General features: G+C 40.3%; 1 protein-coding gene and 1 long non-coding RNA gene across 4 annotated transcripts; both read left to right on the top strand.

Annotated features, from left to right (window-relative positions):
- Positions 1-6,258: 6,258 nt before the first annotated feature.
- LOC119156012 lies at positions 6,259-11,451 on the top strand. The gene is made up of 2 exons (XR_005106944.1): positions 6,259-9,460; positions 10,437-11,451. It is a non-coding gene; the product is annotated as an uncharacterized LOC119156012 (long non-coding RNA).
- Positions 11,452-18,598: 7,147 nt separating this feature from the next.
- LPGAT1 (lysophosphatidylglycerol acyltransferase 1) lies at positions 18,599-85,746 on the top strand. Of its 3 annotated transcripts, none has more exons than XM_037405251.1 (9): positions 18,599-18,693; positions 19,026-19,175; positions 19,574-19,841; positions 47,148-47,266; positions 53,059-53,154; positions 56,341-56,614; positions 65,374-65,500; positions 75,502-75,608; positions 79,893-85,746. In XM_037405251.1, the coding sequence occupies exons 3-9, from the start codon at positions 19,604-19,606 to the stop codon at positions 80,042-80,044; spliced, it is 1,113 nt and encodes a 370-aa protein (XP_037261148.1). In that variant the 5' UTR covers positions 18,599-18,693; positions 19,026-19,175; positions 19,574-19,603; the 3' UTR covers positions 80,045-85,746. The 3 variants fall into 3 exon arrangements, with proteins under 3 accessions (XP_037261148.1, XP_037261147.1, XP_037261149.1); XM_037405250.1 differs by lacking the exon at positions 18,599-18,693 and adding an exon at positions 18,746-18,854; XM_037405252.1 differs by lacking the exons at positions 18,599-18,693; positions 19,026-19,175; positions 19,574-19,841 and adding an exon at positions 20,766-20,986.
- The last annotated feature ends 25,743 nt before the right edge of the window (positions 85,747-111,489 follow it).

The following is a 111,489-nucleotide window of genomic DNA, read 5'->3' as shown; positions in this document are numbered from 1 at the left end:
TAAGCATATGCATAAACTTTTAAAATTTTCTTCAGTGATGTCACAACTTTAGTTAAAAACTTATTGAAGGAACTGACAGGATTTGAATGAACTATATTGCATTCCTAAATTCCTTTTCGAATTATGTTCAGTATGTGTATGTATATATAGAGGGATCTCATACAAAGCAGTATTGAAGCATCTTGCCTTCAAAGTAGCTTTATTTCTTTTCTGGCTTTTGTCTTTCTGCTGGCCTGCAGTGCTTTGCTGTCTCCTTGGTCAGCATATTTGCATGTGTCCTTTTAATATTTAGGATCTCCTCAAAACAATCTGTTCCTTTTGTGGCAGCACAGGTGTAGTCAGGTATCTGCATTGTCCAAACCGAGAGGAGGAGAAAACATAAAGGAGGGTAGAGGAGGGGACTTGGGAGCCGTGCCAGCTTGCAAAGCACTTCTGAGTTGAGTAGGGCCCAAGAACCGGTAGTTCTCTTCACCTGGCTGCTGTAACCCAGCATCCAGCACTATTGGAGTGGCTCTTGCTTCACCTGTGTAGATGCCTCCAAGGACACAACCTTGCTAAGCAAAAGGAGGCTTATCCAGCCAGAACCTTGGCCTGTTAACCTCCAAAGCAGAGAGAGTGATAGAGACAAAAGCACTTCTTGAAAGCAAGGGAAACGTAAGTGTTAAGTTGCTTTTCTTGCAAGGTGTATTATGCGGTTCTGCGGTTACCTTCTCCTCAGTGGGAATTTTTAAGCCAGGTGCTCTTTTGTGTACCAGGAAACAAGCTTATCTTAATGGTGACCCTAGATAGCTCCTGAGTTCTTTGTACGCTGAGGGACATCTCTCTGACAAACAGCAGCTGCTCAAACTTGCTATTGAAATCGCAGATTACATGTATTTTAGTGAGCAGTCATCCCAGTGGTTGTTCTCAGCACTTCAGAATTGCTCTACTCTGCTGAGTGTCAGCGTAGTGCTGAGAAATAGGAAGTATCTTGATGCTCTCATTTGCTTTTAGGATGAAGTCTTTATCTACCTCTTGCTTGCCCACCTCAAAGCAATGCTCTTGAAATTAAGGACAGCTTCGCTGTATGCTAATGAAGTTTACAATTAGCCTCAGCCTCCTGATCCAAGGATCTTGGGTAAGGTAAGAAGAGCATTTAGTGAATTTTGAGAGAAAAATCTTAGGCTAGAAAGAGCCTGTGCCAGCGTCTTAAACTCTTTAGTCTACTGGACACCTAGCTGTAGTAAAAAGCTGATTTTTTTCTCGTTGTCAGTGGTCCAGTAGAGCAGTTGAGATACGGCTCTTCTAATGTGTAGAAATAAAGCTTACGCCATAGCCACTTCATAGTCCTAAAAATCATACACCTCCCACCCCTTCCCCCCCCGTCCCCAGACAGGGAGTCTTACATTCATATTCCCTCAGATTTGAGTTTGGGGTTTTCGAGAAGTCTTTTAAAATTGATTAATAAAAGCAATTGTTTGGAGTTTTTTACAGGTATCAGTGGGGACTACAAAGCTCAAAAGAAGATAAGACTGTTGTGGGTTAGCTGATTTAAAATAACTTTGCTCAACAGTTTAAGCATGTGACTTGCTGGCAGTGCATCTTATACATCTCTTCCCTGCTTCCTAGAAGTACTAAATTTAAGAATGCAGTTAATTTGAAATTAATAGCTGTCAATGTTTAACACATAGCTCCTAACTACAGGGCAAAAACATTGAGTAGCAGTTGAACTAGAAGAGACTGTCTGTGGTAAATACAATCTGAATGGTATGTGGATGGATAAACTCTGCCAGAGATGATGGGTGGATCTTCAGGGTACAGTTTTGTGCTTCACTTAACACACTCTAGGTGTGGTGTGGCTGAAAGGGACACTCTGCTGTTTATTCCTGGCTCCACCTTTGCTCTTTGCATCTGATCACGAGTTTATCCAGTTAAAACAGTTTCATTTTGCTAGGGTGTTTTTTCAGCTGAATCAGCAGGTTTGTCTTGGCAGACAGTGCAGCAACTTTATCAACAGAACCAGTGCAAGGGAGATGCTGGGAAAGACGCATGGTGTATCCTAAAAGTAGTAACTGTTGCACTGACCATGCATCTGTGGTCACAAGTCTGGAGGGAACAATCTGTTCACATACATTTGAACTGTGATGTTTCTGCATGGCCAGTTTGAGAGGGCAGAGATCGCTGCAGTAGTTGCCTTCCCATCTGCTGTGAGTCACCATGCACGAGTGAGGCAGCAGAAGGGAAGAAATACCTTTGCAGAGCAGTAGTTGAGGCCAAGTCTGCAGTGAGTTGTCAGTCTTTGCTCTGGAGTGGGTGAGGTGTGCTTGGTGATGTCCTGATTCGCCAGCAATATATGTGGGCAGTAGCTAACAGCTGTGAGTGATGACAGCTGTCTGACTCGCCTTGTTTCACAGAATCCTAAATTCTGCGGGTACCAAGGTTCTGATTTCACATTTTTTAGTTAGATTTAGTTATTCCTACATGAACAGCTTGAATTTTGGCTGAAGCCAGGCTTTTATCACTTAATCTTAAATCCACTGGCACCAGTTTCATGGGTATGTATTTGTAGAAATTGGTCTATGCAAGTGGCAATGTTCAAATTAGATCATTGTTCACTGAGTGAAGTGGAAACTCTTGGAGTTAGTCACTCGCTTCAGACAGATGGGAAATTCCAGGAGTTGTAATGATTCACAAAAAACGTTGTCTGACCTCTCCAGAAGGTCTCTCGGAGGAACAAAAGCTATTGTAATCAACTCTGTTACTTGTTATAACTCGCATAGTGAAGCTGTCCCTCTGCCACATTTTTTCTTAAGCAGTGTGGACTGATCCTGTCTGCAATATACAAACTCTGGCTTTTCCTTTGTGTCTCTATATGCCACCAGTAAAGAATTGATGTGCATTTTCATCCTTGCAGAGGAAAAGATTTACCTGACAGTCTTCTGTGTCCTGTGAGGGAGAGATGCAGAACCTTTCCTTGTTTTGCCTCTTGTAAGGGTTTGTGTGCTAGTGTGGACAATCTTTGTGAGTTGGGTAGGAATTTCTGAGGATCAATTCTGAGTGCATCTGGGTAGCACAACCCACATGATAGATGCCCTAGAGAGATTTGTATTTCTGTTGGCATGTGTACACTAGGTTAAGAACAAAGTATACTCTGATTTTTATTTTTGGGGGGAGTGGTGCAATACAGGTGAAAGGTAATGGTAGTGCAGCTTGAAGGCTGTAAGTTTAGTTGTCTTCCTGGTATTTTAGCCTGACCCTAATACAAGCACCTAGTTATTGTGTGTTGGTTTTCCCATTTAAACAAACAAACAAACAAAAACCCAAACCAAACGCCTAATTCTTTATGCTTTGCTGTTCAGAGTTTTAGAAATTAATTGGAAATTCTATGGAACTACAAAATTCTCTCTCTCTCCCCCTCTCCCCCCGTTTGTCAAAAAAAAAAGTGTTGCAAATCAGGTACTCATGTTCAGGTCTGCCCTTTAATGATACAAGTGTACTAAATGGCAGATGGGAATGTTGGTGATTCACTGAATATATTTATTTATGTATGTAAACACTACTTCACCAGAAAGCAGCTTACAAAGAGGAATATGGTAACTTTAAAATTTGTTTTCAGTGAAGCCCATTTTGTAGTGTAAACATAGTGAGCTCTTGCTGTGACAAGACAGATGGGAGAGCCTTCTGCAACGCCTGCCTAATCACCTGAAATGTGCCTTTGCTTCTCTTGGGCTTTGTGCTTTCTGGGCACTGCCCTTATCGTCACAGCTAATAACAGCACTTACAGGCTAATATCTACTGCCAAGTCAGCCACTGCTTACCTGTTATTTAATGTAGTTTTTCTGATTGATGAGTTCTCACCTGTGTCTGGCCACTTATCTTCTGCTGGCAGGGATGAGAATATTCTTTGATATGAAAGCTGCTGGGAGCCTGATGCCCTCTTCCTGCTGTAAATCTTCATGCTTCCAGCTGCTCCAAGGCAGCCCAGGGAGAAGCTGGCATTGGCTACCCCAAATACTCTGGGATGCAACCTGAATAAATTTTTAAAATGCCACTTTTAATCTCTTGAGTTTTTACTTTCAGCTGCTTCTCCACAATCTTGATAGCCATAAATCATGTTTTGCATAATCTCATTCCTCGTTTTTATGTTTAGTACTTGACTCCAGGAAGTGTGGCTTAAAAAAAAAAATTAAAAAATACAAAGAACCAAATGTTCAGTACAATCTGCCTTTCCAATAATATTGTTAGATAATTCAATTAGCTTGGATTTGGCCTTTGAACACCCAGCCTTGCTGGGCTGTGCCTGACATTTTGGCCATTCAAGGAGTAAAGGAACAGCAGAATAGGAACTTAATACAAGTTTTACAAGCCAAGTGTCTTCCGCTCAAACCTGTAGAAGAGGAAGTGTGGATGGGAGGTGGGGAGCACTTGTGTGAGACTTGCAATCACTTTTGTCAGCTTGGAAGTCAGCAATTTAAAAATGTATCACTGTAATTATCACCTGTTGTATTTCCTCATGTCCACCTTTTGGAAGGGAAAAAACTCAACACCATCTGATTGTGGTCGTATAAATTATTACAGCTAATAAAGTCACATATTCGGTGAACTAGGGTTTTGAAGTATTGAGAACACTGAAAATAAAAGCATAACTCATTTTGTCCTTTACCTTCAAAGAAAGGCTCTGACCAGTTTTCTAGAGAAACTGTGGAGCCTGGTTAGTCATAGCAGTTTAGCTGTTTGAGCACTGATTCATTTGTACCTGTTCTTAGTACTAGTTTGGTAATGAAAAATTGATGGCTGAAATTACAGGACAGAGATGGAGAGGGCCCTGTCCGGCAAGAGAGCAGCAATCTACAGCTGGGCTGCCCGAGATGTAACTTGTTCACCAGTGATTTGGTTACTCGACAGTCTAGATGGATTCACAGGCATCAAATTTCTGAACAGAATGTAGACAAAAGTTTCCTTCAACATCGGACAAATCCTCTTAATGCTGTACTAGGGTTGACAGAGGACACAGCATCTCTGCTGTAGTTCTGTATTGGACTTTGTTAAAATGAAGTACATAATTCATGCTCAGCGGAGGCAGCCGAGACCATGACTCATTTGTGCCACTCTAAAATATTAAAACTTCCAGGCCAGTTCAATTACAAGCCTGGCAGGACATACAACCTGATACAGTGAAATATTCACTGGTGTTATCCAGGCAATGGCAAAGAATCCAGTCATTTCAAAGAATGCTACCTGTGATTAATGATGTCATTATTTAAATTTGGTTTTTAATTATTTTGACTACCTATGAGTAGAAGGGGCTACAGCTGACTGGGTATTCCACTTTACTAAAGTGTGTTGGAGATACATGAAAGCTTTGTAGCTTTTCTTCAAGAATTTAATATTTAAAGTATTTGTGCATGTGTAAGCAACTGCTACTCTGAAGGGTGTTGGAAGATAAGAGAAACTGGAGAAATTTATATTTCTGTAATAGCAAAGATTAAAGAATTCTGAAAGAGAATCTGAAAAGGATCTTGAGGTGTTTGAGTTTCGAGGGAGAGAGATGTTAGTGCATTTGATAAATACACTCAAATAACATATATTAAGTAATGAAACTACTGATTAAAAACTAGTTTGTGTACTTAATGAAGTCTAATGCAACAGAATTAGTACTTCTGAGTTGCTAAGACTAAAATCATGTTCATAAGCATCTGTTTTTATCTAGCTGATAGCAATGGCTGGAGTTTATGTGCTGCTCTGCTTGTTTGGTTTGGGTTTTTTTGTGGACAATCCAATAGCATTGTATCACAAATTCAAAATTTAGTGTTGTGGGGTTTGGGTTTTTTTGCATTTATGCAGGCAGCTCTGAACTCTGTTTTGCAGACAAGAGGTATACTTAGGAGTGGACTTGGCCTGGACGTGAGTGTATGGAAATAGCTCTGTATGTGAAACTGTAGGCTCGACTGAAAAATCTGAGTATTCCAGTTCATGATTCCCTGCATAATGAAGTCACCGACTAGTACAATCAGATTATATAAAAGTCTTCTCTAGTGTATATATAATACCTAGGCTCACATGAACTGGTTTTAGTCAATAATTCATATTGCTTATCTTTCACGATGAAGGGATGTAAGTAAATGTACATTTGTGTACATTGTGGTAACCTCTGTAGAAACACTGCAGGAATTTTTAACAGTTTAACTAAAATCCAATGTGAATCAGATCAGCTGTTACAGGCTTGGTAGGATCCAAGCAACATACCTCGCAGGATGAACTCTGAACAAGGGCACAGAGACCTAGAAAGAAATAGTTAATTAAGTAGAGATTCTACTGAAAAACAGTGATAATACTTGAAAAATACAGGCTTTCAACTAAAATAGCAAATATATAGGTATTACTGTGACACTAAACACTTCCCTGTTGAACAGAATATTAATCCATTGTGTTTTGCAGGGATATTTCATTTATTTTCTGTTTTTAAAGAAGTGACCGGAGACAGTGTGAGTTCTTGGCAGCTGCTGATGTCTGGCCTACAGGGTTGCAAGTCAATGTTTTTATCTTTTTGTTTTGATCATGAGGTAAGGTAGCGGTGGTTTCTGAGGCCTCTGGTGAAGAATGACAGTGCGTTGGTTAAAGCAGTGACTTGCAAATCTTCCTGACTTCCTGCAATGGTTTAGGCTTCTCCAGAGTGTATTATGTAGTATATTTGAGCAATCTTACGTAAACATTGGAGCAACCTTTTTTCCCCACCCTACAATTTATTGCCTTCATTCTTCAAATCACAACTGAATTTAAACTCATTTGTGTCTCCATCCAGCTGCTAACTTGCACCCTTTCATCCATCTCCTCCAGACTTAATCCATAGCTTCTAACAGGTCATCCTGTGCAACAGTGTTTGCACCCAGTCCTTCCTAATGTACCTAGTGTTACTTTTTGTTACTCCCTTAAGTTATCTTTCAAAAGCTGCGATACTTAGGAATTTATATCAAAGAAGGAGGAGCAGAGGGAGCTAGGAAATAGCGTGTTTGTGGAGTAACAGTAGGAATAGTCATCGCTGCTTTTCAATGAGTGAGAGCTGCTGCCTGACCAGGCAGTGTTAGGGCTGCTCTCTTCCTTGGTCGTGTTTCACTGGGAAGATGTTGTAGCCAGGAGCGAGCATTACGGTGGTTGGCAGCATAATGAATAGCAGAGATCCAGGTACATTTCCTCACCTGGAACGTCTTTCTGCTGTAGACTGGGGCACACACAACTTAGGCTTGTTTGCAGTCCTAGATACTGCCTCCTGCCATCTAGAAGAGTGGAACCCAGGGAATGTTTTAGTGGCCTCATCTAATGACTGCTGTTGTTTTGGGTTGGTAGGGTTGGGGGTTTTTTTGTTTGTTTGTTTTTTAATGTGTACCCCATCCTTAGGGGAGAGATGATCAATATTTATGGTATGTAACAACCCTTATGCTACCTCCCCTTGGAGACAGAAGTTACCACAATAAAAGTGTGTGTTGTAGGGAGTGGAATGTGTAATATAATTTGCATATTTCAAATTACTAGCCTCCACGCCAGCCTGAGCAGCAATAGCTGATGTGGGACTAGAAGGTGTCAAGCCTCTGCTTCCACTCCTCCTTGCCTTCAGGAAAAGAAACAGTTTACAGCTGGGCATGGTAGATCTTCCTGCAGATTCCTGTGTCCAGGACATTGCCCTAGCTAGGGTTGTTCCCTACTAGGCTATCAGCTGGTAATCTCAGGCACCAAGATAGTCTGGAATTAAGGTACCACCCCATAGTAGGTCCTGTTTCTTCACTGCTCAAGCCTGAGAATACTTAGTAACAAGCTGTAACAAATCCAATACAATTTGTTCTTCAACTGCTGGATTTTATTTTTGTGTTTATCTTTAGTAGCTTTTCTTTGATAAGGGTCTAGCTCCAGTCCTCCCTGAGTATTAACAATGGAAAAGAGGGTGCTAGGCTGGTTTGGGGAGGCAAGAATCGCTAGAATACACAAATACTGGAATACACAAGAAAAGAACATTGAAAAGTACGTTAAATACTGAACCCTACAGTCTGCTATATGTAGCTATTTCTCCAGCATACTACTGGTTTGATCCTTACTTAGATTTGCCAATCAAGACGTGTTTTATGACAAGATAATAGTTTACTTAATTTTTTTGTATTCTTGCTCTGACTGGAACTTTCTGCTTTTCTAAATTTTTAGCCTAAAAGATTTGAATTAATGTCTTGCCTTTAGACAGATGCTGCCATTTCTAAACGTTATCTAAAAGACATGCAATTAAATTTTGACCTCAGTTAAGTCAGTGCAAAGTCTTCATAGCTTACTGTGATAAGCAGTTATGGTTTTGTGATACTGAATTTGCTGTGATGTTTCATTTTACCACTTGGCATTAACACAAGGCACATCTTTTGATAATTGCTCAGAACCTCAACACATCAGCCTGTTTCCACTTCTCCTCCTCTACATTCCTCTCCCCCCACCCCACCCCCCAATCTAATTGTAGTGGCTTTCACTGCTTTCTGGTGATCTTGACAATAATTAGTGGGAGCAAGCAGAAAGACCTGAGTTATACCAATAACTAGACTTTATTTATCAATCTCACAACTTCATTTAACTACCATTTTTTTAACCCTCAAAGCTGGGGATGCATCACCATCTGAAACAATGTGGTGAGTGTCTGGGGGTAAGTATGCTGCAGGTACTATGTCCTACTCAAAACTGCCATCAGACCAGGTCATGCTCTTCTGCCTCCTCCTGCTCAGAGCTCTTTTGGCACCAGCTTCCATTCGAACCCTTGGGAATACAGAGCATGAAGAGGTGAAAACTGGGACTGTAGTGAAACTGCATTTGAGACAGTGTGAGGCACTAGGCATAAAACGCTGGTAGGTTGGATCAGTCACAGCCTGGGTCAGGTGGGATCAACAAGGGTGTATGTGTGTCCAAAGGAGGTCAGTGAAACCGGGACAACTGGGGGCAGAGTATTCATATATGGAGAAAAAGGGGTAATAGTTTAGTAGATGTTTGAAAGGGTTTTTTCTTTTGCTTTTTCTTTTCCCCTTGCATCACTTCTGTGTAGTAAAGGGAGTTTGTGGTTTTATGTTTTAATCATTTTTTTTCTTTTGCAGTTTTTTTCCTTGTGAAACCTTAGTTCTGTTTCCCTCTGCCTTTTTGTTGTAAGACTTAGGCTGAGCAGATCAAGCTACATAATCCCTCGTGGTCTGGCTGGATTCATCCACGCCATTAGGATTGCTTTTCTTAGCCAGAGTTAACAATGGTGTAATGGCTTTTATAACATTTTATTAAGTTGAAATGCATCAATAGCACTAATGATAAACAATTGTGGTATTTTAGGAAGAACAATTTCCAGCACTTACTGCACATGCCAGCCTGCGGAACTTCTGGGCAGCACTTGACCCTGTGGCATGAAAATAGGGACTATTTGTCCCTTACAAACGTGTGTGCTGTGGCACAGGCTTGGTCTTGGATGTCTCTGGTAAGAAGTATTAGAAGTATTACTTCCATCTCTCTAGATTAAAATTCCTCTTCAACTGTTGCTTAAATCTGCTGCTGGCTAGTATAAATCAAGATAAAATGGCCTAGCTTGGATTTGCTGTGGGGAGGATGGGAAAGGGGCCTTCTTGTTGATGGCGGTCATACGACATACAGTGGTGATGGAACATCCTCCCTTCCTCTCCCTCCAATGCACATTGGGACTGTCCCTGGCTTAGGATGATAAATTTAATGTGAAACTACAACTAAGATAAGGTTTTTCTTATACATTCTTTATATATAAGTATATACATAATGTATATTATGTATAAGAATATACATAATGTATATACATTTCTTATTATTCTTTATAAGGAATTCAACCTCCCCCAACATCTTTAATTCTGAAGAAAAGGAGGAAAAAAAAAAGAGCAAAAATGAGGCTACCTTTTTAAGGCCCAATAGCATTATCTAACTTAATGATTACTGATTAACCAATGCCAACAATAGCTTTAACTGAACTTTTCCCAAGGAAATAATTAGTTGCCATTGACAGTATTTACTACATTCAGCAGAGAGACAATAGTGTGTTTCACCCATGAAAAAAGCAGGTAGTGAGACTGCAAAGGATGTGGGTGAAAGTGTAGCTTAAATGCAAATTACGATGCGACTTCTCCTTTTGGATTTCCCAGTGTTGCACTGTTTCTTCAGTCAGATTCTGCTTGTGCGAAAACTGCAGAACTAGCTTGCATATTCATCATTACCTTCTTTCCATAACCAAGTAAAACATAGTCTTGAGAAAGCTAAGCAAAAGAGTTGCAAAGAGGCATATGGCACCATAAGACCAGGAGGTCACATGCTGTGCTGAGTTGGGAGAGGGATGATTAAGTGTGTTTTGTTGTTTTTTTTTTTTTCTTAATAGACCTCTGTCCTGATCAAATATCAGTGATGGTATTTATGTTACAATACCTACTTCCTAGAAATGCTCAGTAGACCTTGGATCAGACCTGATTGCTTTGTCCCCAGTTCTTCTGTCAGCTGAAATGGGATGGATCTTTGCACTTTGCACAGGGCTGTTTGAAATCACTGGAATTCAGCACATGAACAAATAGACTCCCCCACAAAGGCAGCTGTTGTTGTTACATTGGACTGTCTACTTGCTTTTTCAAGTAGAAAACCCACCACTCTTCTGAAACATCAATATTAATTTTAGTTTGTAATGATACAGAATCCAACAAACATAGAAAGGATAAAGTAGTCTGAATACCTCTTCAGCTTTATAACCAGCTATTCACTGGGGCTTTAAGTGTGAGAATCATCTTAGCAATGATAAGTATTTGTTTAGTTCACTTGTATTTGCAGTTTGATGTACAAACATTGACTGGATGTTGATAAGTTTACCAAAACCTAAGTCAGTCAGTCTGGCAAATGTTGACTTGAAATGAACTTTAGTGAGTTTGGAGAGAATAGGAGCTTCGTCTGATGACTGACCTCACAGCATGTGATCTGTATGATCAGAACCATGCATTGTAGTGCTTAATTTGCCAGTGCAGATGGAGATAAATAGTAGAGGTAACTCAGTGCAGTCAAGTCACCATTTTTACTACATTCTTTTATTTAAAGTGGCTAATGGCAAAACAGTGTGATAGCTAGAAAATGTTAGAAGTCCCATCTGCTTAAAGACAGGTTGGCTTCGTTTTTGTGTTTGTACCATGCTTCCATATGCAGACTTTATGGGCTTATAAAAATCTTGCAAAATGCAGTCTTATATATGATCATTGTTTGAAGTAATATGATACTGTAGAGGCGATTGAACTAAATCTATTTGTCATGGATGAAAGATTTCATAACCAAGCTAGCACAGAGGTTAAAGATTCAGTAAGTCGTTGGAGTAATTCTAGAGCTTCCTTAAAAAACCCAAAAAAACTAACAAAAAAACCCCAACAAATGCAAAAAAACCCCACACACCAAAAAAAAAAAAAAAAAAAAACCCAACCAAAAAACCAACCTAAAAAACCACCCCAAGGAAACAAAAAGAACCAGCCCCAGAAAAACCCCACACACCAAAAAAAAAAAAAAAAAAAAACCCAACCAAAAAACCAACCTAAAAAACCACCCCAAGGAAACAAAAAGAACCAGCCCCAGACAAACCAAAAGTAAACCCTCGGCTCAAACTCACCTTGGTGACAGCAGTGTCAATGGCTGAAAAACACCCATGTAACTGAGACGAGAACTCAGCTTTGTTGTGCTCTGCTGAGGCTGCCCATTGATTGACACACACAGTGTGACAGAAACACATTACGTGCAGTAACAAATGAAAGTGTTGCTTGCTGACCATCTGGTTGCATTGCAGTGTATCTGTTACACATCTTTAATAAGTGGTCTCCGTCAAAGTCTTCAGTTTAGTTTTAATGAGAAATTAAACACCTAAACCCATCTGAGTTATTCAGCTTGAATTGACAGGCATTGGTATGGGAAAGCTTAGTATGGTATGAAAAGGTAGTGTAATACCTGGAACAACAGGGGTTTTTTTCCTGTTGGAAGATGTATATATTAGGTTACTGCATCAAATGTGTATTTTGTTGAAAAAAAACCCCCAACCAAACAAAAAATTACAAACCTGAGACTCAAGGCATTGTCCTTCTATGGTTGATACTGAGGTTTTGCTTATTTCATACCCTTATGAAAATAGTAGCCAGAAAAGGGAACTTCAGATTAATGCCTGCATCTTTAAGGAGATTTAAATATCTTTTGAGGGGTTTAGCTGTTGAAAACATAACTTTTTTTGAGAGCTAACCTCTCCTTTTTTGAAAAAAAAAATTAAATACATTACAAGTAATCTGCATGTGAGGTAAAGAACATGTACCTGCACCAAGAGGGCTTATATTCTTGATATGCTAGATGAAAAGCAACTAAAACAGATGGTACATACATTTTATGTAAAGCAGATTGAGATGGAAAAATCCAAGAGTGGCATTGTTGTAAAGGCTAACAGTCTCTATGTGGAAAATTAAGAAATTTGCATATAGCTGGTAGGAGAGAGATGGTTACAACTGCCTCACCTTCTGCTAGTCTTGACTAACTGGCAAATTGTTCATATGTGATGCATTCTGTTTTTTCACCTTTCTTACAAATGGTGAAGGTCATGAACAAAGATGAGTGTGCGTGCCTACCCAGCTCCAAACTTCCTTGATTTGGGTTGCTGTGATGTAGAAAGAGTAAGTACATTCAGATGTGAATCTAGCCAGATTCTTTTGGGAGATCAGGATAGCCTTGAGTGAAGCACCATATGGCTTGGACCCCTTCTGTATCTTATACTTCAAATCCCTTTAGGTTCTTTGTGGCGGAAGTAGTACGGATACTGGTTATCACGCTCCTTTTTTGCAACGAAGAAAATAAACGTGTCCAAAAATAGTTAAAAACAAACCCTTGACAAATCATAAATAACAGAGTGCTTCTAAATTGTAGAACATAATCTCCACCTGAAAAAGTTTGTAAACTATTGTTTTATGTGTCCACACCCAGCAAATCTATTTTGACACTGCCTTGGCCTCCGGAAACTATTGGGAAACATGTGATAAAGAAGAACTAGCTATCACATGGGTCAAAAATACATTGTTATAGAGAGCACCTGGCTATGTTGGCAAATTAAATTGAACAGCAGTAAACCAACAGGTGAGCTCAATCTGAGGTGCAGAGCAGGGAGAGTGCAGTACATGTTGAGATTTCTCACTGTATAAAGACTCATTTTGCTGCAGGACTTTCATTAGACAGTGATGGGACCGTAGCCAGACCCAGCATTAGATATGAGTGGGCTTCTCTCTTCCCCAGTAGCATGCTTGATAATGTGTACTTGCACTGATTTAGCATAGCTGTGTCTTCCATGTCATATGGCCTCCTTGGCTATGGCTCAGCTTTTCTTTCCCCAGAAGCTGTGTGTTGAATTTTAATTTTTACTTTGTTGGACAAAATTCCAAGCATTATGCTGGAGTTTCCTTACTGGAGCCAGAGTTTGTTCTTCTGTCAGTGTCTTAACTATATAAAATTCCCTAGAGCAAAATTACAAAGGCAGTAATACCTGGTTATAAAATGTTTACTTAGTCTCATTTAGAGATTCCAAAATTACAAAAATTTTTGAATGAAATATTAACTCAAAGAACTATGTAACAATACAACTTGCATAATATTTAATGATTCCTGATATGTAAAAAAACAGCCTACAACATATCTGGGGTCCAGCAACATAACAACGTGGCAGTGCTACTTCAATGCTATTTTGATTTACTCAGAAGAAATACCATCTGTTTAGTCTCTCTTATCTTAGCAATAACTTGGTTTCTTTGGTTTGTTTGGTTGTGTGTTTATATAGATTGTTTGTTTAAAACCAGGAAATCTTTGCTACTTTCTCCCCAGAAAAAAAAAAAGGCCCTAAAACAACTCAAGGCCTTAACTTGGTATCATGCAGTCTTGTTAGAACTAACACTCTGAGTATGATGTCAACTCAAGCTAGTAGAGGGGTGAGGAAAAAGCATGCATTCATCATGAACCTGAAATTTTTGGTCACAGCTGTGACACATTTTCTCTGAGGCCTATAAATTTTTAATGTGAAAAAAACTTAGCCTCTCATCCAAGAACTTAAAATATTAGAAAAAATGAGCAAAAATGACAACTTTATGCTAGAGCTGTAGGAACTGGCAAGGCTGACTTGTCTGTGAGGGATACTGCATGTGGGATCTGGAGAGGGGGGCAAGGGAAGGGGGCTTGTTAGAAGGCTGAGCCCTGTGTCAGGTCAAAGCCTTTTTACATAAATACAGGAAGGTCACAAGTGTTCAAGTCAATGCCACTATTTACTTGCATTTTAATGGTTCCTTCACATTACCCTGAAGTGTCCTTAAAAGAATGAAGATGCAAATAAAAGCATCTTTGACTGAAAGGTCAAATAGTCTGGTATCATTTACTTCCCAGAGAAAAATCAGAAAAGGAAAATGGCCTGGGTTTTGCATTTTGTGCGTGATAAATGGATGTGACCCTTCAAAAGGAACTGATGTATCTAAAAGACTACTGTTGGATGGGTAAGAGAAAGGACGTTAGAACAGCTTGCCACTGAAGATCAAGGAACTTGAAGCATGTTTCCTCTGTTCCTCTTGAGGTACAGCTGGTAGAGATGGAGTGACTGATACTGCCCTTTAAATTTAAGAATTTACTTGGAGAATGGAGGTGATTTTCCCTCTCATACATAGGATGTAATGGAAGTTGCGGTTACAGAATATTTTTGGAAGGTTTAACTGTCATTATGAAAATGAGTGAAATACTTAACTTTCTGAAGACAGCAATGCAAAAATACTCCATACAAGGGCATTTGACACTCTGTAAAGCAGCTCAGAACTGGAGGTTAAAAATGTAATTAAATCTTTTTTTTTTTTTTTTTTTTTCCCCAAAGGGCACACGATTTATTCCCTTTGGGTTTTGTGTGTGTGTGTGATTTTGGTTTTTGGGTTTTTTTTCCCCATACCAGTTCTTTTCCCTTCTTTCTTTATTGCAGCCTACAGAAAACATAGTTGTGAAGTTATTCTTGGTGCTTCTTTAAACTTTTCTTCCCCAAATCTAATGCTAACTACTTAATTCACTTGAGATTCTCTCTGGATTTATGCTCCCGTGAGTATAAGCCCTGTTTCATGTTACGCATCTTACAGCAGTCTGTTCTGCACATGCTCCCAACTTTGTAGTTCCTCATGGCAGTTTTGTCTACTTTCATCTTTTCTGTCATGCTATTGTTTTGGTGGGTTTTTTTTATAAAAGGGTATACAATTTCTCAAGTGGCAAGTTGCTGCTTCTGAGAGGTTGGAAACAGTAGTTGTTTTCTGCTGTGTGGAATTTCTGAGATTTCTCAGGCTATTTTCTTGTCTTTGCTTTCTGTATGACAAGCCTTTATGATTTTTAAAGGCAATTTTGGTTTTAGTGTCATCAGCACACAAGTGCATCCTCCTAACCCCTTTTTGCTCTGACCATATGGCATCTGTGACTTCAGTTTGCTAACAAGGAAAGCAAGCAGGGAGAACTGATTCAATCTGGTTAGGACAAATGAGCAGCTTTCCATTTCCCAACCTTTGACCCAGACAGAGGTTGAAAAGCGTTCCAAAGCTTACTGTTTCTGAACTCCAGAAACAAGTCTTTTGGTTGGCTTGGTGTTTACAGCTTTGAACCTGAATTTCATTATGGTTATCCATGCCTCTGTGACTTGTGGACTACTTGAATATCTGCAATGCATTCCTTCCTTACAGCTATGCTTGCAGGCAGCTCTAATGCTACAGCAAAGTTGGAATGCAAATATGTGCCATTGAATGGTATCATATGAGAATGACAGTGGCTAATCGCTTCTTGAAGTGTACCCAGAGACAAAAAACATTATCTTCTTCAAAAGCCTCTTATGACAAAAACCTGACTTGAATCTTACAGCCAGATACAGTGATCAAATCCAGCCTGTGTGAATGAAGAATCTTCCAGATTGCAGCTCCCTTGCAGTAACCTACATGCTGTTTAGGGTAACTTAAGTAACTGAATGTAACAGATGTGTGTGTTTATTACTGTGTAACGTCCCCACCTCAGTAATAAGGTGTTTTTCCTTCTTACAGGCAGGAATGAGTCTAACCTTTTTTCTGTTTGTTTGGTCTATAGGGGTTTTTTGGAAGTGAGTGGGAGACAACTCCAATATTTAAATATCTGCTCCAGTGATCCTTGACATCAGTTAATCACCTAGTATTACCAATATTAGAATCTGTATCTACTGCTTAATAAGCACATTAAATTGTATTTTTACAATGATCAGTAGTAACATCCCTGTCAGTATTTCTGCAAGGCTAAGAAGACACAGTTATGGGGGGTATCCAGTCAAAAATATGTAAACTTTAGAGAAATCATTAAAAAGGCAACAAGTTGAGAGTTGCTTATATTAATTGTTCGCTTTTTTTGCGTTTGTAATAGTAAAATGACAAAACAACATACAACGAAAGGTCACGAAACTCAGGGATTATGAGGAACTGCTTCCAGAAATCAGATTTTTTTTTAAAAAAAATCAAAATGAAAAAACAATTTTGAAACTTTGAGCTTCAGCATTAACAGTTATTGACCAAATGAAAAAAAAGAAATTCCTACTGCTTAGTTTTCTTCTTTTTGTTTGCAGTAATGGCACAATATATACATGTACATTTTACTTTATACTAGAAAGGATTCTTCAGAGGCTCAGACTGGATGACAGACAGCAGGCTTCTCAAGATCCATGACGGGTATTTCATTGTGCACGCTTCCTAGGACTTGGGTTGTCCATGTGAAGGCCAGGAAATGAGGAATAGGGGTGGGTCTTTGCTACTAGCTCATTCAGCAAAATGCTAAACCACAGCTTCCTAAGCTTTAAGGCAGTCACTCTGACAAAGAATGCTTTGTACGCCAGCTTCCCCATGTGCAATTCCTTTCTGCAATATAAATTGCCGAATTCATTGATTGTCTAACATAATTTGTGCAGTCCCTCATTTTGATGCATCAGATTAGAGAATGTTATTCCAAATTGTACAGTAATACCAAATTTGATTCAAAAGTCATTGTTTTTCATCTTGGAATAATACATAAACAAGGCTTTATTTTGCTATTGGGATGTAAAAATTAAGATGTAACATTAATTATGGCTTGGAAATTTTTCTTGCTCTATCTGAGGATTTTCAAGCATAATTTTGGTGAGAATAAGTTCAAGTGTATGCCCAGAGTTGTTTGTATGAGATATAAAAGGAAAAAACAAACCAACCCCCACAACCACCCCATCTTACAGAAGCTGGTAACACTTCAGAACAGCTCAAGATGACTGCATAATGATTACTGAGCACAACTGTCAGATCTAACCCAGTAATAAAAATAACGTAGACAGAACACCCAGACTTGGAAACACTTATGCAAGGCGTGTCCTTTTTGTCAAGAAGGTCAGGAGTTTTGTTTTGCTGAAATAGAACATGATGGCATTATTTAGTTGTTTGTGGTTTTAAATTCTCAAATTAAATTTATCTGCAATAGCAACTTTGTTTTCTTCCTGGAATGGAGGTTGGGATTCAATTTTGTCATCTCTGAAGCTTCATTGTCTAGGAAACAGTGGACTAGCTTTACATATGGTATGTTTTGTATGTGAAAGTGATATGTTTCTCAGTCTACAATTTGAAATAAAACCCAGTTCTAATTTGAAAATTCTGTAAAACCTTCTAGCATGTCTCCTTTTTAAGGTGTAGTTGTGTTTTTTCCATCTGTTTGGGTTCTTAAGGAATAGAAACAGAGTTAACGTGGCTGGCACAAGCCATTCTGCTCAACATAGGTCTTGCAGTACTTGAAGGAGGTTGAGGAAGGGGAGCCTGGTCGGTCCCGGGGGGCTGAAGGAGGTCTGGTGCTGCTTTCCAGCCCAGTTGGGGGGTGCAGCGAAGGCAGGGGAGCAGCAGTCCCGTATTGCCACAAGGGATGATGCAGTTACACAGAAGGCAAATATTCCTCACCCTGGAGAGGCTGTGTGGGGGGACAGGTTGGGGGGGGGGGCTGGGAAGCCTTCCCCCCCTCGGCTGCTTCAGGGTCAAGTGCTGCTGTAGATGGTGTAGAAGAAGTAGGTGACGCCTGTGGCTGCAAGGGGAGGATGCTTAAGAAAAACAGCAGGAGAAGCTGATCCATAAAAAGCATGCAGAAGGGAATTCTGACTACAGGGACAAGACAAAACATGTTGCTGCTGGCCGGGCCCGAAGGGTCCTTCTGGCGGTGCTGCGGCGACCTGTGGCAGCGTCCCCTCTTCCGCCTGCCCCGGTGACCCAGCCCTAACCCAAACCGCTGACGAGGGCCGCGGGTGGCCGCGGCGGCGTGCGGGGACGCTGCCGCCCGGCCGGGCTCTGGGGCGGCCACAGGAGCCGCTCCTGCCCCTCGGGGGAGCGGGGGCACGGCGGCCCGGCGCGGCGGTGCTCCCCTCCCGGGGGCCGGCAGCCGGGGCCCGCTCCGCGCCGCCGGGCGTGTGTGCGTGTGTGTGTGTGTGAGGGAGGGGCGGGGGGCGCAGCCGCCCGCGCTCTCCGGCGGGGGGCGGCGCTCGCTGCAGCGCCAGCCCCGCTTCTGGGCTGCGAGCGGGCGGGCGGTCACGGCGGACACGCAGCCGGCGGGGGCGGGGAGCGCGGCCCCAGCGGCCGGCATGAACCCGGGGCGGCCCGCGCTGCCGGCGGCGGTGCCGAGGTACGGACCCTGCGCGGGCCGGGCCGGGCCCCCGCCCCCAACAGGTGCAGGGTCCTCCCCCCGCCCGCGGCACCCGCCTGTCCTTGCGGGGCCGGGGCTCGGCTCGGTCCCGCCCGTGGAGCGCCGTGCCCAGCCGAGCCGAGCGGGCAGGGAGGGGAAGGGTAAGGGGCAGGGCGGGGAGGGGAAGGGAAGGGGTGCCAGGCCCGGCCCGGCCGCCGGCGCGGGAGAACCGAGGTGAACCCGCGGTCTGCGCCTGCCCGCCCGGCCCGGCGCTCCCGCCTCCCCGCCCGCCGGCCCCCGCGCTCACGCCGCCCGCCCCCCTCTCTCCGCAGGGAGCCGCAGGGCGAGTAGCGCTGCCGCGGCCGGGCCAGCCACCTCCGGGTCCATGAGCCGCCGCCAGCCGGGACTGCCGTCTCTACCGCCGGGCCCAGCTCCCCCAGCCCCGCCGCCGCTTCCGCTGCCGCTCCGCCGCCCAGCCGGAGGTGAGTCCCGCGGCCGGGCCCGCCGCCGCCCGCTCCCCTCAGCGCCGCCTCCGGGCCCCGGCTGCTGTCAGCCGCTGCGGGGCAGGGGGCGAGGCCGCCGGCAGCCGCGCTATCCCCCGCGACCTTTTTTTTTGGGGGGGGGGGGGGGGGCGTGGGAAGACGGAGGCCGGCTCGGGTCGCGCGCGTGTCCCCCTCAGGCGGGCCGGCGTCCCGCTGAGGGGAGCGGAGGGGAGGTGGCGCCGGCCGGAGGGTCGCGGCGCTGCCTCCGAGCCCCCTGCAGCGGGGGCCGCTTCCTTCCCCGGTGACTAACGGCGGCGGCGGGTGGTGGGTCCGCGGGGCGCCCCCGCCTCGCCCTCCCGGGGAGCGCTACCTGTGCCTTGTCTCTCCTCTCCCCGCAGGACGGTCCCGCGCCCTCCGCTGTGGAGAGAATGGCCGTGACTGTAGAGCAGGCCCGGCGGGTGGGCTATACCTGCCTGAAGGCACTCCTCAGGTTCGCTTTTATGGTCGCCAATAACCTGGTGGCTATTCCGTCCTACGTCTTGTATTTAATTATGCTGCAGCCTCTCCGAGTGTTGGACAGTGAAAGCTTCTGGTATATCGAAGGAGTATTATTTAAGTGGCTTTTAGCTATGGTGGCTTCCTGGGGCTGGTGGGCAGGATACACAGGTAAGGATGTCTTACTGATTTAAAAACTACAAACGTAAAGGTGTAACTAAGTGTTAAAACACAGATGTGTTCGTATGGGGATGTGCAGGGGAATATCTAAGTATAGTGGATGTGTGGGGTGGTTCTTTTTTTCAGGTTTCTTTCAGAGATGCATTGTTATTTCTGAATCGGGGTGCTGAGTGTACTGAAACAGGTTTTTAAATCGTAGGTAAAAACTTAATCATGTGTTAAGTAAGAGTTTCTCAATCAATATTTTGTCTTAGTAGAATCAGAAATAGCTTTTTCCTAAGTATCCTGATCGCTTTATTTTAGTTTAACATGAAAAACGTACATCTCTTCAAAAGAGAGTTGATTTGTACTGTGTGTACTGTAGCTGATAGAGCCAAACTTTTCTTTATTGAGTCTGTGCGTCTCTAAATCTTCTCTGCTTAAAACTATCAGGACACAAAGCTAAGGAGTTTGACACAAAGCTCATGTCAGAAGAGTAGGTCTTCTATTCCTTGCAACAGCGACTGTCTTCTGCTGCTTCAGAACAGAGGGAAGCAGAGGGAGCCTCTTTCGTACGAATAGCGATATGCAATGTTTCTCGACTGTATGGCTCTTCGTTTATTGTTAACAGAGCTAATGACAGAATCTGTAGGGGTTTTTCTCCTCTGCATGCTTGCTTTGCAGCTGTTATTGAACTTATTTTTGCTTGTTAGTATTCATAGGCTCTTGAAGGTGATGGACTGAACTGAAATATTAAGAAATGCTCTAGTCTTGTCCTCAAACGCACTGATTTTCATCCTGGCTGCTGCACTTTGTGCAAGAAAACAGCCATCTATTCTTTGTGTGTGCTTAGACCTTGGAAAGGGAAGAAAATGAATCTACTGAGTGCAAAATATGAACAGCCCTCCTAAAATTCTTTCCCTCTCTTCTGCCCAGGCTGCATCTGCAGGTCTTGTCCATGTAAACAAGGAAAAAAAGGAATGGCAGCTCACAGCTCTGGAGTCTGGTCAGACTCCTGATTAGTCAGAAAGTCAGTGTTGACCCTGATGGAGCCCTCTTTTTGTTAGGCTACAAGAGCTGAAGCCTCTGATAATGTGCCTTTTGGTACCCTGTCGTGTGCCTTTCCGAGATGCACAAAGTTTCTGTGGATACACTAGGTGAGCTTCCAGTTCTTCTTAAGGAGATGGTGGCAGCAGCAAGCTAGCTAGATTCTGGTCTGTCGGGCTAGAACTGTCGCAACATTGCACTGCTTCAAAACTGCCTTGCCTGGTACAGCTCAAGCTTTTCCAGATACGCTGTTTCAAAAATCTTTTTATATGTTTGTATTTGCTCATTAAAAGAAGTCCACATAGTATTTGCAGTGGCAGGTATATTTTTAAAAGTCTGCTTTGTGCTTTAAAGCACAAAGGCCTTCTAGAAGGAAGGATTGCCTTTCAAGGTGTCGTGTGTATTGTTAATTGGAAATGGGAAAGTTTATGGGCATAATGGTAATGTTAAAGTCATACAGCATATGACCCTGGGGATTCGATGTGTATATCGAACGTGCTAGTTAAAATTCAAGCCATTGTCCCGTGACAACATGGTTGTCAATTTTTGAAAGCAGCTCCCTTGGGATAGTTTTACTGCTGACTGCAGAACTGTGTGGTTTCTTTTGCCTATTGCTTGGAAAGTGGTCTTAGCATGATCTGCATATCCTAGAGTCTTCCTGAAGCATCTGTTGATTGGTGGTGTTGATGTATCTTGACAATTTGAAATAATTTGTTTTACAGTCTTGAAATGTCTTAGTATGTTTATTTGAAGTATCATTTACAAACAGCTACACAGAAGTTTGTTCTGGGATGGTGTTTGGGTAAGGAGGCCCTTTTCACTTTTTCACTGTAAAGCATGGCTTTTGGGGAGGATTTTAAGCAAATGCTTGTACAAAGTCTCAGTTTAAATATATTTAATTTGGTATGAAGGCATTAACTGTTTTATACTTTATACTGAAGGTACAAAATGGCAAGACTAGTTTATTTCTTTGTTCATTCTTTCTTTACCCTCATCAGTCCTCACCACTGTATGCAGAACAAACCTGGAAAGTGTATCTTTCTGGCTTCAACAGATAGTCATTTACGTGCCTGTTTTCAGATTGATACACTTATAAAAGACTGTTGCTAGGTCCACTGTTTTTATGGATTACGACATAACTAATTCAGAACTGAAATACTACTTTATTGGTGTGTAAGACTTTCAGTAGTGCATCTGAAGGAGACATTGCTCCAGAATTCTTCTGTTCTCAATTCCAAATACTAAGTCAAAGATAGGCTTCAATATGTTCCATTTTTGCAAAAGTAGCAGATATGTATAGGTTCATTGAGAGACTAAGGATTCTTCTTTCCCTTTGACTAGCAGAGCACTTGATGAGTTGTTTGGTTGGTGGTTTTTTTTTTGTTTTTCCTCTCGATTGAGAGGGTAAGCAGCTAAATAAGTTTACTTGTCTCTTAATTGGAGGTAGTGTGCTGCTTCAGTTGTGTTCAAGGTGTGTTTCAGTTTTTTAATTTATTTACTTTTCTTCTTTCGAGCTTGGGTCATCAGTTGGGTAAGAGGCGACATAAACTGTTTGTAATAAGGGACTTAAACTCAGCCTGCAAAGTACATTCAGGGCAAACTTTTTTTCTCTCCTGTAAGTTTGTATGTAATGTGTAGGATAGAGCTCAACACCAAATGAAGAAAATATGGTGAGTGCTAGTTTTTCCTTCTGGGCTTTGTTGCTGTTGTGTATTGAATAAAGCTGGAAGAGCTGAGGAAGACTCATGAGCTAGGTCTGCCCTTCTCCTCCCTGCCCCTGCATAAACCTGTGTTTTTGTGCTAGGATCCTAGAGGATTTGTTACAGAAATTACATGATCTGTGTCTGTATTGGCTGCTTTAATCTGTGCTTTTTGATAAACGTGGGTGTTTCTGCTTGCAGATGCACTTGATGTTATGTAAAGAGATAGTATATAACTGGACAAGCAAAATAAAGGAAGGAATGGGAAGAGAAATTGTAAAGGTCGCTCTCCTTTCCCTAATCTTCTCCTTCTTAAGATGCAAGTATGAGAGAACTTGGGGATAATTAGTTGCCTTTGATGTTTTTTTAAAGGGCAGAGTACGATAAATATCAATGTTGTTCTTTTGAAAAGGAAAACTGTCTTTTTATGAACAATGTTCAGATAGCCTAGCAATGTTATTTTTATATGCTTTCAGAAAGGCGTGATAACTTCTAAGCCTTTTTCTTTTTTTAAGGCTTTTTGTATAATCGTATTGCTCTTGTAGGAGCCGTTTGGTTATGACACTCAGAATCTGCATATTGGTGTGATGTGAAAGGCACCTTTGAATAATACTTTTAAATATTTTCCTGCATTTTTTGGAAGATACATTCTAAAAAAAGCAAACTTGAGAGTGCTTGATCCTTTGTTGGCAAGTACCTCCCCCCCCCCCCCCCCCCCCCCCCCCCATACCACAGTTTGTCATTTAATATACAAGTATACCAGAAGCCACTAAATAGTGCAGTAGGTGTAATGGGAGAGAGATGGAGCATATCTGTGGTTGTGTATTTCTGATGACCTCCTACTCGCCTAAAAAACTAGTTATTAAAATGACCGTCTTTTAGATCTGAACAACTTTGGGCAACTAACTATTGCAGACTAAAGTTTAATATCCCTGTATCTAATCAAATCACTAAAAATAGGACTGCTAGAGAAAAGCTTGCTTTGCTTAAATACGCTTACTGTTTTGTAGTCTCCTGCTGTCTAAATGCAGAAGTTAGCATTAGCCTGTGATAGTGTTATTGCGGTATTGCAATTAGAAGTCTCTAGGACAGCAGAGTAATCTGTTGGCAATGCAGTCCTTGACTGTAGCAACCGTCTGCGCTCCTCTGCCTGTCAGAGCATGAGGGGAGAGGGGTGCTGCATGTGGTTAGCAGGGTTGTAGGCATCTTGGGAAGGGTTTTCCTTGAGAGCTGTGCTTCTGAGTATTTCATAGTCCGGCACTGAAGACTACAACTTGACAAAACCTTGTTACAGCCTCTTGCCGACACACATAGTCTTGAAATACTGTTGGACAGGTTGGTGGGCTGCGGACTGATGAAAGGAAGAGTAATACACCTCTGTTATGACACACAAAAAAGTCTTAGTGGTGTGAGTATGCTTACTGGTATGATGCAGTACTTAATAAAAGGTGAACTCATCCTGTGCTATTGCCTGTTACTGTTCTCTGTTGGCTGGGAAGGTGGCATTTAAAGAATGTAAGGATTGTCAAGTTTTGTCAAGTAAGGAGAATTTCCCTTTTCTCCTTTGTTATTCAGTCAAGCAGAGTAAAATTCTGATTTGGATTTTTAGTTGTGTCCCTCTCCTCTCCCCTCAAGTGATTTAAAGTTTATTGGCTGGTTTCTACGTATGATTAAGTAGTGACCACTCTATAATACTTTTCAGCTGTCATACTTCGCGCCCCCCCCCCCGCCCCGCTGTAATTCGAAATCTTCCTAGTTTCCATTTCATCAGTTCAACAGCCTCAACTCCTCTGATCTTCTAAGAATGTGAGTATTTTTGTCTTTCAGAACTGTGAAAGATACAGGTGGAGTTGCTGTGACAACATTTCCTCAGTGCAGACAGCGTGTGCGGTCTGTGCTGCTTCTCATGACAAGTCAGCCCCTCTCTGGGCAGGAAGTGCAGCAGAAGCTGGAGAACAGCAGATGAGATTAAGTAAATTTTTTGCTCCAAATAAGGCAGGAGGTGTTATTTCAGGAGATCTATCTATGCCTGTAACCCTGCCATTGTTTTCTACCCTCCTCTGTTCTTATGGTGTGATTTTGAACTGGCAGTATTCTGTTTTGGGATCGGTCGCTACTCTGGGAACCGGGCAGGGAGGGGCATGAGGGAAACAACTCATGTTTGGGGAGTCAGGCAGTGTATGGAATGGAGAAACAAAGTTTTTCTTGTATTCTTTGAATGTGCAAAAATACCTGATGTGACTCAGTAGATTTGGATAGCAACATGCCTCACAGAAATTTTTCATTTATGCTAAGGTTAGGTGTTGACTTTCTAGGTAATCCATGAATTAAATGCAGCTTTCTCTGATATGTATGATTTATGTGTAGGTTATGCTGAGATCAAGAAGGGATCTTTGAATTTATTTTGCTGTTTGTGAGAGGACGTTTGTGTGTAATTTGTGAGCTCTCTTGGTAAGAAAAGGTGAGAGTTGAACGAGTTGGGGACATTGTAGCTGTTTTTACTGTGGCCTCAGAGCAAAGGCTCATTGTGCTTTTGTGTAAGAGGTACAGTGAACTTGCTGTCAACTTGGTTGTGCAAGTGATGTGTCTGTCCGTAAAGAATGCTATACAGTGACCCTTGTCCTGTTTTAATAATACATAAAATCACACCAGGAAATTCCCCATCTCTTCTTTTTGGCACAGGAGTTACAGGCTTTACCGTATTTCTTTATAGTTCATCTAGTGTCAGCAATTTGTCAAAAGCAATAAAGTTTATATTTCAGTTTCCTATTGTATCATTTAACTATAAAGGATCATTGCAAAAGACTGGGTATTGAAATGCTCTCTGAATTTTATTTTTATAAAGCTACTGCCTTCTGGCACAAAACTTAGAGTAAAAAGCACATGCTATTGTGTTTTTGCTATTGATACTTTTGTTGTTTGTTGCTACTTAAGGTGGGGATTTTTAGTGGATTAGTCTCTTCTCCTGCTTCACCAACTCTGGATAATACAAGAACTATTGCAAGTGTACCAAATCTGTCACATCTGCCTAAGGATAGTAAAGGTGAAATTATCGAGGAATACCTGTACAGAAAGGTATGGTTATTTACCTCTAAGTCCAGGAATGGCTATGGGATGCTTCTGAATTAGCTTATGTGCTAACAGCCAAAGGAAGACAAAGTTTCAGGAATTCGGGGTTCTATTCCTGCTTATGGCTGAGTCTACTATTTTTAGGATGTGTTTTCATCCTTCCTGGTTCTGGGCCTTTGTTTTTAGTGTATTTATTCATGCTAGTCATCTTATTTCTCCCTTCATTACTGGTTGAGTGTCTGAGAGGATGTAACTCGGAATACCTGAGAGATCTGTCTCTGTTCTCTGTACCTTTTCTGTTCTTTTTCTTGATGGTAGGCTTTTAGCAACCATGTGAAATAATTACAGGAAAGCTTTTCCCAGCTCTGATTGGAGAAGCAAAATCTTAGGGACTTAAATTATTTGTCCACAGATTCTTTGCAGAGTGTACAAAGGAGAAATTTTTTTTCCACTTCGACACCATGATTGCATCTGTATTGAAACATGTCAGAGATACAATTTCTCATTCTCCTTTAATGTAACTGTTCTAAAGCATAGAAATTCTAGGCCTTTGCAAGAAAACTGGAGGAAAAAAAATGGGTAAGTGTGGATATACCCTGTTTTCTCTGTCATTTTGTTCTGTACCTTTTCAAGAATGAAACTCAAACAGATGAACAGAATGTATCGCTTCCCCTTTCTCTGTCAGGTGTATGAGAGGGACAGAGAAGTCTTGCCAAAGGTTAGTTTGGCAAGGTTTTACGCTGCTGAAAACAGGATCTTAAAAATGGAAGAGTTGTGCAACCTTAATTAGACAGGGTAGTTACTAAATCCTTTATGGAATATAAGCTTAGTGGTGTAACTTTCCAGTGTGAACTGAGCCAGCATACAGCTCCAAGATATGTAATCTGCTCGCGTTTATTACAGTGGAATATAAACTCTAATGCTTAAGATGACATGTCAAATGCGTGGTTGCATAGGCATGTAATTGTGCTGCTGTTGCAGTTGACACAGTTGAGATGATAGTCCACCCGTTTGTATATGCAGTTACAGAAACAAATAAGGCTAATATGTTTGCATCCCTAGAAATGTTCTGTGATACCACTGAGGGACTCTGTGTATAAGGCTGTTGGTTTTTTGTGTTTGTTTGTGGGTGTTTTTGTTTCCTCCTCTCACAAGCATTTTAAGCAGGAAGTACCACTGAAGAAAGCCAGTCCCCGCCTTTCAGATTCGTCCTTCTACTGCTGCTTGAGTTCTATTGGCCACATATTTTAATGATTGTGTGGTGGTCTGGATCACAGCCCTGATCCACACTGAAACTACCCACCCCCTTTTTTTCGTGGGTGACTCACAAAACACTGTCCCTAACCCAGTTCGTTTTGCAGGTGTGATGGAAGAAGGTGGGTACAGATAGCAAAGGGAAAGAGGAAGGAACTGCATCTTTTGGTCACAGTACCAGCTTTAATGTATTTTTTGAACTACTATTTATGGCCCCAATTCAAGAGAGCAGGATAGGACCCCAACTCCTGTGCACTATAGGGCTTTAGTATATGAATAAAACGTCACTGGATAGACTTCTTCACCTTTTCTTATTATTTTGTTAATTGGTTAGTGTTGGTTAGACTGAAAAAATGCCTTCTGCGAAGTTCCTTTAGAGAAGAAAGATAAGCATAGAGTGAGAACAAAGGGTTATCATAAACTGAAAACCAGTTGGTAAAGGGTTAGGAAGCCAGTGTTCATTTTGGTGAAAGCTTAGCAGTGGGGTTCCTCTGAAGTTTTGTACGCGTACTATTTGAGTTTGTCAGCTACGGAGACAATTGTAAAGAACTTCAGAAGTCCGTAAGCTCTATGAATAGCCAACAAAATGGAGAAGTTGTTGAGTGGTGAACAGTCCAAAGAAATAAACATTTAAGTAAAGTAGCAGTTTAGGAAAGAGATTAGTATGGTGGTGGAGAGCTTAGGGAAAGTTGTGGTTCAGTCCACATCTGTACCTTCTGTTACAAAATATGTAAAGAACAGGAAGGACAATAATGCTAAAAAATACCCATGGTTCGATGCCAGTTTGCTGGTTTTGTCTCCATTGTTTTAAAGCTCTAGAAGAATTAAGAAGGGGCTCTAAGAGGGTCAGCAGCTTCATTAGTTCAAGTCAAAATCAAATTAGAACAATTTCATTCACAGTCGAACTTGAATCAGAACTGAATTAGACAACTCAGTGATTCTGTTTCCTGGGCAGAACAGAGTTGAAGAGATGCAATCTTCCTGCCTCTGTGTAAAGAAAGGGGAGTTTTATTGTCATTGGAAGGTAGAAAATTTAAGATTTAATAAGACAGCAGTGCCTGGAGTTTTTGTTTGTTCGTTTTTTCTTAAATACTTCCATTGTGTCTTTTCACAAATATTTACTTTACAGGATAGTGCTAATAGTGTTACTTCTTTTGAGTCATACAACATAATCTGAAAACTTCTTGTTTAAATGTTATAGTTCTAAAAGGCAAGGAGTTGTCCCTGTTTAAGGTGTCTTAATAGTTTAAACTAGCTTAGAGGTTCACCTCGGTTTTGTAATTTAAGTAAAGGGGAAAGGAAAGATTAATAGCTTTATTACTGCTTCTTGCTTATGTAGAACTAAAAATAGAAGTGGTGTTCTAGGACCAAGGGCCAGCACTGCTGCTGTTTGGGAGGACGTGGGTTCTGGGAAGTTGAATCGTTAGGACAATGACATGAGTGCTTGTGGATGTGTTTTTTTTGGTGGCAAAAAGGAGGATTTTGTCAGAGGCTTTTAAATTTAGTTTGATTTGTTTTCTATCATCCCAAAGTTACGAGCTTGTGCAGTTTCTGTGGAAGTCTGTAGTGTCTGTGGTTGCTTGCCAGAAAGGAGGGCAGGGGGCACGGAATTGACTGAAAAATACATATTCTTAAAAGTAAGAATCAGTTATGTTTTAGTGTGGTGTTTTTAGGGTGGGCCATTGAACACCATGTTAATGTAATTTGGTGACTTTGGTATTTTATTAACTATGTAGATAAATGTGACAGTGTTTTAAGCATGGTTTCCTGATGGGATTAAGCTACTTGTTTAACAGCTATTCTTTCTCTCACCCCTCCCACACTTCTGACTTGTTTCCCTGCAAATCTGTCTGCGATTGACCAGATGGTTCAGATTTGAGACATAATGGTCTCCTCATGAGTTTTGTGAAAATTGGCAGCTGAGTGGAGGAGAGAGAGACCCAAGTTAGTGCCTCAGCTGAGGGTAGCGCAGGCAGGTTTGGCCATTGTATGTCTTGTTGACATCTGCTGCAGGTCCAGCCAGTGCATCAATGGTTTTGGGTTTGCCACAGTGTCGACGTACCTTGTCCTGCCTGTCGAGGAGAAGGAGGTTAGACAACAAGTTTTTGGGAAACCATTTTTTTTTTGCTCTGCTGCTTCTAGAGCAACATGTTAATGTGGCAGTGGCAGGCAGTGTATGAAGCAGAATCTTGTCCTTTAGATGATGTTTAGTTCACCTTGCTTATCATAGCCTTTTAGATCCAAAAGGCATATATAGATAACTGTTTGGTCTTAATATTGGGAAAAAGGATAAGGTAGTAAAAGAGCTTAAAGTACTGTGTTTTTAAGACTTTCTACTCTATGTAAAAAAACAAGAGCTGGTGTAGCCTCCTAAAATGAGCACTGGAAGGACATTAACCTGACTGAAACTCTTGAGAAAGAGCAGTGATGCCCAGATTACTGTAAGCAGGGCAGAGAAAAAGTCAGCTATGAATCTGACCCAGGGAGATACAGAAACATGAGGCTCAAGGTGTGTTTCAGTGTATTTCAGGAGACCTAGAAGAGAGCAATGGTATGGATGGTAAGCAGCATGAGAATATGTCAGGAAGGGTTCTGTACCACCATGTAGCAGGTGTGAAGGCATTACATTAGAAATGTGGCCTCTAGATTTTTGTACCTGAACCTGCTCTGTTTTGATATGCATAAATAGATATAGATGGCCTGGCAAGCCTCCAACTCTGGTATCTGCCAGTTTCCTTTCCAAATGCATTCTTCTTTCATATCCGTTTTTATTGCCTGTGCTTGTTACTGGCATAAAATTCAGTTGCTGTTCCTCCTAGCAACAGCTTTACTTGGAAATAAATATAACCATAGCCTGTGTAGACACTAATGTAACATGAAAGACCTCTGAAGTTCAGTTTACATTTGTAAAAATGCTTTCAGATGCAGGTACAGTTAGTGTAAGTGTCTGTTAAGCCTCTTGCGTTTAGTGGTTTACATGAAAACAAACAGATGAGTATTTTTTTGTATTTGAGACTCTTCTGTTTGTATCATCACACCTAATACTTCGGTCTTATAACCTAGTAATGTAGGAAGGGAATGTGACATCAGCAAGGCCATTGCGCAGGTAATTCTCTTATCTTAGATGTGTTTAAAGATACTTTGATGCCTATGTTGGGCTTCTGGAGCTTGACAAGATTTTTACAGGCTGGAGAAGCACTTTTGTCCTTAATCTATTTCAGAGGGAGAAAATAATAAAGCATGCATTTATTATTCCCCCCTTTATTGCTTACATTCTTTGAGAATGTTTTAATAACCTACTAAACTTTTAAAGCTAAAATGCAGAACTGAATTCATGTAACCATGAGTGATGTTGCCATGTGTCACTGTAGAAGGGCCAAGGGTTATTTGGGTGGCCGCTGTGGTGAAGAACTGTAGCAGGTGGCCTGCTTCTTCCTTTTTCAGTCCCATTACCACCCTTTCCTGATACTTTGCAAAAACAATGTGGTAAATCTGAGTGTCTAGTCATTCACTAGATTTGCTTTGAGGCAGGGTTTCTTTGTGCAAAGTATGAAGGGTTTAGTTGGATAGGCAGTATTCAGTGATTGACGTGTATTGACCAAAGCTGTTACTTTGTGGGACTGCTGGACTTTTGTAGCCTGAATAAATTTATTTTTGCCTAGTTTTCTTTTTGTCTGAGGAAAGAGCAATCTGTAATACTTCCGGCAAGTGCTTCATGAGTAAGCCAAGGCACTTGTAGCCACAGATCATGACAAGTTGCATGTAAAGTGCTTACAGTGCCTATTGCTACCCACAGACTTAGGAGTATTCACATTACTCATTTAATTGTAAAGTGGAATGTTGAGATTTGTAATATCTTCTTGCATTTGTGGCACACTTGCAGTATTTGAAATAGATAAGTCTGTTTCCACAGTCTCTTCAACAAGTCTGTTGTTCTACCCCTTTATGGGTGCTCTCCAGAAACACTGCTCTGCGGTGAAGTACTCACTTTAATTAAGTACTCTGTCTGCTATTTTTCTTTTTTTTTTTTTGTTCCCCCAGCATTTCTCTACTGTAATTTTTATCATTTGTTCCCACCATATAGAAAACTCTTCGATCAACATGTGGATTTTTTTCTTTTAATTTGAGGAGGAAGAAGAGAGAGAGGAAGAGGATCCTCAATTACTGTCACTGCAGCAGCGTATTTCAGAACTGGCACCTGGTTATTTCATTGACAGTTGCATTGAATGTTAGTCTGTGTGCTGAGGATGAAAGGTAGATATTGGAGCCAGCCATTCAGAATGTTTGGATAAATTTGTTTGTATTGAGCCCAACCATTTTATGTCAGTAAAAAGTACTACTAAAACTCCCAGTAAGACTATCAGCCACAAATCCAAGGTATTTTTTGCAGTTGTCAGCAGGTATAAGAGGATTATTTGTTTTGTAATAGTAACAGATGCCAGGGTGCTACACTTTTTAAAATTAGGAACGGTAAACTTTCTGCTGCTACTTTGAGGTACATCAGAATGAGAGAGGCTGGTTTTTTCTGCTGATGACCTCATTTGTGACAGCCTGAGAGTGCCGTCAAGGTGTTGTTTCTGATTTTTGTGGTGATGGACTTCTTAATGGCAACCTGAAATGTGGCCACACAGTTCTTAACGAGTTGCTGAATCGGTGTAGGATAACCTGGGGCAGATTTAAATGTGGTAAGATACTTTGGCTTGAATCATTTGTTGTGTCATACCAGCAAAAGTACTATCTTAAGTTCCTGGCTAGAATTATTACCATACGCTTTCCAGCATGCTTTTCAAACTGTTGTGGTTTAACCCCAGCTTGCAACTGAGGACCATGCAGCTGCTTGCTTCCACCCCCCTGGGCCTGGTGGGATAGGGAGGAGAATCAGAAAAAAGGTAAAACTCATGGGTGGAGAAAAGAACAGTTTAATAATTGAAATAAAAGAAAATATTGTAATAATAATACTATAATAATTGTAATGAAAAGGGAGACAACAAAAACGGAGAGAAAAGTAAAACCAAAGCAAGGCAAGTGATGCGCAATACAACTGCTCACTGCTTGCTGACTGATGTCCCGTCAGTCCCCAAGCAGCGATCAGTGCCTTCTGGCCAACTCCCTCCAGTTTATATACTGAGCATGACATTCTGTGGTATGGAATATCCCTTTGGCTACTTCTGGGCAGCTTTCCTGGCTCTGCTCCTTCCCAGCTTCTTGTGCACTGCCTTGTTGGCAGAGCATGCGAAATTGAAAAGTCCTTGATTTTAGAGTAAGCACTACTTAGCAACAGCTCAAAACATCAGTGTGTTATCAACATTACCCTATACTAAATCCAAAACCACAGCACTGTACCAGCTATTAGGAAGAAAATTAACTCAATCCCGGCCAAAACCAAGATACAAAGTTACTGTGGCCTCTTATTTTAATAATGGGACTAGCATAAACAGAAACATAAAACTGAATAGAGAAATTTTCTGTTAATCTGCATAATTAGCTTCTTATTTTTTTATGTTTAAATTATTTTCATTAAATTTATGGTAACTGAACATCATTTTCCCCCAGGCCTTTATAAAATCCATCGTTTGAAAAAAAAAAAAAAAAAAAGAAAAAATAATGAACGTAGTATCTAGAAGTCCAAGGGAAATGTTTTACAGTTCTTGTTCATGGTGTAACTTCTTTATCCTGAAGACTGTTGTATGTAGCATGGGTGAGAAATTTAATAAAGTCCTTGAAACCTAACAGTGCAAACATTTAAGGCTTCTTTTGAAAGGTTTGTCCTTCTGCTTCCTTGCATCTGTATCCAGTTATTTTGTGATTCTTTGCGTGCCTGCATGCCTTTCATTTTTAAGTTTTCCCCTGGACACTGCAACTTGAAAATGGCCAATGATTTGGTTCTGTTTTGTGGTATATGGCAGTGCTAACCCATTGGAGCTGGAAGATGGTGCAGAGGTGTTGGGGGAAGAGAATAATGCTGCAGCTGTTTAATTAGTAGCCAGTTTTATTGCTTGAGGATATTGATTTTTAGGTTATGCTACTTCTGTAGTATCAAAATACACTGTTTGAATACATATTTCTGTTCATATGATCATTCAGGCACTCAGGAGCTCTGGTTTTTTGGTCCAGAGTTGCCTGAGTTGAAGAGGTTTAAATGATCGGTATCCTTAAGCACAGACAAGCTGCTCAGTTCAAAGGTCACTCTAGGGACATGGTAAATAATTGCACAGAATGGCCTTTTGCCTTTCCCATGTAGACCATTTAACAGAGATCATCTAAAAGTAAAGTTTTTCAAATACACGTGGCACTACTTTTACATGGTGATCATTTCTACCGTATCATGAGCTGGACTGAAAAATGTCAGTATAACAAGACAGCATCAACAGAATTTTGCAGTAACTTGGGCCAAACCTAAAAAAATGTGAAGAGGTAACTGACCTTGATTTAGGTAAGCAGAAGGTAGTGACCAGAGTTGGGATATAGGGGTGGTCTTACCATATTTAGAATCTTGATTTCCAGTAATAGTGGTGCTGGTTTTCTTGACTTGAACCTTTAGCCAGTGATTGAAGTCATGCAGTTTGCTTCTGTTAGGAGGAAACATTGGTGAAGATCTGGTATTTTTTTTGAATCAATACAACTTATTTAAAGGAAAAATGCAAAAATCATATATTTCTGAGCTTAGCTGGATTTGAACACTGGGAAAATGGTTGCCTTGCTCGGTAGTGTAATTACATTGGGGTTTTTTAACCTAGCACATCTTCTGAAAATTACAGTCTTAGTTCTTACCTGTAGTCACTCTGGCAGCTTTTCTTGATATGTACCCTCCTGGCTGTAACCCTTGCCTGTGCCCTATCCGGGTGCTATAGTTCTAGAGTGAAGTATTTGAATGCTCGGGGGCTTATCAAGCTTTTTCACCATGCTATTTAATTAGGTGTGGTATGTAGGGAGAGATGAATGCAAACTCTTATTTGGAGTTTTAGGCAAGTTTTGTTTAAAGAGAAAGTAACGCTTGCTCACTTCCAGCCCTATTACAGTTTTCTGGTTCCTATATGTGATAAACCTCAAGGCACTTCAGAGAATTCATGGGTACCAGAAAACCCTTGATTAGTTATTTCTCTGGCTATAATATAAATGCACTAGATTAATGTGCTTCATCAGCTTCCTATGGGAAGTTGCTCTCCCTCTTTATGCAATCCAGTGCCAAATTTTTGCACTCGGCATGTCTTTTACCTGAAAGAGCCTGTTATATAGTGCTCTGAAAAGTTTATGGTCCCAAAATGTATGGTAACTTAAAACTTGCAGTTAAAAATGGAAATGAGGCTTCCAACTCAGGTCTTTTCATTGCTAGCTAACCTCTCCAGTCCCTTACGCAGCAGGTAATAACTAAGTTCTGTTGAATTCTTCTACTGTCCGCAGAGAGGCTTGCTATTCTGTGGCCTTGGGATATTTGTTGTAAGTGCTGAATGTGTCATGTTATTTCTGCGGTTGTGTTTTTTGGGAAAAACATCTGAAAATTTGCTAGATGCTCCAGTTTCCTTGAAATGGTGTAGGAAGCTTGCAATACATAAATCTTAAAAGGGTGAGGAAATGGTCATCTCTTCCTGGGCAAGTTCATTGCTGTATGCCACCCGTTACTTGCTGTTTAAAGCCATACTTGTAACTGACTTGACTTGGAAATTCAGATTAAGTAGGAGCAGAATCTTCTGTATGGCTGGAATGTTTGGATTTTTTTTAATTTATTCAATTTAAGAGCCAGGCAAACAGCAATTTTTGCAGAATTTTGTGTAATAGAGCTTGCTCCCTCTTAAATAACAGCGAAAATTTTGTGCAGTCTTTATCAGGAGTTCATTTTGGGCAGTTCAGCTGTTATCACAGAACATACTTTTTGTAACAAGTTCCTTCAGGTCTTATATATGCTGTCCAGAAGCAGTAAGGACTCGAATCTGTCCACTTCAACAGCAAAAGCAAAATACCTAGTGTGGGTTACATCCACCTACTTACCTATTTGTTGTAACAGATTATTCTTATCTTTATTTCTCTATAGCCATCAAGACTGTGTTCGTGTATAATTTTCTTCTTGAAACAGAATTACAGATTTTCCTCAATTATTTATTTGAAGTCTTGCATCTGTCTTGGTGCGGGGTTTTTTTCAGTGGTGTCTTTGTCAAGTTTCCCCAGCACTGGTATTATTCTGGACTACACAGTGCAGACTGTTTCTGTTGTCTGGATAAGAAAGCTTGATTCCTAATAGAAAGTCCTGTGGTGCAGTGTGCAACTCTGCATAAGCAGCCAAACAGCCGAATGGAAACTAGGAGTGCTGTGGTCCTGTACAGTGGCTTGTTGATTAGTAGTTTGTTTTAGCCAGCTTGCAGTAGGCCAACTAGTTTGCATCAAGATTCTTAGAGTTAACAGCTGAGGCTACAAAGTAGGTTTTGGTCATTCCCCCCTGCTTTGAAAGAGGTAGTCCTCTCACTGGAGGAACAGGACTGCTATTGCAATAATTGCTTTGCATAGACCATTACCCTAATGGGATTTTTCACACGCCTGGTTTGGATATACTGGTTTTTGGTGTTGATTGCACAATCTGAAAAGTATCCTTTTGCTGAGGGCCATGAACCTGGGTGTATTCTCTGAGCACTGTCTTCCCTGGAACCTGTCTGGGAAGTTCTGCTTTTGTCCTCTCTGTTAGCTTTTTAAGGCTGTAAGTGTGGTGGTTGTACTTTTTGAGCCAGTCACCTTAACAGTTGAGGGAAGTGAAGTACCTTATGAATGACTCTGGCATGATGGGGAACTTCACATCTGGAAAGACAAGCAACAGGATCAAATTAGTAATGCATACCATTGCCAGTGACTCAAAAGGAAACTGTAGTAATAGTATTGTAGCTTGTAATACTGCCCCTGGGTAAATTCTGCTGCCTAGGCAGTTGACTCTGCAAAGACAGCTCAGGTTATTGTTACGGTGCAGTACTTGATCTGTGGCGGACAGAGGGTGTGCTTTCAGGATGCTCTCTTAGGGAGAAAATATTTTCTTTACTTTGTTTTCCCCAAACAAATCCAATGCCTACTAAAAATCAAACTGTCACCCTGTCCCTGACTAAATAGTGGTTCTGTAGTGTCTGTGGCACATGGCTACAAAATTTTTATAGCAAGGACATTTATCTTTCTCTTGTACTTGCAGGGAAAAGGTGAAGAGTAGGGGGTTGCATGTTTTTAACGTGTTCTAATGTTCTTTTAAAGGACAAAACTCTATGCTTGCTATGCTCAAAAGACCACTAACAAGTTTTGTTTTTAAAAAGGAATTCATAGCAATTTCAAAGGTAACTTAGGTGACTCGTGCTGGTTATGCTTTGCACATTGGGCCAACTGGACTTGCCCAGCAGGTCTTCCAGCATAGCAGACCACAGTTCCCTAAGGATTCATTCTAGTCCAACTGGTGCTTGCTGCCCCATCATCCCATCTTCTTCTGATAGGTCTGATTGTGCTGGCTTGCCCACCCACCCCATACCCCTCCTCCTGGTTTTTTTTTGGTTTTTTTTTTTTTTTCCCCACCAGCACAGATGTCCTCACAATGTTGCAGTGGCTTTCATTGGCTTCTCAAGTATTAGAGCAACTTGCTCAAAATAGGAAAACCAAGAAATACCTTAGATAAAGATAGTAGGAGAAATAATTGAGGCATTCCCACTTTATATGTTGGAAGGTTTTTTGTTTATTTCTTATTACTCTAAGCTTTAAATTTTCTATTTAAGTAGATGTCAGTAGCTGTATCTGACTGTTAAATAATAATATGAATGTCTTGGTGTTTGAGTAACTAAAAGTAGCTCAATTTCAATGTAGCTGCATGCACGCCTCATGTTTGACTTGCAGATAAAACAGTCTTAATAGACTAGTTTAATTTGCCATAGCATTTCATAATATAGCTAAAAATACAGATAAAGGTATAAATTAAGATCTGAAGATCTCTACCTTTTGGATGAAGATCTCGAGATTTTACAGCAGTGAACCCAGTGGCTTATTCTGGCTAAAATGCATCACTGTTGTGGTTGTTGCTTGCTTGTCCTACTTTTTTGCCTGAGTCTGATGATCCCAGGTGAATCATACTCTGCTTTTTCCTTATTAAGGTTTGAACTATCCTTCAAATTTATGTCTTTGCAGCAGTTCTGCAGCAGTAAGACAGAAAAAACTTGCCGGTTTGTATTTGCAACATGTGCCTTGTAAAGGCTGCTGCTTTTCATGCCGCAGGGTGAAATTGTAGGTTTTGTTGTAGTTGAGGGTATCCACTAAGAAAGAATTATGTTAGCATTGTGGTTTTCCTCCTGGTGTCAGGCTGTCGATCACAGAATCTCAGAATTGTTTAGGTTGGAAGGGACCTCTGAGGATCATATAGTCGAACCCCCTGCTCAAAGCAAGGTCAAATAGAACAGGTTGCCCGCAGGTGCACGTCCGGACAGGTTTTGAACAGCCCCAAGGATGGACACTTTCACAACCTCACTGTGCAAGCTGTGCCAGTCTTTAACCACTCTTAGGGTAAACATTTTTTCTTCTTTTTTCCCTTGTATTGAAGTGGGATATGCTGTTAATTCAATTTGTGCCTGTTGCCTCTTAGCCTGTCACTGGGTACTGCAGGAAAGAGTCTGGCTAAGTCTGTACTTCTTTCCCTGCATCTTTGTCAGGTACTTACACATGGGTAAGATTTCCCCCCCTGAAGTCTTTTCTTCTTCAGGCTGAACAGTCCCAGCTTTCTTAGCCTCTTCTCATTTGAAAGATTCCGCGGTCCCCTAATCATCTCAGTGACCCTTTGTTGGACTCACTCCAGTAAGTCTGCATGTTACATTGTACTGGGGAGCCCAGAACTGGACCTGGTGCTCCAGATGTAGCCACCTCAGTGCTGAGCAGAGGAGAGGGGCCACCTGCTTTTCCTAATGCAGGCCAGGATACTGTTTGCCCTACCATGAGGATGCATTTCTGGCTTGTGGTCAGCTTGTCCACCAGGACTCCCGGGCCTTTTCTGCAAAGCCTCTCCCTAGGTGTGGGGCTCAGCACTTCCCCTTGCTGAACTCCCTGAGTTTCCTCTTGGCTCATTCCTCGAGCCTGTCTGCATCCCTCTGAATGGCAGGATGACCATCTGGCATATCGACCACTCCTCCTGGTTCTGTGTTGCCTGCAAGCTTGCTGCAAACTTGTAGAGGGGGTACACTCTGTCCTATCATTCAGGCTGCTAATGAGGATGTTAAACAGTACTGGTCTCATCAGTATTGACCCCAGGGTACAACCCTAGTGACTGGACTCCAGCAGGGCTTTGTGCTGCTGGAAGTGGTGATTTTCTCTCCTGCAGCTTTCCTTCTTAAAGCTCAAGTCCCACTGTTGACAATACTGAATTGCAGACTAGCTTACTCACTCCTTTTTGTGTGCTCTAAAGGAATCTTCTGCTTTCTTCTTGTTTGATTTCTCATTCTTTTCAGATATAGGTATATAGAGGGAAAGCCTACCTGTGACTTGTTCTGACTTGAATCCAGGAGGGAACAAGTTCTCCATCTCATGCAGCAGATGGAATTTTTTTTTAAAGAGACCTGTAGTTTTTAAAGGGAAAATAAAAACAAAAACACCATGGCCCTTTTATTGAATTGTTCCTGTCTGTTGGTATTTTGATGTGTCAGACCCTGCTTGTCAACTTTGTTCCTGTATGGTTAGTTGCACAGCAGTAGTGATGGGGCAGATGAGTATGGGTAAAGTACTGTAGTAACCTGCTGGGTTCAAGTTATCAAAAATACAGAGCTGCAGCCAACTGTCCTTGGCTTGAAAGAGTGATAAGGGTAACAATAATAGCCAGCTCTGTATTGGTAGCATTTTTTAGTTACCCAGCTGCACTGGTATGTTTTTTAATCAGAGAAAAACACTCCTCCTCTCGCTGCTCTTCTCTGGAACTTAATCTTTTACAAAGAGAAATGTGCTTGAATTGTAATGGTTTTGTATTCTGAAATTTCCCTGTTTTCAAAGTAACCTTTCTAATTCTAGAAAAGCCAGTCTGTTTTCCATAAAGCAGTCTTACAGATACATCCTAAGCTCAAAGAAAAACTGTATTTGCATTGTAACCATACTGATAATACAGTAGTTTCAATATATGCAGTATAATGAATAGGACTTTTAAGACTGTGGTATCAACTTAGCAAATTTTAATTTGGACTACCTTGTTAAGAGTAAACATCACTGTTAGGGGTGAAACTGCAAGAGTTTGGCTCTTGCATTTAAAAAAAAAATTGAAGTGTTCTGTGGATTTAGTATATAAAGTCATGTGCTTGAGTGGTGAGAATCTTTTCTCACTTGTAAAAATTATCCTTGTAGGTAAAGAGACTGAAATGTAGGGCTCCCGGCCTTGTCTGACAAAAAGGGTCTCTTTGGGCAAGTGCTGGACCTCTTTGTGTTGGGGGATTGACTGTGGTGTTTCCATCATTGTCGCTGACCCTGAGTTTGAGTATCAGAAAGTGTAAACTAGTAAAAAAACCTTGTATGTCTTGGTGGTTCTCCTTAAAATTTTCAAATCCATAGTGTCTGTCTAGGGAGCAGATCTGTGGACCAAATTTTCATTGGACATTTTTTCATACAAGTGGTCTTGTGGCCCTGCAGGTTGTCATAGGGGGTTTCTTGCCATGGAAAATTGCACGATCTTAGTAAACTGTAAATCTTGTCTCTGCTCTGTGTAACAACTTGCCTGAGAGCCTTCTATTGAGAGTCTCTTCGATGCTTGTTTTACAGAAATATGTTTCTTTCCCTCTGTCACTTATGGTGTTTCATCTTTTTGGTCATTAGAAGCTTTTTAACCAGAAAAAGGCCATCTTTAGCTTATATACCTTTTTGGGGGTTATGATAATCTCAAAGATAGTCCTGTAAACTTTGTCTTTATTTGATATTGGAAATAAACATATTTATACATAGATTGAGAGTGTTTCCTTCCGCTGTGTAACTAAGAATGACCAAAATGGTACTGAGTATCAACTTTAAATATGAGCTGAAGTGATAGCAGTTAATCTGAAGTACACTTACCATTGGTTCAGATTCTTCTGTCTTTTGAGGACTTTGATGACAGTGTGCTTCTAACTAGGTAATTTTTTGTGCGTACTTGGAAACTTAGAGTTGTTTTTAACTTTCAGGCCTGACTATTTGATTTTTAGTATCCCTTAAGCTTTACATGTTGTTCTGGTGTTTCTAAGTGTGTTAAAAATATAAAAAAGTCTTCTTTCATTGTGGGAAAAAAACCGCAAGACTGCCCCATTGTTTTGCTTTTCCTTTTTCTAGGCTTCAAACAAACTTTTTTTTTTCTGGCGATTATAACATCTGTAGTATGTAAGGTATTAGAGCATTAGGATATTATTTCATGAATGCATTGATGTTCCTCTGGGTAGTTAATGTATTTTATCTGTCACCAAGGAGGAATGTGCTGTACAGCTTGCTCCTTCTGCAAGTGGTCTGACTCATGAGCTTGAGGTACTTCAAAAGGATTTCAGCACTTCATCCCATTCTTCAGTCTTGCAGTTGCTTTTCTAATAGAAGCAGCAAAACACAGTGGAGTTACTTCTCGGCTGCTACAGTTTATTACCAGCACAGTCATGAAAGCTGACATCAATCACAATCTTCATGTTTCACGGTCCACATATGCCTGTGTGGCTACGAACACGGGGTCTCTTGTACCACTCCTTGAAAGCAGTAACCACCATATGCAACTGGGGTTCCAGTTTGGATGATCAGAATTACAAGCTGTGGGACGTTGGTGCCTCTGCAATTTAAGCAGTGTTGTGGGAATGGCATAAAATAGCTGTTGGAGACCTCCAGCGAAATATGGAGCCTATGTCCAGTGAAAGATGTGTTGTTGTAAGACTTAAAATACATTAGAACTATTCCTTAAATATCTGTAGGAGCATAGCTTGTGTATCCTGACAGAATTTGTTAACTTTAAAATTTTTCTTACCATATAAACTGCTCGTCTAGTGTGATTGTAAAGAGGTGAGGCTCTTCAAGTGATGTTGCCTGCACCAAAGTCAGTGGAAGAAGTTCACTTCACTGAGGGTGAGCTAAGGTTTCACTTTTATTGATTCTCAGTCACATATGGGTAAAAGGAGCCCTTTTTTCAGCCACAAGCATCATCTCTTGTGCCAGGGAATTATAGAACTCAAGCAAACTGTACCCATGAGGTCTTGAACATGCACTCCAGGAAAATTAAGTCAATCTTCAAAAGCAGTCATTGCTAGGGCCTATTTCCAAAAGGAACCGCTGTCCTTTAAGAAAGATGTGGTTCTTGGGTTGGTTAGAAAGATGAAAGAGCCGGAGCATCTTTGTTGTAATTGTCTCCTGCTTTTAACACCTCTTATTTGTCATTTAATGGAAGTAAGAGTGTGGGTTGACTTTAGGGCATAAATATTGTGACTTCTGAAGTCCTCTTCTCCACAAAGCAGATCTGTACACTGTACACTGCAGAAAGAGAGGGTGGAAGCTAAGAGGAATGGAACTGAAAGCAAAAGAAAATGTGCATTGTTTCCTACAATGAAATGTAGAGGTGTGCAAAGTGATTTGTCACAGAAAAATGGAGGTGGTGATGGGGACATCTTGAACCCAGCCCTGGTTTAGTAACATGTACTGTAGGAACAATTTCCTTTATTTGCAGGCTTCTTTTCCCCAGCTGCTGCTGCTTCTCTGACTTCTCTATGACAAGCATTTCTCTTGATGCAGGTAAAAGGAAAAAATTTTCAGTGCAGGTCAGTTTATCATCATAAAAGTCTGAATCAAGCTGGCTGTAAAAGATACTTTTTTGGTATCAAATTCTTGTTTGAAACTGTATATCCACAACCTTAAGTTGTGCATATTGTAATAGCATGGAAATTAAAAATACTTTTGTTATTAAGGTACATTATTTAATAGGAAAAGAAAGATAACACATTAAGTGCATTAAGTGAAGCTGTGTTTAATGAGATATGTTGTCTGAATGTTCTTTCCCTCCTTTCCTGGATTGTACTTTTATTGATCACCTGTATGTCTTCTGTGTACCTAGAGACAATACATGCAGGTTTCCTCGGCAGTATGAATTTCGGAAGGAACGGGTGGGATAGGAAGAGCTGTTTTTCTCTCTCCAGTAGTATGTGTCTGATTTTATATAGGTGATTTTAAGCATCTTATAACCCTAAAGTACATGCTTAATAAATGTAAAAAAAACTAGCTGCTGATTTGCTTAGTCCGTTGTTTGTTTTCCTTTTTTTCACTGTAGCCAACCTTTAACCTTTTTGTTAAGGACTAAAAACACCTTTAGCCTGTCTGTCGTCTTTTTTTATTATTATTTTTTTATTTAATGTGGTCTAGATGTGTGAAGTAATACTTAACCTTTGGCATCACTTCTGGGATTTCTTATTGCCAGCTATCAAAGAATCCCATCTATAAAGGAGAGACAAATGAGTTTAACAACTGCACATAGCTACTCTAGCTAAAACATACTTTGATGAGCCACTTGTGAATAACAGTAAAGCAGGGTTGCAACTTGCCAAACACAAATGCTTGAGTATGAGGAGGAACGTTTAAAACGTAGAAACCTGGTTGTCATGAGTTACAGTCACTGTTTGAATACCTAATAATAACGTTCCTTCTTTTAGAAAGAAGGGTGGCTTTTGAGAAAGCAAAGAGATCTGTCCATTAATAATGCACTTTCTGTTACTGAAAGTTTCCAAGTCATTGACGGAAGGTGGTACCGTTCAGTTCCAAGTGTTACCAACCTGCAACTTCTTGGAAAAGATTTTCTTGAAGCCTTGCCTCATGGAGGCAAGTGATGAGAAGATGAGAAGAAAAATGAACTAAGTGGGTGAATGTTTTGGAGTAAAAGTTCTTCTCCAGTTTCTAGAGGAAGTGATGAATATTGTTTGTAGACTCAAATCTAAAGGGAAAATTGGATATTCAAATCAATTATATGTTTACGTATATCATAACTTTCAGGTGATTTATCTAGCTGTTTTATGAGCTTGGGGGGTTTAATAATTGTGGTTAGAACACTTAAAATTCCCTGACCTTGCCATAAAGCAACAGTCTTTTCATGTTTTTTGTTTATGGGATTAATACTGTAGCTTTTAGATTTAGATAATGCTACTATAGGAATTGCATCTGGTTCCTTCACTGCCCATTTCCTAATCGCTGTAGAAATTTCTGGCAGGAGGTGTGTCGTCATCAACCCCCAGCTGAGAAATACGAAGTTAAAACTCAATATGTTTTGAAACAATAACCCCAGGTATTCATTAGACCTTATGTTGTTAAGATACCAATAAAATTTATGCCAATTCTTACAGCACACACTGGAGTTAAACTGTTAACTATAGTGAATAAGAGACAGTCAAAAATGTCAAACATTTTTTAAGTTTTAAAATGCAGTGTGCAAAATGAAGTAGCTCGTATTAATTGCTAGGCAACTGTGCAGAATACTAGACCACCGTTCTTGCCAGGTATATTCAAAAGTGTAAAATCTACTAAATTGGGAGTTAACAGAGTAGTCATTTGCCCAGTCTAATGACACACTGCAATTAAAGCGCTTGAATATTTATTCATAGCATCACTTACATGCACACAGCTATGTTAAGGACATGATTACAAAGCAGCCAAGTGTTCTAAGAGCTCTCAATAGCTACATTTAGATGTGTAATAGTTGAGCAAAAATGTGGAAAAAAACCTCTTTTATTGCTGCTGCTTCTTCTTTAAGCCCTGCAAGGATTAGCTCATAAAAACTCAGTTTGCAGCTCATTATATGAAATACTTTCTTGATGTTTTAGAGATGTGTGTACATCTTGGATGACTTTTATAAGTGAAAGAAAAATCTTTTTGTCTTACGGCACATGCAATTGCAAGTAAACTTGACTTCATCCTCTCCTGGAGAAGCCCTTTGCTTACAACACTAAGTACAAATGAAGTATCTCTAACAGCTAAGCCACTTCTGTCTCTATCTTGTGGGTAAAAGATGTCGTTACTAACCCGGATTACCAGATTTTTCTTGGTACTGGGTTTACCATGATTTCAAATCGCCATGTTATACTGATTTCCTCTCTTTCCTTCCTTCACGTTATTTCACTATGTTAAACTGCATTTGCAGAAATCTTAACTATTGCGAGGCTGTAGACATAGAACCAATATCCTGATAAAACATGCCCTGGCCGTAGAAGGAGGCCATGGAGGAATGTTTGCTGGTTTTCAGGCCCCGAGTGACAAATATTTGTCTTTGAACTGTTTTTTGTCTTGTTACAGTGGAGCAAAGCAGTGTTCCTGGTTCTGTTGCCATGCAGCTGAGGTCTTGATTTGAATGTTTCCAACTGCAGTGGAGGAATGTAATAGCACAAGTATTTCTTAAAGCAAAAGGTGCTCCATTTGAAAATTTGTGTGGTGAGAAAATCGAAGACATTTATTCCCTCCACAGAGTTTAAAGGGACACTGTGAACTTAAAATTCTAGGTATTTAAGGGGTTTCTTTTCTTCTTTAAACAGTTGTGGTAATGGCAGTGGTTTTTCTGCACTTTTGTGGTTTGCTGTTGTGTTTCTGATCCAGAAATGCTCTGTGAAGGACTTGCACAAACTGATTCTTTTCTCCTTGATAATCAGGTCAATCAATTGACTATAAAGTGTTACTAAGCACAAGAGACAGCCCGATTGCCTGAGGAGAAATGACAGAGGGAAAAGAAACTAGAGGATGTCCAGCTGAATCACTGTGATTTAATAACTTACTGCCTGTCAGCTGAGCTGTGGAAGTTGAGCTGTTAGCCTGGCCAGTTGCTAGATAAAATGAATAGAATAAGTAAATTTAAAGAATTAAATCAAACCTTTTTTTTTCTTTTTTTTGTTACCTTGCATTTGGGGTGGGATAACAGAGCCTGCCTTTTTGCTACTACTCAGCTGAAACTTGTTAGTGCCTTGTAAGCAGGCTGTGTGCTTTTACCCTCTTGTTTTAACAAAAGTATGTGTGTAAAATACTCTAAAATACTCTAGGTAGCAGCAGAAGCTTTTTTTCCCCTGCTTTTCTTTGACTGGGGCCTATCTGAAAGTTTCAAAGTCAGGCATTAGTCTTCACCTAGTATGCTAAAAATGTACTTTTTTATAGCAAATTAAGCTTCATAAGTTCTTCTCTTTAGTTCTTTTCAATTGCGTGCTGCTTCTCATGGTCTACATTTTTTCAGTCGTGACCTTTATTTCAATCATTCAGAAAGCTGGATCTGTGAAACACTTTTGAAGATTAAAAATAGTTTCTTTTTAAACTGCTCTACAGTAGAAATAAATACTAGTAGAAATTGATACATCCCAGGGAAGTATCTATAGTAAAGTAATCCCTTTTTTTCCCTCTGAGTGATCTACAAATAATTGTATTTGGAAATAGTTAGATACTTGTGAGAGAACTTATTTTGCAGATGCTTAATGTATTCAGTACTTAGTTTTTATTACTTTTGGAAAGCCACAGTTCAGTAAAACTATTGTATATTGGCTGCTTAATAAAGACACTGAAGTAACAGTTTCAAAATCAGTAGGCGGTTGGTTCATTTCCCTTTAAAACAATTCTGGTTTCATCTTAGTTTCTTGCCTTGTGGGGTGCTGACATAGGTAGATATGTTAAAAACTTGTTAAGGAGGGTGCACGGTCAACTATGACTGCCATGACCAGGCATTTTCCAACTTCCAGGGAGTTAGGGAGGACATGGGAGGGAATTGGATTGTAATCGAGGAGGAGGGATAAGGGGGATCTTCCAAGTTCATGTTGAGAAAAATAAGAAAGGATCTGTGCTTAGCTTGCCTGGGGAAAGGAAAGGAGATTGGACATTATGGAATGAATAGTCCTCCTGCCTTCATATGTCTAGCCTGATTCTATGTACTTGTAACCAAATACAGCGTTTTATTTTTTTATGGGGTGTTCAAGTCTCAATTCAGTACTAAGTCAGGAGCAATTACAAAATAATGGAAGTGGCAGCTTTCAAAGGTGTGATGCTAATTGGATTTCTGCAAGAACAGGGGAGCTATGCATGGATTATTGCTTCTTTTCTTTGGTGTGTAGCCTACTGCTTTTGTATTGGTTAAACCACTGCTTAAAAGACAGATAGTAAATTAATTAATTATCCTGTGATGGGAGTCGTTCACTGCCTGGGGACCTGTTAATAACCGTACTAAAGATTCAGCAGTGGAGGTGAAGTATTTCCTTTCGTGTCAGAAATGAAAATATTAGCTGGTAAGAAATACTGAACAAACAGAAAAATAATGATGCCCTACGTGCATGGGCAATGCATTGTACTTTTCCTTTTGAACTTCACAGAGCTACTCTGCCTGCCCATCCTTTCCCTTTCCCCTGCACTGCAGTAGCCATCCTTCTTATTGAAGAGGGCCAGACTCTACTTGCTTGTCTCTTTGCCCCAATAACAGCATCAGGCATATTCTGGTTTTTAATTTATGACTGACTTTTTCTAGTTTTCCATCCTGTGTTCTTCTTTGGGAGGCAGCCTTCATTTTCTCTACTTAGTTATTTTGTGAAGGTGGAACTAGCAAATTTTTATTTTTTTTCCTTACCTCATCATGTTTTTGCTAGTCAGTGTGAATGTTAGATGATCAACAGCTGTAGCTTCCTACTGACATCATTCTTGCCTCTGGAGTCTCTGGTCTACAAAACAGTGACTAATAGTTTCTGTCATCTGAGCAGCAGTTTCTGAACCCACTATCTTGCCTATTGCTAACTTGTTTAGATTTGAATTACTGGGTTTCTTTAATGTAGCGTTTTAATCTAATGATCCAACTACAGATGTTTTGTTTCGGTTTTACTGGAGTAGCTTAATAATAGTAAGTGTAGAAAGGAAACAAACTTGCTAAGTGTAAAAATAAAATTGACATCACGTTTGTTTTTGTTTTTTTAAATATGATGAGTTGAGACAGTTGAATTTGAAAGCTGGGTCAAAAGCTTATGTAATTTTGAGACCCTAAATATAGAATGGTGTAATGACACAAGAAGATTGATCTCTGTGCATATGTTCTGGTAGAGTATTTTTGTTTTGTTCTTATTCTGTGCATGTGATTTAAAACTAAGCTGAATACCCTCTGCTTGGAAAAATGGTCTTGCTAATATTCCTATCTTATGCTGTGTGACAATTTAAATTGACATGTAGCATGTAGGTTTCTTTATTATAATTGTCTGGGTGTGGGGTCTTTGGGTTTTTTCTTTTGTTGATAGTAGAATTTCCATTTGGTCACTGTAAAATTTATTTATTTTTTTTTTTTTTTTAATAGTAGTGGAATGGGGTGATGATGTTAAAGCAGTATCAGAAGATGAAGCCATGGTACTGGTGAACCATCAAGCAACAGGTGACGTCTGCACTCTGATGATGTGCCTTCAGGATAAAGGCACGGTAGGCTACAACTGGGGAGTGGGATAGGTTTTGCGTATGTGATCTGTTACCGTGGGTGTGCTTGCAATCTGTGTGCGGTACTGGTGACTGACTTCTGTGTGTTAATCCACCAAATAGTCTCAGAGTCCTGAATGAGAAGCTTTTTCTTTAGATTTGGTTTAATGTGACAGCCCGTAACTTGGAGAATGTTTTAGACCATAAATGTTGCCTTTGAGGGTCTAATATGAGGTGAGTCAGTGTGCATTCAGTCTAGCTTAACACAGAGGGAAGCAGATCTCTTTGCAGTTTACTTGACTTTCTCCTTTCACCTCATGCCCATATGCAACTCAGGCCAGCTTTGTTCAGACCAGCACAGATCTAGCTTCTTGGTTACGACTTTATTCTAGCATGGAATTTTTCTCTTGAGTTAGAAGCAAGTTATGCATGGTATTTTGAAACTGGAAGTGATTTCCCTATGAGGGCATGTCCAAGCTAAGCTAAGACTAGTTAAGGTCAAAATTGCTTGAATTCTTATTTCAGAAACTCTTAAGCATTTCTCGGTGAGAGGTGCAACTAATGTCAGGGTTTTTTTGCACGTTACTGTTCAGAAAATTCACGTCTAGAGAGTGTAGTGCTGGAAACTAGAGTATGGGATCTAAACAGGAGATTAAATTTATGTGCCAGTCAGGAGGAAAGGGATATGTATGATTAGGTTACAAAGGGTGGGAAACATAGCTGGCAAGGTGAAAAAGTGCATCAGCTGTATTTGCCTTAGAGTTGTTGTCTTTTCTGCAACAACATGGTGAAGAAACAAGGAAAACCAACTGCTTTTTGTTGCATCTGCACAACTTGTAACTGGCACTGGTTTTCTTAATATATATTAACATAGGTTGTGGATACACTGTATCTCTACCAGTGTTTTAACATTTTTGAGGAATTTTCCCAGATCTTACTTATGACAGCAGAGCTGATTTAAAAAAATAAAAAACCTAAAAAAAAAAAAAAGAAAATGGCACTCAAGATTGAGCAAAGACTGATTTTTCTTTCTACTGTAGCCTAAAGAAGACTTCATTTTAAAAGTACTTCTAATTGCTTTTATTTCTTTTAGAATTGAGGAGGTCGGATATATATGGTATTCTGTACTGTACCCCAACGAGCAGAATGACAGAATAAACACTCTTTAATTCCCTTCATCAAAATTATGCATAGGACAATCTTGTGATAAAGATATGACTGTGAGGGCATGGTTCTGTGGATATGTATTGCATATAATCTTAAATATTGATGTCTCAGGTGTTTTAAATACCATAGAGCTTCCTTGACTCATCTATGTCATGGTGTATACTAAGCTGTATTTATGCTGTTTGACTCCATAGCTAGAAAGTTCCAGTCAAGACAGAGTAAGTTTCAGTGAATGTAGATGGTGATGTAGGTGAAAGGCTTGCTTCCAGTTCACACAGAAGGGCATACAAAGTAGTAAAACAGTTTACCAAAGGTGGCCTCTGGAAGAACTAGGCAGAACTAGGAAGACCACCTTCCTGTGCCAGTCCAAAATTTCTCCTGCTTGCTTTTGCAAGCCAGTACAGACTGAAAACAGGAGTAATCTGCAAGCGCTTACTGGTTAATGCTGCTTTTTAAAGAATGCTGATTTAAGACATTGGAAGTGTTTGATTTGAAGTTCTATATTTTTCTGTGTAGTGAGGTAGAATAATTGAAATGTATTTGCAACTTGACAATATTTCCTAAGGGCCATGTCAGGAGCTGTGATGGTATTTTTTTTTTTTCTAGTATTTTATAAATTCTTACATACAAACGATAGTATAGCCTATCTGTTTTAAGCAAACTTAATCTCACTAAGCTATAAACTCAAACACATGTGTTAAGACATTTGTTGTCTTTCAGGTTCACTTATGTGAATAGGAAAAACACAATCTCTTATTAGGGAAGTGGAACTTGGTAGAAGTTCTGATTTTTATGAAAGGACTGGACTGGTATTGTTTTGACTAGTACATGTTACCTAAGGCAAGCCACGCAGAGCAGGGTTTCAGGTGAATCAGAAGTGACCTAATTACACTTTTTATATAGTTCAGGAAATAGTTCCAATTTGTTTGTGTAAGTAAGTGTTAAAAGAAACTAAGTAACTTAGTTGAGATCTCATAAACATCAAAGGTTATGTGTTTAAAAAGAGAAATAGGTTAAAATGCTGCTATTGCTGCTTTCTGACTGGATTAGAACGGATAAATGTGGCAATGTTTTTGATTTAGAGCAGAAAGCAGTGCCAGGAAGGAGTGCAGTGGAGACAAAAAGGTAGAGCTTGCAGGTGTTTGAGTGCGAGTTTCAAGACATGCATTCCCAGGTTTCATTGTTAAGTTAGAGGTGCTTGAAAGATGAAAGTCAGTCTATTCAGGTTGCTTTGTTATGAAATCTGTGTAGAGTGAAATGAAAGTGGGCCTGTGAATAGGAGACACCTAGATTTATTTTTTTTTTATAAAAGTGTTAAAAAGCTTTTTCTACATTCTGGATTTAAGCAGGAAGGATGAACCAAAAAGAACCTTAAACAGCATCCAAATACTCTTTCAACCTGTAAACAACTATGAATACGTGCTCAAAATGCTGCTGAATGTCTTTGCTTAAAACCTACTTGAAATGCAAGTGATAAGAGACTCATCTGATAAACGTTGTTGCATTCCTGAGGAGACTAGATGGAAAAGCTGCCACCAGTACCTTGCAGTGTCCTCTGCTCCGCCCTTGGTGGAACAGAGTGAATCTCCATTAATCATTTGCCTTCTGATTGCAAACAAGATAATTGTGTCCTATTCTTTGAACTCCTTCTTTTTGATTGTGTGTTAGAGTGTGTGTATATATTCATTAATTCATACATAAAAATATTTTCTCTTTGTATTTCTTACCACTGCCTAGGCTTATAGGCAGATTTGTAATTACTGAGCTCTGGAGTTTGCTCACACTTGGAGCAAATTGCCTGTATGTTTTGTCTTAGTTATAACTTCTGTGCCGCACTGATCTTTGACACAATTGCATCGCTCCTCAAAAAGACTGAGCAAGTCCAGGGATCCTAGTTAGAAGCTCTGTGTCACCTAAAACATGGGGAGATGGACTTAAGACTCTGAAGAGCAGTGATCTTCCAGAATAAATGTACTGTCATCTAAATAAAGACAATAAAAAGCGGTATGGGAGGAGAGAAGCACTAGCATTCCTGGGCAAGTGTTCCTCCTCCAGGACTGACGTAGAACATCTAGGGACCAATGTTCATTCCTCGAAAGACACAAACCTTTTCTTCCCAGGGAAGCAGATTATTAAGCTTGCTTATCTCCTCTGGTAAAATAGATCGTGTTGGTTTAACTTCTGCTTGATATAATAGAAAAATAATTGTCAAAATGCCAAAGTAGTAGATGAACGCTGACAGTCATACAGGTACTGCTGCAGGCTACGCCATCATCAATGGAATGTTGGTGGTGTTTTTATGAAAGGATATGGTTCCCTACACCAGCCTGTCATCTTTGGGCTGATGCGTAGGCATGAACTTAAGATACTGTAGTGCCCTGGAGAGCAGTAACACCTCTCAGTGATGCTTTTTTTAACTCTTGTCCTTAGGGCACACCTTTTTCTTTTCCCTCTCCCTAAGACTTTCTACTTTACTGAAATGGAAAGAATGTGAATCTCTGCAGAGAAGAATTTTTGCTTTAAGAGCCTCTTTTATTTAACACAGGCCCAGGGATAGCTGTATGAGAAACCATTTGACCAGTATTAGTCTCAAGTGGGGAATTATATCTAGGAACTAATTTTTCTTTTCTCACTCACAAATGCCTAGCGTGCCTTTGTGCGTTTGTATGTGTAGCATCTGCCAAGAGATCCACTGGCAGACAGGAAAGGATACTAGCCTGTCACAGAGGAAACGGATGCTTGTTTCCAAAGCAAAACCTTTCATATCTTTGAGAGCTGTCCTTATCTCTCAGATGTGTTTTCCTTTTCCACTTTCAGAGATGCTAGAAGTGGGTGCTCTTGCATTATCCATGATCTTCAAATAGAAAGTTCGCTAGTATTAAAAAAACTGCAAAATTTGAGATGCTTTTAATGCGCTCTTAGGCAAGGATAGCTAGTTTCTAAATGTGACATCCAGACTTAGCGGGGAGACCAGTAATGTGTCTAAGGCAATAAAGGATCTTAAATGTTTTTAGCCAGTATGTTCTTGCAACATATTCCAGCTACAGTTGTTTAAGGATGAGTAACAGAAACAGGGTATGTGACAATTATCTTTCCCAAGTATATAACCAAGGATTCATTTATAGCTTCTGTGGTCAAAAGGGAGAATAGGTAGTTGGAGCATTCCAAGAGATAATTAGATTTTTTTGGAAGAAAGATTTACTAATACATGCAATTCTAAATACAAATTGCAAATTATCGAGCTGCTTTTACAAAATAAATTCTTGCATAAAATATGATCTGCTTCTTTCTGTGAATTCCACATAAACATATGAAGATGTGAGAACAGGTAAAAGCCATCATCTTTCACTGTATTTTGTTAGAAGTAGTATTGAAGGCATGGACAAGGATTCTGAGTATTTCAGTTACTGTGCAAGCCTCTGGTGTTTGGAGAGAAGCATAGAGTACACTTTAGCAGTAGATGTAATCAACTAAGACGTCAACAGTACGTTGTATTTTCTAGAGGAAATCTGTATTTCTTAGACTGCTTTCCTTCTGTCTTTGCCTCAAATTATGTTATTTTAAACAACTGAAAGGTGCCAAGCAGAAGGTTCGTGTTAAAGATTTAAAAAAAAATAAATCTGGCTACCAGAGAGATGTCATGGTTCTCTGTATGCTTTTTTGACAGTGGTAAATGGAAGAGTACTGTGAATCATTCTTGGTGTGGCCTTATAACATAGGGAAGAGTAAAGGCAAGTAGCCTGGTGTATGATTGAGAGCATGTAAGAGGCACTGGATTTTTCCAGTTCTGGAGAGGCAGTTCCTACCCCTCTCAGAATCTACATGTAGGACCTATAGAGGGGAAAGACCTTGTGGGAGAAGCTTTTCCCTTCTGTTATTTACCTCTTCTGGAGTAATTCTTCCATTTTAAATCTCAATGGACTAAACAGGTATAGTTATCAGCCTTCACTGTCCTGTAAGAAGTGATGGTCAAAGTGAATCTAATGGCTCAACCTCTATTTTTTGCCTTCTTACCTTGCGTCTGGGCTGGGCCAAGGAGCATGATTTAATGAAACACTCAGGGATGCACGTGGCTGCTCTGCTATGAAAGAAATTAGTAACGGCATGTGGGCTGTGCATAGGTCTCAGTGAACACTGCTGTTCATAGATAGAATGAGCATGTATGGAGCATGTGCACATTAGTAGCACGAGAACAACATGATCTCATCCCCAAAATCACCAAGTGCAAAAAAATGTAAGGAGACGTAAAACAGTTGGAGATTTCAAATACAGACCTCTGTTGTCTTGTGTACTTTAATGAATGTTGAAAATGGTTTTCATTTGCAACTGGCTTAAAATTGTGGTGATATGTCAATAAGAAGCATTATGCTACCTGTGTGAAAAGACACGGGAATCAGCATATGGCTAATAGTGCAGAACCATATATTATATTACAAAAAGACAGCTATTTATTCCTACGCTTGAAGGAGAAGTGTGGCACCTGTGCTGCTTTATACTTCGGGGCATAAAGGACTTTATTTCATCTATTTGCTAGTTTTATTGCTGTTGTGAGGGTGACAAGAATGGGACCAGTATATACATAATTCTCTGCACTTGGTATTTACTAAACTTTTTTTTTTTTAACTTTTCAGGTTGTCCGTCAGATGATGTGGCTGATGGATCATATTTTTAAGTATACAAACTTTGGTATTGTGTCTCTAATCCATGGAGACTTCTTTATAAGACAGGTAAATGGAAACATGTTGTAGTGCTTTGCTTTATCCTTATATTTGGAATATTGTGGTGTTATGGGACTCGCCACCGCCTGGATGGTTTGCAGGATGAAGTAACTATGCTGTAATGTGTATGTTTGGGTAGAGCTTTGTTGTGAAACTGCTTTTTTCCAAGCTTATTTTTAGAGCTTTGTTGTGAAACTGCTTTTTTCCAAGCTTATTTTATTATTTGCCTAGATACAAATGTTTATGGAACCCAATTATGTTGGGAGCCTTTTATGAGAGACTGATACAAGTGAAGTACATGGGCAGTCCTTTCTCTCACTTCACTTCTGACTGCCCATTCTTGGCATCTCTCTTCTTTCCTTAGTGACCTTGAAGCTGTGTGATGAGTTTGGGTGGTCATTATTCTGATTGTCAAAATTTCAGATAAGGAAAGGCAGGACCATCCCTTTTGATGGTGACATGGTAGTAGACCAGTTTAAAGTGTTGATGGACTTGCATAAGTAGTAATTAACTGATTCTTGAATCAGTTGTTATTTGAACCAGTTTTACAAATTCATGAAATGAACCAGTTTATTATTATTTGAGCATTGGGAAAGAATGCGTTGAGCTCAGCATCTCAAATGTTAAGGAAATAAATAACCTCAGGTTATTTCTTCCAATGTGGGGTGTTGGGTTTTTGTTGTTGTTTGGTAGTTGCTGATGAAACTGCACGCTAGAAGTACAGTGATGAGCATGAACCTGCTGCCAGATATTTGAACTGCAGCATCCAGCATACACATTTCTTTCCTATCCTTATTTTTATTTGTCTGGACTTCAAATGTATAGGCAGCCAGAGAGAATTAATGAATTTTCACTCTACAGCAGAGGAGAAGCTAATTTACTCAGAACGAAATAAAGAAATATTTAATCACAGCTAAAGTGAGATTTCTCACTAAGACTAGAGGCATGGTTAGAAAACCTCAGGTGAAATTAGATAATAAAATACAGATCTCTAGAGATAAACAACTATGTACTGTGAAAGTATGGAAAAGGACAGGTCTGGCACTTCGTGAAATACAGGTCTATTTCAGTAGTTAAAATTGACAAGATACGCATTCTGAGGTACATGTGGCTATGAACTTGTTAATTGTAATTTTCTGGATGTGATGTTGCAATTCCAGTTACAAAATCAAACCCTTACTGAGCTGCAAAAACTAAGGCTTTTCGTTTTGTAAAGTGGCTGAGATACACAATGTCACAAATAGAATGTCATCATGAGTCTAAATATAAACCAATTGAAAATAAAATATTTCTTGGCTATTAGTTAGCCTTTGGGTGTAGCAAAAACACTTAAGGTGAGTGAGTAATGATCCTTTGCCTAACTATAGAAAGGCCCTAGGTAATATTTGGATGAGCAAATACTTTTTTTTTTCCCGCTGTTAAATAATGTAATTTGATCATGGTACAGTACATCCAATTTGTTAAAAATGTACATTAGCCTAATTTTCCTGAGCAGCACCAACGATAGCTTTAGGAACGCCTCTGAAGTCTGCTAGATGTTGGCTAGTATTTTCTTTTCTCCCATTGAAAATGTTACTGGAAACAGAGACTGTTGGTAACTTGCCATATCGGTGACATGAAATGCATGGCATCCTGAATTTGTCAGCAGTCTGCTGCTATCTCTTTTCTTTCCTTTAAATGAAAGAGGGCCAAGCCCCTTCCCTGTGATGGTGAGCAGCTAGCCATGGTCTTCAAGAACTGGTTATATTAAGGAGCTGCTTCTGCTTTTGTATGACTTGCTTTCTCTTCTTCTTGATCAGTACGTTAACTGTGGTTTATCTTCCAGTACTCCTCAGTATTCCACTAGTCATGGTTGTTTTTAAACACTCCTCTCTTGCCCATTAGTCCAGTAGATTTTTCTGTATTGCAGCAGCATCTTAAACCTCACGGTATTTGCTAAACTGAAATTTATTCACCAGTCATATTCATCAGGTTTGTTTAGGTTTTGGAGAGTTCTAATATCTAATGTGTGAAAAGTTTATTATTCACTGCTCTTTTCTTAACTGCTGTGCTATCCTGGAGTCCTGTGGTGTGGTGAGAAGGGACTGGTTTAACTGAGGAACGTTTATGTTACTCTTTAATTGCATTAATATGAGCAAGCAGAGCTTTTTCCTTCCCTTTCATGAGGTAAGTTGGAAGTAGTTGCCATCGTGAGACTTAAATCTAGGAGAAACTTTCACCAGACTAATCTTCAATAAAATACTGGTTCTTGTTGTCTTCCACTCAACCCCACTCTTTCCCTCTTCTTCCTCTAATAAAAAAACCCAGCCAACCACCAAACAGTGGAAGGTTTGTGGCAGTTCAGAGAATTAAAATCACCTCTGCTGAGGAGATCTTAAATTTTGGACTTCTGTGTCTTTTGAGTGATTTGGCAAAGTCACTTTGGAGCACTCAAAAATGCTAATTGATGTAAACTCATTCCTGTGAAAATTGGTGTAGCTTGCTCTTGCAAGTGTGCAGAGACGGAAGAGAAAAGGTTGTGGTTGAAAATATCAAAGATACTTCTGCAGTAATTAAGGACATATCTTACTGTCTTAAGTGAAGAAGTTGCGCTAATACATCAAAGAGGAGAAATGAGTCATTCAAGCGTTGCAGGTTTGGGTGAAATCTGTGGTTCTGCTGTGGTAAGCCCCCTCAGGCCTGGTCTCGAGGTCTGTCTGTGGTACCTCCTGCAATGCTAGTATGGGGTGGAGGTGGGGGGAGAGCTGCGTAGAAAATAGTATAAGCAAGGATACTGTTTGGCTTGCAGAAATTACTAATGATAAGCAGACCTCCAAATCATAGCTTGACCCCTAGACTGTGTTTGCAGAATGCAGTTTAGCAAATTCAGCTTGGGACCCAGTAACAACTAGGGAATTCTGTAAATACATCCTCCTGTTACGTGACGTTCCCACTTACAGTCTGGACGTCACTCTTGTGGAGAAGTCATCAAATCAGGAGCTTCGTTCTCAATTTCAGGGACCTTTTTTCAGCCTTTCTGTAAAGTGGCGTTAATTTGGCCACCATAGGTACTCCGAGGAGAACATTGTTTTGTGTTGTTTTAGGGGCTTATTTCTATCTCTGGAAAGAGAGAAATCTTAGAAATGTAGTACTTACCTGTCTAATATTATCTCTTTTAAGCATTCATTTTATTTAGGTAATGTTTTATCCTTACAGGGAAGAGCACACCGTGACCAGCAGCTTGTGTTACTCAAGGAGCATCTAGAAAAATATTACAGGAGCCGCAATCGGAAATGGATTGTTTTATTTCCAGAAGGTGGCTTTCTTAGGAAAAGGAGAGAAACAAGCCAGGCATTTGCCAAGAAAAACAATTTGCCATTTCTTAAACATGTCACCCTGCCGAGACTTGGGGCAACACAACTAATTCTGAAAACGCTTGTAGCGCCGCAAGAAAACGGAACTCCAGCAGGTGGAGATGCTGTGATAAAAGGTAAAGACTGCTTCACTCTGGTGGATAAAAAGCAAATTGAATGTGTAAGATTTGAGTTAAGCAAAAATATTGTGTTGATTTGGTCTCTTTAAATGTCAAACACATCCATAATGGACATTCATATTTATATAAATGTTTTCATGTTTACTTTTAGTTCCACTAACTTTATTTCTGATGTTGAGACAAAAAAAAAAGAAAAAAAAAAAAGAAAACCGTAGTTTTAATTTGATTTAATCTATGGTGTGGCTGTGTGAAAGCTTGGCTTGGCACACATGATGGGTAAATATAAAGATACTGGAATGAGCACCCAGAGTGAGGAAGGTGGGCTGCTCCTTTCAGCAAGACTGATGATTTGTCTTCGTTTATGGTAGTATGGAAATATAGTAAAAGTATTTCTGGAATATGCAAACTATATATTCATAATTTCTATTCCTGGCTGTAGAAGCTTCTTTGCGTCCAGTATTGTATACTTCATTCCTCTTCCTGAACTATTTGCTATTGAGTTTGAGTTGTTCTGTTCTCTGCAGATTTTTATGAGAACTGTCCCCTTTGTTGCTGGAGTTAACTGTTGCTGGTGGCTAGATTTGAAGGATTGTTTTTGCTGCCTTATGTTAGAGTTATGAGGGAATAAGAATATTCCTGTAGCATTACTGTTCTGGAACACCTGGGCTGTAGAGGGAGGGTATAGCTGGGATATAAATAATGCCTGTAGTTATTGGACTTGATGCTTTTACTCTCTTGATTTTAAAATTAACTTCCTGGCACGTTCAAGAGCGGGTTTAGATCTTAACCTAGTTGTAGGTTTCTGTTACTTAATATAGAAACAATGACTGGGGGTTTGTGGTGGTGTCTTGTTGATGGGTGGTGCTGGTATTTCCATAGCCAAGTTATTGTAGTTGTTTAGCGGTTTGGAACAAAGGTCCATGCTGATGAAGCCACATATGCAGATGACTTCAGTTTTTTTCTGTCTGAAGGTCAAATTTCAAGGTTAGCAGGAACCTTTATACAGAAATCGCTTCCAGATGTTTCGTTTTGAAGTTAATCTCGTCAGCATAAGAAATTAATGGAGATGATGTTCTTGCAGGGGTGGAGGGAAGATTTTAAATGAACTGAAAATCAAGCCATGGAATGCATCAGAATATTCCAGGCTACATTCAGAAGTGAAAAGCTGAAGAAAGCCCTTTCTGTCTTAGAAAATTTTAGGTTTAGAAGAGAGAAACAGTATACCCCAGTCCTTGTTGTTTTTTAAGGGGAAAAATTTGGCCTGTTCCTTTTCTATTTCTTCCTATCTCAAAGGCAAAAATGTATGAAAAGCAAGAAGTTACCCAGATGAATTACAGTCCCCCTAGTTCTGTAAAGGGAGCAAAAGCACTTGTCAAATACCAATTTTATGTTTTCATACTCCTAGATTGCTATCACCTTAGCTGAACATCAAACCTGACTCTTTTTTTGAGCAGCATGATTCAGACTCTGGACAAGTGAGCATTTGATAGTGGTTGACCTAACTGGGTGCTAAAATAACGGAATTGTCTCACAAATACAGTGGAGCCCCATCTGTCCGCTCTACTCAAAAAAACAGAAGGAAAGATAAATGGGCAAAAATAGTAAAGAAATGTGTGGGTTCAGCTATCATTCTTTGAGAGTAATGGACATGAAAACATAATAAAAGGGATGAAGAAGGGAAGTAAAAGTAAATTTTATATGCTAGGAAAGAGTAATATCGATACATAATGAAGCTGAGAGTGTTTAAGTCCTCTCTTCTTTTAAGCTTACAAAAATGTTTCTAGCATGGTAAAATTTCCCATTCAGAGATGTATGAAAGGTAATTCTTGATCAGTATCTCGTATAGAAGATTCTTCCTTTAACCTTCTGCTTCCCAAATGCTTTTACTGTACTCTTGCCACTGCCACTTCAGAAAATTTTTGAAGAATGTTCAGTTGAATGAAGTATAATTGTATAAATTGATAAGGTTATAATATAAAATTAGAAGCCTAAAAAGTTAGTGATCACCTGTGCTTTTTACCTGTTCTATCTGTCCCAGTTTTTTAAAACCACGTGAAAAACCCTGGCTCAACCTGAAATCAAACATGTCTGTGTCCTCTTCGAGGTGGCCATTTGAGCGGTGGGTGCTAGAACTAGATGTGGTGTATACAGCAAAGGTTTCCCTGGTGTCTTGCCTAGAGATTGCGTATAAACTTTTGCGCATCATTACTGTACTCCTTTGCTTGAGAAATGGCGTTTTTGTCAGTAGCATCACACGTGAACGTCATGGTTGGCTGAAAATGTTTCTCCTCTGCACTGCTTCTTGTACTTTATACTATCTTATTTAGCAACGTTCCTGGTGTCCTGGGTTACCAAATTATTCAGCCTACTAAAATAATCTTTCTTCTCCATTATGTATCATTCTCTCAATCTTTTTGTTAATCATCGAGCTTTATTGATAATGATGGGAGTTCACCTCCCTCCCCCACCCAGTTTTAAATTGCTTTGTAGATTAACAGTTAATTCCTCCTCATCAAAAATTGTGTCCCTTTCCTATTGAGTTTCCTGGGTAGCTGTGTTACAATGAGTCATGATAAACAGTTGCAGTGTTCTTGAGTGCTGTCACTTTATTAGTACTTAATTAATTTTAAATGATGCTTGTAGCTTTTATACCATTGTAGATTTTATAGCGTTCTACTTCCTGAGCTGGAACGGTGTATACTACTGGGTGAAAGAAGGAAAGATGATTAATTTGTAATATACCATTACTCTGCACCCTAATTTGGTACTAACCCAGTTGCGTACAGTGCTTTCGTCATGTCAGCTCCCCAGCCCAGCTTGCTTCTGTCGGTCAAATGTCACTGAAGTTTTGGCCTTCAATAGTTCAAGAATTGTGCAACAGATAAATGCTACATCATCTGTCCTTCTCTAAGGTCTCTAATCTGATTTCTGTTGTCCATTTCTTAAGAGGTGGGTTTATGTTGTGAAGTGCAAGGGTTCATTGGCCTCCCCAGAATTTCGTTAGCCTTGATTTACGATATTACTATTCTTAATAACCAATCCCCTTTTCAGTTTATTTTTGTACTAGTTATAAATTTTCCACATTGTCTTACCTGATTCTTTCTCTGTAAAGTGACAGGAAGAACAAATGTTCCTGAGCTAGACGATCAATAATATTTAATTATTCTTGTACTTAAACTGATCAGTTCTGTATCAGTTGCTTTTCCAAGGCAAACAGCCTCTATTGTCTTAATTTCCTCCTCCCTCCTAACAGTTTTCCAAGCCTTCTTTCATATTTAAAGTCCCAAGTACTAGCCTTCATCAGGGTGAACTTTAACTTATTGCTGGTAAATACCAAGTTAAATGACTAAAACAGTTGTTGCTTTTGCTGCCTTTTGAAACACTTGTTTAATTTAAGGAAATCTTACAATTTTATTTCTAAATAAATAGGATGGAAAAACACATAGGAAAGATAGTACTATCTTTTGATGGCTTGAGTGCCTTTGAGGCTAGAAAGTACACACAATGTAGTAAAGTGGTGTCTGTGCCTGAAAAGGTGGTGTAAGTTAATTCTGGTGTCTGATGAAAGCATCCCTCTGGGCCCATGTACGGTGCTGCCCAAACAGAGGGCTGCAGCCAGCACCTGCATTTGAGGAGAAGTTTTTAGTGCAGAACAGAAATACAGGCAGCACAGAAATGCTTGATGCATAGCCATCATCACCTTCACCCTGTAAGAGAGGGGGTGGTGCGTGCCTGCGGGGGTATTTTATGGGTTCGGGTTTGTTAATTTTTTTAACAGGACACTTAGTCTCTGGCATAGTTGCAAGTACAATGTTCCTTCACTTAGTAAGAATTGATCTTGCGAGTTTTAGAACTAGTAAAATGTTCTAAATGCCAAACAGCTGCCAATTCACAGGAGTTTGGAGCAATTGTTCACCGAAGATAAACCTTCCAGAGCTTATTTTTGATCAGGCTTGCTCTAGTATGTTTTTTTTAATTCTGCTTTATTTTACCATGTGGCATCTGATCAGAGGTTTTTATGAGTTTGCTTAAAGCTGTATTGAAATCTTATCTTACTGCTTTCAAATGCAGCACAGTACATTCAGTTCTGATGCTTTTTGTCAGAAAAGTTCAATTTTCTTTTCTGCAGAGCTGGACACTGGACTTCATAATTGATATTTTTTTTAAATCAAACTTTTTGATTCACTGTTATATGAGGAATGTGACTGGAATAACATGTGGGAAGGCCTTTTTTTTTTTTTTTTTTAATCCTGGAAAAGGGGCTTCTTGTTTTGTTCCAGGTGACTTCTTACAGAGAAATCTGGGAATGATAAAATGTTACATCTGAGAGCTAATCTTTGAGAAAAAAAGTTAATTTTAGGGTCAATGGTCCAGTTGATCACATGAGGATAAGTAGAGAACAAGGGGCAAGTTACGAGAATGCATTACTGTGCAGGGGGAGGCAACAGCCTCTTCTGGCTGCATTCAGGGTGATGTAAGTGTTCAGGAAACCACACCTGAATACTAGTGAATGCTAGTAAGTATTTTCTTTTTCAAGTGGAAGCTGCGGTCCTCAGGGTCAGGCCTGGCTGGTGCATTCTTTCCCACTCCAGATCCAATCTGGCAGTATCGCACCATCCAGAGCTCGGCTGGGGGTGAGGTTTCCTGCTGAAACCTGTCTTTGCAACTTGCTCTTTTTCTCAGTGGTAAACACTGACGGTGTGCTGGCGGGTTTGAAGAGTTCTGCGCATAGTCAAATCTGGATTTTAGCACTGGTTGAGGGTAAACCCAGGGAAGAAGAGAGAGGGGATGAAGAGAAGCTCTGAACCGCATGAAATTTGTAATTGTAGACAGTCAGGTATATGCTGTGAGAGGAGAGTAGAGGGTGACAAAGCACTGAATGCCTTGAAGACACTGATGTAAGTCGCTTCATAACTAAATAAGAAGCAGCTATCACCAAATCCACAGCTAGAACAAAAACAAGGAGAATAGTTACAAAAATTTGTCTCTGCTGGTGACTTAAAAAACAAACGACAACAAACCAAACACAAAAATCTCCAACCAACCAAGAAGTTAAGAAACTGTTTAAATTCTATTTTGATTTTTTTGTCTAGGCCAGAAAGCTACTGTTAGCTGTGACTGTTCAGTCTTCTCTTAACACTCACAACACAAGTATGTACCATGCATACCAGGGTACATTGTTACTACGTAGTTTGGATGCAGCTGTGTAGACAGATGCCTGCAGGCCTGTTTTGAACATTTATGTACTATTTCAAAAAGAATCAGGCTGCTCACATTCTGAGGCAATTTGCGGAATCAAAATCCTCCACCTGCGCTGAAAGTGGCAAGCAGACTGATACCACAGAAAAAAAACCTAGTGCTCGAAGAGATCTGCTTAGATCTGGCCTCTGAACAGTTTCTTCTGCTGCAGTCTCCAGCAGGCAGGCTGCTCAATCTTTCAGCAGGTGCTAGGAATGAAGGATGGGGGTGTCTTCTAATGGCAGGTAGAAAGTAGGTAGAAAAAGGGTTTGGCAAGCAGAAGCACCCATGGCTGCATTGGCCAAGCCAAGCATGGCAAGAGGAGTTCTTGAACAGGTATATGCAACTGCCTTTTTTTCAGCTACATGTGCCAGACCTGATTCACACCCCGTTACAACTAACGCAGCAATCTTTCTGTTCCGAGTTTCTGTTAGTGTGTATTTAAAAAATAGAGTTTATTCTTGTTCAAAGGTCTGCTTAGGCCTGAAAGCAGTGTCCTCAGAGAGACTGAGGTCCTACCCTTTGTGTTGTGTTTGTGTTGTCTGGTATTTTTTCAGTTTCAGGATCTGTTAGAGCTTCATGTCTTTAACATAAATATGCTCATGAGCAGGGTGCAACATGGTATAACCCCCCCGAAAGCACTATAAGATTTATTTCACAATTGATTTTCTGAAATCCTTGGTGACTCAGAGGTTTTTGGCAGTGTGAGATCTTGGATGATTATGTAAGGCTTATTTTAAACCAGAGCATGCAGAAATATGCCTGTGGCTGATTTGATAGCATGTCTTGGTAATTGTACATGGAGGGAGCTGTGCTAAGACCTGCTTGCTCTAAAGGAGGGTCTATGGAGGCTGTTGTTACCTTCAGAAAAATTGTTGTGTGGGTTTTTTTTTTTCCTTTCTTCCCCTAATCTGGGGTTTCTGGTGGCTGTCAGAGGCAAGTTTTTCTTCCCACCCTGTCCTGGCGGGGCTCAAGGTGAGTTTGGAGCTGGTCTGAGGAATCCATGCAGCAGCTCTGCTCCACAAAAGCAGAATGTAGGACATCAGCACAGAGGAGGACTGCAGGAGTCTTCCCGTAATGAAGTTTGAACCATTAACCACTGAAAGAACAGTTTGAAATACTAGCTAAATATTTAATAAATGATTTTAAAAGATTTTACTGTAAATAATAAGATAATGTGCCCATATTCATCTGGCACTTTTTAATTGCAATTAAAATGATCTCTGTTGCTTACTCGGACAATTTACTTTATCCATTCTTACTTTACATCTGGGAAAATAATAAATTGAATGGCTTTGTTCAGAAATCCATTTCTAAATGAATACTTCTGTGGATTTACTATTAATTTGTTATTGGCTTTTCTCTAATACATTGCTACTTTTAAAATGAAGGACTCTGTAGTTAGTGCTTTTCTTAAGAGACTTGACAAGCACTCTGTCATGATGCTGGCAAGACTGGAGCCTCTAATGGGACCTCGTGTGCTTATTTTATGTGTCTTGTCAGGGTTTTAAAATACTGCATCTCCAGAAGGTGACACTGGATGCTTCAGCTTAACTCTTCAAGCTTGCTCTTGGTCAAATTTTGGAATAGCATATTGCATGCTACTAATAACTCCTTACCTAAATATTAGGAAATACTGTCTAGCCTTATTCAGGTAGTGTGCGTACATTTGTAACAAAGCAGTACAACTCCGCTGTTGAGTAGACACCACTACTGAAAACACTAGCTGCTTGTTAAAATAATTGATAGATCTATGTGATAGTGTTGCTGTAATTGTCTTCTCACACGTAATTAAATTAAACACAAATGAAATGAAATGGAGGTAGAAACTTGCTAGTCAGTCCTTGCATGTATGTGCTGGTTTGTGCTAATTAATAAGTGGGGTTTAGAGTGCGCCTCAGACTGTGTGTTGCAGATTTCTTCGTGTGTGTGGTAGCTCTTCTGTAAAATTTGAGTGGCGATTCTGGGCAAGAGCAAACATCTGTCTAGCCCAACATCTTGTCCATGGCTCCAAGTGGGTATTAGAGGAAGAGTGTGAACACAGCAAACAGGCATCATACTTCTCCCACGTGCTCTCCTAGTTTCGGACTTGTTTCCAGTGTGGTAGGTTTCCCAAGCCAGATGGGGGCTGCTGCCCATTTAGTTAACCCTCCAACGGATTTCTTCCGTGTACTTGTCCAGTTTCCTCTTGAACCCAACTCGGCATCCTTGACATCCTTTGGCAAGGGGTTCCCCACAGTTCTATTCCCCTCTGTACAAATAATTATTTCTCTCAGTTTACTCTGAAAACTTTTCCTCTCGGCTTCATTTTGAATATGCCTGTTCTCGTGTTGAGAAAGACAGTCTGTCCCCGTGCACCTTCTTTATGCTGACAGCGTTTCTGTCAACCTCTGTCGTACGTCTTTCATAGCTGTATCAGCTGCAGGCTCAGAGAGTCTTGTACTTTGTACTAAAACTTAACACCTCTTACGTGCTTCTGCCAACAGGTGGCTGTTTTTAATAGTCTACCCTTTAAGTGCTTTAAGATACTGCTGGGTATGATGTAAGCATATCACTATACTAGGATATTAAACATTAAGTAAGCATCTTACTATACTAGTCCAAACATAACGTGACCTCAGGTACAAGGCAGCTCCAGTTCCCACAGAATAAAGTTGACAAGATAAACTCAAAGTGCCATCTTGGCAGCGTGCCCCTGCTTCCTGGTTGCTTTCCAGGTCTGCTGCTCTCCCTCTGCAAACCTGTGAATTGAAGACATACTAGAGGGAGATCATGGCTTGGCTGTGTCTGACCTTGACCATTGCTGGTAGTAACCTATGTTTGGATTTAAGTTTGACTCTCCTGAATCATCTCCACAGCAAATATTTTCACCTCCTTTGATCCTTTTTTTCCCGGTTTCTAAATGTGCTGAGCAGCATTTGAACTTGCACTGGTATCCATCTTATTGGAACCTTGTGGATAAAATCTCCTCTCTGTTGTGAAAACTGACGTTCTTCTATTTGTTGCTTTCTTGTCTTTAATGCACAAAGTGTTGTGTTTACTCTTTATCCCATAACTCAGATTTTTAAGAACCTTTGAGGGATCTGCATGTCTGTTGTTTCATCAGTGAGCTGCAACTGCAAGCTCTTACAAAGGCCCAGTTGTAAATGTGCTTAAAGTCCAGACCAAGAAAGTTGGATTTTTATTTTTTAACTTCCTTTTGGTAGAGGAGGGGAAGCACCTAACTTTTGGGCCAACATGTTTTGTGACTGTATTCACACCCAGTGAGTGAACTTGTTCTGTTCTGTGTACTACAATACGTAAGAACAACAGAAATAACTGTGAAAATAAAATCCTGGTCTAGCAGAAGTTTGTAACAATATTTTTGTGCTCTGTAATGAAATCTGGATTTTATTTTTGGCTGTCTAATTTTATTTGTGCCTCATACCTCATGAAGTAATATAAAAATGGAGTAAGTCTCAAATAAAAGACTTGGATGTTCTGATTACTTTTAATACCATGTTTCTTTTTGTTTCTAGAGAGCAAATCGAAAGGCCTCCAGTGGGTGATTGATACAACCATTGCGTATCCCAAAGGTGAACCTATAGACATCCAAACTTGGATTCTTGGCTACCGACAACCAACAGTGACACATGTACATTACAGGTAGGAAATAAACCTTCTACTCTTAGATTGAACTAAAATACTAAAACCCCAAGTACTTACAAATTAGTAACATCAAGTTTTAGGATATGGAAAATCTGTAGCAATGTCGTCTTTATGTGTGTCTCTCACAGGTGGGCAACTCATTATCTAAATAAAACACAGCTGTCTTTTCAAAAGTTCAGAGACCATGCCGTATCTTAGCACATTTAAGTTTTTGGCTAGTGTCCTGTGGCTGAATATAGTAGTGAGGTATATGTTCGATGGCTAGGTCCTCCTTTCCACTGTAATGCTAAGGTGCTGGCAAACCGATCTTGATTGTTGTTTTTTTTTAATAATGACAGCAAATTAAAAATCACTGTGTTATTAAATAAACAGGTTTCCTGAGAGATAGTTATATATTGTATTTAACTTTCTGACAAAGAAATGTCAGCTTTTTGACTCGAAGCATACTCTTAATAGTTGAGCAGAGCAACACTCTGGAAATTGACTCTCATCGACACCTAGGATGGGTTACTATTAAAACTTTCCTCCTCAGCAGTTCTTTGTCTCAAGACCTAATCTAATGGAGAGAGAAGCTGCATTTTGCTTTTGGTTTGCAGTTAATTGCATGTCTGAAATTTCCAGAAATATTTTAACACTTTTTCTATACCAAATAAGTTGATCACATTTTATCTCAAAATTGCATTTTTTTTGTCTTAATTCCCTTTTGCTGATTTTGGGGAGCTTTTAGACTCTTACAGTAAGCTTTCAGATATCCACGTGTGGATCCCCTGGGGGGATCTGGCTTAACTGGGAATGACCTTCTCCAGCATTGCTGCTGTGTCAGTGTTGTGTGGTGCAGACTCCAGGCTGCTCACTGGAGTTCCTTTCCACGGCCATGTTTAAAATCTGTCCGTGCTTTTTATAGAAATCTGCCTTCAAGTTTTTCTGAAGGTGAACATACTTACACCCTAATTTACGTAAGATACCATAATATCTGTTGTGCTTTATTCAGGTCACCTTAGTGTACTCTCTCAGATATCTGGGATAATTGCAAGTTGAAGGTATTTAGAATTTTACTGAAGAGTATTTCTAAAAATACTTTGAAAAAGAGAGAAGGTTATCTTAAGTTGAATTAACTTCCTGCTTCTAAATGTGTATATTCAAAACCTATTTTTGAGCACAAGCATAAAGATGATGTAACCTTCCTTGTATTGAACTTGAATATTACAGTCTTCTAGTACTAAAATTCTAAGAAAAAATACTAGAAATTGTTTATTGTTGGGTGTAGGTTTGTTTTCTTCCAGAGGGTCTAAATCACTGGTTTGGACAAGGACAAGCCTCTCAATTTTATTTTTCTTTCTTAAGATTTATTTTATTTTTAATAACCTCTAGTTGTTACGACTGACCTTTAAAAACATTTGAAGTATGCCCCAAATGGAAACTAGCGCAGTGGCATGTCTCCGAAGGCGGAGTGCTGGATGTAATAGCTCTGAAGTGCAAACAGAGGGTCTTAAGTGGAACTTTGGCTAACTTTCCAGTCCTGGTAATTCTTAAATCGGCATGTCGAGTTTAGGCATGAGTCCTCTAGACTGTAAATGCTTTGGTTGGATGCAGGTTAGCAATTCTTAAAGATGTATTTAACAAAGTACTCTGGCTGTGACAGCGGGCAGTAGCAGCAAAGGTGCAGGAAGGCAGCCCGTGCACCGTCCCTCCACACGTAAACATGCGGTGGCTGCGATGTGTTCTGAGCAGGTGTTGCATCTGGATCGTTCTTTTGGTAGGTGCTGATGGACCTGGCCTTCATGAACTTGTCTAATACCATTTTTAACCTGCTTATACTTAAACCCTACAGTTGCCCATGACACAACGTGTAACTGTTCTTGAGAGTGGCAGCCAGGACCAGTTCCTTTTTGCTTGTCTTAAATTCCCCACCTGATGCCCTAAGTGGGTGCAGCCTGTTTCCTACGTTGTGCCAGAAGTGGATGAATCATTCCTCAGTGGCGCTCTCCCTGGCCTGTGATTTTACGAGCTTTCTCATATCCTGCCTTAGCTCCCAGCCCAACAAGCTTTCATCTATTTGGTGTCTCCTTACGCAAAAGCCTTTCCCTGATTATCTTGTTACTTCTGTCTGTGTCTTTTCTGGTTATGCTACAACTAGGTTGCGAGTTGACTGACATCCTGAATTCCCCACAGGGATTGTGGGATCGCTTACCAGAGTAATAAATAGCTAACCTTAGAGGCCGTGGCAGCGTATGCATAGCTGCTGGTGTTTTTTCCTTCCCCAGTGTTCATTGCCTTGCATTTACTGGTATTTAATTTTGTCTGCAACTATTGTCAGGTCCTTCTGCAGCTCTTCTCTTTAACTAGCCAAAATAATTCTATACCAAAAAAGTCATCTTGATTTTGTATCCTTTTTTCCAGCTTAAGTGTGTCATCTAGCTATGATATGCTAAGACAGACCTTTTAACGTATCTGGAATTAGAGCTGTAGTTTGGAATGAATATGGTGAATTTTCACCTTCAGTGTTTTTGACAATAAAAATTATTTTTAGATATTTTTGTGTGGCTTTAAGAATATTGTTCTGTTTTACATGAAGGATATATTTATCCATGGCAGGATTAGCAGAGAGTGACTCAACAGCGTATGTACATGACTTCACTCATGTTGCATCATCCTGTTCTGTTGCTTATACAGAAATTGTCCTGTTGGATTCCCTTCAGGGCATTAGAGCAAGTGATTATTTTTTTCCCAGATCCCTTGACTAGACTTCTTAGGAGTTATTTTTTTAGCAGAATGCTGTAACGTGATGGGCACCTTCAGGGTTTTGCCAACTTTAAATCATGTATGGATGGTTTGAACAGAGTTATTGGTACCACTGAGGACCTGTGAAGATGGAGCATGTGCCTGGGAAACTGGGGGTGGTGGACAGGGAAGAGTAGGGAACAACTCTCTCTCTGGAGTTAAAGAAAACACTACAGCTCTGCTGTCGCTGTATTAAACCTTCTCGGGGATCAGGAAGCCAGATATTTGAAGCCCAGTGGGCTGACATCAATTTCTTAGAGCTCATTTTTGAAATTACAGGTATGGCCAGTGGAAAACTGTCTCTCAGGAGCTTTGCATGTGTGCCTCCTGGGTACTGTCCTCACTTGTCTGAAAACACAATGATGTCTTGAGCCTGTTTCTGTGTCAGATCTTCATCGGGAGCAGTTATGGAAAACCACCAAACCCCTTTATGCTGGTTAAACAGCACATGCTACAAACAGCTGTACTTCGTGACCAGTTAGCTGATCCTTGCCCTGTCAACCTCCTTCCTCTCATCCCTGGCACTTCTGTTTGGGAATGCAGAGTGTCTTACTGTGCTGAAGTGTCCTGGGAAGTTTCTGTCCCACGTTGCTCCCTGGGAGCTGGTCAATCCATTGGGCAGAGGATGATACAGCAGACCTGCATAGCTGTACGGCTTGACCAGGAAACCTGAACTGCTACTTTTAAGTTCATCTTCCATGAAGAGACCAAAACATTGCTGTAACAGAGCCATTAGAGTATCTGGGGTTGGCAGCTGGGAACGCTGGCACTTGTTCTGCAGGTCACAGATTTGAGGTGGTTCCTCAGTATTTCTTGATTTTGATAACAATTTGGTATTAAGTACTCTTTTGTCCTTAACAGTGTAGGCAAGGATTAAATCTGTGGCTGAGGTTTGTCCTGTTTGCCAGAAGGCAGCTCTGCAGAGAAGGACCTGGGGGCTCTGGTGGGCAGCAAGTTGCCCGCGGGCCGGCAGTGTGCCCTGTGGCCAAGAAGGCCAATGGGATCCTGGGGTGCTTTGGGAGGAGCGTGGGCAGCAGGTCGAGGGAGGTGATCCTGCCCTCTGCTCTGCTCTGATGAGGCAGCATGTGGAGTGCTGTGTGCAGTGCCGGGCTCCCCAGTTCAAGAGAGACAGGGAGCTACTGGAGAGGGTGCAGTGGAAGGCTACGAAGGTGATGAATGGGCTGGAGCATCTCGCTGGTGAGGAAAGGCCGAGAGAGCTGGACCTGTTTAGCCTGGAGAAGACTGAGAGGGGATCTTATCAATGGCTACAAATATCTTGGGGGTGAGTGTCAAGATGACAGTGCCAGGCTTTTTTCAGTGGTGCCCTGTGACAGGACAAGGGGCAACGGGCACAAACTGTAGCACAGGAAGTTCCATGTCAATATGAGGAAAAACTGAGGGTGACGGAGCGCTGGGACAGGCTGCCCAGAGCGGCTGGGAATCACTCCTGCTCTGGAGACATTCAAAACCTGCCTTGATGCGAGACTGTGCAACCTGCTCTAGGAGAACCTGCTTTAGCAGGGGCTTGGACTAGATGATTTCCAGAGGTCCCTTCCAACCCCAATCATTCTGTGATTCTGTGACCAGATGCCATCTCTACTGTGTGAAAGGACAGTCGGGATTGAAACATGCTTTTCCCCTTTTAGAGTAGCCCAGAGCAAGGAATTGATGCATGACAGTGGTGGGCAAAAAAGCAACGTTTTCTGTGCTAGTTGAACTGGAGCAGGGGAGACTGCAGAGCTTTTTGTTCTGGTTGCCCGGTCAGTCCTTTCTGCTGATTGCCTTGGTCACAGCCTGTCTCTGTCTGCCTTGTGGTCTTTTGAATCTAGTGTTTTCCTCTTCTCATAGTGATTTTACTGCAGGATTATTTTTTATCCTACCTCGGGAATAACAGATGAGTGTAGAGGACATAGCAAGCAGCCTTATGTTTTCATTTTTATATGGTTTGCTAGCTGATGGAAATAGCAGAGGAGGATCAGTTTAATCCAGTAAAGCTCAATTCTGATGATGAGCTAAACCTTGTTTTTTCAAACTTCATTTTACAGTATAAATTACATGTTTTTTTGAAGTTCATAATCAGGCTAAACTGTGGCCTGATTTTCTTCAGGATGTCAAAAGTAACTTCCCTAGAAAAAAGGACAGCTACTAAGTTTCAGTTTCTTTAGAACACAAAGATGTAAGAACTTGCCCTTCTAACTATTGAATCATTTTTTTGACCCTGACAGATTAGTCTCAAAATTCATTGGAAAGTGCTGAAAAACTGGGTTTGCTCCCTGAAACATAATGCTGAAAGAGAATATCTAATTAACTTCTTCCAGGTCGAATGGCACTGGCATTTTTGGGGGGATTTTCAACCCATCTGTTAAAGCAGTAAGCACTAAAAAAAAAAAAAAAAGCTGGAAGGTGCAAGTCATCTCTAACTAAAAGCATAACTGGGAGACCTGCCCTTTATTACAAGTTTCTTGGGAAGGTTTGTTTCCTCTTCTCAGAATGCTTTAGCTTTATGCTTGGGTCGTTTTGTGATGTGCGTTGGCTGTAAGTCCGGCATCACTGCAGTTACACTCAGCAGAAATGGGCTGCGTGGTTTGGGGTCTGTGTAGCAAGACTTCATACTGTCTGCTATGCTCCCACCATTTCCCCACAGTGAGTTGAGCTATGGGATTATTTCTTTTCTTCTTAACACCAGTCACTTCTTTAGTCTACTGACTTGGTGTTTCTCAGCTAGTCTCCAAGTTTCTCTAATAGTAAGATCTCCCACGTGCTGCAGCTCTGTTGTCCAAGCCCGAGAGACAAAAATTGCAAAGACCCTGGCTGTGAAGTCTGTATGATGCGTGGCTTCCCCTCAGTTGAGAATGGCGTGGGGTTGGGGTTTTCTTGCTTTAGCTTCCTGCTGGGTCGTGCCTGGGTATGACCATACCTCCTTGCCTTGGCACTGCGGTAGTGCTTGCGGTGTAGAGGCCCCGACATCGGAGCCAGTCGTAGTCGCCTCCACCACAGACGATAGCTGCATTTAATGCTGCGTGAAAGTACCACGCTATTTCCAGCCGACTCAGCTGTCTTTGTGCCATAATGCGGACAAGTACTATGTCACCTTTCTTTGTCATACCAGTTTTTGTACTGTGCTGCTGTTGAAGCAAGTTTTCGGCTGCTGAGGAAGTTCTTTTTTTGTGTCTACACTGATACACACTTACTGAAATAAACTAGACTCCTAGCTATAAATAAGATGGAAAACATCGTGGTTGCTGTATGAGTTTTGCAGAAATGTGAAGGGTGTCTAGCTTGGCAGTATATTTTAATACACTTTTTAAATGCAAGTAATCTCATGCCTGAGAGCTACCAACAACCTTCATCGTGCTGAGTTTATTTAAAGAGTCGTTGAAACAGCAACAAATACTATGATTTAGGAAAAAGCAGGGGGTAATAAAGAACTTTAATTCAGGGTTAGGACAGATGGTGAAAGGCAATTAGTACTTCAAGGTGGTACCCGTGAACTTCAGTATTTTAATACAGAATCAAAAGTTGTTTCTCCAATAAGGACCATTTAAGAAGTTTAAATGTTTCTGAAATGCTGTATTTCTGAAAATGATTTGGTATCTTTTGAGGAATGGCCTATCAGTAGCTCCACAATTAGTAGTCTCCATGATTTCTTAGTTACGCCAGTATGTCTTTGGCAGTTACATCTCCTTTTTTAAAAATCCTTTCTTCTTTCCTGGACTATCATTTATGCTAATACATTCTGGTTTGGGACAAAATACACATTTGTGTAGTGGTTTAAGAAAGTTGCTGTCCCTCAGTCAGCTATATGGAGTGTCCCACATCTGTTGTCACCTCACAGCTGCAGATGGGTAACCTCCAGCTAGAAGACAGTGCTTCATTACTGAGACAGCTTTGTCAACTCAGTCTTTACTTCTACCACACGCTTAACTTCCCGGGTGCAACCTGTGGTGCCACTGCTGTTACTGAAATTTAGCCCCTTCCCCACCTCCCCCTGATGATAGCAAAGTAGCTGTTCCCTTGGTGAGAAATGAAATATTTCCATTCCACTTGAATTTTCTGGTCAGGTTATCTTATTCAGTGCTCTTAGATTCCTTGTTTGACACACCAGGAACAAAGGTGCTCTTATTTTCGCACAATGTGAGGTTAGTTTTGTCCAAAAGCTAGAGAGATTCAAGTGCCCAAGAAAATCTAGAAGCTTCAGATATTACCTGTTGACCTTATTCCTTGTCAGGACAGCTCTATGTGCTGGTAACATTTCATTTTCTTCACAAGATCAGCAAAATTTGCTCGTAGTGGCGTTCCTGATGCTGGCTACCCAAAGGTGGGGTAGAGCCAAGACTATGCTCACGCTGTCCACAGTGACACCTGATGCCATGTCTCATTGGAAAGAAGAAACTGTTTCCTGCATCTTTTAACAGCAGACCTGGCAGACCTCGCAGCTGATGGTTGGAGATCCAGTCAGAGCAGTGGCTTTCCGCTGCTGTTTTGGATCAGTTTGGAAGAGTTTTGTAACAGTAGGCTTTCTCAGTTACCTGTCCTGAACCCAGACTCCTTAAAGAGGGTGTGCTTTTAAACCACAGGGGCCAACTGAACCATCTGATGGACAGAGAACAATGATACTGGCAGTATGTTTAGTATAAATACTGGGGAGTTTAGCTTCACCTTTTCTGCTACAGGAAGGGCTTGTTTCCAGAGTTTAAGGGTTTTTTTAAACATTTCGTCTCTGATTTAGCTCAGTCATTAGTAAGAATGTTCCACTTGTAAAAATAGCTCTGGAAAATCTAAAAATATATTTGTAAATGCTTCTAAATACGCTCGCGCTTACCATTGCTAAATTGTGACAGCCAGTGTAGCATTACTGGAAAACCAGTTGTTTTCCACTCTGCACTAATATTCATTCAAACTAGTTGTAACGGTGATTGCTTTTTAAACTTCTAAGAAACAGAGTTTATATCCAGAAGTTCAAGTGTTCTGGCGCTGTATTGATTCATACAAAAGCCTGGATGGATTCAAGCAAGAAAGTGGCGTGCTGCATTCCATTAGTCTCTCACAATATTGGTATCACTTACACTACTTTGCTACTCCATTAAAGTGCCAGCTTGTAAATTATTTCTAATGAGCATCTTGTAAGATCTTGTAATAATGTTTTCAGACCAGGAGGTGCATCTCTGGAAAAATACCAGGCTTAGCTAGGTTATTGGGCTGTAGAGTTGTTACCCGTTAGGTAACGGAGAAGTGAAAGTGGAGGTGAAGAATATCTCCAGTTTACAATGGAAACGGCGTATGAAGCCAGGTAATCCTAGACCACTGTCCTGAGCCCACACACACGTTCTGGTAGTTCTGAACCATCTTCAGACTTGTGTAAGCAAGCATCTGTCCTTCAAAAATACCATGAAACACAATATTCGGTTGCAGAGTCTTTTTATCTCTTCACAGCAGATAGGCAGAAGAGAGTATAAATAGCTTTGGCAGCTCGGTTGTGTTTGGGGACAGAGAGTAAGTCTTTCATAGTGTTATACGCTCAACAAAGATGGTCCTTTCTCTGTGGGTGTGCTTTTTACTTGCCTCTACATGATTTAATTTTAATCCGCTGTACAACGTCTGTGTTTCAAGATAAAATAGTTCTTTATTACCTGTCGTCGTTCTTGGTATGCACACTGAGGACTTGAGGTATTTACTGGACCACCAACTATTTCATAGTATCTGTCTTTGGCCAAAGACTTTTCTTCAAACTGTATTTTATGTGAGATAATAGTTGCTGATTTCTGGTTACTGAGACTGGTTTTACTAGAGAACTCCACAGCGTGAGAAAGATGTAGGTAGAATTGCTACAAAGACTACAGTGATGTCTGAGTTCATGTTGATGCCACAGTTGATAAATAAAATTGTTCATCTCCTGACATTGAAGTTATCTCTGTATACCAAAGCACCGTTATTTTTAATTCGCTTACTAGAGCAATGCTTTGCTGCTTTTCTTCTCCACTTAGAGCTTATTTTCCCATGCATCAACCGGAAAGGAAGAGGTACAAATGACTTGGCAACAAAGCAAGCAAAGATGTTGAAAACAGTAACAGCAGCAAAAGCACTCTTCACGAGCATCTTCTGCAGTTTGACATTCCTGTGTCCGTTCAGACACTGCCCAACGTGATTGTGGTGTTACTTCAGATTCTTTTCAGTAGAGTCAGTCAAGACTGTGTTGAAAATGAAATGAAAAATCCAGTCATGAAAATAGAAGCATGGCGTAGATGACAGGGTAAATGGGAGCTCACCTGAAAAGAGAAACTTACCGGTCTTTATGTTTCAGAGTATGACTATTTCAGTCTAGCCTGATACACAGATCTCTTCTGCACTGGCCTTCCAGTGAAATGTAGTAGATGTATAAGTTCTTGTATACATCAAAAGGCACTTAGGGTCTACTGAGCAGATTTCACAGTTACTGTAAGACTTGAAATTCTTTTTTGAAAAAAAAAAAAAATAATCCACTAGGGTTCGGTGGGTCATTTTGGGGGTTTCTGTATGCATGTATCTCGGTGAATTCTGCCCTGGATTTTCTAAGTAGATCTGGTATTCACTGTGGAAGTACCCAAACGGTAATTCTTCCAGTGGAGTTTTTATAATATAGCAGCAGTATTTGAGTACACTTCCTTACATGGTCAGTTTTCAGCATAAAACCTGCCTTAGAAATTTCAGACAAAGATGCTGGCATCCTTTGAAAAGCCCAGAGGACATATTTTCTGGGATACAGAAGAGCTATTGGTATTTAGTGATGTTGTGTGGCTTCTGCCTGTTGAAGAGCTGCTTCTTCAAAACTGTGGATGAACCTTCCCAGTTCTTTATTTCATTCTGTTTCAGTGTGTGAACTTCATTGCTGCTTGGTTTGGGTTGTGTTGTTTTTTTTTTTAAGGATAGTAATATAGTGCGGTGGTATTCTATCTAAAAAAAACTCCAGCAACTTGGTAGCTTTATCAAATGCTGCAGCACAGCATTTGCTAGAAGTTAATAATGCCAATGTCTTCTCTGTGCATCTGGCTGGCAACCTGGTGTTTCATATCCTTAATACCTATGTTATCCGTGAATTGGAGTGAGAATGAACCATGCAGTTAGGTTTATACCAGAATCACCTTCTGTGTTTAGAGGTGGGCTGTTGCAGAAGGGGGGAGTTTGTGCTTCGCATACAGAATGCATTTCCTAGGTTTAATTTATGTTTGTTTCTTTGGTAGGATTTTTCCAGTTAAAGATGTACCGGCAGAGCCTGAAGCTCTTACACACTGGTTATATCAACGGTTCATTGAAAAGGAGGATCTCTTGACACATTTCTATGAAACAGGTAGGATGATATCCGGCAAAGAGAACTGTGCTTTGTTAATGTCTTTTCTTGCAAGGATCTCAAGATGCTTGAAGAACATGTGTGCATTCTTCACACAAATGTGGTAGATGTAATTAGTACTGCTTTTTATGTGGCAAAGTATGATAAAAATTATCTAGGAAAGGTAAATTACTCAGATAACGTTAGAATGGGGTAGTGTTTGGAAGCTGGCACATTCAAAACAGATCTAAGGAAATCCTCCTTTTTTCTGCAATAACATACAGTTCAGCTGTGAAACTTGCTGCCATGGGCTTTAATTGAGTGGAATAATTTAGCAAGATGCAAAGAGGTAGTGAACATTTGCATACATAGTAATAGTATTCAGAGCTTACGTTAAGTTTGGAGACGATATAAAACCTTCAGGGTTTCAAATGAGCAAGTTCTTGACTAAAAGGGATTAAGTAAGACTGTTACGGCAGGTTATTTTATCTGCTTAGTGTGGCTATTTAGCATGTTCCTCTGGCACTTGTACTGTTAGAGAAAACTGACGTAAGTAGTCTGCAGGCCTAATCCAAAACCGTAGTCCTCTTCTGTTTCCTGCTAAGTGAAACAGAGATGTGCTATGATTGGAAGGATCTGTAAGAATTACACAGCAGAAAGTCTCTGGAGTCTTGACCTGCAGCCCTGTGCTGGCCCCCTTGCTGCGAGGTACTGAGGATCGCTTCTATCGTAATACACTTTCTATGTTAATGGATCAGAGGAATCTAAATAAACTTGGGCATTAATAACATTACCAAAGGGATACTGGCAAGGATGTGATTTAAAATACCAGGTAAATACTTTGAAACTATAGCTGGAGAAGTGTTTCCTCAAGGCATTTTTTCCCCATCCAGTTGATCCTGAACTATGTGCCCTCCAGCAGGGGGGTGTGGGCGTGTGTCAGAATACAAAATGGAAGAATTCATCATCCTAAAAAAGAAAATCAAGGCAGGAAAAGATAGTTTTATTTCAATGTACAGGAAAGGAAGTTTATCAAACAGACTGAGTAGGAAGACTCCAGAAATGATGCAATTTGTCTCTGAAGAAAAACAATCTCTTCATTAACAAGTATCACAGTTGTTGAGGGGGGACGGGGGATATTCCGTCACCCAAACCAACTGAGGTTAATATTCCAGAGTGGCTATGTTTAACAAAGACACTACTTCTATTAGATGATTTATTGCAAAGACTGCTTTAATTTGATTGTGAGTGCTTAATTTATCGTTTGTAGTTCTTAAAAAGATTAACAGACTTCTTTAACAACCCAAAGATGTATTTTGTTTTATGAAATATGGCTGTCACTCTGCCATCGTTGATGGCAAAAGTCAGACCCTGCTGTATGTATCACATCCAAATGTGTATAGTGGACTTCATTAGCCAAATAACTTTGTGAATCTGTTTAAAACTGCAAGTGTAGTCTATAGGAGGTAAAGAATTCTTGTTATTGAGACATTATTACACAAATACTATTAAAATAAGTCATACCCAAAAAATCTAACTAGTCCAGAATTTCAGAGAGCATAATGAAAATAATCAGATTTGTTCACAGAAATGTGCTTCCAAAATAGGATAATTGTTTATAATTTGCCAGTGTAATCAGTATGAATTAATAAGATGTTTTAAATGTAAATGCTATGACATAGGCATGTGCCTTACTAGGCATAAATTAGCACAATTTAAAGCTACTACCATTTATGCCAGTTGAGATCTTGCTGGCGTTGCTTTTGTTGGCTTACTGCAGAAATGGTGTTACAGTTTTTGGAAACCCCCTGGAAAAGCCCTGAGGCCTAACGTGAGGGGAATCACTGAAGGTGCTCAAGAGTAAGCTCTTTGTATTGACGTGTTATGTTGCCTCAAGTTGGTGGGGTTTTAAGACTTAGGGCTGTCTCAGCATTTTGATTTTCATGGGGTTTTTTAGTTTTGTGGGTTGGTTTGTGGCTTTTTTAAAAATACACACTACTTAGGAACTTGTCTCACTTCACAAAGCTAGAGTAACACAATATGTGAAAAGTTATGATATGTTAAAATGATAGTTTAAAAGTTTAAAAGTTAAAAGTTGCATTGGCAACGTCATTGGTAGGAATACAATCTTTTGGCATATTTTTGTTTGGGAAGAGGAAGAAACAAAGCCTAAGACACCTTTTTCCTTTTTGCTGTATTCCTAAGTGTTAAGAACTTTAATTGATCTGGGAAAACCCTGTAATATTAGACCTCTTAAAAAGAAAAGTATCTCCCTAAAATCTGCATATGAAACTGTCCCATCCTTTCTTACAGGTGCAGTTTACACATTTCATTTATAAAATTTAAACCATTTACAGTTAATATCTGTATGAATAAGAAGTACAGACTCCTATTTTAGCAGCTAGTAAAAAGCTCATGTTGGCAAGTTCATGATTTCTCTGAAGTCTTCAGCAAGATAACCTTGAACACTGCAGTAACACAAATGATTACATTCAGCAGGACAAAAGCATGTGGAGACTAATTAAAAAAACCCAAACTGTAAACTAGGAGCTTATCAGCTGGAAATAAGTAATTTTATACTGAAGTCGTCATGCTCCTCATTCACTCTGATCGTAAGCCAGCTGGTGATGTCACTAAGAAAGTAAGCCATGTCATCGTACGGGGCAACAGAAGAGGGTTTTCACTAGTGCTGTGGAAATACTTTTCTTTGTATCAAATCTGAAACCTCATCTGGAAATTCTGTGTTCAGGTCCATCATCCCAGTTCAAGAAACACCAGCTGAACTGGGAAGAGGGACAGATAATAGGTGCTAAGGTGATTAAGGGGAAGGAGTTGTTCCTGTGAAGGACAGCTAAAAGTGCTTGGCTTGTGTCAGCTAGGGAAGTAAAGGATTGTTTTCCCTGAAAGATATGAGTTGGGGTGGGGGAGACACAGTTGCTATCTGTACCAAGGAAAAAAGAAAGTTATTTAAACCAAAGGTCAGTGTTGGTACAGAAAAACAAATGGGCCATGGAAGAACAAGTGTAGTGTAGAGCAGACTAATGGAAGCTTAGCAGTGAGAATTACTGGGGAATAAATGGTGCGGCAAATCTGCCCATGTGTGAAAATGCATATGGGGAAAGGAGGATGGGACTTATCACGGGGTTTTTTTAGGGTTTGGTTGTTTAGGTTTTTTTAAAGTTGCATTTGGGTTTGGTGTGTTTTGGTTTTTTTTTAATTTAAGAGCATTTATACAGGAAAAAAGGCTTTGTCTTAAATGCTTGTGCAATTCCTCCAGTGATTGCAAATATGAAGTGTGGAGATCAGCTGCTGATGGTATCTAATTGCCTAAATTGTGTGGGTTTTAAGATTAAAAATTGACACTGCTATATTGTTACTCTTTGAATCATTCATCTCTTGTTCTTGTATGAGTAGCTGTGATTCCATAATGCTGCAGCAAGTACATCATCTCTGGTATCTTTAGAGTTTTTATATCCACTGTTCAGGATTAACAACAACAAAAGTGGTTCGTATCGTTTAAGCTTTGTGCATCTCAGTAAATTTTAATGCAAATTATTTAGTATGCTGATGTAAATATATGCAAACAATCTGCTTATCATAAAACTGATGCATTCACAAGATACATTTAATTTAGTGTTGTAGGTCAGAAAATGTCAAAATAGGAAAAAGTGAACTTTTTTAATTGTCAGCTGTTATCTCCTGCCAGTCTCTTGTCTAAACAGGCATTTCAGTAAAATCTTTCTGGAAAACTGTGTGGCAAATCACAGTGCTTCCTGAGGCTGTATGACTGGCTGGCCAATGAATGTTCAAACAACATAAGGAAACTGTTGTTAAAAAAAAAATAAAATGTGTGTATATTTATACTTTCAAGAGGAACCTTGAGAATATATGTGTGTTGCTGCTTCACGGTATAGAAAACCATTACCAAGCAACTGTGAAGTTTAATATGGAATCCATTCAATTTTATCATACAGATGTTACTAAAACTTCAAAAATTACACAGAAAACTTACTTGACAGTTGGTTCTCCCTGCAAAAGTTGACTACAGTGAGGACAGCTGCTTTTAAGGAATGAAATGAAAATTATTCTTAATAATTATAAGGGCTTTTGTTTGGATTTTTTTTATATTTTCTTGAAGGCAACTGATACTGCTGGAGAATTTTTTGAAAGTTTAAATAGCACAGAAGTAACCAACTAATTGTTTGTGGGCATGGTTGCTGGGACAAACGGTGATGGTAAGGAATCGTGCGTTAGGCTATCGTTCCTGCTTCAGAAGCATTAAATGCATTTTCTTTTCTCTTTTAGGAGCTTTTCCTCCACTGCAGGGTCAAACAAAAGCTATTTCTCGGGAGATGACCCTCAGTAACCTGTGGCTAGTTGGCATACAATCACTTGCATTTTTGTCAGGCGGTATGTGGTACTGTATCTTTCAGTATTTTTATCATTGCCTATTTTAAAAGTGGAATGGGACCTGAGGACACAGTGGGAATCCAGGCTCTTGCAAATGAGTATCATGTTGTATGTGCAAATGTGAATATTCAAGAGTAAAGGAAAATACTGGACAGACTCTTGCCTCTCTTTGGGGAATTTTAAGCTCCACTAAAAGTAAAGATCAGTAACGTAGTGACCTGATGATGTATTATTTTAAGAATTGTCTGTATTTTTAAAAATGTATACTCTCACCCACACTTAAGCGAATTCAGCATTTGGACAAAAGGTGCAATTGTACAACCACCGTAGAAGAATGTCTGTGACAAGAAAGCTCTGTCACCGCCAGTATTTCTTGGCATTGTAGTTAGAGCTCAGAAAATTCAGCAACTCGTCTCTTCAGTAGTCTGTACAGCATTGGTGTGGTAGAGATTCCTCATTTGCACAACTTGTACTTTATTGCAACTCATTGTGCTGGAGTCAAAGATACTCAGCAGAGCTGGTGGTGGTATCTTTGTGGCTACGCAGTCAGCAGTTGTTGTATTAGACACATTGATCTAAAACCAAGACCCAAATAAGATCCAGCGTCAAGTGTGTTTTGTGAGGAATCAGTCCTCAAAAAAGCATTGCAGCAGCATCGTGTGATTAAAAGCTATCCACATTTGATGAATCAGCCCATCCCTGCTGTGGTCTTACCACCAGCTCCCTGAATTCCATGTGCTACCAGTATCTCATATTATGAGAAAACTTGGAAAATACAAAGTCACTTGGTTAATTTTCCCTTTTTGTTCAGAATGCATCTTAATGATCATTATCAGTTTTGAAAATGCACTTTTAAAGGTGAAAATACAGTGAAGGAAAGGCATAAAACTTAGGGAATAGAGGAAACCTTTATTTGTCACCCGTTGGAAGGCAGAGCAATTCTAGCTGTTTCTGAAGGTCTGCTGGTGCTGCTGGTGATTTTTAGCCACCTTTGTATTTTGTATACTGCAGTCCAACCAAGGTGACCTTTGAGTGGTTTATAGAGGCCTTTTTCTCCCCGCTAGTTGCAACCGCGCTAAATATACTTGTGGGAGAGTTTAAATAATTCAATGCCAATCATCTTAATGTTTTGCTAAGGAGTAATAGAAGAAAAACTAGTTTTTTAAAAATTAAAAATAGGTATAATTGCTATCATAAATCCATAGGAAGATACTACTGCAAAAAAAAAAAAAGGTAAATACTCCAAGTAACTACATGGAGGGCAGTATTAATTAGCTCACCACTGTGCTGAAATCTTACTGGAAGAAAGATGAGTTGAATTGAAGGGCAAACTGGAACAGAAGACACGTTAGGATGCTTTTGAAAGGATGCCTATGATGTATGGCCGTACTTCTGGCAGGTCTAGTTGGCATTATGTTCATGTGATTATATACAGATTTGAGAGAGCTGTTCCTAAAATAAAACTAATCTCTCTAAATACAAGCAGGATAGCCAGAACTTCAAATGTTGGCACACTGCCTTTTACAGAGTAATTTTACTGAGAACAAAGCCAGCCCTCGGTAGTTTTGGCTCTGAGTTAGCAGTATTGATCCCCCTGCTCTCCCGCTCCTGCCACATGAATCACAGTGGGTGGTGTGCAGAATATGAAAGCTAGCCCGTGTTCCTTTTGCGGGGGGAGCTGAGAGCATACTAAAATACAAAGCAATGCCAATTTCCCTGGCTTAATGGAAAAATACCTGGTCAAATATGCCACCCCTGCCTCCCCAAAAGCAGTAGTTTTATCCTAAGGTAGCTCAGTGGGGATGGTTGCAAAATGATACCCCATAGTAAGTTCCCCTGAACTGAGTCCCCTCATTGACTGGGAAGAATCACTGCGGCTGCCAGGGAAAGGGCAGCGTTTGCCTACAGCTTCATGTTTTCAATAAGACACCGTTTCCAAATCCCAGCTCTTTACACCCAGTCACACACCGCACCTGAATTCTGGTATAATGTAAAATCAGTTTAAAGAAAGGTATGCCCTGAAAGGGAGGCAGTCTTGGGAGTATTTTCTTTTCCTGTTGCTCTTGCTAAAGTACAGCTGATGGAATGAATGTATTGAATCTGCCATTTTACAGGAGGGTGTTGGGACAGCCCAGCGCCGTTACCAAAAGTGGTTCTGTGTGCTGCATGTGGGCGTAAATGGACTCGCAACACTGCAAATTGCAGATGGCAAGCTACTTATTTCTGTCCTCTACTAGGTGGTTTGATCAGAACCCCAGAGATGCCCATAGTACAGCTGGTTTTATTTTGAGCTAGGACAGACTGGAGTGATATAAAAAGGGAAGTTTATATAAGCAGATTGCACAGCAGTAGCTCACATCAGGAGATTGTTCTTTATAGACCCTGTGAACTCTGTGTAAGAGCACACTGTTTTTTCAAATGCAGTATTTTTTTTCCAGTGGATTGCAGTCAATAGTGAGTGTTCACATGCTGCCTAAAGAAATTAGTAATGCGCAATAATGTTTCAGATAATCATTCGATTTATCTGGTCCTGTTCATTTTCAGTTCATTCCTCTGTAGTTCTTTTACTATCGTGAGACATTTGTTTTCAAGCACTGATTGTTGTTTCGATAGGTGAGTAAGTAGTATTAGGTCTTGGGCTTCTTTCCTGCCTGCACTGGAAAATGTGAAGAGTGCCTGGCGTTGTGTCTCCTTACGGCTGAGTTGCTGTAGATGACAGTGGAATGAAACCATTGTCAGGAAACTCCAAAGTACCCTCCCGGCATGAACTTGGATGCTGCTTCATGAAAGAGAATAAATTGGATAAAAGAAGTTTTTCTATTAAGGGAAAAGCACAAAATGGATACAACATAGAGGAGATTCTGTGCTAATAATACCATTATTGGTCAAGACTGTTTGGAGCTTAGCAGGCAAGTGTGTAAACATCAGTTCCTGTCGGTTGCAGTTCAGTCCTACCTTCTGGCAGTTGGCTCGTGTCACAGATGTAGTGGGCATTTTGCTGAGCCATCCATGGGCTTCCTCTTCTGAAGCATTCAAAATGCATTTGGTAGAAAACGGTGTTAATGAAGCCTACATTTGATCACAAAATGGTTAATTAATGTATGTTTGACTATATTAGGGGCAAATAAAATGGAAGAATGTATAAAGTGTTAAAGAATGAAAAATTCACAGAAAAAATGCTGTTGCACACAGAAGTGAGAACACAGCGATTTAAGCCTATTGTGAATAAAGATGGTTCTCTGCCAGGGTTGCACACAAAACATCTGTACGTTTCTATGTTTAATTGTTCATAAACAAGTTGTTACATTTTGAGTCGATGTAAGTCCTAATGGTATAGCGTTGCTGCTCTTCAAAGCCCATGACATGAGGAGTGTCTGCTCCTTCACAACGAGCAGCGTTTTCTTCAGTGCCCGTTGGTGAGCGCGCTTTCCTTACAGGTTCTCTTGTATTCTACATACGGTTCTATCAAGTATTGCAGTAACGATGTCTCTTGCAGGAGGGATTTTTTTTTTTTTTAAGCTGCTCTCACCAGATTTTGAAAAGCGCTATTTCAGCTTAACCTGCATGCTGGAAAATTATAAGCTTCCTTCTCGCTCCTGCAGCCCCAGCATCAAAAGAAGATGCATCTTATTGCAGTAAAAATACAATGATCACTGTGGTACCGTTCATTGTTCACTTGTTTTGCAAATGATGTAACTTTTTTTGTCTGACACTGCCGTAAAGTGCTGTTCACTTTTTTCACCTGTTTGTACAAGATAATACAGATACCGATCACTGTGTGTGACAGGACTCAACTGCTCCGCTTTGCCTTGACATAAAATTTTGGGACCAAAGGTACTTCAAACTGGGATTTCCAAATCATGAGTCCGGGGTTGGGTGCGTTCTCCTGATAGGCAGCTGGAGATTTTGTGGTGATCTGATACAGTCACACAAAATAATTACACATCTGGGGACTGTATCGTTTGGAAATAATGGAGCCATATGAAATAAAAGGTTATTTTTCAAAATTGCGTATTTGATAGTTTTTACACTTTTTTAAAAAGAACAACAATTGGAAGAGCAAAATTGAAACCGTTCTCTGGTTTAAAATGTCGGCATACATTATGAACACTTCCGAGCAGCTTTTTTTTTTTCTGTGAAAACTGTAGACTACCTGGCTGTGATACAAAACAAATCTTTAAAAGGATTCTATGCATTTTAAAATTAAACCTTTTATTTTAAAATTGGATGAAGTAATTATTCATTGAACAACTGTCCTATTAAAGTTCCTTAAAATTACTCTAAATGGTGTTCATTCTGTATGACAAAAATTGGTTTTCTTGATACCAGTTATTTTCACCTCCGATTCTCTCCTTTCCTTCTGTGTTACCTGCATTTTTGGTTTGTGTGATAAAATGGATGCAGAAGCCTTTTGTGATTTTGCAAAGGGCTGGTTGTGTTTGGAATTCTCTTATTGAATTTGTTCTCATTGGATTTTTTTTAATCAAATCTTTCCAGCACCCAAGATACCTTTCAGAAATGTACACAGAAACCAGAAGCAGCATTTCTCTACAGAGGTTATTAGATGTCTTTCCCCATTTTTTTTTTTTTTTGGTGTGTGGCAAAAATAAAGCTGGGTTGGTTTTTTTTCATGATTATTTAATGTGCTTCTAATCCTTAATAGATGTTTTTTCTTTGATGGTTGTATTTATCGTGCTTATATCTATTAGATACACAATCTCTATTGTGCTTACCATAAACACAACTAATAGTGAAATAATGCTTTGTTTCGTGATACAGCTGCAGTGTTAATTTGTGGTAGATAACATTGCTTATTGGAGTGTTCACGAGGAAAGGCACAGAAACAAATGTTTCTATGCCAGAAGTGGTACGGGGAGGAGCGAAGCAGTAGGGAGGAAGGGGGAAAGTAGCTTCTGCAGCACTTGCTCCCTCCAGCACCCGCTGGAAACTGCTGGTGCTCAGGCTGCAGTTTCTCTGCAGGTCACTGCTTAGCAATGAGTCTCCTGAAGTGTCTGAGGGCCGAGGGCATGCCACGGGCAGAACCCGGGCCATCGACCCCGGATTGCCACCATCCTAGAAAGATGTGAATGCAAACCTTTTGCAATCAAGGCTGTAATCATTTTGTAGATACATATATTTTTGAACAGAGTGGTCTGTTTTTAAACAACTTCAGCTAGGCAAAGCAATATCAAGTGGAACAGTGTGCCCGTCATTCTGTGGCCCTGGCATCTCTCGCTAGCGATAGCTCTTTAGCTCCGTGTTGCCTTTCATGTTAACTGCTGGTGCGTAATATTGCAATATATAACAAAGAAAAAAAGAACTCCTTGGAGCATAGTAAGACATCTTGCACAATTTCCAAAACAAGCACCATGGTTGTAGTTACGTCTACCTCTTGGTTTCCCTTCTGGGTTTTGTCTTGGTTTGTCTGTGTGGTGTTTTTCTGTGAGGGGTGAGGGGAATCGGGGAGTGGGAGGGAGAAAGTGGGAGGGAAGACTTGAAATCTGAATATTAAGACACTGGTGGGGGATCCAGTGCTTACCAGCCGTGTTGTCATATTGAAAAAGCCATTGTTTTTAATTCCTGCCTAGTACAAAATGTTTGTTTTAAAAAAATCCTTCCTGCCAGAAAGAAAAATGTATTTTTAAAAAGAAAAGACATCCCTCTTTTGGCTATGAGAATGTCAGCTGTATGAGTTGTGACCATATCATGACATGCTGATCAGATATAAATAAATTTTTATCTCTCAGGACTCTATCTTGTATTTTTACTCTTCTGGTCATGGTCAGAAGTTTTCTGAAAGGATGCTCTGCATATTTAGATATCAGTAATTTCAGCTGAGGCAGCAAATAAAAAACGTATGTGAATGTAATGTGCGCTTACTCCAGTTTACAAAGAAATGTTCCTTCTTGATTGAAAAAATTCACCCTGTGAAATGTACTGAAAGGCTTGCCGCAGGTTAGCTCAGGGCCCAGGGGAACTGCTGCTGTTCGGTTCCAGGTATTTCTCTCCCTCCTCCTCCTCCTGCCTCTTTGAGAGCTGCTGTGAGCTTCAGCTATACCATAACGTAGCACACTTAGCCCGTGGGCACGTGGGAGAGAGTACGTAACTTCCAGGCTGACTGTAAACGGGTGGCTTCTTTTGGAAGAAGCGGCAGTGTAGTGGGCAGAGCTGTAAGAATGGGGCTGGCAGCGGACTGGGGGTCTGAAGCGTGGGCAAAAACGGGCACCACAGGTGGTCAGATGTGTTATGCGCTGTGGTCACCTTTTCTTTCCTTCCAAGATCACAGTATCTTTCTGAAAAAAAGGCTTTCTTGTTAATATCTTTATATAGCTAGAATCTGTAAGTATTTAAACTTCCAGTATGCCCTTAGGTTCTCTGTGGAATAAGGAAGAGGTCTCTTCAGTCAGTTGTCCTTTCTAACGTCAGTCTGGTTTTGTACCGAATTAGCCAGTTGGTTTGATTAAGACTTCTCCGTGAAGTTGGAGAAGCGATACATCGGGAAATTCAGAGCAGCTAGTGCTAGCATCTAGTGCAGCTGAAGAAAGGCTGCTTATGTTTTTACTTTAAAAAAAAAAATAATTGTAGAATTTGTAAATGATGCTATTGCACAAGTATTAAAGGGTGACAAGAACGGATAATTGATCTATGAGTATTAAAGATGGCAAGGAGCTCACTGGATTTTTAAGTTTACCTTGGAAAATTTGGGAAAGTTCCAAAAAAGTGGACATTGTGACAAGGATAAGTAAGATCAAACTCTAGGCCTATGCAATAAGCTAAGGTCAGTAAGGTCCGTGGGCATGGCCTTGGGAAAAAGCAACAATGGTTTTGCTAAACAAAATGACGGATCTAAACTTGAGATGGCAAGTGCAGCCAACTACGGTATGACAGAATATAGCTCATACTTTGTAATCTCACTTGAGAGTCTGAAGGAGAGAAACTAGGAAAGGCCAGTTTAGACTATATTGCTTTTGAAAAGAAAATTTTCCGTTTGCAGTTAACTAGTATAATTCTGCAGATCTGTTTAACAATGGACAATATTTTCATAAATGATATTATTCTACCGATTTGTTATTTATGAGGACAAGTCACCGAGTACTCCACATCACTTCGTAAAGGGTGTGTTTGACAGTAAGCAGAAGGAAGGTCATCTAGCCACAATAGATGTCTATCAGGAAGAGAAATGATCCCAGAAGACAGTGGCACTGAAAAGAGTTTAGAGACTGGCACCTGATGTCTGCATATGAGTTTCCGTTGTAAATAAATACTTGTAAATAAATAAATGGGCAGATCTGACCCTTTGAGCAGATCATGCCCAGTAAAAGCAGAGGGTGGTAGGAGTTTGGTCTGCAGCATTAGTGAGACCATATATTGAATATTGACTCAAAATGGCTCTGCAAGATGGAAAAGTTGATGAACTAGCCTTTCCCTCCCCAGAGCGTCCTTGTTTCTAGGCTAGGCACAGATGGCTGGCTGGTGAGTTGAAATGAATGCTGCCCAGCCCCTTGGAACGGTTTTCCTCACCTCCGAGGGGTGGCTGGCTGCTCACTGCTCCTCCTGGCTGTCATGTCTTTGGTGAAACTGCACACTCCCTGCTCTGAGTGAGCTATGGCGCTTTAACTCATCGGCCTGCCACACCTTGGACCTTCTTTTCTTTTCCCTTGCCCCATAATTTTGCCTGTTTTCTAGGGAAGAATCATTGTCCTTAATCCACTGGCCCTCCCCTCAGAAGCAGCGGACTCCATCGCACAGGAGGTTAGAAGCTGGAACTTCGGGTTTAGATGCAACAACGTTAAACACTCCTGCTCAGTAACTTCAGTCACACCCGCACCTACCACCAACACGTCCAGTCAGCAAGCCTGTTTCCTTCTTTTCTTGCACACACCTTTTCTGAGGAGGTGGTGATAGGTGCAGCAGCACTGTGAACCCCCCAGCCTGCCAGAGCTTTCTCCCAAGGTGAAGCTGCTGGATATTCTTCTCACTCCACACTTTTGAAAACACTGAAGATGCTTTTGTGGTTGTTCTTGTGTTCCCTTATGCCTGTGTTTTTCTTAGGCCGACACATTGCATCTTAACTCATCGGCAAGTATGTGAAGGGTAGAAGGCTAGACCGAGTAGATAAGGGCTGTCCTGCACCTGTATCTTGAAGTGCACAGGATGTTACGCATCCTTCTGAACAAGAAGGAACACTCCCTCCACTGGACAAGAAGGTGATTTTCCTGCATTGAAAATGGCAAACATAAAATCTGCAGAACAGACCCAATGGCTTGGCATGGGGCGGGGGAGACAGGGTTGCTGCTGCTTTGAGTAAATTCTCCCTCGCAGCTGGTAGAGGCAGTGGAACATTTTATGTGCCGTGCTCTGCTCTGTCACACCACAGCCAACGGCTTACGGGGCCTGTGCGTGACAGGCACAATTGTAAGAGCCTTCAGAGCTGAACCTCATATACTATAATTAGGGTGGGGTTGTTTTCCTAGGAAGTTTCTTAGACAAAACTGATGACAAAAGTAAGTATAAATATTATCTTAATAGACCAGTAGAGTCCTAAAACTAATTGCCCACAAGCCTGCAGTAATAGTTGCTGAAACAGCATTGATGAACTACTGCTGGATTATTTTTTGGCAACTAAATTTTCTCCCGCTTCTGTTTATTCCAATACTGCATATTGATTCCATTGTCACTGAAAATTGTAGCTGATGGGTTTTCTTACTCCAGCCATTGCCCTGTGGTGATATTCACGAGGCGTGCTATGTGTTTTATGTTTACACTGAAGCTGTTAGCCAGCATTCGGAACAGTAGTATGTTTTGCAGACAGCTAAGTATTTGCTAAGTGGACAGAACATGAATGGGATGACAGTCTCCAAAGGTTGGCTGTAACACCTACTACTGTGTTCCCCTTACACAAGTCTCTCAGTCGTGCTAACAGAAGGATCTAGATCAAGACTGATTTTTAGCATTAGCTGTTGAATAAACTTACACACACACACATGAAGCTATACCACCCCACCCTCTAAAAGACTCCAGACAGAGCCAATTAAAGTTACAAAGGTAATCTGGAAAAACTTATTTAAGTGAAAGAATAAAGTCTAGTCTGCTTAGTTTATCCAAAGGTGAGTAAAATACAATTCTGTTATGTACAAGTACTCAGCAGGTGCTGTCAGTCATGGACTGCAGTCTGGAAGAAAAGATTTAAGATGCAGCAATTCAGTGCAAAATCTAGCCGGGTTCAGAACAAGGAAGGCAGGGAAAGCTCTGCCTTGGGTATGTGCTCAGTTCTCCATCCCTCAAGTCTTGAAATCAAAACTGTTGTCTTAAATATTTTATTACAGAGCTGAAGTAGAAGTAGGTACTGTTTAGCCTAATTACAGTGGGAGGTTACGACCTACATTATGCAGGTAACTAGACTAGGTAATTGTCATGATGGTTTCTGGCCTGCAAGTCTATGAAACTTGCAATTTTATTAGTAGATAGATGGCCAATTATTTTTTTAGGCTTGTAACTTCTCAACACAACGTTTCTGTTTTCTACTTCAGGCTTGCGAAGACCCTGATTCTACAAGAAACAGCAACAAATACAGTACTAATGTTTCAGCCTACTCAATAATTTTCATATTTGGAGTTACTATTAAAATGCTTTCCTTTATTACATAAACACAGATGACTGGAGCTAGAGAATGAGGCCCCAGAGATGTCTGAGCCATTATCCTCACACCCAGAATAGCCAGAACAAGTGCCTCAGGGAAAATTGTAAGGATCCCTGGAGTGGATGAGCATCGAGTAACCTTGCTATATATAGGAATTTTCTTCCGAACCCTTCCATTAGAAGCTGGATTATGTCCTGGCCTGCTGAAATTTATATCCCTATGTTGTTTTTCTTTTAGTTTGCTTCCTCAGTATTGGGTTTGTTTTGTTGTTCTGATATTTTTTTGAGCTTGGGGAGGTCAATGAGTCCTGCAGGCCACTTACAAGCACTTTCAAAAGTCCACTTTGTTTCAGAAAAAGCTTAACTTGTTAGAAATGTTCTGGTTTTGCATTGGTTGTTCCTTCCCTCTTGTGTTATGAGGAGGTTTAAACAAAAAAATCCCTGATGTAGCTTTTTTTTCTCTACTTTTCCTGGGTTTATATACCTCTGTCAGCCTACCACAACTGAGGCTTTCTCTGAACTATTTAAATGTCTGGTCTCATTCTGGTAGATCCATCACCTGCATAGTTAAGTTCCTTCTGCTTTTTATTATAACATTCAGAGAATTGATTGTCCTATCAGTATAATTTATTTAAATACAGCTTGATGGTGAGAGGATTAGATTTATTAATGGATTTACCATTAGTGATTTCCTGACTCCAGTGAAACGTGTATAAATCAAGCAGTAAATACGTTAGCAGCTGCAGCAGAAAAAATCTTCTGCCATTAGTTTTTAATTTCCTGCACAAAAATACACACATTTAATTTTATTGCATAGTGAAGACGACTGAAAAGATGAAGCTGTTCCATAAGGTAAAGTGAGCTAATGGGGAATCTACTTTCTTCATCCTAGTCTGTCTGTCTTCAGAAAGCAAAGCAAAACCCACTCAAATGAAGTTAAGTTTAATAAGCCTCTGCTGGTATCCCCCTGAAATCTTGGAGACCCGAGCAGTTGTTTATAGAAACCCATGTGCTGCTACCCTGAACCAGAGCCACTGGTTGAGAGCTCTTTGGGGAGCAGCTCTGTCTCCCTAAAGTTGATCTATGAAAAGTTGGCCTCTGATTTTTATTTACGGACCTTTAATTTATCATATGAAAATAAAATCAAAATATTTTTAAGCCAAAAGGTGAAGATGTGGAAAAACTAAATACTACTATGCAAAAAGCTCCTGATCTTTATTTTCTGGTTTGCATGTCTCTCTCCAGCACTTTGTTGTGCAAGGAGGTATTGTATGTGCTGCATATGGTAATGCAGGCAGCACAGCAAACCTGAGTTTATTAAAGGTAGATATCACAAGGTCAGAAGTGCCAGTTTCACTAATTAGTGCAATCCTGACTAAGAACAGTTACATGACTTTATTTTTAATGAGCACAAGGATTATGGGAATTTAGATAGAACAATAATCTATTTTTATCTCGTATTTTGTAAGCTCAGACGATGAGTCAAGAATAAGCTGCGTAGTAAGACGGGCCAGAGCCGTAGCTAAATGAACAAAACTGCAGGAACAAAAAGTTCCTTGCTTCGCAGCACTGCATGGAAGCCTCCAGATTATGGCAATAACCCTTGATAGCAGAAGCATGTGTTACAGCGACAAGGTAATGTACAAGTGTGGCACCCACCTAGGAAATTTAGTATGACAAGATTTTTTTAGTTTTTAATAGTTCTGTGTTTGCAGTTCAGGAGGGAAATAAAATACATTTTGCTAACAGTTAATTATACTTATTTCTTCTAACTGCTGCATCGTCTGCTATTGAAGGTTAAGAAGAAGAACTGTTGGGGCGGCGGAGAGGCGTCGACACTAAAAAAGGAGTTGTAGAAAACTGCATCTTTTCAATCAACCAGTCTTCCCCTATGCTATAATCTGAGAAAGGTGTACAAGCTTAACGTTTTAACTTCATCAAGAATTCTTTAAAGACATCGATGGTTGTAAGGAATAAGAGATGCCCAATCTGTAAAGTGGTCAATTACGTTGTCATTACTGTGTGTGGCACTCGGTTAGAGAGTGCCCTGAAGCAGCACCACACAACAGTTTCACAGGCTGTGGGCTGAAAGTAAATGACAACAAACGCAAATAAGGCTCCTGTGCCTAAACCTGACAATTGAATAAGCTGCAACTCAGAATCCATTTCTGGCTCTTCGTAATGTGTCCTTTCATGCTTGGGGTTGTATTGATTTTTAATTATGATTCTTATAAAAATAATTTTTAAACATTTAATAATTTTAAAGCATTGTGTTTTAGTGAAGGGACTAAATGTTGTTAATCCAAGATGTTTTATTTAACACCCATATCTTCCAGAATCAGGATGTGAGATGGTACATAGACTTTCTTCCTAGAAAAAACATGGTATTTCAATTTAATAAAAAATAAAAAAACAACAAACACCCCACATTTCTTTGAAATGAAAGCCTATGTTCTTACGTCACTGCTGTCAATGTATGCCTCGAAGACGGTTGGGTGTGTTACTGTGATGATAGCTGTTACTTAAGACTAAATTACTGAGTAAGCAATAAGGTGCATGCAGGAGTCCTGGGTATGTGTTTCCGTGAGGAGTAGGAGTTGACTTACATGATTATGCAAAATGTATGTTCTCTGCTCTGCACTGAGATTTGCTTACTCTCTTTCCTGCCTTGTGCAATGACTGCTAGTAATTAAATCAAACATCGAAGATGGTATCTCCTTTTCGCCAGGAAGACATTTGCATTTCTGAAAAGCTGGAGGCAGACAAAATCGAATTAGTGGGAAAGTAAGAACAATTTTCTACAGCTCGAGAAATGGGAAAGGGGACTCATAGCTTTTAAAGGGTCATTAAATTTCATTCAGAAAAGGATGGGGATAGAAAGCTAGCTTGCTTTGTCCACCTGGGGTCTCTCTGCAAATGCAACCTAGGTTAAGTGGGTATGCCCAGCACCTACAGTTTGTTGGCTTAATGCCTGCCCTTGAATGCCTTCAAGATTAGATTCAGAATAGTGTGACTTTCTCCTGTCCTTATAAACCTTTACAAAACTTTTTACTTTTCCCAATTAATTTGCTTTTATCCCTACCTGACCAAAGTTCTACATAGTTTTAGGAAGATTGGATCTCATGAGGCACCATCTACTTGGATATCTGATTCAAAAAACTTGTGTGCTCTGGTAGGTCCCTGTATTCCAGTACATTTTCCAGGGGGCTGAAAAGATAATGAAGTGTACTCCCACTGTGCTACATGAGCTGCCTGAATCATTTGCAGTACAAGCATGGGTGTGGACAAAGTATTTTTGGGGGATTAATCTTAGTTGGGAAGGTAAATTGACTCTTTGTATCCCATAGGGATTTATAATAACAGTTGATAATTGAGTCTTTTTTAGATACTACCTTTTCAGATAAAACATAGACCAGAATTTTTGATATATCAGAATGTAACATTACTGTCAGGAAAAGTTAAACTGGGTCTGATTTGTATTGTGTTGAATTTCCTCAGTCAAGCAAATCCCCATGGTACTAAAAACTGGGTGATACAACATTTGGATTGACATTTCATGCCCAGGATCCCATTTTAGGTTGCAAACAAGAAGCTTAAGAGCACACGGAGAATCTAAAATTTAGCATGAAGGATAAAATTATGGTTTCAGTTGTGCACAAGGCTGTGGGCTGCTTGCTGGCTATTGTTTGTTCTTTGTACTCCAAACAAAAGTTGCTGCAAACATGATTGTACAGGCCAGCCTGTAAGAGAGTACTGACTTTTGGCAAAGTCCACAGTTCCTTTAAGATCATAAGCCTCTGCTAAACACTTCCCAAATGTAAAATCCTTCCAGAAATTATCTGCTGCAGCTAGAGAGAAACCTGCTATTTCTATCTATTTCTCATTTGACAGTTGGAGAACATTTCTGAAAGAACAGCTTGTAGCTGCCAGCTGCACCTGGATTGCTCAATACCTTACTACCTGAATAGTACAGAATGACAGCATTACTTCACCTGCTGTGGTTCTGCAGAGGCTCTGCTACCTCAGTCCTTCAGGACACTGAGTATCTTTCTTCCAACTTGCATCATCAGTGGAAGTTTCCAGTACTAAACTGTTAGTCCTTCATCCTCTCCAAAAGGAGATGTAGAAATAAGAGGATTATTACATCTATGGTGAGATTTTTGGACTGGACGTGTTTGTTATTTTAAAAGATCTTTCAAACTGGTTGCTGTCATGAGTTTTCTCTGGTGATGTAGCAGGTTACTAATTACATTACACTCACCTCATCTGTGGTAGATACCAGTACTTGTTAAACTGACTATCAACCAGATTTACTAGGAAGGCCTGGGCTTCTGTGGCCTTGGCTTAGCATCTGTATCCCTTGCTGTGCTGGCCCAAACAGGAATTTCTTGGACCAATAGCTGTGGCATCTTGAGCTTGTCCTCAACCAGTGACTGAGGGATTTTACAATAAATGTTCTAGCTAAATAGCCAACGAGAAGCTGCTCTCTTATCAGCCTTCCTTTCTCCCTGCCCACATGCTGTTCCAGACCTAGGGAAGAACTCTGCTGACAATGTTCTCTCTGGATTTTTAGCTAAGTAATGGCTCATACTTAAGCCTCACGTGATGAGAAAGCTCACTTACTTATCTCAGGACAGCTCCGTAAAACACAGAAGGTAAAGAGGTGGAAAGGTACTTCTATTCTGCCATGTCTACAAGGAAGACTTAGAAAGACTTTTAGAGGTTGCAATTTGCTTTACCATTTGCATAAGAGTGGAAAGAAAAGGTAGTAAGTGCATGTGTGGTAAATTTAAAAAGAAAAGTAGCATTTACAGCTGCTTAGTTTAAAGTGATGAGTAAACATGATGTAGGGGATGCATTACTGTATGTAGGGATTGCACTGTAGTGGAAAGTCTTCCAGGTTTATAAAACATTAATTTTTATGTTTTTAAGTCATGAGGAATCTAGGATTAGCATTAGTTATGTATAGACCAAATGTTAGGGCTAGCAGATTCCTTTTTTACATTGTGTAATGGCTTTTTCTCAACAAAAGATGTTTCAGGGAGGGAATGAATGTCAAAGTAAATGCCTGAGGCTGGAGTTGGGACACGTGATTGCCTAACTTGGGTGAGATGCCCTGTGGAAGAGTACTGCTCAAACACAATCTCTCACACCAGGTCAAGCCTACATCACTAGGTAATGTTTAAAACACAATCTGCAGCCAGTTCCTAGCGATGTGTGCAATCAGTGAAAAGCAGCCTCTGAAACTGCCTGTTCACAGCAGTGCCTCTCCTGTCTGCCGTACTGGCTCCCTCCGTGTTCCCCAATGGATGAGAGCACTAAGGTCTTAATTCAGTGTCCTCATCTGATTTATCTGTGGCAGGTGAAGAGCTTACTGCTGGCACCTTTCAGTTTCTCTGCTAGTGGTCACCACTATACATTAAAGTTGTAGATGGGCGGTATGCTTTCAGATGTAAGATTCAGAGTGTGGCATATTGATTTGAACGGGCCCTGATTTCAGTTTGTATTAACACACCAGGCCAAGAATTGAGGCAGCAGAAGGCTGACTAATAATCCTTGTTTGATCTCACTATGCTGGTCTGAGAGGCTACCAAACAGAGCTAGAGGAGAAGGAGAAGAAAAGTTCAAGGAAGAAAAAAACAGACTTTAGGACAAGGGTCTGTTGAACTCACCACTGAAGACGAGGTTATGGGACAAGTACTCAGTTCACCTTTATGGGTGTTGGTTGTCCCTCCAGCAGCAATTAAATGCTCTCCCCTGCCCTCTTTTGAATGGTTCCTTGCTAGGGGACCCATAGTGTTTGTATTACAATGTGCCTCTTCCTGCCTTTTACTCTTTTCTGATATAAAGCACCTTACTTCTAGCTTGTTCTTTCCAAAAATCGGAAGAAACTTGACTGAAGCAGTTGATTTGAATATTAAGAGATAGGAAGCAGCTTTATCGAAATAATTATGTACAGGCTTACAGTGGTTTAGTTAAACTGATTCAAGCATACTTGAGCATGCTTATTTTGCTCTGAGACATAGCTTCTACTGTTCCTCCTGAGTCTCCAAATGCTCTAGTTGTATTGTTGTAAGCAATGCCTTGAACTGGTGCTGCACTGCAGCTCTGCATGTAGACTAGTATCTCCCTTTTCTCTCCTGCGTCTATTATAACTGCAGAAGTAACACCCAGAGTTAGGAGTTATTATAATAGTAAAATAGCCTGCTCTGGCAAATTGTATCAAGCTTTGAAAACACCTTCCATAACTAAACAGAGGTGATCTTGTTCTTACTTTCAGGGAGAATGAGAACAATGTCTCAAAAGAACCAGGTCACCTGTTCCTTGGACCCCTTTTTAATGGGTGGGTGTGTTCATATCTCTGATGCAATGTATTAACAGGAACACTGACCCCTACGAAGCATATGCCTCTTATCCTTGTTGACTAATGCACACTAATAGAAACTGTGGGTGAAGCGCCGTTATGTAATTGTGCTTGTGTTGCAGACATTGAACCTTCCGTGACATAACAGATCCTGTATTAAAGACAGAAGCAGCTTTATCCTAAGTATTATGGCTAATGTGAACAGACCTAAACATGAGCAGATGCACTGCTGCTACGTACAGTGTTATGCTACTCTGCCATTAATAATTTTCATTTTAAAAAACATATATTGTTTAATTTGTTCATAGAGAAAAAACGGATCTTTGGGTTCTGAAGGTTTTGTAGTTTAACATCTGTGGTGTTATAAAGTCAGTATTAGATAATTGTAAGATGTACATTAAGCAACATATTTTGACCTTGACTACTCAAATCTCAATTATTCAACCCTTCTGGTTATTATAAAAGGGGTCAGGTCATCTGATGTCTACTAATTAAAATAAAAAATAAAAATGTTCCAAATTGTCTGAAACCTCAAAACATACTTAGTATACCAGCAGAGAGAAAGATTAAAAATGTGGAGGGGGGGGAGGGAAAAGAAAATGAAAGGCCCAATTCATCAAAAGACTATTGATTTCAACACTGAAATGTTGGAGGCCATTTCAATAGTTTAAACAACACATGCAGCCTTGTGGTCAGTCCACTGGACTGCATCAGAAGTCTGGGAAGTCATGCCCCTCTGGCCTACCAAGTGACTTTGCTTCTCTGTGCTTTTGTGTTCTGCACTGAATAACAATGACAAAAACCTTGTGCCCACCCAACCCAAAACCTAGCTATTTTCTGGCAGCACAATGTGCTGGATTACCTTGTGGAGGGATCAAACACCAGATTCTGTGATTCTGTCTAAAGTGAAACTACAAAGACTAGGTAACAGGTCAGTGTTTCCCACTGGATGTGACCCATATGACTTTCACCCCAGCAACACAGGACTAACAATTCCATTTCAAGTGAGGTTTAAACTGGGGTCCTGCACCTTGTGGTATGTCTTCTAGGCTTCCTCTTTGCTTGGTGCACATCCCATACAACCACAGACTGTGTCCTCAGATTTTCTAGACACTGATACCTTATTTTCACTCAAAATTATAAGTTATCTTTCTTTGATTGTCACTCCAGTACACCAGTACTATTTAATCAATGAATACTAAAGGACATTGCTATTTTTTACAAGTAGTTGAATCACAGACAGCTAAAGCAGTAATATTCATCTGAATTTTTCATTTAAAAAATGAAACCTTTCATGGAGCTGATGTAAGCTGTCTGTGTGAGCCAACAGGCGACAGGATTGATTGATTTCACAGGGACTGTGCAGAATTCAGTGATCTGTACCACTTGAGAAGCAGAGAGCAAATGGGCATGCTGTTACTGAACTTACTGAATTAAAGCTATAGTGCAGGCCAGCACATCTTAAGCAGGAGAATTCAAAGCCAATTCTTGCTAATTAGGTGTCACATTATAACTATATAGTATGTTTTTCTATTAAAGACATTAGGAAAGGCCTACTGGGAAAAGTATTTTACTAAACTGAATAACAGAAGATACTGCCTCTTCCTGCAGTCTTGCTTAAATCGTATCCATGTAGTTACAATGATCTATAGAGAGTTAAGCATCCATTTTTAGATACTTTGACACAATATATAGCAGCAAAGCAAGCATGAAGCTTCCAGGAAGTGTGCTGCAAGGTACAGCTAAGCTGAACATGTAAGAAAGTGATTGAAAGGCAATTTCTAATAGACACATCAATGTAAGAGAAATAAGAAAATATAGTGGATTGTACCCCAAAAAAATCATTATAAAAGTCTAACATCCACTTAAATTGTACCCTTGCTCCTTTGTTTCTGAGGTTAATCATTGGTCACGTCCAACTGGACACAATGACCTATCACTTCATCTCCATAAACATTTGTATGTTGACTGACGTTAATTGAGATAACTAACATCTTTACTGCTATGGCACTTTCACAGTAACACTACTCCTTTTTGGCATACACACAGCTGTTGGCCTTCCTGGGTCTCCCCATTAGCTTAGGTAAAAGCATACTCGGGGGGGGGGGGGAAAACCTGAACTTGCCTATGACTTTCCTGTTAATGCTAACATTGTAAGTGCAAGTGTACTACACTTGTCCTGGTTTGAGCTGGAATAGAGTTTAATTTTCTTCCCAGTAGCTGGTATGGGGCTGTGTTTCGGATCTGTGCTGAAAACAGCGCTGGTAACCCAGGGATGTTCCCGTTACTGCTGAGCAGCGCCTACCCAGAGCCAAGGGCTTTTCTGCCTCTCACACCGCCCCCGCAGCGAGGGGGCTGGGGGTGCACAAGGAGCTGGGGGGGGGCACCACTGGGACAGCTGCCCCCAGTGACCAAGGGGATGTCCCATGCCATATGGCGTCATGCTCAGCATGTAAAGCTGGGGGAAGGAGAAGGAAGAGGGGAACGTTCAGAGTGATGGTGTTTGTCTTCCTGTTACACGTGATGGAGCCCGGCTTCCCTGGGGATGGCCGAACACCCGCCTGCCCATGGGAAGCGGTGAATGAATTCCATGTTTTGCTTTGCTTGCGTGTGTGGCTTTTGCCTTACCTATTAAACTCTCTTTATTTATGTCCACAAGTTTTCTCACTTTTACTCTTCTGATTCTCTCCCCTTTCCTGCCGTGGGGGGAGTGAGTGAGCCAAGCAGCTGTGTGGTGCTCAGTTGCCAGCTGGGGTTAAACCATGACAACACTATAAGCCTCCTAAAGAATAAGATGTATTAAAATAACTATTTGGACTGTCTTCAGCTAGCCAGGCCAAAGAACAGGCTGCTTCTTGTACTTTTAGCTACACTTTTTTCATCAGCCTATTGCATAATGGAATACTGACCTTAAGACCAAAAACCTAGGTTCGATTGTAACAAAGGACAGCTCTAAAATGAGGCTCAATACTTTATATTTTCAAGGCATTAGAAGTGTAGTTTATCCATATATGACATTTTTCATTATGAAATGTATAGACAAAATTATGTTCTCCATTCTCTGCCTCATATTAGCAATCTGCAATAAAATATGCTATAGGAATGTTGCATTATCCCCAAACCAAAAAGTTTTAAAATATAGAATGCTTATATTAAGAGGTGAGATTATTAAATGCTTATCCAGAACATGAAAAAGAATTCAGCCCTGTCATGACAAGCATATGGAAATTATCTTTAAAACATTAAAATGCCTTTAGAGTATTGTATTGCCATAAAACAGAAGGTTGTCTGGGAGTCTTGATGTTGTGTTTCCATCGCACATATTAGGGATTGCAGAAATATCCCCAGTTTCCTAAGGAGAAATGGTTTTTGTGGTTGATCCATCTGTTGTTCCCCTGCTCCATAGCTTTCAGGCCTATTGGCCATACTCAGGTGCATTTAAATCATGTAGAAGTCTCAAGTGTGATCCTAAGAGGTTTTTTACTGAAAAATTGGTAACTAGACAGAGGGCACACTCCCCCGTTTAATGACCCCCATGAGATAAAAGTAGCAGAACACAAGCATTTTACATAACCTGGTCAGCTGGCCAATCTGTGGATGGCTGCACAGTAACTGCAGCGTGTGCTGTCTATGCCCAGTGGGCATTCCAGGGAAACATGCAGCAGCACTACTATTATGGGGTGGGAAGTAGTGTAGGAGACAAAGAACTCAAATCTGTAGGAATCCAGTGCTTGTTGTTACTCCTTTCTTTGAGGAGTAATTCTTGACTTGTGCAATAAATTACTAGAGGATAAATGTATGAGAATATTAATAATGAAAGCATCTTGCTCTTCTATGCTGCAATGCATCAAAATAACAAAATCTTGATCACTACCTGTCTCCTGTGAAGCGGGTAACAGAGCTCGTTTCATTCCAGAGAAACAGAACTGACACACAGCTACTGTGCCTGACTTGCCTATGGCTGCACAGGAAAGCCAACAGGGAGTGTTTCTGTCAAAACAAACCTCACCATTTTTAACAGCAGCATGTGGGTAACTGGCTTCCTGTTGTCCTTGTTTAAAGGAAAGGAAGGACTTACTCAAAAGTGGAGCTAGACAACTGCATTCTGGTTGTAGTCTACTGAAATAATTGCTACCTGGAAATAGCAAATATGTTGCTTGCTAGACCAAGCAAGTGATTCTTTTATTTCTGTAGAAGTTACATTTACAGAAGCCCCCTGAAACCATCTTGTTTCCTGAAGCTTTTCAAGTATCATACTTCAACTGATTTTTATAGATGATGTCTTTCTATTATAGTCACTGTAATACAGGTCTAGTTAATAAAATAAACGCCTACACTAGCTATTCTGAGTGAATTCAGAGATGAGGTACCTATTGACTTGAATAGAGCTGAGACGTCGTGTTAATACCTTAGTACATCATTAAGTTCTGATTTCACAAATTCAGCTGTTAAGATATTAAAAGGTAAGGAAATTTCTTTCATCAGCTGAACAGGAACCTATAGGGGTATCTGGCATGGCAGGAGCCCAGCTCACACAAGGTAGGTTGAAATCACGTTTCTTTTCAGAAAGGGGAAAAGAAGATAAAGGGAAGTGAGGCTGTTCTGAGTGGAGTATAAAGAGACTGCAGACAGGTTTTCTTTACCCTAGGCCATTCATTATTTCAGGACTTTGCCTCATTCTCAGGGTTGCAAGACCTAAATTACTGTGTGTGTCTTAAAACATCAAATCATTAAGATCCACTCTGTGTAGGGACTGCAGCCAGCAGTGTCCATTTTTATCATTATATTGGCCTCAATGCTATTAATTCTGCATTGATACCAGTGTTAGAAAGAAAGGAATTGTGCATATTTAAAATTTAACCTGTACTGATTTTCCTAGCTACGTACACAGAATGCATCCTTTCACTGCCAGTTTGTTTTGGGCAGTTAGTGGAAAAAGTCAGAAAAAAATGTTTTCCTGTTTCCTGATGGAAATAGCTTTAGACATCCTATGATTTGAGCAAGGTGTTGGACCACATGATCTCCAAAAATCCCTTCCAATCAAAATTTGTCTGTGATTCTATGCCTGACATGTTTAGAAGGAGTTGCCACTTCCTGTGGACCTGTGTGTGTTACGCGCTTTGTAGCCCCTTGCTGATTATTTTCTGTCTCCAAGCCAGAGTTGCAGTTTTGTGGGACTTTAGGGCTCATGTATCCACAGAGGCTGTTGAGTCCAAAGTTGCTGCTCTGCCTAGACAGCAGCGTATACGCATATGCATTGTGTATGGGGTTGTCTACTGTTCACAAATTCCTTGTAGCACCAAAACCTGTGGGCAGGGGGGTGAAATGAGGACAGGATGACAATGTTCATAGCAGAAATACCTCACAGTAATAGTTGTCATCTCCATTACTATCAAATTAATTCTGAATTGTTGCCCATCATACACTGTTTAGCTTGAGGGAAGTGAAATGTTGGCTTTGCTTCCATGGCAGAAATGAGAATAGTTCAGCCCTCTGAGGAGCCTTGCAGAGTGGCAAACGAAATGTCAAATATTGTTTGGTCAAAGAGGGTTCTTGAAATCCTCTGAGAAATACTCCTTGCTCTATACACTTTATCTCCATCATATATATGAAACAGAGAAGTGGAGCTTTTTATTTAGGAAGTATCAGCTTTCAGACAAAGCTGGGGATGTTTGTAGTTGAGGCTACATTTGGACTGAGACATAAGTTTTACAGACCAAATCTGCACTTTCAAACAACTATACTTCAATTTGCAGGCAGTAAAGAACAGCAGATGGGACAACAGACTGAAATTCAGCGTTAGCAGGCTCCATTTCTGGATCAACAATTAACTCGTCATGTGACACCAGGCAGTTCCATGGCACTATCACCATTCCTTTAATCCAGCACAGTGAGAATCAGTGCAGCAGACCTTCTAGTCCAAATTAACTATCTCAATATTTAAACTCTTAGACAGAATGTAGATTTAGGCACTCTGATAAATGAGTTTGTGTGACAGTAAGTGTTAAATATCTCAATAAATGAAAGAACATCTATTTAGATGCCTATTTTGAATTAAAATCCCAAAGAGGTTTGTTTCTGCCTTTGTAGTGTACATATTATGTCTAGAGAAAGGAAAAAATGAGCATACGCTGAAGAGAAAACAAGGAAAGCTGATCCCTCTGTGGACCTTAATGAGTTTTTCCCTGGATGCCTTTCTATCAAGTTGCTGGTTCATTTAATTTTTTTCTTCCCTCACTTGAAGATGTGAGTTCTTCTTGGATCACCCAGTTTACCAAACTGAGATTTTGTAGAAATACATTGAAGAAGAAAATGGGAACGTGCAGCACAAGTCCTGTCTCTAAGAGTCATTTAGAGGTCTTGAGAAAGAAGCTAATGGTGCTGAGTTTAATGTCATGGCCTTGCCTAGAAAGCAGTATTAAGCCGAGTGCTACCAGACATGTACGTTAATACCAGAACTATCTTAGATGTATGGCGTGTGAGATAATGATTAGGCCTTCTGGTCTATGATGCTACTGGTGTACTGTACTAAGAGAATTAAATGTTTAAAAATCACATACTTGGGGTGATTACACAAAACCTGGATTATTCTCTGTGGTCAAGCAACTGCCACTGTTGCTTAAGGCTTCACAGATTAATGGTAATCCTCCATTTTGCAAAGTGACCTTAAAACTGCAGTCAAAAAGGAACTTAGAAATTCTGATGACAGTCTGCACTAATTACTTTGTGTGCAAGTAGGTACAAGTAGTTTGCTACATGTGCATTCTATATGCCTGGCTAAAACCAATGCAAGATTCTCAGCAGGAGCCGGTGAGAAAACAGCTAATGGGAGCCCAGGTGCAACTGGTAAGGTCACCTCAAGGAGAGATCAACCTCTGTATTTCCTGGTGTGGAGTTGAGAGACTCTATGGATTTTGCCTTCTCCCTCCTTTATTCCCTGGGCTCATAATGGTGGCTGTGTGGCTCCCTGTGGCCAGAGGGAGAATCATTTTTTTCTGTAGTGAGCAGCTCCGGTGATTTTATTTGTGGGGTCACTGACATAATTCTAGGAGGTGGCGTTGTAACTTGCGGCTGATAAATGCTTAAGTCTATTCCATATAAAGCTTGCGAGCATGACTAATTAATATAATAATCACCTCTAGCAGAGAACACATTAACTGCCTGAACTCTCAGGATTTAGAAGATCAGAGAGAACAAGTTGGAAGACACTGAGAAATCGAATTAGCAGATTCTCAGGATGGCAGCCAGTAAGAGACTTCATGCACTCATGTGTGCTAAGGGATGAGCTCTGTGCCCTGGGGACCCTGGCAAAGCTGCAGTCTTCTCTGGGTTTACACCATGTGGGTACTTCCCTGAGGACAAAAGGGAGTGAACTCCAGGGCATTCTGGAGCACTGTATTTATTCCAACTAATATTCTTTGAATCAAATGATCTCATTAACTAAATATGCATTTGACCACAAAAATGTTATGTTATTTTTAGCTAACACTGCAAAGCTACATCAGGGTTGCTTCTTTTTCTCACTGAAACTGCATCTATTTTCTATAAAATTCCTTTATTTTTCTGAATTAAATCATCAGTAACCTGTGTAGCTGCTCTTGAATTTTGATCTTCAGAACCTGGTCTCTTCATCCTTTTTAATGATGAGATAAGCTTCTAACAAAAGTAATCAGGCTCTTTGAAAAAAGTTGTAACTAACAATTCAGGTACAAGTTTTCTTTTTTGTTTTCAAGTAAAATAAGAGAGGAAAATTACAGATCAATGTGTTCCATAACATTACATTCCGATTTGGATTTTTATTACAGATTTCCAGGCTTCAGGCTTTAAGTTTGAGATGATACTGAAATTACCAAAATGGAAACAAATAAAATAGTCTCAGATTCTGAGCTTCAGCCTTTCCAAAACTGAATGAGGTATCATAGAAATCAGATTTCACATTCAGAGAGAGAAAGTCTCAATGGCATTAAGTATTTATCTGTTATATACCACAATAATTGTTATCATCCTGATTTTGCAGACTTGGGGACTGTAGACTGCCTGAGGTGCCAGCAGCCACTACTCTAAACTGTTTCTTTTATACTGTAGCCACTAACAACGTGTCACCCTACTGTGTAACATGGCTGTGACATTTTGTCCCATTCTCAGTTTCCAGAAGGATGATAGCAATCTGGAAGAAAAAAAACATGATCAAAGGCTGCACAGATGGTTCCGTAACAGCTGATAGGTAGCCGTGGTTGTTGATGACTATTTTGGAGGTGACAGACAGCAAGGGCAAAGATTTACCGCCAGCATTTAAATGCCAGGCCACAAAATACTTCTGATGAAAGAAATGCTTAAAAGAAATTTCCAGCACTGAGATTTCTTAAACGGGAATAAATTCCCCAAAAGACAGGGACATATCTCTCTCTCTCCCCCCCACCCCCCACCCCCACCCTCCAAAAAAAAAGGACAATTAAAGACTCTGCTGTGCAGTAGCTTTAAGAAAATGTGACCCTGGAAACAGAAATCTCTTTAAGTGTCTTGCACAAACTGCTGTGTGCTGCTGTGAACAATTACAGAATTACTTTCTGTTGTAAAGTGGTATGTGTAGTGTCTTGCAGGGAAGAGCTCAGGCTGTAATGAGTAATCAAGTTGACTTTTGACAGAGTACCAGTCATGTATCGCTGCTAAGCACAGAGGGCTTACTATGGAAGGCTGTTTGACACCACAGGTAGATCTTGAAGGTCCATTAAGAAAAGCCTCGATAGGCACCATGAGGCCAAATCCATCAGCAAGGGACTCTGTTCACACCCAGGTCAAGACATAAGCGTGCCCAGCAGCTCACGTGGTGCCCAAGGCACCATGACATGCATGGCAGAGGCTCAGGAGCCTGCAGCTACCTGGACTCCTCTGGGAAGAGTGTTACACAACAATGGTCTGAGCCTGTGGATTGCACCTCTTTGCTACGTTACCACATAAAATTTCAGCCATGCAACCCTCCCATTTTCTGCTGCAATGCATGTCAAGAGCAGCAGGAGGGAGGCTATATATCACCTAGACATGCTGAACAGCCAGCCTACCCCAAATTGTTGGATGTATGATTAGAAAGTTGTTATGAAAGATCATGCATGGTTTCAGGCTTGGATATGTGTGAAAAAAAATGAAGTTTGTATACCTTCAACAAGAGAACCTAGGCCTTGATTAAAGCAGGGAGACATTCTCTTGGACCTTGACATATCCAAGGCTGTGGACTTCCCCATAGCCTCAGCAGGTTGACAGGGTGACTGTCAGATTGAAGGACAAGAGGTTTCTGAACACAAAGGCATCCTTATAGAATGAAAGGGTACGTACTGTTGCTCTACCTCCAGAAGCCTGCCATCCAGCAGAGGGTTTTAAGGCAATTGGGTCTTTCAGCAGCCTGAGCTTGCCACCCACCAACAGATATCTAGACAGCCAGCATCTTTTTCACAGAAGATGTTTCACCACCTTGGAAGCTTTCATGATGTGCCTTGGGGTCTTCCAGGTAGGTGAGTCATTCCATCAGTTTTCATCTGTCTTGGGAGGAGATGGAGGAGTTCCTCCTGAGAAACAAACTCTAAACTCTGAGACAACATTAATGAGTAGCAAAACGCTGGTGAGGTGCTTTTCATGTTCCCCAGTTATCCTTAGCAGTGGGTTTAGCATGTGATATGACAACCAGACATAACTCTTAGATAATGCTCCCAAACATTATTCAATGAATGACAGGGACTGATAATGGTTTAGGATGCTGTCTTAGGAGCTCATCCTCATTACAAATTTTACACAGTCATTCCTGATGCGTTTAGCCTCTTTAGACAGTTCTGGTCTTTTTATAGGTGTCATTGCTCTGAGGGTCCACTCCATGCACAACTGAAGCATACCCATCTGACAACTGTAGTGCATATGTCCCTATTAGACATTTTACTTAAGCACTCTGAACTGCCTCTAATTTCTGATTGTGTAGTCCAGCTTTTCCAGAAAAGCCTGACAATAGTTGGGGATTTTTTTGATATAAAACTACCCTGTACTGCAGTGACTTTTTTTCCCCTGTGGTCTGTCACAGGGCTGAGGGTAAATAATCCTACTGAAAGTGGATTTTCCTCTGGAAAGTGCTATCAGACCTAAGTAGAGATCTTTCATGCAGCAGGTTCTCCCTCTAGTCCCAGGTATTTCCAGTTAGCTGTTGACATTGTCTGTTGTTGGATTTGTTGAGTGCCAAGATGTCATGGTTTAACTCTAGCTGGCAACTAAGTATCGTGCAGCCACTCACTCATTCCCTGCCCTCCCCAACAGGATGGGGAGGAGAATCGGGGAAAAAGGTAAAACTTGAGGGTTGAGATAAGAACAATGTATTAATTGAAATATAATAACAACAATAATTATAATAATAATAATTTAAAAAAAAAGAGAGAGGAGGGGAGAGGAATAAAATCCAAAGGGAATGGAAAAAAAACAAGTGATGCACAATACAAATGCTCACCATCTGCTGACCAATGCCCAGACAATCCCTGAGCAGCAATCAGCCAGCCCCAGCCAACTCCCCTGAGTTTATATACTGAACATGACATTATATGGTATGGAAAATCCCTTTGATTAGTTTGGGTCAGCTGTCCTGGCTGTGTCCCCTCCCAGTTTCTTGTGCCCTCTTGTGCCTTCTTGCTGGCAGGGCTTAAGAAACTGAAAAGTCCTTGACTTAGTATAAACATTACTTAGCAACAACTAAAAACATCAGCGTGTTATCAACATTATTTTCATACTATATCTGAAACACAGCATTGTACCAGCTACTGAGAAGAAAAAATAACGCTGTCCCAGCTGAAACCAGGACACAAGCTAACTCTCCTCTGAACACGAGAGGAACAGCTTCACTGACCTGGAAAACCATGACCTGTTTTTTCTCTTCCACTTGGAAGATTAACCTTGAACTTCTGATGCCTACCACCAGCAGCTAAGTCTCACTTTTTGGCAAGTTGTGGTGGGTCGCATGAATCATAGTGCTATGACCTTAGTGCCGAGCCTGCTTGAGGCCTGTGGCTATACAGAAACTGAGAAAGTTCTCCCATCTACGATTGCAGGTGTCCTTAGCTCACTCACTGAAGAATGACAGCATTCTGAACCTGATTTCCCAGTCCTAGCCTCACACCCCTTCTCTGCAGTGAGATCAATGTATGTCAAGGCAACACATCTGTGCAGGATCTGAAAGGATAAATCAGGCTGTTGCTAAGGATGGCATTCAGGATCATGGGTGAAGTACAGGAAACTCAACTACACTGCAAGTATTGCAGAATCCTACATTAAAGGGCTGTGCTGGTTTTAAGAAACACCCCAACTGACTCCCACTGAAGGCAACCAAATTTTCAGCTGCTTTTGTTCTGAAATGCTCCTTTCCAAGGTATTTCTGTATGAACAAAACCTGCAGAATGGAACAAGATTTCATAACCATATCAGCTGCATCATTCCTGCAATAGCTGCCTTCCTGTTTTCTCCATTTCTCCTCAATGTATTATGTCTATCTTTTCTCTAATGAGTTCCACTCAGACCTTGGTGATCCTTGGGCAAGAGATCATGCTAATGTCATTAAGTCTCTTCCTGGAAGCCTCCTACAGAAATAAGGCTTTAAAATTGCAAGGGCAAAAGTAAGGTGGTCACCTTGCTCTTTAAATATGTCTAACCACTATATTTGTTGACTGTTTCAAGAGAGGACAGCTGAAAATATTTAAACATATTTGAGCATGAAAGCAAAATTTGTTAAACTGTATCTGTCAGGTGCCAAATGTTCTACAGGCATCTAAAACAGATGGGCCCTGCCTTACCCAAAGGATATGCTGAGGCAGTGAGATCTTTAAAGAGTTATATTCAGACAATCATTTCCCTTCTGTTATTTCCACTGATGACCGTGAGCCTCCTCTACAAGCCTCACTGCCCACCTTTTGCTTGCTCATGAAGTTTAAGCCAGAAAGAAACTTGCTTTCATCTGATATAACTTCCTGACTAAAAGATTTCACTCTGCTATCATGGATAGAACTTAATAATCTGTATATGGTTAAAGTTTATCTTTCAAATAGAAACACTGGCCTGATTTGTGAACACGAAAAAATCAGAGAATCTCCACTCACCTCAGTTGTTTGCTCCTAAGGTCACTTGCTCTCTCAGCTAAAAATCTGTGCCTTTTTCTCTGGTTTGTCTTTCATCTTCCGAAAATCGGTTCGTGTTATGCCTTTCTCCAGTAGTCTAAAGAGCTTGCAAGTACCAGGTGTTTTCTCCACATGAAAGCACTTATTCACTATAATCACCTTACTGTAATACAAGTAGGACTAGATTTCAGTTTGCTTTCAGAATAATACATGACATTAAAAAAACACATGTAGTTCAGTAAGCAGTGAGCTAATGAAGTTTGTTTGCCTGTGGATTTGTAATCTCATAGTTAGATTCTCTGTGTCTCAAGAGTACGCATCAGTTTTCCCAGCAGTTAACCCATTCATCATAATCATCATCCATGTGGATTCTCTGGTCTAATAATATAGTTGAGCACTTTAGGATGTTTCTTCCCTCTCTGCTGAGTTATTTTCTTGGAACTTGTAGGAGAGGAAGGAAGACTGATAGCAATATATAGGTGATATGATCAGTTAAGTCCCATTTCCACAGGAACCCAGACAAAAACATTAGTGCTGTGCAAAGTAAACACGGTCTTTTAAACCTTTGCAGTGGAAAATGCCACTCCAGATGGCTGCATTTGACCTGTCTTGTTTTCAAAGTCTTTTCTTGTTACCATCATCAGGAAACCCACATACCAGGATCCCCACTAGGCAATGGGTGTTACAGTTGCACAGCAGCTCCAAAATTCAAATCTTTCCTGTTGAAAAACAGCAGCTAGTTTCTTGTAATTTGAGCTTAGGGACACCAGGGAATTCTGTACCATATGGTACCAGAATATTTGTCTTCTGCCAAAAATTTCTGTCTCCCCATCCTCTGCTCCAACCACATGGCCTTTTTTCCCTAACAGTCAATTACATCAGATATAACTGATATTCTTGGCACAGGAATTTATTCATCTCCTCAAAGCAAAGGATTGTTACGAGGTTTCTGCGTGTTTCTACAGGGGACTACAGTATGGCATGTACTGTCAAGAGTCCCAACAGTGACAGGTGCCACCTGTTAAAACACTGCTACAACTGTTTATGGATCCTGCTCCATGGAAAATACTGTCTCTAACCCATCTAGCTAATGCTTTTGTAACCTTTAACATTAAAAATCTGACTATGTTATGGGCAGTGCCCAAATAAGATTAGGTGTTGTAATTTGAGATCAGTATGGTACTCAAACTGATTCCTTCAGTATCTGCTACAAAAAATACCTGAAGCAGGTATTCTACTTGTAATAGATAACTAAAGTTTTCTCTTCTCCATTTGCTACGAAATGAGCAAAATGTAGGACTGGTGAGGACTAAACTCTGCCTTTGTCTAAATAAAATAGGAATAGGGGTGGCACTGTGTCTCTGCTGGCAGTCTGTTTTACAGCCAAAGGAAGTGTGGTGTGAATGAAGCTGGAGAGAGCTTGGCTGTCCTCCAAGCTTAAAAGCTCAGTTATCAAGACTTTACAGAAGCTGCTGTGTCATTGAAGAGTGCCCCAGAGTATTTTGAAGCCTTCCATTCTAAGGTTCTGCTGCCTGCCTTTCCAAGCATGGTGGCTTGTAAGGCAGGAGATATTTGGCAGCAACTGCTGCCTTACTACCTTCTGAATGCGCAGAAAGCTACTGGGTTCAGAGTAAGCCTGAATTGGATGACAGTTTGCAGGTGTGGTGACCTGGGAGAGAACGAGGAAGAGATTTTGCAATCATTATTAGTGATCACTTTGACATTTAATGTGATTTCTGTGCATTTTTTCCCCTACGGTAGAAATAAGGCAGAGGAAAATCTATTCTTCTTATCATAGCATGGGTCTATAGACATGGGAGGTTAGAGGAAAGATGACTGGACTAGTAATGAAAATATCTGTGACAATAATGGTGCATGTAGATCTGGTGATGGCTGTACTTGAAAACATTTCTCTCAATATATCTGAAGGGACTTTAATTACAAATAAATTAATGAAAAAACATTTGAGACTGACTATTCCACAATGAGAATGCTTTCTAAAAAATTAAGCAGCTCAAGCCAGCAAAGTATTTACTTATTGTATCACTTAAGGCATTTTTTGTCACATATTTTGAGAGGTACACCTATAAATGTTAATCTGGAAGGTAAATATACTTTCAAAAGAGGACAAACTGAAGCATAGATCCTAAACTTGCCTGCTTTCCTAGGAATGAGTTAGTCAGAGGCCCAGAACAGAAACCACAGATTGTCATTCTAGAGTTCTTGCTTAGAGACAATTCCAGTTCTTCAGATTTTGATGAATTTAGGATTTGAGGTTACTCAGGAATTTCACTTTTGAAGTTCTATGCACATTAAAAAATTGGTCTTTAACCGGTTTAAACAGTGGTCTTAAAGATCAATTCAAGCACTTTCTTAAGGTTAATGAACACCATTTTGAAAATTAGCATATATATGCAGACATATATAATACATAAGGCTGTTTGTTTCATTTTAAGAAACAGAGCTAAGTAATTATATACTTTCAAAATGTCCAGCCATGTATTGTATTTAAATAAATCTTTTACAGAATATAAGGAATGAATAAAGCAAATCTGGAGTTAGTAGAATTCATATTCCCCTCTCTGAATGCAAAACCATGTCTCTTTTACACTCCTCAGTCTCCTCATAAATTCCCATGCTGTTAGCTTTTTGTTTTTCCAGTGCTTCATGTAAAAACTTAACCTGCTGCTGAATTTATTTCATGTCAGTTTATGTTTTCCTCATTTTCATGCAAAACCATGAAGGTACAGCTGCTGCAACAAACTCCCTTATTGAAGCTTGCCTGCTGCACACAGTGATTATTGCTTTTGGAGTCTAACTTGGCTTTGAATCCAAACATTACAAAAAATGAAAAGTAGCATGGTCTTAAGCACTATAATTGATGCTGCTAAATTTTGTTCCTTTGCTGTCCAGCCCACAGCTGTGTTGTACAGAATTTCTTCAATGAACATGTTCTTTGTTTCCCTCCCAAACCAAGAGAGGAAAAACACTATGAAATTTTACCCTCTGGTACTTTTTAGACAGTGCTTCTGTCTAACATCCCAGCATTTTGTATTTTTTTGTTAATCTTAGAATCGAATTTTGACATTAAAGTCAGCAGCTAGAAAATTAGAGGGGAAAAAAATGGTGTCTTCTGTGTACAATAGTCCTAGGTAAATGCAGAATTTCTATGCATGGACCAAATGAGAGAAGGCAACGAAAAAAACCACAATGTGCATGACGACACATAAGGACAAATGCAATTGAATATTAAAACCCCCAAATCACTTATGTACTGAAAATGAACTGAAATAAAACACTCATGTTCCAGTCACTCCAATATTTGTAATTCTTCTTGTAATTAAAAGCATAAAGC

The sequence above is a fragment of the Falco rusticolus genome, chromosome 12, assembly GCF_015220075.1.
Source record: "Falco rusticolus isolate bFalRus1 chromosome 12, bFalRus1.pri, whole genome shotgun sequence".
NCBI lineage: Eukaryota > Metazoa > Chordata > Aves > Falconiformes > Falconidae > Falco > Falco rusticolus.
The sequence above is the reverse complement of the archived record's forward strand: the minus strand, read 5'-3'. Positions and strand labels throughout refer to the sequence as shown.

Excerpts from the sequence above, each read along its gene's own strand:
- LPGAT1 (XM_037405251.1), top strand. The coding sequence starts at position 19,604 with ATGGCCGTGACTGTAGAGCAGGCCCGGCGGGTGGGCTATACCTGCCTG. Across the intron at positions 47,267-53,058 it reads GCCTTCAGGATAAAGGCACG|GTTGTCCGTCAGATGATGTG; the intron begins GTAGGCTACAAC and ends TTAACTTTTCAG. Across the intron at positions 65,501-75,501 it reads GTGACACATGTACATTACAG|GATTTTTCCAGTTAAAGATG; the intron begins GTAGGAAATAAA and ends TTTCTTTGGTAG.